The following is a 121,896-nucleotide window of genomic DNA, read 5'->3' on the forward strand; positions in this document are numbered from 1 at the left end:
CTGGGAAGGTCAGCTTCGGTGCATGCTGCCCAGACAGTCAACCTCCATCATCTTATGTAATGACAGCTTTGGTGCCTCTGGCCCTGAGAGTCAATGAACGGCATCTGCAGTTATGCTAGGTTAGGTGCCTCTGGCCCTCAGAATCCCCCGCTGCCATCAGGGGAAGGCCAACCTAGGTGCATCCTGCTGCAAGAGTCCCACAGCACCACGTGGGGAAGTCCAGTGTAGGTGCATCCATCCAACAGTGTCCCCTGCCGCCTTCCCGCAACGCTAGCTTCGGTGCATGCTGCCCACACAGTCCACTGCCATCATCTACTTTAATGCCAGCTTCAGCACATATGGCCTTAAGAGTCCCTTGGCGCCATGGGGCGAATGCCAGTTTCCCGTGTCTGTGGCCCACAGAGTCAACGACCAGCATCTGCCGTTTCACCATCTTAGGTGCATCTGTCCCTCAGAGGCCCCCGCTGCCATCAGGCGAAGGCCAATTTAGGTGAATGCAGTTGCAAGAGTCCTGTTCTGCCACTTGGGAAAATCCAGCATAGGTGCAGCTGACCCTTCAGAGTCCCCTGCGTCCTTCTGAAGTTGACCAGGTTAGGTGCATTGGGCTCTCAGCATTGCCTGCCGCCCTCTGTGAGAGGCCAGGATCAGTGCATTTGGCCCACAGAGTCAACTGCCATTGTCTACTGTAGGCCAGCTAGGTACATCCGGCCCACATTGTCCCCCCACTGTTGCCTGAGGAGGTCAGCTTAGGTGCATCCGGCTGCAGGACACCCCGCCGCCACTTGGGGAAATCCAGCATAGGTGCATCTCGCCCTCAGAGTCAAGACCTGCATCTGCAGTTTCCCCAGGTTAGGTGCCTCTGGCCCACATTGTCCCTTTCCGTTCTCTGGGGAAGGTCAGCTTAGGTGCCTTTGGCGGCAAGATTCCCCGGCCACAACTTGGGAAGGCCAACTTCGGTGCATCCGGCCCCGAGAATCCCCTGCTGCCTTCTGGGGAAAGCCAGGTTATAGGCATTTGGCCCTCAGATTCCCCGACCAACACTTGGGGAAATGCAGCATAGGTGCACCCGGCCCTCAGAGTCCCCTTCCCTAGAAGGCCACTTTAGCTGCTTCTGGCTGCAAGAGTCCCCCGCCGCCACTTGGGGAAGTCAAGCTAGGTGCATCTGGCCCAATTTGTCCCCCGCCGTTGTCTGATGAGGCCATGTTAGGTGCATCTGGCCCTCAGAATCCCTTGCCACCTTTTGGGGAAAGACAGCTTAGGTGCATTCGACCTTGACATTCCCCCACTGCCACTTGGGCAAATCCAGAATAGGTGCATCCAGACCTCAGATTCCCCTGTGCCCTGCTAGGGAAGGCCAGCTTTGGTACATCCGGCCCTCATTGTCCCCCACCCTTGTCTTCGGAGGCCAACTTAGGTCCATCTGGCCATCATAATCACCCTCGGCCTCCTGGGTAAAGCCAGGTTAGGTGCATTCGGGCTTTAGATTCCCCCACCGCCACTTGGGGAAATCCAGCCTAAGTGCATCTGGCCCTCAGAGCGAACAACTGGCATCTGCAGCTTCACCAGTTCAGGTGCCTCTTGGCCACATTGCTCCCCACCGTTCTCTCAGGAGGCCAGTTTAGGTGCATCTGGCCCTGAGAATCACCTACCTCATTCTCGGGAGAGCTAGGTTAGGTGCATTCAGCCTTCAGATTCCCCCACTGCCACTTGGGGAAATCCAGCCTAGGTGCATCTGGTCCTCAGAGCGAACGACCAGCATCTGCAGCTTGGCCAGTTCAGGTGCCTCTTGCCCTCACAGTCCCCCACTGCGGTCTTGGTAAGATCAACTTAGCTGCACTTGGCTGCAAGATTCCCCCACCAGCACTTGGGGAAGTCCGGCATAGGTGCATCCAGCCCACATTCTTCCCCGCCTTTGTCTGAGGAGGCCAGCTTAGGTGCATCTGGCTCTCAGAATCCCCTGCCGCCTTCTGGGCAAGGCCAGGTTTGGGGCATTTTGACCACATAGTCAACTGCCGTCATCTGTTTGAATGCCAGCTTCAGTGCACCGGGCCCTCAGAGTCGCAGGCCGCCATCTGGGGAAGACCACCTTAGGTGCTTCTGGCTGCAAGAGTCCACCGCTGGCACTTGGGGAAGTCCAGCTAGGTGCATCCGGCCCCTTTTGTCCCGAGCCATTGTCTGATGAGGCCATCTTAGGTGCATCCGGCCCTCAGAATCCCCTGCCACCTTCTCGGGAAAGCCAGCCTAGATGCATCCAACATTCACATACACCCACTGCCACTTGTGGAAGTCCAGCTGGGTGCATTCGGCAACTTATGGCCCCCTCCCCATTGACTGAAGAGCCAGCTTAGGTGAATCTGGCCATCAGAATCCAGTGCTGCCTCCTGAGAAAAGCCAGGTTAGGTGCATTCTGCCTTCAGATTTGCCAAACGCCACTTGGGGAAATCCAACTTAGGTGCATCTGACCCTCAGAGTCCCCCGACGCCATCTGGGAAAGGACAACCTAGGTGCATCTGGCTGCTAGAGCCCCCTGCCGTCACATGCGGAAATCCAGCATAGGTGCATCAGGACCTCAGCGTCCCCTGCGGCCTTCTGGGCAAGGTCAGGTTTGGAGCATCTTGAGCACACAGTCAACTGCCATCATTATTTGAATGCCAGGTTCAGTGCACCCGGCCCTCAGAGTCCCACGCTGCCATCTGGGGAAGGCCACCTTAGGTGCTTCTTGCAGCAAGATTGTCCCACCGACATTTGGGGAAGTACAGCTAGGTGTCTCCGGCCCAGTTTGTCCCCAGCCATTGTCCGATGAGGCCACCTTAGATGCATCTGGCCCTCAGAATCCCCTGCCGCCTTCTGAGGAAAGCCAGACTACATGCATTCACTCTTCAGCTTGGCTCACCACCACATTGGAAAGTCCAGCTATGTGCTTCCGGCCCATTTTGTCTCATGCCATCATCTGAAGAGGCCAGGTTAGGTGCATCTGGCCCTCAGAATCCCCTGCTGCCTTCTGGGCAAAGCCAGGTTGGGTGCATTCAGCCTTCAGATTCGCCCACCGCCACTTGGGGAAATGCAGCTTAGGTGCATCTGTCACTAACCGGCCCCTGCCTCCATCTGGGGAAGGCCAACATAGCTGTATCTGGCTGCTAGAGTCTCCTGCCGCCACTTGGGGAAATCCAGCATAGGTGCATCCGGCCCTCAGAGTGCCCTGCGGCCTTCTGGGTAAGGCCAGGTTTGGGGCATCATGACCACAATGTAAACTGCCATCATCCTTTGATTGCCAGCTTCAGTTGACCTGGCCATAAGAATCCCACGCTGCCATCTGGGGAAGGTCACCTTAGTTGCTTCTGGCTGCAAGAGTCCCTCGTCGCCACGTGGGGATGTCCGGGTAGGTGCATCCGGCCCATTTTGTCCTCAGCCGTTGTCCCATGAAGCCATCTTAGGTGCATCCGGCCCTCAGAATCCCCTGCCGCCTTCTGGGGAAAGCCAGGCTAGGTGCATTCAGCCTTCAGTTTCCCCCACCGCCATTTGGGGAAGTCCAGCTACATGCTTCTGGCCCCTTTCGTCCCCCTCTGTTGTCTGGGGAGGGCAGCTTAGGTGCATCTGGCACTCAGAATCCCATACCGCCTTCTTGGGAAAGAGAGGTTAGGTGCATTCTGCCTTCAGATTGGCCACTGCCACTTGGGGAAATCCAGCTTAGGTGCATCTCGCCCTCAGAGTCCCCCGGCGTCATCTGGGGAAGGCCAATTCACATGCACCTGGCTGCTAGAGTCCCCTGCCGCCAATTGGGGAAATCTGGCATAGGTGCATCCGGCCCTCAGAGTCCCCTGTGGCCTTCTGGGCAAGGCCAGGTTTGCTGCATCTTGACCACACAGTCAACTACCATCATGTTTTGAATTCCAGCTCCAGTGTACCCTGCCCTCAGTGTGCCACGCTGCCATCTGGGGAAGGTCACCTTAGGTGCTTCTGACTGAAAGAGTCCCTCGCCGCCACTTGGGGACATGAAGCATAGGTGTATCCGGCCCATTTTGTCCCGAGTCCCTGGCTGTTGAGGCCACCTTAGGTGCATCCTGCCCTCAGAATCCCCTGCCGCCTTCTGGGGAAAGCAAGGCTAGGTGCATTGATTTTTCAGATTGGCTCACCGCCAAATTGCAAACTCCAGCTACGTGCTTCTGGCCCCTCTTGTCCCCCGCCGTCGTCTAGAGGCCAGCTTAGGTGCATCTGGCCCTTAGAATCCCCTGCCGCCTTCTGGGCAAAGCCAGGTTGGGTGCATTCAGCCTTCAGATTCGCCCAGCGCCACTTGGGGAAATCCAGCTTAGGTGCATCTGTCACTCACAGTCCCCCGCCTCCATCTGGGGAAGGCCAACTTAGCTGTATCTGGCTGCTAGAGTCCCCTGCCACCACTTGGGGAAATCCAGCATAGGTGCACCCGGCCCTCAGAGTCCCAATCTGCCATCTGGGGAAGGCCACTTTAGGTGCTTCTGTTCCTGAGAATCCCCTGCTGCTTTGCGGAAAAAACCAGGCTAGGTGCATTCAGCCTTCAGATTCGCCCACCGCAATTTCGGGAAATCCAGCTTTAGTGCATCCAGGCCTCAGAATCCCATGGTGCCATTTGGGGAAGGCCAGCTTAGGTGCTTCTGGCAGCAAGTTTCCCCCGCTGCCACTTGAGGAAGTCCAGCTAGTTGCATCAAGCCCCTTTTCTCCGAAGCCGTTGTCTGATGAGGCCACCTGAGGTGCATCTGGCCCTCAGAATCCCCTGCCACCTTCTGGGGAAAGCCAGCCTAGGTGCATTTAGCCCTCAGATTCGCCCAACGCCACTTGAGGAAGTCCTGTTAGGTGCATCTGACCCCTTTGGTCCCTCGCCATTGTCTGAGGAGGCCTGCTTATGTACATCTGGCCCTCAGAGTCCCCGGCCGACATCTGAGGAAGGCCAACTTAGGTGCATCTGGCTGCTAGAGTCCCCTGCCGCCACTTGGGGAAATCCAGCATAGGTGCATCTGGCCCTCAGAATCCCCTGCTGCCTTCTGGGGAAAGCCACGTTAGGTGCCTGCAGCCTTCACTTTCGCCCACCGCCACTTGGGGAAATCCAGCTAGGTGCATCTGCCCCTTTTGTCCCCCGTTGTTATCTGAGGAGGCGAGCTTAGGTTCATCGGACCCTCAGAATCTCCCGCCACCTTCTGAGGAAAGCCAGCCTAGGTGCATTCAGACTTCCGATTCACCCAAGGCCACTTGGGGAAATCCTGTTAGGTGCATCTGACCCCTTTGGTCTCCCACCATTGTCTGAGGAGGCCAACTTATGTACATCTGTCCCTGAGAGTCCCCGGCCAACATCTGAGGAATGCCAACTTAGGTGTATCTGGCTGCTAGAGTCCCCTGCTGCCAGTTGGGAAATCCAGCATAGGTGCATCTGGCCCTCAGAATCCCCTGTGGCCTTCTGGGCAAGGCCAGGTTTGCTGCATCTTGACCACACAGTCAACTGCCATCATCCTTTGATTGCAGCTTCAGTGCACCCGGCCATCAGAATCCCACGCCGCCAATAAGGAAGGTCACCTTAGTTGCTTCTGGCTGCAAGAGTCCCTCGCCGCCAATTGGGGAAGTCCGGGTAGGTACATCCGGCCCATTTTGTCCTCAGCCGTTGTCCCATGAAGCCATCTTAGGTGCATCCAGCCCTCAGAATCCCCTGCCGCCTTCTGGGGAAAGCCAGGCTAGGTGCATTCATTTTTCAGATTGGCTCACCGCCAAATTGGAAAATCCAGCATCGTGCTTCTGGCCCCTTTTGTCCCCCGCCGTCGTCTGAAGAGTCCAGCTTAGGTGCATCTGGCCCTCAGAATCCTCTGCCAACATCTGAGGAAGGCCAACTTAGGTGTATCTGGCTGCTAGACTCCCCTGCTGCCACTTGGGAAATCCAGCATAGGTGCATCCGGCCCTCAGAGCCCACTGCGGCCTTCTGGGTAAGGCCAGGTTTGGGGCATCTTGACCACACAGTCAACTGACATCATAATTTGAATGCCAGGTTCAGTGCACCCAGCCCTCAGAGTCCCACGCTGCCATCTGGGGAAGGCCACCTTAGGTTCTTCTTGCAGCAAGATTGCCCCACCGACATTTGGGGAAGTCCAGCTAGGTGTCTCCGGCCCATTTTGTCCCCATCCATTGTCTGATGAGGCTACCTTAGATGCATCTGGCCCTTAGAATCCCCTGCCGCCTTCTGGGGAAAGCCAGCCTAGCTGCAGTCAGCTTTCAGATACGCCCACCGCCACTTGCAGAAGTCCATCTCAGTGCATCCGGCCCCTTTAGTCCCGAGTCCTTGTCTGATGAGGCCACCTTAGGTACATCCACCCTTAGAATCGCATGCCGCCTTCTGGGGAAAGACAGGCTACGTGCATTCACTCTTTAGCTTGGCTCACCACCACATTGGAAAGTACAGCTATGTGCTTCCAGCCCATTTAGTCTCATGCAATCGTCTGAAGAGGCCAGCTTAGGTGCATCTGGCCCTCAGAATCCCCTGCTGCCTCCAGGGCAAAGCCAGGTTGGGTGCATTCAGCCTTCAGATTCGCTCACCGCCACTTGGGGAAATGCAGCTTAGGTGCATCTGTCACTAACCGGCCCCTGCCTCCATCAGGGGAAGGCCAACATAGCTGTATCTGGCTGCTACAGTCCCCTGCCGCCACTTGGGGAAATCCAGCATACGTGCATCCGGCCCTCAGAGTGCCCTGCGGCCTTCTGGGTAAGGCCAGGTTTGGGGCATCATGACCACACTGTAAACTGCCATCATCCTTTGATTGCCAGCTTCAGTGCACCCGGCCATCAGAATCCCACGCTGCCATCTGGGGAAGGTCACCTTAGTTGCTTCTGGCTGCAAGAGTCCATTGCCACCACTTGGGGAAGTCCGGGTAGGTGCATCCGGCCCATTTTGTCCTCAGCCGTTGTCCCATGAAGCCATCTTAGGTGCATCCTGTCCTCAGAATCAACTGCCGCCTTCTGGCGAAAGCCAGCCTAGGTGCACTCATTTTTCAGATTGGCTCACCGCCACATTGGAAACTCCAGCTACGTCCTTCTGGCCCCTTTTGTCCTCCACTGTCGTTTGAAGAGGCCAGCTTAGGTGTATCTGGCCCTCAGAATCCCCTCCCGCCTTCTGGGGAAAGCCAGGTTAGGTGCATTCAGCCTTCAGTTTCGCCCACCGCCATTTGGGGAAGTCCAGCTACGTGCTTGTGGCCCCTTTTGTCCCCCTCCATTGTCTGAGGAGGCCAGCTTAGGTGCATCTGACACTCAGTATCCAATACCGCCTTCTTGGGAAAGAGAGGTTAGGTGCATTCTGCCTTCACATTGGCCACTGCCTCTTGGGGAAATCCAGCTTAGGTGCATCTCGCCCTCAGAGTCCCCCGGCATCATCTGGGGAAGGCCAATTCACATGCATCTGGCTGCTAGAGTCCCCTGCCGCCACTTGGGGAAACCTAGCATACGTGCATCCGGCCCTGAGACTCCCCTGTGGCCTTCTGGGCAAGGCCAGGTTTGCTGCATCTTGACCACACAGTCAACTGCCATCATGTTTTGAATTCCAGCTTCAGTGTACCCTGCCCTCAGTGTGCCACGCTGCCATCTGGGGAAGGTCACCTTAGGTGCTTCTGACTGAAAGAGTCCCTCGCTGCCATTTGGGGACATGAAGCATAGGTGCATCCGGCCCATTTTGTCCCGAGTCCCTGTCTGATGAGGCCACCTTAGGTGCATCCTGCCCTCAGAATTCCCTGCCGCCTTCTCGGGAAAGCCAGGCTAGGTGCATTCACTCTTCAGATTGGCTCACTGCCACATTGCAAACTCCAGCTACGTGCTTCTGCCCCCTTTTGTCCCCCACCGTCGTCTGAAGAGGCCAGCTTAGGTGCATCTGGCCCTCAGAATCCCCTGTCACCTTCTGGGCAAAGCCAGGTTGGGTGCATTCAGCCTTCAGATTCGCCCAGCACCACTTGGGGAAATCCAGCTTAGGTGCATCTGTCACTCACAGTCCCCCGCCTCCATCTGGGGAAGGCCAACTTAGCTGTATCTGGCAGCTAGAGTCCTCTGCCGCCACTTGGGGAAATCCAGCATAGGTGCATCCGGCCCTCAGAGTGCCCTGCGGCCTTCTGGACAAAGCCAGGTTTGGGGCACCTTGACCACACTGTAAACTGCCATCATCTTTTGAATGTGTGCATCAGAGCTCCTGGCCAACAGAGTCCCAAGCCGCCATCTGGGGAAGGCCACTTCAGGTGCTTCTGGCCCTCAGTATCCCCTGCTGCCTTGCGGCAAAAACCAGGCTAGGTGCATTCAGCCTTCAGATTCGCCCACTGCCATTTCGGAAAATCCAGCTTTAGTGCATCCGGCCCTCAGAGTCGGATGCTGCCATCTGGAGAGGGCAGATTAAGTGCTTATGGCAGCAAGTTTCCCCCGCTGCCACTTGAGGAAATCCATCTAGGTGCATCCAGCCCCTTTTGTCCCGAGCAATTGCCTGATGAGGCCACCTTAGGTGCATCCTGCCCTCAGAATGCCGTGCCGCCTTCTGGGGAAAGCCAGCCTACGGGCAATCAGCCTTCAGATTCGCCCACCGCCATTTGGGAAAGTCCAGCTACATGCTTCTGGCCCCTTTTGTCCCCCGCTGTCGTCTGAAGAAACCAGCTTAGGTGCCTCTGGCCCTCAAAATCATCTACTGCCTTCTGGGGGAAGCCCCGTTAAGTGCATCCAGCCTTCAGATTCGCCCACTGCCCCTTGGGAAAATCCAGCTTAGGTGCATCTGTCACTCATAGTTCCCCGCCTCCATCTGGGGAAGGCCAACTTAGGTGTATCTGGCTGCTATAGTCCCCTGCCACGACTTGGGGACATGCATGCAGCATTGGTGTATCCGGCCGTCAGCGTACCCTGTGGCCTTCTGGGCAAGGCCACGTTTGGTACATCTTGACCACACAGTCAACTGCCATCATGTTTTGAATTCCAGCTTCAGTGTACCCGGCCCTCAGTGTGCCACACTGCCATCTGGGGAAGGCCACCTTAGGTGCTTCTGGCTGAAAGAGTCCCTCGCCTCCACTTGGGGACATGAAGCATAGGTGCATCCGACCCATTTTGTCCTCAGCCGTTGTCTGATGAAGCCATCTTAGGTGCACCCAGCCCTCAGTATCCCCTGCCGCCTTATGGGAAAAGCCAGGTTAGGTGCATGCAGCCTTCGGATTCGCCCACTGCCACTTGGGGAAGTCCAGCTAGGTGCATCCGGCCTTTTTTGTTCCCTGTCCTTGTCTGAGGAGGCCAGCTTAGGTTCATGTAGCCCTCAGAGTCCCCCGCTGCTATCTGGGGAAGGGCAACTTAGGTGCATCTGGCTGCCAGAGTCCCCTGCCGCCACTTGGGGAAATCCAGCATAGGTGCATGTGCCCCTGAGAGTGCCACGCCGCCATCTGGGGAAGGCCACCTTAGGTGCTTCTGGCTGCACAAGTGCCCCGTCGCCACTATGGGAAGTCCAGCTAAGTGCATCTGGCCCCTGTTGTCCCGAGTCCTTGTCTGATTAGGCGACCTTAGGTGCATGCTGTTCTCAGAATCCCCTGCCGCCTTCTGGGGAAACGCAGGCTAGCTGCATTCATTCTTCAGATTGGCTCACCGCCACATGGGAAAGTCTGGCTACGTGCTTCCGGCCCCTTTTTTCCCCCACCGTCGTCTGAAGAGGCCAGCTTAGGTGCCTCTGGCCCTCAGAATCCCCTGCTGCCTTCTGGGCAAAGCCAGGTTGGGTGCATTCAGCCTTCAGATTCGCCCACCGCCACTTGGGGAAATCCAGCTTCAGTGCATTTGTCACTCACAGTCCCCCGCCGCCATCTGGGGAAGGCCAACTTAGCCCTATCTGGCTGCTGGAGTTCCCTGCCGCCACTTGGGGAAATCCAGCATACTTGCATCCGGCCCTCAGAGTCCAAAGCTGCCATCTGGGGAAGGCCACTTTAGGTGCTTCTAGCCTTCAGAATACCCGGCTGCCTTGCAGAAAAAAACCAGGCTAGGTGCATTCAGCCTTCAGATTCGCCCACGGCCATTTCGGGAGATCCGGCTTTAGTGCATCCAGGCCTCAGAATCCCATGGTGCCATTCGGGGAAGATCAGCTTAGGTGCTTCTGGCAGCAAGTTTCCCCCGCCACCACTTGAGGAAGTCCAGCTGGGTGCATCCAGCCCCTTTTGTCCGAAGCCATTGCCTGATGAGGCCACCTTAGGTGCATCGGGCCCTCAGAATCCCCTGCCACCTTCTGGAGAAAGCCAGCCTAGGTGCATTTAGCCTTCAGATTCGCCCAACGCCACTTGAGGAAGTCCTGTTAGGTGCATCTGACCCCTTTGGTCCCTCGCCATTGTCTGAGGAGGCCTGCTTATGTACATCTGGCCCTCAGAGTCCCCGGCCGACATCTGAGGAAGGCCAACTTAGGTGCATCTGGCTGCTAGAGTCCCCTGCCGCCACTTGGGGAAATCCAGCATAGGTGCATCTGGCCCTCAGAATCCCCTGCTGCCTTCTGGGGAAAGCCACGTTAGGTGCCTGCAGCCTTCACTTTCGCCCACCGCCACTTGGGAAAATCCAGCTGGGTGCATCTGCCCCTTTTGTCCCGCGTTGTACTCTGAGGAGGCGGGCTTAGGTGCATCGGACCCTCAGAATCTCCCGCCAACTTCTGAGGAAAGCCAGCCTAGGTGCATTCAGCCTTCCGATTCGCCCACCGCCACTTGTGGAAGTCCTGTTATGTGCATCTGACCCGTTTGGTGTCCTGCCATTTTCTGAGGAGGCCAACTTATGTACATCTGGCCCTCAGAGTCCCAGGCCAACATCTGAGGAAGGCCAACTTAGGTGTATCTGGCTGCTAGAGTCCCCTGCTGCCAGTTGGGAAATCCAGCATAGGTGCATCCGACCCTCAGAGTCCCCTGCGGCCTTCTCGGTACGGCCAGATTTGGGGCATCTTGACCACACGGTCAAATTCCATCATCCTTTGATTGCCAGCTTCAGTGCACCTGGCTGTCAGAGTCCCAAGCTGCCATCAGGGGAAGGCCAATTTAGGTGCTTCTGGCCCTCAGAATCCCCTGCCACCTTCTGGGAAAAAACAGGCTAGGTACATTCAGCCTTCAGGTTCGACCACCGCCATTTCGGGAAATCCATCTTTAGTGCATCCGGCCCTCAGAGTCCGATGCTGCCATCTGGAGAAGGCCAGCTTAGGTGCTTCTGACAGGAAGTTTCCCCCGCTGCCACTTGAAGAAATCCACTTAGGTGCATCCAGCCCCATTTGTCCCAAGTCATTGCCTGATGAGGCCACCTTAGGTGCATCCGGCCCTCAGAATGCCCTGCCGCCTTCTAGGGAAAGCCAGCCTACGTCCATTAAGCCTTCAGATTTGCCACCGCCACTTGGGGAAATCCACCTTAGGTGCATCTCACCCTCAGAGTCCCCCGGCGTCATCTGGGGAAGGCCAATTCACATGCATCTGGCTGCTAGAGTCCCCTGCCGCCACTTGGGGAAATCTAGCATAGCTGCATCCGGCCCTCAGAGTCCCCTGTGGCCTTCTGGGCAAGGCCAGGTTTGGTGCATCTTGACCACAGTCAACTGCCATCATGTTTTGAATTCCAGCTTCAGTGTACCCGGCCCTCAGTGTGCCACGCTGCCATCTGGGGAAGGTCACCTTAGTTGCTTCTGGCTGCAACAGTCCCTCGCCGCCACTTGGGGAAGTCCAGGTAGGTGCATCCGGCCCATTTTGTCCTTAGCTGTTGTCCCATGAAGCCATCTTAGGTGCATCCGGCCCACAGAATCCCCTGCCGCCTTCTGGGGAAAGCCAGGTTAGGTGCATGTAGCCTTCGGATTTGCCGACCGCCACTTGCGGAAGTCCAGCTACGTGCTTCTGGCTCCTTTTGTCCCCCTTCATTGGTTTAGGGGGCCAGCTTAGGTGCATCTGGCACTCAGAATCCCATACCGTCTTCTTTGGAAAGAGAGGTTAGGTGCATTCTGCCTTCTGATTGGCCACTGCCACTTGGGGAAATGCAGCTTAGGTGCATCTCGCCCTCAGAGTCCCCAGGCGTCATCTGGGGAAGGCCAATTCACATGCATGTGGCTGCTAGAGTCCCCTGCCGCCACTTGGGAAATCTAGCATAGGTGCATCCGGCCCTCAGAGTCCCCTGTGGCCTTCTGGGCAAGGCCACATTTGCTGCATCTTGACGACACTGTCAACTGCCATCATGTTTTGAATTCCAGCTTCTGTGTACCCGGCCTTCAGTCTGCCATGCTGCCATCTGGGGAAGGTCACCTTAGGTGCTTCTGGCTGAAAGAGTCCCTCGCCGCCACTTGGGGACACGAAGCATAGGTGCATCCGTCCCATTTGGTCCCGAGTCCCTGTCTGATGAGGCCACCTTAGGTGCATCCTGCCCTCAGAATCCCCTGCCGCCTTCTGGGGAAAACCAGGCTAGGTGCATTCATTTTTAAGAATGGCTCACCGCCACTTTGGAAACTCCAGCTACGTGCTTCTGGACCCTTTTGTCCCCCGCCGTCATCTGAAGAGGCCAGCTTAGGTGCATCTGGCCCTCAGAATCCCCTGCTGCCTTCTCGGCAAAGCCAGATTGGGTGCTTTCAGCCTTGAGATTCGCCCACCACCACTTGGGGAAATCCGGCTTAGGTGCATCTGTCACTCACAGTCCCCCGCCTCTATCTGGGGAAGGCCAACTTATCTGTATCTGGCTGCTAGAGTCCCCTGCCGCCACTTGGGGAAATCCAGCTTAGGTGCATATGCCCCTCACAGTGCCACGCCGCCATCTAGGGAAGGCCACTTTAGGTGCTTCTGGCTGCAAAAGTGCCCCGTCGCCACTGTGGCAAGTCCAGCTAAGTGCATCCGGCCCCTTTTGTCCCGAGTCCTTGTCTGAAGAGGCCAGCTTAGGTGCCTCTGGCCCTCAGAATCCCCTGCTGATTTCCGGGCAAAGCCAGGCAGCGTGCATTCAGCTTTGAGATTCGCCCACCGCTACTTGGCGAAATCCAGCCTAGGTGGATCTGTCACTCACAGTCCCCCGCCTCCATCTAGGGAAAGCCAACTTAGCTGTATCTGACTGCTAGAGTCCCCTGCCGCCACTTGGGGAAATCCAGCATAGGTGCATCCGGCCCTCAGAATTCCCTGCGGCCTTCTTGACAAGGCCAGGTTTGGGGCATCTTGACCACACCGGAAACAGGCATCATCTTTTGAATGTCAGTGCCAGTGCACCCGGCCCTTAGAGTCCCAAGCCGCCATCTGGGAAAGGCCACTTTAGGTGCTTGTGGCCCTCAGAATCCCCTGGCGCCTTCCATAAAAAACCTGGTAGGTGCATTCAGCCTTCATATTAGCCCGCCGCCATTTTGGGAAATCCATCCTTAGTGTATCCGGCCCTCAGAGTCCCATGGTACCATCTGGGGAAGGCCAGATTAGGTGCTTCAGGCAGCGAGTTTTCCCCACCGCCACTTGAGGCAGTCCAGCTAGTTGCATCTAGCCCCTTTTGTCCCAAGCCATTGCCTGATGAGGCCATCTTAGGTTCATCCTGCAATGACAATCCCCTGCCACCATCTGGGGAAAGCCAGCCTAGGTGCATTTAGCCTTTAGATTCGCCCAATGCCACTTGAGACCGTCCAACTAGGTGCATCCGACCCCTTTGCTCCCCCGCCATTGTCTGAGGAGGCCAGCTTAAGTGCATCTGGCCCTCAGAGTCCCCGGGGGACATCTGAGGAAGGCCAACGTAGGTGCATCTGTCTGCTAAAGTCCCCTGCCGCCATTTGGGGAAATCCAGCTAGGTGCATCTGCCCCTTTTGTTCCCCGCCGTTGTCTCAGGAGGTGAGCTTAGGTGCATTGGACCCTCAGAATCCCCTGCCACCTTCTGGGGAATGCCAGCCTAGGTGCATTGAGCCTTTAGATTCGCCCAACGCCACTTGAGGAAGTCCAGCTAGGTGCATCCGGCCACTTTTCTCCCTTGCCATTGTCTGAGGAGGCCAGCTTAGGTGCATCTGGCCCTCAGAGTCGACCGCCGCCATCTGCGGAAGGCCAACATTGGTGCATCTGGCTGCTAGAATCCCCTGCGGCCACTTGGGGAAATCCAGCATAGGTGCACCCGGCCCTCAGAGTCCCCTGAGGCCTAATGGGCAAGGCCAGATTTGGGGCATCTTGACCACAGTGTCAACTGCCATCATCTTTTGATTGCCAGCTTCAGCGCAACCGGCTGTCAGAATCCGAGGCCGCCATCTGGGGAAGGCCACGTTATGTGATTCTGTCCTCAAGAGTCCCCCGCCTCCACTTGGGGAAGTCCAGCTAGGTGCACCCTGCTTCTTTTGTCCCCAGTCGTTGTCTCATGAGGCCACCTTAGGTGCATCCAGCCCCCAGGATTTGCTGCTGTCTTCTGGGCAAAGCCAGCCTAGGTGCATTCAGCCTTCCGATTCGCCCACCGCCACTTGGGGAAGTCCATCTATGTGCTTCTGGGCCTTTTGAACCTTGCCGTTGTCTGAAGGGCCAGCTTAGGTGCAACTGGCCCTCAAAATATCCTGCCGCCTTCTGGGGAAAGCCAGGTCAGGTCCATTCAGCATTGAGATTCGCCCACCGCCACTTCAGGAAATGCAGCTTAGGTGCTTCTGGCTGAAAGAGTCCCTCGCCGCCACTTGGGGACACGAAGCATAGGTGCATCCGGCCCATTTTGTCCGGAGTCCCTGTCTGATGAAGCCAACTTAGGTGCATCCTGCCCTCAGAATCCCCTGCCGCCTTCTGGGGAAAACCAGGCTAGGTGCATTCATTTTTAAGAATGGCTCACCGCCACTTTGGAAACTCCAGCTACGTGTTTCCGGCCCCTTTTGTCCCCCGCTGTCATCTGAAGAGGCCAGCTAAGGTGCATCTGGCCCTCAGAATCCCCTGCTGCCTTCTGGGCAAACCCAGGTTGGGTGCATTCAGCCTTCACATTCGCCCACCGCCACTTGGGGAAATCCGGCTTAGGTGCATCTGTCACTCAAAGTCCCCTGCCTCCATCTGAGGAAGGCCAGCTTGCTGTATCTGGCTGCTAAAGTCCCAAGCCGCCACTTGGGGAAATGCAGCATAGGTGCATCCGGCCCGCAGAGCGCCCTGCGGCCTTCTGGACAAGTCCAGGTTTGGGGCATCTTGACCACACTGTAAACTGCCATCATCTTTTGAATGTCAGCATCAGAACACCCGGCCGTCAGAGTCCCAAGCTGCCATCTGGGGAAGGCCAATTTAGGTGTTTGTGGCCCTCAGAATCCCCTGCCGCCTTCTGGGAAAAACCAGGCTAGGTGCATTCAGCCTTCAGATTTGCCCACTGCCACTTGAGGAAATCCAACTTAGGTGCATCTGTCACCCATAGTCCTCCGCCACCATCTGGGGAAGGCCAACTTAGCTGTATCTGGCTGCTAGAGTTCCCTGTCGCCACTTGGGGAAATCCAGCATATGTGCACCCGGCCCTCAGAGTCCGAAGCCGCCATCTGGGGAAGGCCACTTCAGGTGCTTCTGGCCCTCAGAATCCCCTGCTGCCTTGCGGAAAAAACCAGGCTAGGTACATTCAGCCTTCAGATTCGCCCACTGCCATTTCGGGAAATCCAGCTTTAGTGCATCCGGCCCTCAGAGTCCGATACTGCCATCTGGAGAAGGCCAGCTTAGGTGCTTCTGGCAGCAAGTTTCCCCCACTGCCACTTGAGGAAATCAACCTAGGTGCAACCAGCCCCTTTGTCCCGAGCCATTGCCTGATCAGCCACCTTAGCTGCATCCGGCCCTCAGAATGCCGTGACGACTTCTGGGGAAAGCCACCCTACGTGCATTGAGCCTTCAGATTCGCCCACCGCCACTTGGGGAAGTCCAGCTAGGTGCATCCGGCCTTTTTGGTCCCCTGTCCTGGTGTGAGGAGGCCAGCGTAGGCTCATCTAGCCCACAGAGTCCCCCGCTGCTATCTGGGGAAGGGCAACTTAGGTGCATCTGGCTGCTGGAGTCCCCTGCCGCCACCTGGGGAAATCCAGCATAGGTGCATCTGCCCCTCAGAGTGCCACGCCGCCATCTAGGGAAGGCCACCTGAGGTGCTTCTGGCTGCAAAAGGGCCCCGTCGCCACTGTGGGAAGTCCAGCTAAGTGCATCCGGCCACTTTTGTCTCGAGTCCTTGTCTGATGCGGCCACCTGAGGTGCATCCTGCCCTCAGAATCCCCTGCCGCCTTCTGGGGAAACGCAGGCTAGCTGCATTCATTCTTCAGATTGGCTCACCGCCAATGGGAAAGTCTGGCCACGTGCTTCCGGCCCCTTTGGTCCCCCGCAGTCATTGAAGAGGCCAGCTTAGGTGCCTCTGGCCCCTCAGAATCCCCTGCTGCCTTCTGGGCAAAGCCAGGTTGGGTGCATTCAGCCTTCGGACTCGCCCACCACCACTTGGGGAAATCCCGGTTAGGTGCATCTGTCACTCACAGTCCCCCGCCTCCATCTGGGGAAGGTCACCTTTGTTGCTTCTGGCTGCAAGAGTCCCTTGCCGCCACTTGGGGACATGAAGCATAGGTGCATCCAGCCCATTTTGTCCTGAGCCATTGTCCCATGAAGCCATCTTAGGTGCATCCGGCCCTCAGAATCCCCTGCCGCCTTCTGGGAAAGCCAGACTAGGCACATTCAGCCTTCAGTTTCGCCCACTGCCAGTTGGGGAAGTCCAGCTACGTGCTTCTGGCCCCTTTTGTCCCCCTCTGTCATCTTGGGAGATCAGCTAAAGTGCGTCTGGCACTCAGAATCCCATACCGCCTTTTTGGGAAAGAGAGGTTAGGTGCATTGTGCCTTCAGATTTGCCACCGCTACTTGGGGAAATCCAGCTTAGGTGCATCTCGCCCTCAGAGTCCCCCGGCGTCATCTGGGGGAGGCCAATTCACATGCATCTGGCTGCTAGAGTCCCCTGCCGCCACTTGGGGAAATCTAGCATAGGTGCATCCGGCCCTCAGAGTCCCCTGTGGCCTTCTGGGCAAGGCCAGGTTTGCTGCATCTTGACCACACAGTCAACTGTCATCATGTTTTGAATTCCAGCTTCAGTGTACCTGGCCCTCAGTGAGCCACGCTGCCATCTGTGGAAGGTCACCTTAGCTGCTTCTGGCTGAAAGAGTCCCTTGCCGCCACTTGGGGACATGAAGCATAGGTGCATCCAGCCCATTTTTTCCTGAGCTGTTGTCTGATGAAGCCATCTTAGGTGCATCCAGCCCTCAGGATCCCCTGATGCATTGTAGGAAAACCCAGGTTAGATGCATGCAGCCTTCGGATTCGCCCACCGCCACATGGGGAAGTCCAGCTAGGTGCATCTGTCACAGTCCCCCACCTCCATCTGGAGAAGGCCAACTTAGCTGTATGTGACGGCTACAGTCCCCTGCCGCCACTTGGGGAAATCCGGCATTGGTGCATCCGGCCCTCAGAGTGCCCTGTGGCCTTCTGGACAAGGCCAGGTTTGGACGTCTTGACCACAAAGGAAACTGCCATCATCTTTTGAAGGTCAATGCCAGTGCACTCGGCCCTCAAAGTCCCAAGCCGCCATCTGGGAAAGGCCACTTTAGGTGCTTGTGGCCCTCAGAATCCCCTGCCGCCTTCCATAAAAAACCAGGCTAGGTGCATTCAGCCTTCAGATTCGCCCACCGCCATTTTTGGAAATCCAGCCTTAGTGTATCCTGCCCTCAGAGTCCCATGGTGCCATCCGGGGAAGGCCAGATTAGGTGCTTCTGGCAGGAAGTTTCCCTCGCCGCCACTTGAGGAAGTCCAGCTAGTTGCATCTAGTCCCTTTTGTCCCAAGCCATTGCCTGATGAGGCCACCTTTAGGTGCATCCGGCCCTGAGAATCCCCTGCCACCTTCTGGGGAAAGCCAGCCTCGGTGCATTTAGCCTTTAGATTCGCCCAACGCCACTTCAGGATGTCCAGCTAGGTGCATCCATCCCCTTTGTTCCCCGGCCATTGTCTCAGGAGGAAAGGTTAAGTGCATCTGGCCCTCAGAGTCCCGGGCCGACATCTGAGGAAGGCGAACTTAGGTGCATCTTGCTGCTAAGGAGGCCTCCCGCCACTTGGGGAAATGCAGCATAGGTGCATCTGGCCCTCAGAATCCCCTGCTGCCTTCTGGGGAAAGCCAGGTGAGGTGCATTCAGCCTTCACTTTCGCCCACCGCCACTTGGGGAAATCCAGCTAGGTGCATCTGCCCCTTTTGTCCCCCGTCGTTGTCTGAGGAGGCGAGCTTAGGTGCACTGGACCCTCAGAATCCCCTGCCACCTTCTGGGGAAAGCCAGCCTAGGTGCATTGAGCCTTTAGATTCGCCCAACGCCACTTGAGGAAGTCCAGCTAGGTGCATCCGGCCACTTTTCTCCCTTGCCATTGTCTGAGGAGGCCAGCTTAGGTGCATCTGGCCCTCAGAGTCCCCTGCCAACATCTGTGGAAGGCCAACGTAGGTGTATCTGGCTGCTAGAGTCCCCTGCCGCCACTTGGGGAAATCCAGCATAGGTGCACCCGGCCCTCACAGTCCCCTGAGGCCTTCTGGACAAGGCCAGATTTGGGGCATCTTGACCACACAGTCAACTGCCATCATCTTTTGATTGCCAGCTTCAGCGCACCCGGCCGTCAGAATCCGACGCCGCCATCTGGGGAAGGCCACGTTATGTGATTCTGTCCTCAAGAGTCCCCCGCCTCCACTTGGGGAAGTCCAGCTAGGTGCACCCTGCTTCTTTTGTCCCCAGTCATTGTCTCATGAGGCCACCTTAGGTGCATCCAGCCCCCAGGGTTTGCTGCTGTCTTCTGGGCAAAGCCAGCCTAGGTGCATTCAGCCTTCCGATTCGCCCACCGCCACTTGGGGAAGTCCATCTATGTGCTTCTGGGCCCTTTGAACCTTGCCGTTGTCTGAAGGGCCAGCTTAGGTACAACTGGCCCTCAAAATATCCTGCCGCCTTCTGGGGAAAGCCAGGTCAGGTGCATTCAGCATTGAGATTCGCCCACCGCCACTTCAGGAAATGCAGCTTAGGTGCATCTGGCCCTCAGAGTCCCCCGCCGCCATGCGGGGAAGGCAGACATAATGCATCCGGGTACTAGAGTCCCCTGCCGCAAATTGGGGAAATCTAGCATAGGTGCATCCGGCCCTCAGAGTCCCCTGTGTACTTCTGGGGAAGGCCAGGTTTGCTGCATCTTGACCACACAGTCAACTGCCATCATCCTTTGATTGCCAGCTTCAGTGCACCTGGCCATCAGTGTGCCATGCTGCCATCTGGGGAAGGTCACCTTAGTTGCTTCTGGCTGCAAGAGTCCCTCGCCGCCACTTGGGGAAGTCCAGGTAGGTGCATCCGGCCCATTTTGTCCTCAGCCGTTGTCCCATGAAGCCATCTTAGGTGCATCCGGCCCTCAGAATACCCTGCCGCCTTCTGGGTAAAGCCAGGCTAGGTGCATTCAGCCTTCAGTTTCGCCCACCGCCATTTGGGGAAGTCCAGCTACGTGCTTCTGGCCCCTTTTGTCCCCCTATGTTGTCTGAGGAGGCCAGCTTAGGTGCATCTGGCACTCAGAATCCCATACCACCTTCTTGGGAAAGAGCGGTTAGGTGCATTCTGCCTTCAGCTTTGCCACTGCCACTTTGGGGAAATCCAGCTTAGGTGCATCTCTCCCTCACAGTCCCCCGCCTCCACTGGGGAAGGCCAACTTAGCTGTATCTGGCTGCTAGAGTCCCCTGTTGCCACTTGGGGGAACCCAGCTAGGTGCATCTGCCCCTTCTGTCCCCCATTGTTGTCTGAGGCGGCCAGCGTAGGTGCATCAGAACCTCAGAATCTCCCGCCACCTTCTACGAAAGCCAGCCTACGTGCATTTAGCCTTTAGATTCACCCAACGCCACTTGAGGAACTCCTGTTAGGTGCATCTGACCCCTTTGGTCTCCCGCCATTGTCTGAGGAGGCCAACTTATGTACATCTGGCCCTCAGAGTCCCCGGCCAACATCTGAGGAAGGCCAACGTAGGTGTATCTGGCTGATAGAGTCCCCTGCTGCCACTTGGGAAATCCAGCATAGGTCCATCCGGCCTTCAGAGTCCCCTGCGGCCTTCTGGGTAAGGCCAGATTTGGGTCATCTTGACCACACAGTCAACTGCCATCATCTTTTGATTGTCAGCTTCAGTGCACAAGTCCATCAGAATCCCATGCCGCCATCTGGGGAAGGTCACCTTAGTTGCTTCTGTCTGCAAGAGTCCCTCGCCGCCACTTGGGGAAGTCCAGGTAGGTGCATCCGGCCCATTTTGGCCTGAGCCATAGTCCCATGATGCCATCTTAGGTGCATCCGGCCCTCAGAATCCCCTGCCGCCTTCTGGGGAAAGCCAGACAAGGTGCATTCAGCCTTCAGCTTCGCCCACTGCCAGTTGGGGAATCCAGCTACGTGCTTCTGGCCCCTTTTGTCCCCCTCTGTGTTCTAGTGAGGGCAGCTTAAGTGCGTCTGGCACTCAGAATCCCATACTGCCTTCTTGGGAAACAGAGGTTAGGTGCATTCTGCCTTCAGCTTTGCCACTGCCAATTGGGGAAATCCAGCTTAGGTGTATTCCGCCCTCAGAGTCCCCCGGCGTCATCTGGGGGAGGCCAATTCACATGCATCTGGCTGCTAGAGTCCCCTGCCGCCACTTGGGGAAATCTAGCATAGGTGCATCCGGCCCTCAGAGTCTCCTGTGGCCTTCTGGGCAAGGCCAGGTTTGCTGCATCTTGACCACACAGTCAACTGCCATCATGTTTTGAATTCCAGCTTCAGTGTACCCGGCCCTCAGTGTGCCACGCTGCCATCTGCGGAAGGCCACCTTAGGTGCTTCTGGCTGAAAGAGTCCCTTGCCGCCACTTGGGGACATGAAGCATAGGTGCATGCTGCCCTCAGAATCCCCTGCCGCCTTATGGCAAAACCCAGGATGCGTGCATGCAGACTTCGGATTCGCCCACAGCCACAAGGGGAAGTCCAGCTAGGTGCATTGGCCCTTTTTGTGCCCCGTCCTTGTCTGAGCAGGCCAGCTTAGGTTCATCTAGCCCTCAGAGTCCCCCACTGCTATCTGGGGAAGGGCAAATTACGTGCATCTGGCTGCCAGAGTCCCCTGCTGCCACCTGCGGAAATCTAGCATACGTGCATCTGCCCCTCAGAGTGCCACATCGTCATCTTGGAAAGGCCACCTTAGGTGCTTCTGGCTGCAAGCGTGCCCCGTCGCCACTACGGAAAGTCCAGCTAAGTGCATACGGCCCCTTTTGTCCCGAGTCCTTGTCTGAGGAGGCCACCTTAGGTGCATCCTGCCCTCAAAATCCCCTGCCGCCTTCTGCGGAAAGCCAGGCTAGGTGCATTCATTCTTCAGATTGGCTCACCAGCACATGGGAATGTCCAGCTACGTGCTTCCGGCCCCTTTTGTCCCCTGCAGTCATCTGAAGGGGCCAGCTTAGGGGCATCAGGCCCGCAGAATCCCCTGCTGCCTTCCGGGCAAAGCCAGGTTGGGTGCATTCAGCCTTCAGATTTGCCCACCGCCACTTGGGGAAATCCAGCTTAGGTGCATCTGTCACTCACAGTCCCCCGGCTCCATCTGGGGAAGGCCAACTTAGCTGTATCTGGCTGCTAGAGTCCCCTGCCGCCACTTGGGGAAATCCAGCATAGGTGCATCTGGCCCTCAGAGTGCCCTGTGGCCTTCTGGACAAGGCCAGGTTTGGGGCATCTTGACCACACCAGAAACTGCCATCATCTTTTGAACGTCAGTGCCAGTGCACCCGGCCCTCAGAGTCGCAAGCCGCCATCTGGGAAAGGCCACTTTAGGTGCTTGTTGCCCTCAGAATCCCCTGCCACCTTCCGTAAAAAAACCAGGCTAGGTGCATTCAGCCTTCAGATTCGCCCGCCGCCATTTTGGGAAATCCATCCTTAGTGTATCCGGCCCTCAGAGTCCCATGGTGCCATCTGGGGAAGGCCAGATTAGGTGCTTCTGGCAGCAAGTTTCCCCCGCTGCCACTTGAGGAAGTCCAGCTGGGTGCATTCGGCCCTTTTTGTTCTCCATCCTTTTCTGAGGAGGCCAGCTTAGGTTCATCTAGCCCTCAGAGTCCGCCGCTGGTATCTGGGGAAGGGCAACTTAGGTGCATCTGGCTGATAGAGTCCCCTGCTGCCACCTAGGGAAATCCAGCATAGGTGCATCTGCCCCTCAGAGTGCCACGTCGCCATATGGGGAAGGCCACCTTAGGTGCTTCTGGCTGCAAGAGTGCCCTGTCGCCACTACAGGAAGTCCAGCTATGTGCATCCGGCCCCTTTTGTCCCGAGTCCTTGTCTGATGAGGCCACCTTAGGTGCATCCTGCCCTCAAAATCCCCTGCCGCCTTCTGCGGAAAGCCAGGCTAGGTGCATTCGTTCTTCAGATTGGCTCACCAGCACATGGGAATGTCCAGCTACGTGCTTCCGGCTCCTTTTTTCCCCTGCAGTCATCTGAAGAGGCCAGCTTAGGTGCATCTGGCCCTCAAAATCCCATGCTGCCTTCTGGGCAAAGCCAGATTGGGTGCATTCAGCCTTCAGATTTCCCCACCGCCACTTGGGGAAATCCAGCTTAGGTGCATCTGTCACTCATAGTCCCCCACCTCCATCTGGGGAAGGCCAACTTAGCTGTATCTGGCTGCTAGACTCCCCTGCTGCCACTTGGGGATATCCAGCATAGGTGGATCCGGCCCTCAGAGAGCCCTGTGGCCTTCTGGAGAAGGCCAGGTTTGGGGCATCTTGACCACACAGTCAACTGCCATCATGTTTTGAATTCCAGCTTCAGTGTACCCGACCCTCAGTGTGCCACACTGTCATCTGGGGAACGTCATGTTATTTGCTTCTCGCTGCAAGAGTCTCTCGCCGCCACTTGGGGACACGCAGCATAGGTGCATCGGGCCCATTTTGTCCTGAGCCATTGTCTGATGAAGCCATCTTAGGTACATCTGGCACTCAGAATCCCCTGCCACCCTATGGGAAAAGCCAGGTTAGGTTCATGCAGCCTTTGGATTTGCCCGCTGCCACTTGGGGAAGTCCAGCTAGGTGTATCCGGCCCTTTTTGTCCTCCGTCTTTGTCTGAGGAGGCCAGCTTAGGTTCACCTATCCCTCAGAGTCCCCCGCTGCTATCTGAGGAAGGGCATCTTAGGTGCATCTGGCTGCTAGAGTCCCCCTGCCTCCACTTGGGGAAATCCAGCATTGGTGCATCCGGCCCTCAGAGTGCCCTGTGGCCTTCTGGACAAGGCCAGGTTTGTGGCATCTTCACCACAGTGTAAACTGCCATCATCTTTTGAATGTCAGCATCAGAGCACCCGGCCGTCAGAGTCCCAAGCTGCGATTTGGGGAAGGCCACTTTAGGTGCTTCTGGCCCTCAGAATCCCCTGCCGCCTTCTGGGACAAAACAGGCAAGGTGCATTGAGACTTCAGATTCCCCCACTGCCATTTCGGGAACTCCAGCTTTAGTGCATCTGGCCCTCAGAGTCCGATGCTGCCACTGGAGAAGGCCAGCTTAGGTGCTTCTGGCAGCAGGTTTCCCCCGCTGCCACTTGAGAAAGTCCACCTAGGTGCATCAAGCCCCTTTTTTCCCCGAGCCATTGCCTGATGAGGCCACCTTAGGTGCATCTGGCCCTCAGAATCCCGTGCTGCATTCTGGGGAAAGCCAGCCTAGGTGCAATCAGCCTTCAGATTCGCCCACCACCATTCGCAGAAGTCCAGCTAGGTGCTTCTGGCCCCTTTTGTCCCCCACCGTCCTCTGAAGAGGCCAGCTTCGGTGCCTCTGACCCTCAGAATGCCCTCCTGTCTTCTAGGCAACGCCAGGTTCGGTGCATTCAGCCTTCAGATTCGCCCAGCGCCACTTGGGGAAATCCAGCCTAGGTGCACCCGGCCCTCAGAGTCCGAAGCCACCACCTCGGGAGGGCCACTTCAGGTGCTTCTGGCCCTCAGAATCCCCTGCTGCCTTGCAGAAAAAACCAGGCTAGGTGCATTCAGCCTTCAGATTCGCCCAATGCCATTTCGGGAAATACAGCTTTAGTGCATCCGGGCCTCAGAGTCTGATGCTGCCATCTGGAGAAGGCCAGCTTAGGTGCTTCTGGCAGCAAGTTTCCCCCGCTGCCACTTGAGGAAATCCACCTACGTGCATCCAGCCTCTTTTGTCCCGAGCCATTGCCTGATGAGGCCAACTTAGGTGCATCCGGACCTCAGAATGCTGTGCCGCCTTCTGGGGAAACACAGCCTATGTGCAATCAGCCTTCAGATTCGTCCACCACCATTTTAGGAAGTCCAGGTATGTGCTTCTGGCCCCTTTTGTCCCGCACCATCGTCTGAAGAGGCCAGCTTAGGTGCATCTGGCCCTCAGAATCCCCTGCCACCTTCTGGGGAAAGCCAGCCTAGGTGCATTTAGCCTTTAGATTCACCCAACGCCACTTGAGGAAGTCCTGTTAGGTGCATCTGACCCCTTTGGTCTCCCGCCATTGTCTGAGGGGGCCAACTTATGTACATCTGGCCCTGAGAGTCCCCGGCCAACATCTGAGGAAGGCCAACTTAGGTGTATCTGGGTGCTAGAGTCCCCTGCTGCCACTTGGGAATCCAGCATAGGTTCATCCGTCCCTCAGAGTCCCCTGCGGCCTTCTGGGTAAGGCCAGGTTTGGGGCATCTTGACCACACAGTCAACTGCCATCATCTTTTGATTGCCAGCTTCAGTGCACCCGGCCATCAGAATCCCACGCTGCCATCTGGGGAAGGTCACGTTAGTTGCTTCTGGCTGCAAGAGTCCCTTGGCGCCACTTGGGGAGGTCCAGGTAGGTGCATCCGGCCCATTTTGTCCTCAGCCATTGTCCCATGAAGCCATCTTAGGTGCATCCGGCCCTCAGAATCCCCTGCTGCCTTCTGGGGAAAGCCAGACTAGGTGCATTCAGCCTTCAGCTTCGCCCACCGCCATTTGGGGAAGTCCAGCTACGTGCTTCTGGCCGCTTTTGTCCCCCTCTGTTGTCTGGGGACGGCAGCTTAAGTGCATCTGGCACTCAGAATCCCATACCGCCTTCTTGGGAAAGAGAGGTTAGGTGCATTGTGCCTTCAGATTTGCCATGGCCACTTGGGGAAATCCAGCTTAGGTGCATCTCGCCCTCAGAGTCCCCCGCCGTCATCTGGGGAAGGCCAACTTAGCTGTATCTGGCTGCTAGAGTCCCTGCCGCCAGTTGGAGAAATCTAGCATAGGTGCATGAGGCCCTCAGAGTCCCCTGTGGCCTTCTTGGCAAGGCCAGATTTGCTGCATCTTGACCACACAGTCAACTGCCATCATGTTTAGAATTCCAGCTTCAGTGTACCTGGCCCTCAGTGTGCCACGTTGCCATCTGGGGAAGGTCACCTTAGGTGCTTCTGCCTGAAAGAGTCCCTCACCGCCACTTGGGGACATGAAGCATAGGTGCATCCGGCCCATTTTGTCCTGAGCCGTTGTCTGATGAAGCCATCTTTGGTGCAAACAGCCCTCAGGATCCCCTGCCGCCTGATGGGCAAACCCAGGTTAGGTGCATGCAGCCTTCGGATTCGCCCACCGCCACTTCGGGAAGTCCAGCTACGTGCATTCCGCACTTTTTGTTCTCCATCCTTGTCTGAGGAGCCAGCTTAGGTTCATCTAGCCCTCAGAGTCCCCTGATGCTATCTGGGGAAGGGCAACTTAGGTGCATCTGGCTGATAGAGTCCCCTGCCGCCACCTGGGGAAATCCAGCATAGGTGCATCTGCCCCTCAGAGTGCCATGTCGCCATCTGGGGAAGGCCACCTTAGGTGCTTCTGGCTGCCAGAGTGCACTGTTCCACTACGGGAAGTCTAGCTAAGTGCATCCGGCCCCTTTTGTCCCGAGTCCTTGTCTGATGAGGCCACCTTAGGTGCATCCTGTCCTCAAAATCCCCTGCCGCCTTCTGCGGAAAGCCAGGCTAGGTGCATTCATTCTTCAGATTGGCTCACCAGCACATGGGAATGTCCAGCTATGTGCTTCCGGCCCCTTTTGTCCCCTAAAGTCGTCTGAAGAGGCCAGCTTAGGTGCATCTGGCCCGCAGAATCCCCTGCTGCCTTCCGGGCAAAGCCAGGTTGGGTGCATTCAGCCTTCAGATTTCCCCACTGCCACTTGGGGGAATCCAGCTTAGGTGCATCTGTCACTCATAGTCCCTCGCCTCTATCTGGGGAAGGCCAACTTAGCTGTATCTGGCTGCTCGCGTCCCCTGCCTCCACTTGGGGAAATCCAGCATAGGTGCATCCGGCCCTCAGAGTACCCTGTCGCCTTCTGGACAAGGCCAGGTTTGGGGCATCTTGACCACACCGGAAACTGCCGTCATCTTTTGAATGTCAGTGTCATTGCACCCGGCCCTCAGAGTCCCAAGCTGCCATCTGGGAAAGGCCACTTTAGGTGCTTGTGGCCCTCAGAATCCCCTGCCGCCTTCCATAAAAAACCGGGCTAGGTGCATTCAGCCTTCAGATTCGCCCGCCGCCATTTTGGGAAATCCAGCCTTAGTGCATCCAGCCCTCAGAGTCCCATGGTGCCATCACAGGAAGGCCAGATTAGGTGCTTCTGGCAGCAAGTTTCCCCCGCCGGCACTTGAGGAAGTCCAGCTGGGTGCATCCAGCCCCTCTTGTGTCAGGCCGTTGCCTGATGAGGCCAACTTAGGTGCATCTGGCCCTCAGAATCCCCTCTGCCTTCCGGGCAAAGCCAGGTAGGGTGCATTCAATCTTCAGATTCTCCCAGCGTCACTTGGGGAAATCCAGCTTAGGTGCATCTGTCACTCACAGTCCCCCGCCTCCATCTGGGGTAGGCCTACTTAGCTGTATCTGGCTGTTAGAGTCCCCTGCCACCACTTGGGGAAATCCAGCATAGGTGCATCTGGCCCTCAGAGTCCCAAACTACCATATGGTGAGGCCACTTTAGGTGCTTCTAGCCCTCAGAATCACCTGCTGCCTTGCAGAAAAAACCAGGTTAGGTGCATTCAGCCTTTAGATTCGCCCACCGCCATTTCGGGAAATCCACCTTTAGTGCATCCAGGCCTCAGAATCCCATGGTGCCATATGGGGAAGGCCATATTAGGTGCTTCTGGCAGCAACTTTCCCTGACTGCCACTTGAGGATGTCCAGATGGGTGCATCGAGCCCCTTTTGTCCCAAGCCGTTGCCTGATGAGGCCACCTTAGGTGCATCTGGCCCTCAGAATCCCCTGCCACCTTCTGGGGATTGCCAGCCTAGGTGCATTTAGCCTTTAGATTCACCCAACGCCACTTGGGGAAGTCCTGTTAGGTGCATCTGACCCCTTTGGTCTCCCGCCATTGTCTGAGGGGGCCAACTTATGTACATCTGGCCCTGAGAGTCCCCGGCCAACATCTGAGGAAGGCCACCTTAGGTGTATCTGGCTGCTAGAGTCCCCTGCTGCCACTTGGGAAATCCAGCATAGGTTCATCCGGCCCTCAGAGTCCCCTGCGGCCTTCTAGGTAAGGCCAGATTTGGGGCATCTGGATCACACAGTCAACTGCCATCATCTTTTGATTGCCAGCTTCAGTGCACCCGGCCATCAGAATCCCACCCCGCCTTCTGGGGAAGGTCACCTTATTTGCTTCTGTCTGCAAGAGTCCCTCGGCGCCACTTGGGGAGGTCCAGGTAGGTGCATCCGGACCATTTTGTCCTAAGCCATTGTCCCATGAAGCCATCTTAGGGGCATCCGGCCCTCAGAATCCCCTGCCGCCTTCTGGGGAAAGCCAGACTAGGTGCATTCAGCCTTCAGCTTCGCCCACCGCCATTTGGGGAAGTCCACCTATGTGCTTCTGGCCCCTTTTGTCCCCCTCTGTTGTCTGGGGGGGGCAGCTTAGGTGCGTCTGGCACTCAGAATCCCATACCGCCTTCTTGGGAAAGAGAGGTTAGGTGCATTCTGCCTTCAGATTTGCCACGGCCACTTGGGGAAATCCAGCTTAGGTGCATCTCGCCCTCAGAGTCCCCCGGCGTCATCTGGGGAAGGCCAATTCACATGCATCTGGCTGCTAGAGTCCCCTGCCTCCACTTGGGGAAATCTCGCATAGGTGCATCCGGCCCTCAGAGTCCCCTGTGGCCTTCTGGGCAAGGCCAGGTTTGCTGCATCTTGACCACACAGTCAAGTGCCATCATGTTTAGAATTCCAGCTTCAGTGTACCCGGCCCTCGGTGTGCCACGCTGCCATCGGGGGAAGGTCACCTTAGGTGCTTCTGCCTGAAAGAGTCCCTCGCCACCACTTGGGGACATGAAGCATAGGTCCATCCGGCCCATTTTGTCCTGAGCCGTTGTCTGATGAAGCCATCTTAGGTGCAAACAGCCCTCAGGTTCCCCTGCCGCCTTATGGGAAAACCCAGGTTAGGTGCATGCAGCCTTCGGATTCGCCCACAGCCACTTGGGGAAGTCCAGCTAGGTGCATTCGGCCCTTTTTGTTCTCCATCCTTGTCTCAGGAGGCCAGCTTAGGTTCATCTAGCCCTCAGAGTCCGCCGCTGCTATCTGGGGAAGGGCAACTTAGGTGCATCTGGCTGATAGAGTCCCCTGCCGCCACCTGGGGAAATCCAGCATAGGTGCATCTGCCCCTCAGAGTGCCACGTCGCCATATGGGGAAGGCCACCTTAAGTGCTTCTGGCTGCAAGAGTGCCCTGTCGCCACTACAGGAAGTCCAGCTATGTGCATCCGGCCCCTTTTGTCCCGAGTCCTTGTCTGATGAGGCCACCTTAGGTGCATCCTGCCCTCAAAATCCCCTGCCGCCTTCTGCTGAAAGCCAGGCTAGGTGCATTCGTTCTTCAGATTGGCTCACCAGCACATGGGAATGTCCAGCTACGTGCTTCCGGCTCCTTTTGTCCCCTGCAGTCGTCTGAAGAGGCCAGCTTAGGTGCATCTGGCCCTCAAAATCCCCTGCTGACTTCTTGGCAAAGCCAGATTGGGTGCATTCAGCCTTCAGATTTCCCCACCGCCACTTGGGGAAATCCAGCTTAGGTGCACCTGTCACTCATAGTCCCCCGCCTCCATCTGGGGAAGGCCAACTTAGCTGTATCTGGCTGCTAGACTCCCCTGCTGCCACTTGGGGATATCCAGCATAGGTGGATCCGGCCCTCAGAGAGCCCTGTGGCCTTCTGGACAAGGCCAGGTTTGGGGCATCTTGACCACACAGTCAACTGCCATCATGTTTTGAATTCCAGCTTCAGTGTACCCGACCCTCAGTGTGCCACACTGTCATCTGGGGAAGGTCATGTTATTTCCTTCTCGCTGCAAGAGTCTCTCGCTGCCACTTGGGGACACGCAGCATAGGTGCATCGGGCCCATTTTGTCCTGAGCCATTGTCTGATGAAGCCATCTTAGGTACATCTGGCACTCAGAATCCCCTGCCACCCTATGGGAAAAGCCAGGTTAGGTGCATGCAGCCTTCGGATTCGCCTGCTGCCACTTGGGGAAGTCCAGCTAGGTTTATCCGGCCCTTTTGTCCCCCGTCTTTGTCTGAGAAGGGCAGCTTAGGTTCACCTATCCCTCAGAGTCCCCCACTGCTATCTGGGGAAGGGCAACTTAGGTGCATCTGGCTGCTAGAGTCGTCTGCCTCCACTTGGGGAAATCCAGCATAGGTGCATCTGCCCTCAGAGTCCCCGGCTGACATCTGAGGAAGGCCAACTTAGGTGGTTCTGGCTGCAAGAGTCTCCTGCCGCCACTTGGGGAAGTCTGGCTTAGGTGTCTAGGGAAAGGCCAGCTTAAGTGCCTCTGGTTCCCAGGGCCCTCATATTTTCCTACCACCACCAGGGGAAGGCCAGCTTCGGTGAATCCATCCCACAGTGTCAACTGCCGTGACTTTGAGAATTCTATGATAGGTTAATCCGGCTCACAGAATCCCCTACTGCCACAGGCCAAACTCCACCTTAAGTGAAACACGCCCTCTGACTCCCTAGGCGCCTGATGAGGGCATGCTTATAAGAGCATCCAGTCCTCAGAGTCCCTAGCCTCAGAGTCCTTAGTGGGCTGCAAGAGTCCCTGCCACCACTTGGGGAAGTCCAGTGTAGGTACATCCAGCCAACAGTGTCCCCACCGCTGTCTGGGGAAGGCCAGCTCAGGGCCTCTGGGCCCCAGAGTCCCCCCAGCCCCGGTCATCTTGGGAAGTCCACCTTAGGTGCCTGGGCCCCCAGAGTCACCCCCCACTGTCTAGGGGAAGGCCAGCTTAAGTGCCTCCAGTTCCCAGAGTCTCTCACACAATCCGGGAAGTCCAGGTTAGGTGCCTCTGGACCCCAGAGTCCCCCACCCCGCCATTTGGGGAGTTCAGGTTAGGTGTCTTGGGGCGCCACAGTCCCCCCCACCCGCAGTCTGGGGAAGGCCAGATTAGGCGCCTCCAGGCTTCAGATCACTGGGGTAGCTCCTGACTCACCCACCTGCTTATGTCCAGTTTGGAATTTCATATCCGAGGCAGTAGACATTGCAATCTGCAGGCATCAATGTAGACCCTGGCGTTCCGTATCAGCTCCTTGTCACCCTAAGGCCTGCCATCATGTGGCCTCTGCTGGCTTCTCTGACTTCAGGGTCTACAAAGGCCCCTCTCTAGCGAGACACTCTGATTGCAACTTCCCAAACTGGCCAGGCTGGCATGTCCTTTCCCCATGTCTCCACCTCCGTCCCTCACCCTCCTGCCACCACCACCCCCCATCTGCCCAGCAGGAGGCCCGATGGTTCAAGACTTGGTGCAAAACCATCAGCAACTTTGTGAGGTTTTCCCAGGTGAAGGTAACCACGCCCTTTACCTGTGACCTCACTGTGCCAGGTTTGGGTGGCTGCGGCAGCTCCTGCAGCACCCTGGGAACTTGGTCTGTTCTCGTGTCTTTTCCTTTGAAGACTTTTGGGTTTCGGGCTGTGAGAGAGAGAGAGAAGGAGGGTGTCAAAGAGGGTTGCTAGCCATTTTGTCAAGTAAAAGGGTGTTTTCCAGAACAACCCGACTCCTCTACATCCCTGATATTTCATTAAAGGTCATATTAACACAGAAAACAGTAGGAGAGTCTTGACCTCAGCATTAAGGATGGTCTCAGAGAAAGGTGTCTCCACCCTTCTACGTTCATCTGTGCACATGTTGGCCTTGGAGCTCTCACTGCTCTCTGGCCACAGGTGGGGACTGACTTTTGAGACCCTGTGTCCTAGACGGTGAGCTCCAGTGGGGATTCCGGGTGGGCTGTGGGGTCACAGGTCCAGCAGCCAAGGTTTCCCTGGCAACCAGAACTCGAGGGATGCCCTTCAGATGCTGTAGAGGCCTCTCCCCTTCTTGCCTCAGTTTAGGTTGTGCGTCTGCCGGGAAGCCACGGGGGCTAATGTCCCCAGCAGACTCCTGCTGCAGTGTGTCTGTTTAAGTCAACAGGGGATTTTCTCAGCTGCTAAGTCCCATTTGATGTTGGAGCCTCAGACTTGAGAGGTTCCTGGGCGGGGCCTGTTGGACCCTACCTGGCTTCCCCCACCGGGTCTGCGTGGGAGGAGGCTCCTGACCCCCCTCCCCAACAACCAGGAAGGCAGGGTGGAGTCAGGCTCTGAAATCCAGAACTTGACTATCAGCCCAGGTGCTCAGCGCTCAGCCCCAACACCACTACCCCCATTCAGTCCCCTCCCACAATTTCATGTAACTATCAATGTCCCTCCCTTTTCTTTTTTCAAAAATGTTAGGGGGGAGAGGGAGAAAAAGGAAGCAACTATGTCCCCTTTCTATTTATTATTTTTATTTATTTATTTATTTTGACACAGAGTCTCACTCTGTTCCCTGGGCTAGAGTGAGTGCCATGGCATCAGCCTACCTCACAGCAACCTCGAACTCCTGGGCTCAAGCGATCCTCCTGTCTCACCTTCCAGAGTAGCTAGGACTACAGCATGCGCCACCATGCCCGGCTAATTTTTTCTATATATATTTTTAGCTGTCCATATAATTTCTTTCTATTTTTAGTAGATACAGGGTCTCGCTCTTGCTCAGGCTGGTCTTGAACTCCTGAGCTCAAATGATCCACCCGCCTCGGCCTCCCAGAGTGCTAGGATTACAGGTGTGAGCCACCACACTTGGCCTATGTCCCCTTTTTATAATAAATATTTTGAAAGCTCCCTTTACTGTTCTGAAACAAAATGTATACAGAACTTTGCATCTGCTGGATCATGTGGAAAAAAGAACACATAACATAGCTGACCTATGTGTATCTCATATGTGGAAGAAAAGCAATTTATAATAACACAACTTAAAATAATATGCTCTTATTTATTTTTCAATTTTTGTTTTTTTTTTTTTTTTTTTGGAGGCAGTGTCTAGTTCTGTCACCCTGCCTAGATGGCAGTGGCATGATCTTAGCTCACTGTAGCCTTGAACTCCTGGGCTCAAGCAATCCTCCCACCTCAGTCCCCCCAGTAGCTGGGATTACAGGTGTACACCACTACACCCAGCTAGTGTTTTATATATTTTTTGTAGAGATGAGGTCTTTCTATGTTGCCCAGGCTGGTCTCAAACTACTAGCCTCAAGCAATGCTCCCTCCTTGGGTTACAAAGGTGCTGGGATTACAGACATGAGCCACCACACCCAGCTGCTGCTTTTGTTTTTTTGTAAAGTGATGTTTTGGGGAGTAAAATACAGTAAGCTATGTTGTCACTGGTAGTTTGATTTTCTGAAATCTCTTGGTAAAATACTGAACCAAACAGAACACATCTTTCCTTGATTTACATAGAAGTTGCAATCCTAGAAAATGCAGTACAGGTGAAAACTGAAAAAATAGACGAACGCTTGTACACCATGGGTGGGACTGCAAACTAGTGCAACCTCTGTGGAAAACAGTATGGAGAGTCCTCAGAGAACTGAAAGTAGACCTACCATTCGATCCAGCAATCCCACTCCTGGGTATCTACCCAAAGGAAAAGACGTCTTTCTATCAAAAAGACAGCTGCACTCGAATGTTTATTGCAGCACAATTCACCATTGCAAAGATGTGGAATCAACCTGAGTGCCCACGAGTTCATGAGTGGATTAATAAAATGTGGCATATGTACACCACGGAGTTCTACTCTGCCACAAAAAGGATGAATTAATGCCTTTTGCAACAATTTGAGATAAAAACCCACTCTAGACTTAATTTGGTAAACCTTATTTGGCCAAGTGGAGGGTGGGCCTTTCTTTCTCCTTTCCCAGGTGCAATAGCCACAGTTCTTTTATTTATAATGACAATGACTGACATTGAACTCTACTTCACAGCTCACTAAGCCCTCTCCAACCATTATCTCTTTGAATCCTAACAATCTCTCTGGGAGGTCAGTCTATGTTGTCTAATTATCCTCATTTTATTGAGAAGGAAACTCAAGTTCAAAGAGGTTACCAGACTTGCCAGCTTGGTCCCGTGTCCTCGCCACCAGCCATCACCTGCTCTTTGAGGACTGCCGGCGCAGCCTGCGTGCTCCAAGCAAGCACTTTCCCAGCAAAGGCTGGCTGAGACCTCTGGCCTGTGCGGAGGGCCGAGGATGCGGGCAGAGCCCCAGGGAGCTGCCAGGGGCCAGGCTCTGCACAGCGTCCTGGGTCCCCTCTTGCGGGCTCCTGCAATGCCTGCTTCGTCTCTTAGCAACTGTTGGTGACATCAACAATAAAGGGACTGACCGGGCTCACACCTGTAACCCTAGCACTCTGGGAGGCTGAGGCGGGTGGGTTGCTTGAGGTCAGGAGTTTGAGACCAGCCTGAGCAAGAGTGAGACCCCGTCTCTACTAAAAATCGAAAGAAATTATCTGGCCAAGTAAAAAGATATATAGGAAAAAAAATTAGCCGGGCATGGTGGTGCATGACTATAGTCTCAGTTACTCGGGAGGCTGAGGCAGTAGGATCGCTTAAGCCCAGGAGTTTGAGGTCGCTGTGAGCTAGGCTGACGCCAGGGCACTCACTCTAGCCCGGGCAACAGAGCGAGACTCTGTCTCAAAAAAATACAAAACAAAACAACACAACAACAAAGGTGCTGAAAGAGCAAGGTGGGACCCCATCTGAGAGATTCTGAGGTCTTCAGAAGGGGTTTGCTCTTTCCATTCCCCTTCAGTGCCCTTGAGCCCAAGGTCAGCCTTGCAGGGCATAGGTGGGGCCTGGGCCACTCTGTGCCCTCTCCAGTGGCCTGGCCTTCTCGGACCCTGCCCTTGCCGCAGGGCCTGAGCTCTGGGCACCCGAGGGCAGTCCGCTCCTCCCCAGCCCCTTGCCCAGGTGCCAGGGCGCGGGGCGTCAGATCTGGGGCACTCCTCCCATTCCACTCCACCAAGCATGCCTGCGGGTGCCAAGTCTGTGGTGTCAGGGGAAATGACCTCAGAGCCTTGCACTTGGCTGGCAGGCCACTGTCCAGACTTAAGGCCCCCCCCGGCAGGCACGTGTCACCCCAGCTGGAAGGTCTCCCACCCTTCCCCTGCCTCAGACCTTCCAGAAGGGAGCTGAGGCTTCTGGGAAAGAAGGCAGACTTCTAGGATAGGGTGAGACACAGAATTTCAAAGCCCCTTTTGTGAATGTTTGGCTCCCTCTTGGGCCAGTGGAGGGAAGGACCTGCTATGTCTCGCTTGGGTTCAGGGGCCCTGAAGGAGGCCCTCTCTTGCTGCCAGGCATCCGTCACGGTAGCACGCTGCGGGTGAAGGGTGGGCAGGGCGCTGCTCTCCACACTGTCCACACGGCTCTCCTTCCCTCCAGCCCTGTGAGGAGGGTGGGGCTGTTCCATTATGTCCAAACCTGGGTTTGTGACTCATCCAAGCTGGGACCGAAACTGGTCAGGGCAGAGCTCACTCTCAAATGCAGATTTTCCAGTGTTTCCACCAAAAGCCAGAACATTCAGCCATTCACCAGCCAGTTCCTTGAACAGGAGTCAGACTGTATGTCGGTCTGTTCATTCTGAAAATCTTGGCTGGGCACAGTGGCTCACGCCTGTAACCCTAGCAATCTGGGAGGTCAAGGGGGGAGGATCGTTTGAGCTCAGGGGTTCAAGACCAGCCTGAACAAGAGCAAGACCCTGTCTCTACTAAAAATAGAAAGAAATTATATGGACAACTGAAAACATATAGAAAAAATTAGCCGGGCATGGTGGCGCATGCCTGTAGTCCCAGCTACTCTGGAGGCTGAGGCAGGAGGATCGCTTGAGCCCAGAGTTTGAGTTTGCTGTGAGCTAGGCTGATGCCATGGCACTCTAGCCTGGGCAAGAGTGAGACTCTGTCTCAAAAAAAAAAAAAAAGGAAAGAAATCTTTCATGAGGCTATCTATGTACTCATTCATTCATCACCAATATTTATTAAGCATTTTGTTTTTTTTATTAAGCACTTTCTACGAGCCCAGCTCTTGGCTGGAGACTGTGGGGAACTCAAAGGTGAAAACAGGCTCATTCCTGCTTCAGAAAGAGAAGGACTTGGGACTGAGGAGGAAGAGAAGACAGGTCCTGAACTCAGACCTGAGGAGTGAACGATGGTGGGACACGGGAGGGGACAGCCACCTGTTCCGAGGGCGCTGCCTGTGGGCTGGGGCTTTGGAGGGCTTCCCCGAGGAGGATGCTGGGGAGGAATGGGCACTATTGGAAGCTGCCACCACCTTTCAGAGTCTTGACGGATGCAATCAGACCAGAGCCCTCAGCTCCCCGCTGGCAGAGCGCAGGCTGAGGCTGGCGCTGTGAGCAGAGCCCCCTGGTGCCCAGAGGTGTGCAGAGTGCCTGGAGGGAGCTGCAGTGCACAGGGCCATGCCTGGTGGGGCAGCGAACCTGCTCAGGGAATCTGAGGAGCTGAGGGCCCCGGCTGGGCCCCAGGGAGGGACAGCCCTGAAAGCCATTTCCTTCCCTGCAGGCACGTGTGGTGCTCTGCCCAGGAAGAAAGTCCTTCAAATGAGTGACTTCTAGCACAGCAGGGCGCGGGGCTGAGCAGACCCTTGGTGGAGAGTGCAGCCAAGTCACAGAGTGCAGAGGGGGTCAAGCCACCTCTGGAGCAGGCTGGCCCTGCCACTTGCCATCTTTGGGGATTTGGAGCAAGCCACTTGACTCTCTGAACTTCAATGTCCTCCTCTGCAAAATGGGGATACAGCTGTGTCTGCCTCATCGAGTGGTCGCGAGTGTTTCATGAGATAATATTAAGTGACCAGCACATAGTGCACCCTGGTAAGGCAGCAGTGACCTGGCCGGGGAGATCACACATAACTGGCACTCAGGAAGTGTCTGAAGAATGAATCAACCACTTTTCCTTTCTCTTTTGGTCTGCCAGATATTTGTTCTTTACCTAGAAAGCCAGTTGAGATCAGAAAGCTCCGATGTGGAACTGCAAACTAGTACAACCTCTGTGCAAAGCAATATGGAGATACCTCAAAGATCTACAAGTAGAACTACCATTTGATCCAGCAAGCCCATTACTGGGCACCTACCAAAAGGAAAAAAAGGCATTCTATAAAAAAGGCATCTGCACTCAAATGTTTATAGCAGCACAATTCCCAATTGCAAAGATGTGGAAACAACGCAAGTGCCCATCAATACATGAGAATACATGAGTGGATTAATAAAATGTGGTATATGTATACCAGGGAGTACTACTCAGCCACAAAAAACAACGGTGATCTAGCACCTCTTGTATTATCCTGGATAGAGCTGTAGCCCATTCTACTAAGTGAAGTATCACAAGAATGGGAAAAAAAGCACCACATGTACTCACCATCAAATTGGTATTAACTGATCAACACTTAAGTGCACATAGAGTAGTAACGTTCGTCGGGTGTCGGGCAGATGGGAGGGGGGAGGAGGAGACAGGTATATTCACACCTAATGGGTGCGGTGCTCACTCTCTGGGGGATGGACACGCTTGAAGCTCTGACTCGGGTGGGGCAAGGGCAATATATGGAATCTGAACACTTATACTGTAAGATGCTGAAATAAAAAAAATAATAATAAAAAGTTTTTTTAAAAAAAGAAGAAATGAAATTAAAAAAAAAAAAGAAAGTTCTGATACTTCAAAACAAAGCTGTGGGCTGGAAGCAGGAGCGCGGCTGCTGTGTGCTTTGGGGGCTCCGTCTGACTGCGCTGAGCACGAAGTCTGCACCACAGGAGGCTCCCCTGCAACCCCCAGAACAGCTCTCCAGGGGGACTGGGCTAATGGGCTTTTCAGTTACTTGCCCTTTCTAACGATAGTATATTGTCATTTTTAAGATAATGTTAGTTTTTTTATTATAAAAGTAATATATGTTCATTAAGACAAAGGCTTATATTGAGCTTATGATGTACTGAGCACTAACGTGTCTTAATTCATTGTCCTGCACAGTCATTTGACAGCATAGGTACTATTATTTTCTACCTTATATGGGTAAGTAAACTGAGGCACAGTGAGGTTAAGTAACTTGCCCAGAGTCATCCAGCTGAGAAATAACAGAGCTGGGATGTGAACCCAGGCTGTCTGTTTCCAGAGTTGCTCTGTTTTTTTTTTTTTTGAGACAGAGTCTCACTTCGTTGCCTGGGCTAGAGTGAGTGCTGTGGCGTCACCCTAGCTCATGGCAACCTCAAACTTCTGGGCTCAAGCGATCCTCTTGCCTCAACCTCCCCAGCAGCTGGGACTACAGGCACTTGCCACCAGGCCTGGCTAATTTTTTATTTCTATTTTTAGTTGCTCGGCTAATTTTTTTCTATTTTTAATAGAGATCGGGTCTCACTCTTGCTCAGGCTGGTCTCGAACTCCTGAGCTCAAGTGATCGTCCCGCCTCAGCCTCCCAGAGGGCTAGGATTACAGGAGTGAGACTCTGAGCCCAGCCCAGAGTTCCTCTCTTAATCACTACACTCTCGTGTCTTATTGTCTAGACAAGTCTTAGTGTACATACATGTAAAAATACAAGCAAGTAAAAATACGTTAAAGATAACCTATATTCTTAATATCCAGAGATAACTGCTGTCATTGCAAACAGTATAGTGAGGAGTTACACACATAAGGTATAACGTAAGACAAAGTCATGTTTGAATTCTGGCTTCACTGTTTATGGGCAGTGTGACCTTGGCTTCAAAAACAGATGAAAATACTGGGGGAGGGAAGGTTTTTTCTTGGCATTGGTATCAAAGAAAGAAAACAAAAGTGGACATATGTTACATATGAAAATTAAGAATTTCTGGATGAAGAAGAGCACAAAACAAAATGTAAAGTCACATATCAAACTAAGAAAAAATAGTTGCTTCCTATGTAATAGAAATGTGGTCAATCTCTTTATCATATATGAAGAACTATTGAAAGATCAGTAAGAAGTAGACCACACTAAAAATGGGAGAGTCTACCAAAGAAGAACTATAAATGGCCAATAAATGTATGTTCAGCCTTGTGAATAACCAAAATGACGAAATGGGATTTTCATACATCAGATTTGGTAAGGATTAAAAAGACAGACAATAAACTGGACATGGTGGCACCTCATGTAGTCCCAGCTACTCGGGAGGCTGAGGTGAGAGGATTGCTTGAGCCCAGGAGTTCAAGGCCAGCCTGGGCAACAAAGTGAGACCCTGTCTCAAACAAACAACAAACAAACAAACAAACAAAAAAGACTGACAATAAGCAGCGTTGGCAAGGATGTAGATGCTTTCCTGGACTGAGGGGGTTGGGGGCTGGTGGTAAATGCTTTCTGGAGATAAGTTGGTGGCATATATCTAAATCCTTATCCATAGGCCCACCAGTGGGCCTAATATTTCAACTTCAACTAACATATTCTAATGAAAAGATAGTCAAATGAGAACAATATTTGTGCTAGGATCTTCACTGGACTATCTTTATAAAAGCAAAATGTTGGAAACAAATGTTCTTTAAAGGGAGTTTGTGAAGGAAAATACTGTAAGGTTATAAAACAGATTATTATGTAGCTGTTAAAGAGGAGAAGGTCGATTTATACATGTTGATAAGGGAGAAAGTCCACTGTAAAGTCAAACAGCAAGTTGCAATATGGGATCTTGTTTTTGAGTAACAGGGTATCCTAGCTGAGCCCTGTCTTAAATTTTGATTTTGACTCTATACAACTGGTATTCTGGAATTTGCAGAAGTTGATGTGTTTGACAGACTATTTTGTAAATACATGTGAGGTTTCCCTTGGAGAGTCCAGAAAATGGTAGAGACTTGTGAGGAGTGTTGGAATCCCAGTCTGGGTAAGACAAGGGCAATGGCAGAACTGTTTTGGTGTTTTGTGCATCTATACCTGTATTTACAGGGTCATTGAAGACTGGTATGTATAAGCTATACTCATTAAAAAATAAACTTATTTATGGAACATATAGTGAGTATACAACCTGAGGAATTTTCACAAAGCAAGCACACTCATGTCCCTGTCAGATTATAATATAAATTGCCAGAAGGAGCCCAGAAGCTTCTCCCTTGCTCCTCTCAGCTACTTTGCTTCTCAAGAGGAGCTCTCTTCTGACTCCTAAAATGAGAAATGAGTCTGATCCATGTTTGAACTTTACATCAGTGAAATCATAAAGTACATATTCTTTTATGTTTAGCTTCTTTCACTCAACATCATGAGGTCCATCTGGGTGTACTAGTCATTCTTTTCTGCATGTTATTCCATTGTGTGAATATACTCACGTTGTTTATCCATTTCTCTGTTTATGAATATTTAGATTGTTTGCAGTTTTTGTCTGTTAAAAACAATGCCACTATAAATAGTCTCTCACACATGACTTTGTGTGCATATGTGCCCCTTTCTTTGGGTTGATGCCTACCTGTTTATAGCGTTTACTTATATTTGGCTTTAATAGATAGTTCCAAGCAATTTTCCCAAGTTGTACCAATTTGTATTCCTACCAACGGTGTTTGAGAGTTTCAGTTCCACCAAATATTTGCCAACACGTGTCATGTCCTGTCAATTTTGGGCATACTGGTAGGTGGGTATCTCATTGTGGTTTTAATTTGTGTTTCCCTGATGATTAATGAGGATTAGCACTTTTTAAAATAAGTTTTCTGGCCATCTGAATATCCTTTTTTGTGTTCTAATCTTTTGCTCTTTTCTGTTGAGTTGTTAATCTTTTTCTTACAAATTTGCAGATCTCTATGTTTTGGATATTAGCCCTTTGTCAGTTATATGCAAAAATCTTTTCCCATTCCACAGTTTGCCTTTTTACTGTCTTAATGGTGTAGTTTGAGAAACAGTTTCTTAAACTTAATATAGCCCAATTTATCTATTTTTCTTTTATGATCAGTGTTCCTTTCTGTCCTGTTTAAGAAATATTGCCTACAACGAGGTCACAAATATTTTTTCCTGTAAGATATTATTGTTTTATCTTTCACATTTAGATCTACAGTCTATCTGGATTTGATTTTTGTCTATGGTATGAGGTAGGAATCAAGATTCATTTTTTTCTATATGATTGTTCAGTTGACTCATCACCATTTATTGAAAAAGACTCATTTTTTTCCCCTCTGAACTGGAGTGTCACTTTTTGTCTTAATTGTTTACATATGTGTGGGCTGTTTCTGGACACAATACTCTTTTACATTGGCCTATTAGCGTATATTTGTAGTAATGCTAGACTGTCCTAATTATTACACAGCAGTCCCCCTTATCTGTGGTTTTGCTTTCCATGGTTTCAGGCACCCCTGGTACAGTACAATAAGGTATTTTGAAAGAGGAAGAGAGAGAGAGAGAGACCACATTCACATAACTTGGATTATAGTAGTATATTGTTATAATTGTTTCATTTTATTATTAATTATTCTTGTTAATCTCTTATTGTGCCTAATTTATAAGTTAAACTTTATCATAGGTATGTATACATAAAAAACAAACGTAGTATACATAGGGCTTGGTCCTATCTGTGGCTTCAGGCATTCACTGGGGGACTTGGAACATATCCCCTTTGTCCCCTGCAGATAAGGGGGTACTACTGTAGTCCAACTCCTACAACTTTGCTCTTATTCTTCAAGATTGTCTTAGCTGTTCTCAGCCCTTTGTATTTTCATGTGAATTCTAGAACAGGCTTGTCAATTTCAACCTTCCTCATTTCCCCCCTTGATTGTCGAGGATCACCCCCCAAAAGAAAACTGCTGGGATTTTGATTGCGATTGCATTAAATCTATAGATCAAGTTAGGGTGAACTGGTATCTTAACAATGCTAAGTATTTCAATTCCTGAACATAGTATATATCCTTTCATTTTTCTTTAACACTCTTCAATACAATTTTACCATTTGCTGTGTAGGGGTTCTGCACGGTTTTGTTGTATTTATCCCTATATGTTTATGTCCTTGATGCTACTATATTTAAATTTTTTAATATTTCTAATTAGATAGATAGAAATGCAAAGGATTTTTAAATTTTTTTTTTCAGAATATGTCTATTTTATTAACATCATGCTTTAATAAATAACTGGCCACTTCTAATAAAATTAAGCCTCTGTTTACAACAGCCCCCAATATTCCATTTTGACCATTCTGCGCAGAATTTGGTGTAAAAAGTTGCATGAAATGTAGACCCTGAGCTATCAAGTAATTATGATTCAATATAAAAATAGAGAATTACTCTTACAACTGAAGATTGAACAATAACACAAACAACCTCTTTGTGGGTTTTAGGTTCTGTGGAATTGGTTGGCATTAATGGCTGTCTAAAGCAGGAAGAGACTTGGAGAATTTTAGGCTCTCTGTAGACTTTTGGGAACTCCTTTTAAAGTGATTTGTTACATTCTCATAGTTTTATGAGCCATCATTTGGTAAGGATACAAGGAAAGGGTTCCCAAGGGGCCAAGGCAGTTGTTAGTCTTTGGCCTGGGAAAACACATGTGGCCTTTGCTAGTTCACCCACGTGGGTATGGGTCACTGCCAAGTAGTCTTTTCAGCTTTACCTACTCCCACCCCTCCCCACAAAAAAACAACAAATAAAAAATCTGGACACATAATTCTCCCCCAAGTGGGCTCCTTGGCCGATATGGGAAGCACACAGCTGTGAACCACTCCAAGACCTTCGCTTTATTGATAAGAGGGGACCGGGCAAGAAAAAGACGCCAAGACACCTTATACTCTCTTAAAACAAAAACTGGGATCCAAAAAGAAATGCAAATACACATGCACAAAAATTTGCTCGAGTGTTGACAACTATTCCCTGAGCCCAGGCTGTACCCTGATTTTGGCTAGCTCCCAGACAGCTCCCTGTATATGGTTGGGTTTGAAATCTGGACCACTGTAACAAGGGGGACCAAATGAGATTGTTGGTCACTTACTGCTGCCATTGGGATATTAATTCAAAGAAGGTCAGTGTGGACATGAAATTAGCACACAGTGATTTGCTAACTTAAAAAAAAAATACACCCCCAAACCCAAGTGTGAACATGTGATAACTGGGACATCTTGAATGCCTTATAGCTATCAAGAATCTTCTTCTAAATGGATTACAACTTTAAGTGGGTTCAAGAAATGGACCTATATCTTAGCTTATGTAATTCAACTCCAACCAAAATGGTAGTCTGCAGTCTCTTCCAATCCAGCTATAAATGAAGTATGTATAACCTTCTTGGATTTATGCTTGAATACAATCTGACAAATGGCTCAGAAGGCCACTTGTGCCTTCACATTCTGTCCTAACTTAATAATTAAAAAACCAAAATCACCTCCACTTCTCTCCACATAAGGCAACTAAAATAACAGGGACAGATGGACATTTTACCATTTGTTGGGCTTTTTCTTTCACTAAGATAACATGATAAATAAAACCTGCTTCTGTACAGCTATATAATATTTCAGAAGTACATACATGTTACATGCCAAGAAAAAGGATCCTGGTTTTCTTATAAGAAACAAGGTGAGATCATAATTGAAAAAAAAGTCCACAAACAAAATGAGCAAAAAAACAAACAAACATACAATAGAGTGAGTGATAAAATCACAAATGCACAACTAATTACAGCTCTGTACCTACACTGTTAGCCACATTTAACACGACTCTGGGGGAGCAGGAACCAACTTAACCTACAAGTCCCTCTTCCTCCCCTAAAACTGAGTGAAAAACCAAAGTCCGCATTTTTTAAACCAGTGGCCACATAGTAAAAACTGTACATTGTTGTCCATTCATTGAAAAAGCAAAGTCACTAGAATGATATAAAAGTGATAACCGGTGAGCCTTCTAACTTTTTGATGATGAACACTTTTTCTCAGAGTTTGAGAATTATCTCCACTCTCTCTGCGTAACCAGGAACAAGATGCAGAAGACAGTGAGGAGGCAGGGCTGTGCCCCAGGATGGGCACCAGCACTGTGGGCTTTGTCGTTGGCACTCTTCCCGGTGTGGTCCCTGGCGTTGTACTCAAACTTCGGGAAGCACCGCAGATTCTCACATCGACTTCCACTTCCTTCTCCACTATTTTCATCACTAATGTCAAAGAAGTCCACGTCGTTCCCATTGTAAGCATTCTTAATTTACTGCTCATAACCCGGAGGGCCATGATTTGACGAAGGATCAGTATGTCCTGTTTGCTACTGTCAACCTCGACCTCTGGGTTGTCGATCTGGTTGCTTTCTCCATTTCCTGTCACTGCAAACAGGTACCTGCTTTTGGCTTTTCCGTTCCAGCAGTCATCCTCATTGCCATTTCCTGCAGCCATCCTCTCATCATTGCAAACGTTGCTCGGAAGAGAGGACCAGAACTTCTTGGCCTGTTTTAGTTTCTCCTTGACATCAGTAACAAGTCGGTCCAAACTAGTGCCTGCCGCTGTGGTTGGGCATTCCTCGGGGTGATGTGGTCTGAAGCAAGCGCTGAAGACAATTTCAGAGACGTCACGAGAAATTCGTCCAGCTGAGGCGGGCTTGGGGGGTCCACATCCCTGGAAAACCTTCTGAGATACTTGCGTACTGTTATCCTGCATGTTCATGATAGCATCAGAAATCTTCATATCGATGGGCTGCATGACCCATTCAACATTGAAAGGACCCTGTAGCCTCTCTGCCACCATCAGCATAGCATCTATGAAACTGTTCCACTCCGAATTGACATCCCCTTGGTACGCCAAACAGTCTCTCCTGATGTTCGAGCAGTAGTTGTAACATGGCTTCACAGTCACGAGACCCTGGCAATGGGAGCAGTAGATCATCTTCAACAGGGCGTCGGCACGCCGGGCTGTCGGATTTACCACTGAGACTTTGCTCACTACATCTCTTGCAACCGCTAAGCCTTGAACAAAAGTACGGGCTGGTACAAATGCACGAGTAACCTGCAGCTTCAATTTCCGAGGGACATCTCCCAAGGGCTTCAGCTGCTCAGTATATTTGCTCACACATTCCAGATACTCATCTGTAAAGGAGTACTGGGAGTTCACCAGGCGGAACATCCGCTCCAGCAGGTGAGCCCAGAAGTCATTTAGCATTTCTTCCAGGTTCACGTTTCCCGCCATGTAGTAGCGCTTCAACTCTACGAAGAAGTCTTTAAATAGCTCAGAATTTTCCATGTGTAAATGGCCATATATCTTCACAAACACATCATCCAGGGATTTGTCTGCATTTTCAAGTAGTTCTTTGAAGAATTCATCAAACTTTGTGTACTGGGAAGCAAAGACAGCTTCCAATTGATCGCATTGTTCGCCGACCACACTTTTGAAATCCTCTGTACTTTGCAGGCTGTACTTTTCCTCCATCTCTTGAGAGCAGCAGGTATAACCCTGGGGACAGATCTTTAAATGGTCACCGTTGATCTCGTGGAGGGGAGCATCGTCCTTGTTGAAGCCTTTGGACACGTAGAGACGTCACACTTCTGAGCAACTTTTCGACCTGAGCTCCGCAGCCAGCAGCGCGGCGCTGAGCACGGCCAGGGTGCAGAGAAGCGCGGGCAAGCCGATCCGCGCCGCGCTGCGGGCCCGGGCGGACGCGCTCCCACCTTTGGGACAGTACAGGACGGGATGGGACGCGAAGCAGCGCTGCGGGAGCGGCCCGAGGCGTGCGGAGTCGGGGGCTCGCAAGTGGAGCTAGAGGGCAAAGGAGTTGGAGTTGGTGGAGGAGGAGAGCGGGAGGAGGAGACGCGGGGCGCAAAGTGGAGCTGGGCCTCTCATCAGGCGACAGTCCCCGGTGCCAGGCGCCCGGCCGGGGGAGGAGGAGGAGGAGGGTGTGGAGGCAGCGCGCGGGCCAGAGGAGCAGAGGCGCGGGCTGGTGACCTCGGGACACCGCGGGGCAGCGAAGAGGGCAAGTTGCCTGGTGGATGGCAAGGCAGGGGCGCAAGGGAAGGAGGGGAAGGTGGCGGGGGCCGCGGAGGGTGTGGGTGGCTGCAGGCTGCCTGGGTTGCAAGGAGCTCGCTGCAGGCTGCCTGGCGCTCACCGTGGGCTGCCTGGGCTGAAAGGAGCTCGCCAAGGGCTGCCTGACCTGTAAGGCACTCGATACGGGCTGCCTGGGCTGCCCGGCACTCCCTGCTGGCTGCCTGTGCTGCCCAGCGCTCCCTGCTAACTGCCTGGGCTGCAAGGGGCTCGCTGCAGGCTCCCTGGTTTTCTGGGTGCTTGCTCCGGGCTGCCTCTGCTGCCTGGCGCTCCCTGCGGGCTGCCTGGGCTGCAAGGCGCTCGCCGCGGGCTGCCTGGGCGGCCCGGCACTCGCTGCAGGCTGCCTTGGCTGCCTTTGCTGCCCGGCGCTCACCTAGGGCTGCCCGGGCTCCAAGGCGCTCGCCGCGGGCTGCCCGGGCTGCAGGACGTTCGCCGCGGGCTGCTGGGAATGCAAGGCTCTGGCTGCGGGCTGCCTGTGATGCCTGGCGCTCGCTGCGGGCTGCCAGGCTGCAAGGTGCTCACCGCAAGCTGCAAAGCGCTTCCGCAGGCTGCCTGGGCTGCAAGGCGCTCGCCGCGGGCTGCCCGGCACTCGCCAAGGGCTGCCTGTGCTGCCCAGCGCTCCTTGTGGGCTGCCTGGGCTGCAAGGCCCTCGCCGCGGGCTGCCTGGGCTGCCTGTTATGCCTGGCGCTCACCACAGGCTGCGGGGCTGCAAGGGGCTTACCGCGGGCTGCCTGGGCTGCAAGGACCTCGCTGCGGGCTGTCGGGGCTGCCTGTGATGCCCGGCGCTCCCTGCAGGCTGCCTGTGTTGCAAGGCGCTCACCGCAGGCTGCCTTTGCTGCCCAGCGCTCACCGTGGGCTGCCCGGGCTGCAAGGCACTCACCGTGGGTTGCCTGTGATGCCTGGTGCTCACCGCGTGCTGCCGGGCTGCATGGCGCTGGCCGCGGGCTGCCCCGGATGCAAGGCGCTGGCCGTGGGCTGCCGGGGCTGGAAGGCCCTCGCCGTGGGCTGCCTTTGCTGTCTGGCGCTCACCTCGGGCTGCCTGTGATGCCTGGCGTTCACCGCAGACTGGCTGGGCTTTAAGGCGCTCACCACGGGCTGCCTGTGATGCCTGGCACTCAGGGTGGGCTTCCCGGCGCGGCGCTCGCCGCGGGCTGCCGGGCTGCAAGGCGCTGACCGCGGGCTTCATGGGCTGCCTGGGCTGTCTGTGCTGCCTGGCGCTCCCTATGGCATTCCTGGGCTGCAAGGTGCTCTCCGCAGGCTGCCTGTGCTGCCCGGCACTCCCTGCGGGCTGCCTGGGTTGCAAGGCAGTCACTGCGGGCTCCCTGTGCTGCCAGGAGCTCCCTGCGGGCTGCCCGGGCTTCCCAGTGCACGCTGCAGGGTGCCTGGCTTCCTGGTGCTCCCTGCAGGCTTCCTGGGCTGCCTTTGCTGCCCAGCGCTCACTGCCGCCTGCCCAGGCTTCAAGGCGCTCGCCGCGGGCTGCCCGGGCTGCCACGCACTCACCGCGGTCTGCCCGGGCTGCCCTGCACATGCCTTGGGCTGCCCAGCCTGCTGGGCGCTTGCCGTGGGCTGCCTGTGAAGACTGGCACTCACCGCAGGCTGCTGCGCTGCAAGGCCCTCGCCGGGGGCTGCCTGGGTTGCCTGTGCTGCCCTGGGCTGCAAAGCCTTCAATGCGGGCTGCCTTTGCTGCCCAGCGCTCACCGCAGGCTGCCCGGGCTGTAAGGCGCTAGCCCCGGGCTGCCTTTGATGCCTGGCGCTCCCTGCGGGCTGCCTGGGCTGCAAAGCCCTCACCGTGGGCTGCCTGTGCTGCCTGGCGCTCACCGCGGCCTGCCTGTGCTCCCTGGCGCTCCCTGCGAGCTTCCTGGGCTGCCTGGCGCTCCCTGCGGGCTGCCTGGGCTGCAAGGCGCTCACCGCGGGCTACCTTTGCTGCCCAGCTCTCACCGCGGGCTGCCTGTGCTGCCTGGAGCTCACCGCGGGCTACCTTTGCCGCCCAGCTCTCACCGCGGGCTGCCTGTGCTGCCCGGCGCTCACCTAGGGCTGCCCGGGCTGCCCGGCAGTCGCTGAGGGCTGCCTGGGTAGCAAGGCGCTCACCACGGGCTGCAGGGCTGCAAGGCGCTCACCACAGGTTGCCTTTGCTGCCTGGCGCCGCGGGCTGCCTTTGCTGCCCGGTACTCACTACGGGGTGCATGGGCTGCAAGGCACTCACCACGGGCTTCCTGTGCTGCTTGGCACTCCCTGCGGGCTGCCTGAGCTGCCTGTGCTCCCTGGCACTCCCTGTGGGCTGTCTGTGCTGCCGGGCGCTCGCTGCAGGCTGCGGGGAATGCAAGGTGCTCGCCCCGGGCTGCCCGGGATACAACGCCCTCTCCGTGACCTGCCCAGGCTGCTGGGCGCTCATCGCGGGCTGCCTTTGCTGTCCGGCGCTTACCTAGGGCTGCCCTGGCTGCCGGGCGCTCGCCGCGGGCTGCCTGGGCTGCCCAGCGCTCCCTGCGGCTGCCTGGGTAGCAAGGCGCTCACCATGGGCTGCAGGGCTGCAAGGCGCTCACCGCGAGCTTCCCGGGCTGCAAGGCGCTCGCTGTGGGCTGCCTGGGTGGCCTGTGATGCCTGGCGCTCACCGTGGGCTGCAAGGCGCTGGCCGCGGGCTGCCCCGGATGCAAGGGGCTCCCCAGGGTGGAGCACACTGGGCTCCCTCTGCCCTGGCCACCTGGCTGTGCCCTGAAGCTCTGCCGCTGACTGACTGGCTGGCCTGCAGGGCGACTCTCCGGATGTTTAAAAATTTTGACCTCATATCTAATGATGTAATAGTTTATCTGTAGATCTGTTTAGATTTTCCAGGAATATAATAATGTCATCTATGTACTACAACAGTATTTATTTCTTCATTACTGAATGTCATGCATTTTATTTCTCCTCTCCTTACCCACCCCTCCCCTTTTCTTCCTGCACCACCTCCTTCTTCTTCTTCCTGTTTTTCTCATTTGTAACTATTGCACTGGCCAAGACCCCTCCTGTAGTGTTACAGCAAAATGGTGATAACAGGCATCTCAGTGGAATGCTTTTAATATTTCACCAATAAGCATGATGTTTGCTGTAGAAATTTAAAATCTGCAGTGACACTCACATAACATAAAGTTAACTTCTTTTTAAAAAAAGAAATGGAGTCTCACTATATTGCCCAAGCTGGTCTTGGACTCCTGGCCTCAAGTGATCCTCCTGCCTCAGCCTCCCGATTCTCTGGGATTACAGCTGTGAGCCAACACGCCTGGCTCAAAATGAACTATTCTGAAGTGAACAATTCAGTGCCATTTAGTAATACACAATGTTGTAAAATGACCACCTCTATCCAGTCCAAAACATCTCCTTCACTCCAGAATGAAACCCTGTACCCATTAAGCAATTACTCCCTGTTCTCCTGAACCTCCTGCCTCTGGCAACCGTCCGTTCTGTTTCTATGGATTTACCTGTTCTGAATATTCCCTGTAAGTGAAGTCACCTAGTATGTGACCTTTTTCTGTCTTCCTTCTTTTACTTAGCGTGATGTTTTCAGGATTCCTTTGTGCTGTAGCACAAAGCTGCACTCCGTTCCTTTTAATGGTAGAATAATATTCCCTTGTGTGTACACCCACAATTTGTTTCTCACGCATCTGCTGATGGAGGTTTGGGTTGCTGCCGCCTCCTGGCTGCTGTGGATGTTCACGTGCAGTAGCCCCACATCCACGGTTTCACTTTCCACGGTTTCAGTTCCGCACAGTCAACTGAGGTCCAAAAGTATTAAATGGAAAACTCCAGAAATACACAATTCATAAGTTTTACTGTGCTCTGTTCTGAGTAGTGTGATGAGATCCTGCGCTATCTGGCCTCGCCCTGCCCAGGAGCCGGAGCCTCCGTTTGTCCAGCACATCCACACTGTACGCACTACCTGCCCGTCGGTCAGCAGCGTCATCTGCTTCTGACACCACCACGACCGTCACCACAGCCTGATCATCCAGGGCCACCCAGAGCAGACCATCCTCCTGCCACCACGTCACAGTGCCCACGGCATCCACCTCACTCCGTCTCATCATGTCGGCATTTTAGCATCTGACACCGTCACAAGAAGTGAGTACAATACAATAAGATGTTTTGAGAGAGGGATAGACCACATTTGCATAACTTTTATTAAGATATATTGTAATAATTATTTTGTTTTATTATTATTAATCTCTTACTGTGCTTAATTTATCAATTAAACTTTAAGGGGTAAGTATGCCTTACAGGAAAAGACAGAGTGGGCACTAGCCGAGGTTTCTGGCATCCACTGGTCTTGGGGCATATTCCCTGTGGATAAGAGCAGACTACTTATGAGGATTTTTTTTGAGCCCCTGTTTTCAGTTATTTTTGGTATATACCTAGGACTGGAATTGCTGGGTTATACGGTAATCCTGTGTTTGACTTTTGGAGGAACCAGCAAACTGTTTTCTACAACAGCAGAACCATTTTCCATTCTTACCAGAAATGTATGAGGTTCTGATTTCTCTGTATTCTCTCCAAGACTTGTTACGTTCCACTTTTTGCTTCTTCCTCTTATTTTTTTCTTTTTAAATGATTCAATTTACTTTTTACATTTAAAAACTTTTTTTAATTGTACATTTATTTAAAATTTTACTTTTTTCTTTCCACTTGTGTGATAACCTTCCACTGTTTCAATTGTAGTCCTCCTCTTGGGTAGGAAGTATGCCACAGATTTTTCAAACATACTCTTTTTTTTTTTTTGAGACAGTCTCACTCTGTTGCCTGGTCTAGAGTGCCGTGGTGTCAGCCTAGCTCACAGCAACCTCAAACTCCTGGGCTCAAGCGATCCTCCTGCCTCAGCCTCCTGAGTAGCTGGGACTACAGGCATGCACAATCATGCCTAGCTAATTTTTCTATATATATTTTTAGCTATCCATATAATTTCTTTCTATTTTTAGTAGAGAAGGGGTCTCGCTCTTGCTCAGGCTGGTCATGAACTCCTGAGCTCAAACGATCCTCCCGCCTTGGCTTCCCAGAATGCTAGGATTACAGGTGTGAGCCATCGCGCCTGGCCTGAACATACTCTTTATCAGATTAAAAAAATTCTTCCATTGTCAATTTTGTTTTCCAGGAAAAAAAAAAAGCAAATATCTCTTCTGGCAAAACATCACTTTATAACATTTTTTTTTCTTTTGTGCTAAGGAAGAAAGGAATTTTAATACAACAGACTAACATGACAGATGTCTTGTTGGGAAAATGGGAAAAGCTGCTTCAAATTCATCTACACTTTTTAATATTCTTGACAAAACTTCATAATCTCAATCTAATTATGAGAAAACATCAGACAAATCTACATCCAGGCACATTTCACAAAATGAAGTGCTCATTAAAAAAATGTATTAAGGTCCTAAAGACAAAGAAAGACTGAAGAACTGTCCCAGATGCTCGGTGGGATCCTGGATTAGATGTGGGTCAGAAAAGGACATTAATGGGAAATGTAGCAAAATATTAATAACATCTAGAAGTCAGGTAATCACACAGTGTCAGTGTTAACTTCCTGCTTTCAGTAATCGCACTCTAGTTACATAAGATGACAAGATTAAAGGATGTTGGGTAAAGAATATACAGAAACCTTGCACTACTTTTGCTACTTTCCTGTAAATCTAAAACAATTTTTCAGGCAAAAAAAGGAAGAAAGTTTCCTAGTTTGCTATGTGTTATTGTGCATGGGACGGAATTTTAGCAAATGCTTTTTCCATATCTATTGATGTTATTGTGCAATTTTCTCCTTTATTCTATTAATATACTGAGTTATATGATTGATTTTTAACTGTTAGCCTGACTTTTCCTTCCTAGAATAAACCATATTGGTCTTGCTATGTTATCCTTTTTATATGTTGCTAGATATAATTTGCTATTTTCTTTTTTTGTTTTAAAAAATTTTTATTTTATTTTATTTTAGGCTGGGCAAGTGAAGCAGTGGGAGCAGAGAAGTAACAAAGGCATCTGTAACTGGTTGTGATCGATTAGTTGTAAACACCATGCTCTCAGATCAGCCAACTATTTTTTTTTTCCTTTAGGCTAGTCAGGTACAGTAGTGAGAAGGGGAAAGAGTAGAACAGGAGTTCCATCAGTAACTGTGGATGATCAAGCGAGGCAACTCACTACCCTCAGACCAGCCACTATTTTCTTTCTTTAGGATCCTTTTTTGCCTGGCATGCTTCTGAGAAAGATCCATGGGTAGCTTTCCTTTGTTATAATGTCCTTGTCAGATTTGGGGATTAAGGTTATGTGATCTCACAGTATGCATTGGGAAATGTTTCTTTATCTGTTTCCCAAAAAAGTCCATGTACAATTGGTGTTATTTTTTTATTTTTTTAAGACAGAGTCTTGTTCTGTTGCCCAGACCAGTAACATGGCATCAGCCTAGCTCACAGCAACCTCAAACTCCTGGGCTCAAGTGAGCCTCCTGCCTCAGCCTCCCAAGTAGCTGGGACTACAGGCGCACGCCACTGCAGCTAGCTAATTTTTCTATTTTTAGTAGAAATGGGGTCTCACTCTTGCTCAGGCTGGTCTCGAACTCCTGAGCTCAAGCAATCCTCCTGCCTCGGCTTCCCAGAGTGTTAAGATTACAGACGTGAGCTACCGCGCCTGGCTACAATTGGTGTTATTTCTTCTTTAAATGTTTGGTATATTCATCAGGAAAGCTCTCTGGGTCTGGAATTTTGATTGTAGAAAGATTTTCTAACCTCTGATTCAATTTCTTTGGTAAATATAGGACTTTTTATATCTTGGGTTTCTTTTATTTCGTGTGTTGATTTTGGTAAATTGGCTATTTCTAGGAATTTGTTTATTTCATTTAAATTTTTTTTAAGTTCACTCATACTGTTGTTCATAATGTTCTTCTATTATCTTTCTAAAAAGAGGGATACATAATGATGCTCCCATTTGTTCCTGCTATTGGTAATTTTTGTCTTCTCTGTTTTTATTCTTGATCTGTCTTGCTAGGGGTTATAAATATGATTTTTTGATGCTCTTTATTGTATATTTGTTTTCAATTTTAGTAATCTCTGTTATCTTTATTACTTTTCTCCTACTTTCTTCTTCTCCTTCTTCTTCTTAAGAGACGAGGTCTTGCTGTGCTGTCCAGGCAGGAGTGCATGGGCTGCTCACGGGCGTGATCCCGCTACTGCTCAGCACGGGAGTTTTGACCTGCTCTGCTGGTTGCCTCCTATGCAACCAATCTGGTGTCCTGGCACTTCCTGAAGGTCACCGTATTGATGCTGAACTTGGTGCAGACACCTGATTGTCATAGTACAAGTACACGACAGCCTGGAACTCCTGGGCTCAAGTGATCCTCACCTCCCCGGTAGCTGGGACTGCAGGTGCACACTACTGCGCCTGACATTTCTCGGCATTTAATTTGCTATTTTCTAACTACTCGGTCTGGACGCCTAGATAATTGATTTTCGGTTCTTCTTTTTTCCTAATACATACATTTGAAGCTATAGAATGTTCTCTAAACATGCCTAAGCAGCAGCCCACAAGCACTGATATGTTGTTTTTAATGTTATAATTCTTTCTCATCAAAATACTTTCTAATTTTTATTGTGATTTCTTTCTTTCATTTTTTTTTTTTTTAATGTGAGAGTCTCACTCTATCATCTGGGCTGGAGTGCAAGTGGTGTCATCATAGCTCACTGCAGCCTCAACTCCTGGGTTCAAGTGATCCTCCTGCCTCAGCCTCCTGAGTAGCTGGGACTACAGGTGCGTGCCACAATGCCCGGCTAATTTTTCTATTTTTAGTAAAGACAGCATCTCGCACTTGCTCAGGTTGGTCTCAAACTCCTCACCTCAAGCAATCCGCCCTCCTCAGCCTCCCCAAGTGCTAGGATTACAGGCATGAGCCACTGCGCCTGGCCCCTCTTTCTTTTTCAGATAGTTTATTTTTAGCAGTGTGATATCTGAATCACATGGTAAGAATATGTTTAGTTTTATAAAAAAAAACTGCCAAATTATTTTCCAAAGTGACTCATCATTTGCATTCTCATCAGCCACGAATGGAAGTTCCTGTTGCTCAATATCTTCTGTTTTGGATGGCCATTCTAACAGGTGTGTAGTGGTATCTCATTGCAGTTTTAATTTGCATTTCCCTGATGACATAGGACGTGGAGGGTCTTTTCACCTGTTTGCCCTGTGTGTCTTCTTTGGTAAAGTGTCTGCCAATGAAGGCCTTTGGCCCATTTTTTAATTAGGTTGTTTTCCTACTGTTAGTTTTTTGTTGTTGCTGTTGTTTTCAGTGACAGGGTCTTGCTCTGTTGCCCAGGCTGGAGTGCAGTGGCAAGATCATAGTGCACTGCAGCCTGCAACACCTGGGTTCAAGCAATCTTCCTGCCTCTGCCTCCCAAATATCAGGGACTATAGGTGTGCACCACCTCATCTGGCTAATTTTTAAAAATTTTTTTGTAGAGATGGGGTCTCACTATGTTGTCCGGACTGGTCTCCAATGCCTGGACTCAAGTGATGCTCCCACCTCAGCTTGAGCCTCTGCACCCAGCCTTTGGATGTGTCCTTTGTCAGATGTGTCTTTTGCACATATTTTCTCCCAGTCAGTGGCTTGCCTTTCCATTCTCTTAACAGTGTGATTCACAGAGAAGAAATTTTAAATTTTAATGACATACAACTTATCACATCTTTATTTCATGGATCATGCATTTGATGTTGTTTCTAAAAAATCACTGCCAAACCCAAGGTCATCTCCATTTTATTCTTTTATATAGTTTTGCATTTTATATTTATGTCTACAATCCATTTTGCAGTAATTTCTGAGGGGTGTAAGGTCTGTGTCCAGATTCATTTTTTTCCACGTGGATGTCTATTGTTCTTGCACCGTTTGCTGAAAAGACTATCCTTTCTCCACTGAATTGCCTTTGCTCCTTTGTCAAAGATTAGGTGACTATATCTGAGTCTGTTTCTAGGCTCTCTATTCTATTTCATTGACCAATTTGTCTGTTTCACCAGTACCACACCGTGTAGATCACTATAGTGTAACCTAAATTTAGATGTCAGGTAGTGTCAGTCCTCCCACTTTGTTCTTCTCTTTCAGTATTGTGTCAGCTATTCTGTACCTTTTTCCTCTTCATATAAACTTTAGAATAAGTTTGTTGATAGCCACAAAATAACTTGTTAGGATTCTTTTTTTTTTTTTTTTTTGAGACAGAGTCTCACTCTGTCACCTGGGCTAGAGTGCCGTGGCGTCAGCCTAGCTCACAGCAACCTCAAACTCCTGGGCTCAAGTGATCCTCCTGCCTCAGCCTCCCGAGTAGCTGGGAATACATGCAGTGGGCCACCATGCCTCCCTCATTTTTCTGTTTTTTGTAGGGACGGGGTCTTGCTCTTGCGCTTGCTCAGTTTGGTCCGGAACTCCTGAGCTCAAGCAATGCTCCCACCTCAGCCTCCCAGAGTGCTAGGATTATAGGCATGAGCAACCATGCCTACCCAATAAAGCATGTATTTTTTTTTTTTGCCCCACCACCCTAATAAAGCATGTATTGAGAGAGTATATGTCAACTACTATGAAAAGTGTTGAAAGAAATTACAGCACTGTGTATAATACCTGAGTTGACTTTCAGAGATTTCATCAACATCAGGGGTCACTTAAAAATGCTTGAAACATATGTATGTATATGAAGCTGTTTGGAAATTGGGACTTTGTGAACTTTGAAAACAAAAACATCCTGCACCCAAATGATTCCACTGTAACACAGTCTTAGTAAGCGCGGACTACTCAGAAACCATCCAGATGAACTGCAGGCTTTCTGTCCTGGTATATGAAACATTCTCATCTCATTTTCTGCCTGTAGTTTCCACCGCTGTCCCGCCAAATACCCGCTATGCATGTGTGTACACGTGGAATTATTTCATTCTCTTTATAAATACCTTCCACTTTTCCACCTCTGTGCATTTACTGACATCGACTCTTCTGACAAGAGTCCTTTTCATCTGTCTAAACATGACCATCCTTACATGTTCAAATGCTGGAAATAATTTTTGCCTCATCTGAACCTTCATAGTACTTAAGGTGTCCTTCTCTGGTGGCACTTTCACTGTCTTTGTTAATTACCATTATTGTGTCTCTTCTTCCCTGGTTAGACTTTTTGAAAGAAAGGATTATACTATATTTATCTTTCATTTGATTGCTGCAGTGTTTTTCAAACCAAAGGATGTATTCTTGGAGTCTGTGCTTTAGAAAATTTTTAACTTTGGCCACTTCCATAGTGATTTTTAAAAGTAACATAAGCATGATTTGGACCATTTGGATACAACTTAATCCTGAAACTTGCCAAGCAATTTCAGGACTCACATTTGTTTGCATTTATGATCAACGTTTGGCACTAGTAAAGAATGAGCTATGGTCTATAAATGGTGGATGAGCAAGAGGTAAAGACCAAATGACCTGCTGTATGAAAAACAGTTTTTCAGCAAGTCAAAGAGAAGTGGTGGGAGAATCGAATCTTCCCCATAGCATAGAGTAGTGTGCATGCCACATTCAAAGGAACCTGTGTAGCCATGAGCCAGAACCATGTTTATCTGCTATTTAGTGCAGCAAGTGTGGATTTCCTTGGTTTCCAGTTTTGTTTGTATTTAATTTGTAACTATTCTTCCATTAAATATTTATTGTTTGGTTTTTATGATTGTGTATGAGCTTTAGGATATAGTTTATGCCCAGTTTGGTTTGCATGAATTTAAAAAATAGTAACTGGAATTAATCCTAGGGGTAGCAGATATGTAGGGTGAACGAGTCTACAGATCTAATGTACAACGTGAGGACTACAGGGCGATAAAATTGTGCTGTATATGAGATTCGTGCTAAATGAGATTTTAATCCTCTTGCCACACAAAAAATTTGGTAACTGGGTTAAATAATGGATATGCTCATTTGCTATACTATAGTAACCTTCTTACTATCTATGCATATCCCGTAACATTTTGTATTCCTGAAATATACACAATAAAATTTATTTCTAAAAAATCGTAGAGGTGTGTAAGAATGGTTTTCTTTTTTTTTTTTTAAATAAAAGTACCTTATCCATTTTTAGCAACACTAAAAATTGGTTTAGGTGTTTATTATCCTCTACCTCCTAACGGCTTAAACTTAGCTTCATGGTAGATCTGTATATGCTAAAGGCATGGTCGGTTGTGTGGCACAGATGGTCATGCCCCAGCTATAAATGCTCACTGCTTTGTTGATCTCTGCAATTGCCTTTCAGCGTATAAGAGCTGCACCTGGGTCCACAACACAAAACAAAACCTTTTGTTTGCTTGGTAAATTGTTCCCAGTTCCTAAAAGTATAATACTAATAAGACAAACCCAATAGGATATATATATGTATTTAAAGGGCCAGGCAGCTGCTGAACCCCCACACTTTCTCTTGCTCACGGTTCACAGGGAACATGTTCTTCAGAGGAAGAACCTGGATTTGGTTCTACATCAGGACAAGCATCATTCTAGGAAGTAAACTAGATAGCCCAGAGCTACATGAGAAAAATCTTTGTTATCAGCTTAACAGATTTACATGCAGCTTTAAGGAAGCAGAAAATTATTGTTGTGCCCACGGAGGACACCTTGCTCATACTTGGAAAAAGGAAGTTCAAGATTTCCTCTGGAACTTTCTGGACGGAGGAGAGAAGTGGTGGATTGGGGAAAACTTTAAGCCAAGAAAGCATCATGAAGAAAACCACCCAGGTAAGGCTCTGGGGGTCAGTGTTTAGGAAGGAACCTCCCTTACATTTTATTTTGGAACAGGAGAAAGAGAACAATTTTAATCTTTCTGCTTTTGTATACAGAAAAATCAGTCACTTTACTTTGTTACCGTAATTCTTCTAAAATATTTTCATGTGCTTCAGCCTTCGGTTTGTCTGCAACAAAGGTGGTGAGATTTTTCTCAGAGCCTATCTTAAAGTTAACTTACCTAACATTACACTAAAAATTGTGCTACATTCTAAAGAGGGACACTTCTTATGGTCTTTTTTTTCCCCCTAGCAGACATCTCTTTGTTGTTTTGGGCTCCAAATTTCCTAATGCAAAAACTAGGGGAACGATTATCTACCTATTTTCTTTCTTACGTAGTAGTTTCAAAGTTATGTGCCATAATCTCGAAGTTTTAGGAAAAAACCTCCAAAGCATTATTATGTCCTCATCATCTTCATGAACACGTTACATAGGTAAGTTAATACTAAACCTTGTGGTAAAGAACACATATGATAAAAAACAATCTATAATATGTAGGTGGACATCCTGAATTTTCATTTATTGGAAGCCAGCCAAACTTGGTTTGCATATTTTTTTAAACGTCTGACTTTTAAGTGTGAAGCTCACCCGGATCTGGTCTCCTCTCAGCAGATGTCACAGCCTCAGCCCATCCGCCAAAGCCCTTTGGCTGCACCTACCTGTCCAGAAACTTGACTCGGATCTCATCCAAAGAGGACACGTGCTTACTGGAATATTATTTCATTTGCCAGACCGGTAAGTAATTAAGTTATGTGCTAGCAAGGACCCACACTTTTAAAAGTGATTCTGAATAAGAACCATGTGTTGGGAGTATTAGTTAGTCTGTGAGTGACGCACCAGAGGCCGGATATGGGGATTCTGATTTTCCTGATATTGATCAGAATGAGAAACTATGTTCACCTGGAGTGACCAACGATATGCATCCCACGCTGGTAGTTGGAAAAGAGTCGTGCCTTGAGGTTCCCCTCGTGTTTTGACTTGGGCGGAGTGCGGGAGAAATTGTATTGGTGACCCTTGTGTTGCACGTGTACACCCCTAATCCATTCAGCACTCAGGCTTTAGAGGGATGAAAGGGAAACCTAAGGAGGAAGGGAGAATACGGTGTAGGAAAACAAGAAGACAAAGGTGAGGAGGTTGTTAGCAGATCAAGGTTAGCTTCCTCAGAAGTAGCAGATCAGGAGTAAGCTACATATGTATGTATTTGTGTATGTCTGGTTGGGGTTTTTTTTTTGTTGTTTTTTTGTTTTTTTTTTTGAGGTAGAGTCTCACTCTGTTGCCTGGGCTAGAGTGCCGTGGCGTCAGCCTACCTCACAGCAACCTCAAACTCCTGGGCTCAAGCAATCCTACTGCCTCAGCCTTCCGAGTAGCTGGGACTACCGGCATGCGCCACCATGCCCGGCTAATTTTTTCTATATATTTTTAGTTGTCTGGTTAATTTCTTTCTATTTTTTGGTAGAGACGGGGTCTCACTCTTGCTCAGGCTGGTCTTGAACTCCTGACCTTGAGCAATCCTCCCGCCTCAGCCTCCCAGAGTGCTAGGATTACAGGTGTGAGCAACCATGCCCGGCCGGTTGTTGTTTTTTTAATCAATATTTCTCCTGGTGATGCTTCTGCTTTCATGCTTACATAAAGCATTTATTCTCAGCTCGGTGAATTCTCACAGACCTTATGATGTCTCAGATTGTCTAGGTAGAAATTTTGTTTCACATTTTAAAATATCACAAATACATTCTTCTTAAAATATGAAGCACCTATGGGTAACTAAAACAAGATACACTGCAATCTTTCTCCTACTTGAAGGTAACATGACTGTCGATGCAGGTAATTCCCAGGAATCTACAAATCTGCTGGAACTAATAAAGAGTTCGGCAAGGTCGCAAGATGCAACATAAACATACAAAAACCACTTGTGTCCTTGCAACGAGGATGTAGACACCAAGATTTAAAATACTGCTCACAATTTTCCCCCAAAATGAAATAGATATAAACATTAAAATAAAGTGTATAGGATTTGTATGCTAAAAACTACAAAATGCTGATGAAAGAAATCAAAGAACATTTCAATACAAGAAGGTCTCTGTTCAAGGATTGGAAGGTTCTGTAAAGATGTCAATTCTCCCCAAACTGATATATAAGGTTAACAGAATTTCTACCAAAATCTCTACAAGAATTTTTATAGATGTAGACAAGATTATTGTAAAATATACATGGAAAGTAGAATAACCTAGACTAGCTTAAAAAAATTGGAAAAAGAACACAGTGGGAGCAATTATTTACCTGGTTTTAAGACTTACATAGCTATACCAATTAAGACTCTGGGACCTTAAAGGGAAGGGTGGACGAATGGAACAGAATAGAGAGCCCAGAAGAGACCCATACAAATATATGCCCAACTGACTTTTTTAAAAAAGGGGCAAAGGCAATTTAATGAAGGAAAGATAACCTTTTCTTTTTCTTTTTCTTTCTTTTTTTTTTTTTGAGACAGAGTCTGGCTTTGTTGCCCAGGCTAGAATGAGTGCCGTGGCATCAGCCTGGGCTTGAGCGATCCTCCTGCCTCAGCTTCCCGAGTAGCTGGGACTACAGGCATGCGCCACCATGCCCGGCTAATTTTTTTTTCTATATATTTTTAGTTGTCCAGATAATTTCTTTCTATTTTTAGTAGAGATGGGGTCTCGCTCTTGCTCAGGCTGGGCTCGAACTCCTGACCTCAAGCAATCCACCCACCCCGGCCTCCCAGAGTGTTAGGATTACAGGCGTGAACCACCGCGCCCGGCCAAGATAACCTTTTCAACAACTAGTACTGAAGCAATTGAACATCCACAGAAAGAAAAATAAACCTTGACCTAAGTCTCCCATCTTATACGAAACTAACACAAAATGGATCATGGACTTCAGTGTAAAATTTAAAACTATGAAAGTTTTAGGGAAAAAAAGAGAAAATCTTTGGCATTAAGAATCTGCAAGGAATTCTTGGTCTTGACACCAAAAGCCCAATTCTAAAAGGAAAAATTGATAAAGTAGACTTCAGAAAGTTTTAAACATTTGCTCTGAAGAGGAATCCTATTTAAATGAAAGGTAAACCACAGACTGGAGAAAATATTTGTAAACCACATGTCAGACAAAGAACTCATATCCATCCTCTCCCAGTGGAGTCACAGGGGGAAAAAAAAAAAAGAACTTGTATCCAGAACATACAAATAGCTCTCAGCTGGTGGGGTCCTAGCACTTTGGGAGGCCAAGGTGAGAGGATTGCTTGAGGCCAGGAGTTTAAGACCAGCCTGAGCAACATAGCGAGACCCCCATCTCTGCAAAAAATTTTAAAATTAACCAGGCATAGTGGTGCCCCTGTAGTCCCAGCTACTCGGCAGGCTGAGGCAGGACGATCACTTGAGCCCAGGAGTTTGAGGTTGCAGTGAGCTATGATGGGGCCACTGCACTTTAGCCTGGGCAACAGAGTGAGACCCTGTCTCAAAAAATAAAATAAAAACAAACCAAAAAAACCTGTCAAAGCTCAACAGTGAAAAGAAACAATACAATTAGGAAATGGGCAAAAGACATTAAGAGATATTTCACTAAAGAGGACAGAGGGCAAATAAGTACATGAAAAGATGTTCAACGTCACTAGCCAGTAGGGACATGCACAGTGAGGCATCACTGCACACCTGCCAGAATGGCTGAAACACAAAATAGTAACGGCACCAAATTCTGGTGAGGATGCAGAGAAACGAAGTCACTCATACATTGTTGGCGAAAACATAAAATGGCACAGATGCTCTGGAAAACAGCTTGGCAGTTTCTTCAAAAAAACTAAATATGCAACAATGATACAATCCCGTGATTATACTCCTGAGCATTTAATGCAGAAAAACGAACAGTTATGCACACACAAAAATATGTGTATGATGCTTATAGCAGCTTTATAACAGTGCAAAAACTGGAAACAACCCAGGTGTCCAGCAACAGGCAAATAGTTACGCAGCTACAATATTAATAGACCCATGTCATAGAACACAATTCAGCAATAAAACTGAACAAACTGTTGATATCCACAACAACCCAAATGAATCTCCAGAGAATTATGCTGAGTGAACAAAGCCAATCTCAAAGTGTTACATACTGTACGATTCTATTTATTTACCGTTCTTGAAATGAAATGACAAAATTATCAGAAAGGAGAACAGATGAGCGGCTGCCAGGGTGTAAGGACGGTGGGGGGTGGAGGACAGGAAGAGAGTGGGCGTGGCTATAGCAGGGTGATGGGAAGGGTGGCTACATCAACCTCAGTATCCTGGTTATGCTATAGTCTGACACGATGGTCCCCTTGAGGGAAACTGGATAAAGGCATCTCTCTATTCTTTTTTACATCTGCATGTAGATCTGCAATTACCTCAAAATAAGTGAAATTAAAAAAAAAAGACTCAGAGTGTGAAATAATAGATGTTGGAAACTCTAAAGGGTGAGAGTGGGGTGAGCAATTCCATAATAGGAATGATGTACACTATTCCGGTGATGCTGACACTAAAAGCCCAGATTTCACCACTACATGATGTATCCATGTCACAAAACTGCATTTGTATGCCCCAACTTTATAAAAGTTATAAGGCCAGGCACAGTGGTTCACGCCTGTGATCCTAGCACTCTGGGAGGTCAAGGCAGGAGGATTCCTTGAGCTCAGGAGTTTGAGATCAGCCTGAGCAAGAGTAAGATGCCCCATCTCTACTAAAAATAGAAAAAATTAGCCGGGTGTGGTGATGCGCACCTGTAGTCTCAGCTACTCAGGAGGCTGAGGCAGGAGCATTGCTTGAGTCCAGGAGTTTGTGGCTGCAGTGAGCTATGATGATGCCACTGCACTCTACCCAGTGTGACAGAGCAAGATTCTGTCTAAATAAATAAATAGATAGATAGAAAAATGCCCCTGATGTAAGTATACACATCACTTACCCAGTAGTCTTGCCAAGGAATAGAGAAACGCAAATTAAACATAAACTGAGATACTGTTTTCCACCTAGCAGATTGGCATAAATCCACAAACTGAACACATTCTTTTGGCCAGACTGCAAGGAAATAGGTACTGTCAGAAATTGCTAATGAGATTGCAACAAAATATCTCTGTGGAGGGGAATTGAGCAAGCTCTGGCAAAATTACACACACATGTGCTATCTGACCCAGCAATCTACTCCCAAAACTACACTGACAAAAACACAAAAAGACACACGCACAAGACAACCCACAAGCCCATCAAGAGGAAACTGGTTGCAAAAAAAATAAAAAATAAAAATAAAAAAATAATAAGGACAATCTCTACATACCACAATGGGGCTATCTCTATGGTACATTTTTTTAGTGGTTAAAAAAGGGGCAGAACAATGTAGTATGTAGTATGCTACTTTAAGAAAGGGAGATACTATGAATACATTTGCTTACAGACATGGACTTACATATAATAGAAGAAGAAACAAAAGCTAATGAAAATAGTTATCTATAGGGGAGAGGGGGAATGGGCAGAGAGAATACAGATGTAAATTCGACCTTTCTGAACGTACTTTGTTTTATAGTTTTGATATTGGAACTCTGTAAATGTTTTACATAATGATTTGGGACGGTTTGAATGTGTCCCTTCCAAAATTCAGGTGTTGCCAGTATTAAGTGACAGTATTAAGAGGTGGGGCCCTAAGAGGTGATTAGGCCGTGTGGGCTCCTCCCTCGTGAACAGGACCAGGTGTCCTTATAAAAGGGCTTGACAGGGGGCCTGGGCCTTGTCTTGCCCTCCCCCTTCCGGGGATGAGATGTTGAGTCAGAGGCCAAACGCCAAACGCCAAACGCCAGGGCCTTCGTCTCGGCCTTCCAACCTCCAGAACTGTGAGAAAATAGATTTCTGGTCTTCGTAAATTACTCGCTCTGTGGTATTATAGCAGCGTACAGAACAGACTAAGACAATTATAAAACAAATTTAAATCAAAATTTCTAAAAGCAATTCCTAAAAATAGAAAAGAGAGGAGGAATTGGAGCCTGGCAGGTTTGGACAATGTGTTAAGGTAATTTTGCTCAAGAGCAGGAAAGAACCAGAGCAGTAATTCTTGAGGCCAATATGGATTGTTTTGTTTTTTTTTAAGGCAAGAAGAAGAACGTGCTGGAACGATGTGCTTGATCTGAGCTACTGCAGAGCTAGAAGGGTTTACTCTGGGGAGGCATACAAAGATTTGTAGTATTTTTTTTTTCCTTTATATATATATATTTTTTTGAGACCGAGTCTCACTCTGTTGCCCGGGCTAGAGTGCCCTGGCCTCAGTCTGGCTCACAGCAACCTCAAACTCCTGGGCTCAAGTGATCCTCCTGCCTCAGCCTCCCGAGCAGCTGGGACTACAGGCATGTGCCACCATGCCCGGCTAATTTTTTCTATATATATTTTTAGTTGGCCAGATAATTTCTATTTTTTTAGTAGAGATGGGTCTCGCTCTTGCTCAGGCTGGTCTCAAACTCCTGAGCTCAAATGATCCGCCCGCCTCGGCCTCCCAGAGTGCTAGGATTACAGGCATGAGCCACCGTGCCAGGCCAGATTTGTAATATTAACAACATGAAGAGGCAGTGTCTGCAGGACAGGTGTTGGTGGGTGGCCAGATTTGGTGGTGGGTGTCATGGAAGGACTCTCTAAATTGCTTCAGTTTTCTCCTCGAGTTAAAAAGCAAGGTTATCACCTGGCCCGAGAATGAGGCTAAGGGAGGCTCCTAGTTGTTGGGTGTTGAGTAGAGAGAAGGAAGTGGGGGAGAGCGGAGGAGTGAATAGAGTCGCGACTAATGTGATTTATGGGCCCAGTGAAGGCAGGATCCCGAATTCAAGTTAAGATGTAGTCAACGTGGTTACATGACTGTCTCCAGCCATGTGCACCAGCGTGTAGGAGACAGTCTCGTGCCTGTACACAAAGAGGCGTGTGCAAGAATGTGATTGCCCACTTCTGAACCCTTCTATTTCTACCAATGAGAGTTACAGAATACAAAGAAGAATATTACACTCAGTATGTAATTTATTAAAATGAACTTGTGTCTTCTCAGTGTTGACTCAATTGGTGGACCTAATTTGAGATGTCGAATAGTATAAGGCGATGTGACTCCTCCAGAGCAAAAGAGCTACTTCAGAATGCTTGTATTATTGTTTTAAAAAATTAGATAGTAATGGTTGATTTGTATTTTCCTGATTATCATAGATGTGCATGGAAAGGTTATAGACTTACAGCTAGAGCTATAACCTATACATTAACTTTTGTATTGGCCTCCAAATAGATTCCTTTCCGGATCAAGATGCCAGTCATGAAAGAAATGAAAATAATTTTATGCGAGAGACCCAAGAAGAAAAAAAGAGAAGGTGCGATACCAAGAAACGACACGAACCTAGGTAATGTGCTGGTCCTCTAGTGACCTTAACATCAGTGAAGTCAATTCCTGCTTAAAAAGTGCACAAGACTAAATTAATGCAGAAACATGTTATCATGACATGCACCCAATAAATATTTGTTGCATTCTATTTTGGCTAATCTTACTGTTGCAATCTTTGGTTTCTTTCATTTTCTATGCTTATTGATAACCCTTTGGCCATCTTCTTTTCACAAATGCCCAAATAAATTTTGGGGGTTTTCTTCACCCACAAGATTTTCCATCAAAAAAGAGAAAAGTTGTCTTAAAGTCCTTGCAAAGTCTTTCAAATTATAATGTTCTGCTTTTTAAAAAAATTGAAAAACAAATACTATTTGGGGAAGATGCATTAGCCTGAAATGATCTCAGTGAACATCAGTGCATGGTTGGTTACAGAGATCACCTGAGAGAAAGGGTAAAAAAAGAGATAAACTTAAAGTGGATCTAGTGATTATTCCTCAGGTATGACCTCACAGCTGCAAGTGTTGGATGTGCTTGTCCACAAGCCCTTTAAATATCACTTAAAAGAACAATGTAGAAAGTAGTGTTGTTTAGAGACATGAATACGTATCTAAAGAACAAATGTAAAAACCAAGTTTTCTGAATGGTTTGTAAATGTGTACTTGTGAGTTGAGGGGAAAATGTTTGATAGCCTTAGGTGGAAGTAAAGATATATTTTAGAAAACTGGTAAATTTTTCAAAAAGTTCTGATTATAGTTAAAGCAATGATGTTGAAGATACACATGCAAAGTTTGAGTTAAAATATTTCATGAAATGTGAGTTTCATGAGAGCAATGTTTCTCAATTAATATATGACTTCAGATAACGTGATTTTTAAATATGCCTTTGTAAAATGAAGTTACTGAATCAAATAACTAGACATTTGACTATTTGACCTATATCCTTCAAGTTTATATAGCTAAGCTTGCCCACAGACTTTTTAAAATCTCCTTATTGGGAAAAGAATAGCTTGCCTCATGGGGGGATGCCTAATATTTATGTATGTATGGTCCTTTAAAATTTTTTGTCATTTCAAGTGTCTCTCTTAAATTCCATGTAGATGGATCTAATTTTATCTACTCCAGGAATCTTTATTTTCTTATAGTAGCATTTATCACATTTAGGATATCTTGATAACAAATATCATTTCTTGCCTTCTGACTCTAATGTTTCCTTGCTACTTTGTTCTGTCTTTGCTTGAAACTTTTGTTCTTCAGTATTCTTTCTGTTTGTTTGAGACAGTCTTACTCTGTTGCCCATGCCAGTGTGCAGTGGCATCATCATAGCTCACTGCAGCCTCAAACTCCTGAGCTCAAGTGATCCTGCTGCCTCACCTTCCAAGTAGCTGGGACTACAAGCTCACGCCACCACACCAGGCTGATATTTTTCTATTTTTGCTAGAGACAGGATCTCCTTGCTCAGGCTGATCTCAAACTCCTGAACTCAGTCAGTTCTCCTGCCTCAGCCTCCCAGAGCTCTAGGATTACAGGTGTGAGCCACCACACCTGAACTCGATATTCTTTTAATTGTTTACCTTTAAGAAGTTGTTCTTTTCAAAAACACATTCTTATACCTATGTTTCCTAATTGTCACGCTGGAAGATGAAACATTCTTTTTGGAGACCCCCTCATCTAATTAAGGGAGTGTAGCACGTGTCAGTTTTTCCCTTCCATGTGCTTCTGCCCAAGGTTCTGTTAATATAATATGTGGTTTTTATTTGGGCTATTATTTTAAATTATTCTCTTCATATTATGTAACTTCTCTCGAGAATGCCTTTTTATTGAAACAGATTTCCAACACTAATTTAGAACTCATTTCTACTGTAAGATTTTGTGTTTATCACCCATAATTTTATACCATAACTTTCCTTTTCTTGAATTCTTAAATTTGCCTCATCTCTGTTTCAACTGTCTTTTCAAGAAAGATCTATTGGTGGAAATATTTTGGGGAACTCCTGAATAGTCAAAAGAGGTCTTTCTCCTCCCTTCCCAGGGAACCATATTTTAGCATTTTAGCATTTACTCATTAAAATACTGGATCAGCTGCCAAAGGCCAAAACAGTTCTCTTTAACATACAGTCCAAAGGGGCAGTCCAGGGCTGACAGGTGGGACCCAAGCTCACTCTTGTTCTGCTGTCACCCATGTGTAATTTCTATCCTGTGGTCTAAAAAAGCTGCTTTAGCCTCCTACTCGAAGTTCACATTCCAGCAAATGAGAAGACAGGAGAAAATAGAGGGCCTGACCTTTTTTTTTTCTTAAAGGCACAGCCTGGAAATTATACATACTTTTGCTTGTATCCATTAGCCAGGACCTGATCACATGGCCACACACGGCTGCAAGGAAGCCTGGGAAATGTAGTTCTTCTTGGCATCTTTAGCTGGGATATCATGTTCATATGTTAATAGAAAGAAGAGGACATAGTGGAGAATAATTGGCAGTCTCTGCAGTGAAAATGATACATAATTATATGGTCATGGTCTTCCCTTCAAAACTTTGTAGACATTTTCCCCTTGTCCTTGGGCATTTAACACTACGGTGAAAAAAACCAAGGGTAGTTTTTCGGTTTCCAGGCAAACTTTTCTTTCCCCCCTCAGATTCCTTGTAGAATTTTTTGTAATCCAGACATTTTCTTAGTATATATCCACGTTGCCTTTCACTCATTTTGGGTAGAATGTAATGTTATCTATATCCATCTTTTCTGGCTGAAGAAAGTTATATTCTACCCATTTATCACTTCAGTTTCATTTGCTCTGGTTTTGTCCTTAAGCAGTAGCAGGTGTTTATGTGCTGCCCATCTGGGTTCTGTTCTCTGTATCTTTCCTGTCATCGCTTTAAATGAAAAGGATGGTTTTGTACTTAGCACCCTTCCTGTTGCAGGGTGAGAGGACCCTTCACGTTCATCCACCACGTCAGCAACTTGATTTTTCCACATCAGTTCTGTTCTGTATCAACTCCAGTGTGGATTGTAATATTCAGGTGGCATTTTTAGTTTTCTTGAAATCCTCTCATAGAATTTATTTCTCTCTCAATCTATCTTGCTCTGGTGCATTTTTGCTTTAATTGGTTATCGTTAAGATTTTCTGTTCCGGCCGGTTGTGGGGGCTCACACCTGTAATCCTAGCACTCTGGGAGGCCGAGGTGGGAAAATAACTTGAGCTCAGGAGTTTCAGACCATTCTCAGCAAGAGTGAGACCCCATCTCTACTAAAAATAGAAAAAATTAGCCGGGCAACTAAAAAAAATTATCCAGGCATGGTGGTACACGCCTGTAGTCCCAGCTACTCGGGAGGCTGAGGCAGGATTGCTTGAGCCCAGGAGTTTGAGGGGGGTGTGCTTTCCTCTGAGTCCTCTGGATTCAGTTCCCCTGCTCCCTTTGGGGTTTTTTTTTTTTTTTTCTTTTTAAGGCAAGATCTGTCCAAATGCAATGTTTGTCAGTGGACCAAGAAATTGGATCACTCTAGCACAGCAGGCTGTTGGCTTATTTCATGGTCAGAACCCTTTTTCAAATCTACAGCTAAAGTGCAGGGTCAGTGCCCTGTTCCCAGCACCCTGCCCATTTAATGACCCTCATCTGAGCTGACGTTTTCTCTAACGTCAGTGGCCTGGTTCCCTAGTGCTCTGAGCCCATGCCTGTGAAGAACTACAACTCTCAGCAACGTTGGCATTCCTGACACTCAGGTCTCCCCAGGACTCCACCCTCGGTCCCCTTCCCTGGTGCTCTCCTTGGGGGGCCATACTGGTGGGGCCCCCAGTACGTCACAGAATCCATCACACCCTTGCCTGCTCCCATTCTCTTGCCTGCCTAGTCATTGTCTATCACGACCAGGGGCCTCCTGGGTTTGGAAAACGGCATGAGCTGGAGACGCCACTGAGAACGGCAACTACAGGGCTTGTACTTATCTCCCAGAATGGGACTTGGGGAAGAAGAGCAAACGCTGCCCATGTGCTGCCGGGTGAAGGCCCTGGGTGTCTGGGTCAAGTTCCTTCCCACCCGAACTGACCAGGCCGACTTCCACACGGGGAAAGACGGGGGGCAAGCTCTGTAGGTCTTCACCCTCCATTGCATCCACTTCTTCCTCTGTGTCAGTTCTTCTTGTTAAAGAGAGACATTATTCTGATGCTCTTTAAAACAGGAAGACTTTATTCAGCACAGTTGTGGTGTCAAGACAACTGCAATAGAGCAGAGAGACCGAGCTCAACTCCAGATGCAAGGACAGGTGGGGATTTACAGGCAAGGAGCAGGCTGGGGCTGGGGTGGGAGGCTGGGTGGAAACTACTAAGAGGAGAAATCAAGGCTGGGGCGTTCTTGCCGAGGGCAGGCCAGGGTGATCAGGTATCGAGGTGGGACGGGGGGAGGAAGGATTCTCTCTAAATGGACTTAGCAGGATTCTTGGTAAAACTGGGCCATGCAGGTCTGGCAAGGACAGGACCAAGGTCAAGACCTAGCTGAGAAAGAAGGCTTAGAGAAGCCCGACTAGAATTCGGTTAAAGAGAGAGTCTTAGTTACTCCCAAATGCTAGCATTAGGCTGTTGGTCAGTCATGGTTTATAGTAAAGTAATTTTCATCTTTTTCTCTCTTCGTGAATATTGTAGAAAGAAGCAGGGAGATTTATGTAAGCTGTAGTCGTAAGCTATTTGGAACTAACGTGACTATTAAAAAGCCAACTCTGGGCCAGGTGCAGTGGCTCATTCCTGTAATCCTAGCACTTGGGGAGGCTGAGGTGGGAGGATCAGCTTAGGCTGGGAGTTCTTCACAGTTAAGGGCAAAGGGAAAAGCAGCTCTGGAACTCGGGTCTTTCCGACTCAGCTTCCAGTTTATTTATTCAACCCTCTGTCATCTTTGCCGTGTTAGACATGACGTCTGATCAGAAGAGCGTCCCAGAACTGTGTCCTCCCCTCGCAGAAGTACCTGCCGTGGTTTTGCTGCTAAATATACACGTCAGTCCTACGAAAAACAGAGGGAATGTTACAAGAAAAGATACAGGGCAAAGTAGCCTTGCTACAGCTGGGTACATTTTAATGGGTTTTAAAAGCTCATGCCTTGAAAGAAGTCAACCTAAGCTAATAGCAAACAGAGTTAACGCACAGGTATTGTTGCCACCTGGCCAGGTTCATTTGCCCGCTGCCCAAGCAGCAGCCAGTATGCTGAGTCAGCAGGGTGGATGGCAGAGAAAGTCTTTATTCTGCATAGTGCTAAGCAGGGAAATAGGAGAAATTTCTCAAATCCACCTCCCTGACAACTTGGGAGACAGGGTTTTTAAGGATAGTTGGACAGGCAAGGGATTAGGCAATTAGGTTTGTTAATTGGGGCAAACTCCTAGGGATGTAGAAATCATCTTCTTGCGTTGTTTCGGTCCCTGGGGTCACAATTCCAGTTGAGTTGGTTTCTTGGTATGGGCTGTTGGTCTGGGTGGGCCAGTTAATCCACCGGAATGCAGGGCCTAGAAGATAGCTTCAGAACTACCATTAGGTTTCGAAGAGGTGATGTTACCTAGGAGAAAGGTAAGAATCTTTATGGACACCAGCTATGGAAGAAGTTAAGAAGCTTTACGACTACCAGCTGCGTGGCCCTGGAGTGGCAGTTACAGAGGGATAGTTACTAATTGTTATTTTTTAGCTAGGTCTGTGCATTATTTTTAGCTAGGCCGTTACCATAGTTCTCACCTTGCACCCCGTTATAGAAGGGCAGTGTCAGTAGGGCCTTCAGGTTGTGAGTTGCCTACTGGGAAATGTGGAAAGAGAAAGCAATAACAGTAATCTGGTAAAAATTTTGTAAATGATCATTTTCCAAATGATTTTTTGATTAATAAAGAGCTCCTCTTTGGTTAAAATTATGAGGCAGATAATTCTGCAGTAATATTTATATACTGGTAGCTTTATGATTGATTTAATGTTTTTTTTTTGTACAGAGGTCTTTGAACAGTAAACAAATGGATTGGACGTTAATGATTTGTAATGTTTCAGTTCCAGAAATCTTGTTTGTCTACAGATTTATCAACAGTGGGAAATACTCACTTTGGTTTCCTGCGTAAAACAATTCACATTGTTTCTAGCCACACATAAGACATCCTCAGATAAAACAGAAATAAATGTTTCTGTCCTAGACTTTTATTTGAGCTTAATCTGCTTTCTTTTTTCCATAGGAGTTCATCATTACCCCGCATGTCACCATCCCGATGGTGCTGAATGTGTAAGTACCTACTTACCTTCACAATACACCTCTTGGATTATCAATCTCTTTGTCATATCTGGTAGATCCTGCCAGAACTCTCCTCTGTCTCATAGAGAGCTCTGGATAGAGTTTTCTAATTATGAAAGTACTTAAGTGCAGGAAAGAATTGGGTTTGATGGGTGCTTTTTTAAAGAACATTTTAAAGCCTATCCTTGGCTTTCATGTTGGTATAATTGTCATTTATTTGTAGGTTGGTTATTCCCTGCTTCATTCCAAAAAGGATTTGTGTCATCTTACAAAAATATATACAATGCAATAAAATGTAAAAGCCAAAAAGAAAAGGAAAGAAATCAGAGAGAAAAGAAAATAAAGGCAGGAGCTGTCTGCATAATCTATAAAATTTCACCTTCAGGAAATTTCTCAACCTTCTTGCCTTTGTGTCCTACATAGAAACCCTTTAGTGGATGCCTAAATATGGATTTACAATACACTACAGTAATACACAGCCCTCATCACTTCACAGTTTAGCAGTTTAAATCCCTTTTGGACTAAGAAGAAAGAAAAACCCAAAGGGTTAGCACGCTGTTCAAGACCCATCACTTGTAACATTGTTACCTCACAGAGCTCAACTAAGTGCTGAACCACAGATTCCTTTCTCTGCCGGAAATTTACAGTCTGCAGTTGATTTTCAGACAAAAAAATCCCAGGCTTTTAGGACTGTTGTCATTTCAGTCATGGGGATTTTCAAGATGGTCCTCTTGATAAACTTGGCAACAGTCTCATCCATCTCTTTGGCACTTTAATAAAACAAAAACAGCACAACAAAGTAAGCAAATACAACATTTTTCAGCCTATTTTTAAGCTGGGATTTAGATTTGTAGGTCAAACACCCAAATGTTTACCTTTTTCGGCCCCTTTGCAAACAGTTTCAGCATGAAGATTTAATTATTTTGTCCTTAAGCTGTATATAAATATTTAAATATATTTTGGAGCAGCGGTCCCCAACATTTTTGGCACCAGGGACTGGATTCATGGAAGACAGTTTTTTCACAGGGGAGGGGGAGGCGAAGCTGGCGGGGAGGGAGGCAGAGCTCAGGCGGTTAAGGGGCCAATGAGTGGCTGTAAACACAGATGAAGCTTCCCTTGCTAGCCTGGCGCTCGCCTCCTGCTGTGCAGCCCAGTTCCTAAGTTTCATGGAAGATAATTTTTCCACAGAGGCGGCTTGAGGAGGGGCGGAGCTCAGGCAGTGATGCGCCCCGGTTCCTAACAGGCCACAGACTGGTCCACGGCCCGGGGATTGGGGACCACTGAGAACTTGATAAATGTTTGTGGAATGAGTGACTATATACTCTCTCTAAGCAGTATGCCTGCGGAGAAAACCTGGGCAGGATTAAGTCAGTGAAACATCAAACCAACACTTTTTTTTTTGAGACAGAGTCTGTCACCCCAGGTAGAGTGCCGTGGCATCATCGTAGCTCACAGCAACCTCAAATTCCTGGGCTCAAGCGATCCTCCTGCCTCAGCCTCGCAAGCAGCTGGGACTACAGGCGTGCACCACCACGCCCAACTCACTTTTTCTATATATTTTAGTTGTCTGGCTAATTTCTTTCTATTTTTAGCAGAGACGGGGTCTCACTCTTGCTCAGGCTGGTCTCAAACTCCTGACCTCGAGCGATCCTCCCACCTCGGCCTCCCAGAGTGCTGGGATTACAGGCTTGAGCCACCACGCCCGGCCAAACCAACACTTTTCAGAACAGTTGGGGTTGGGGTAGCCGTTAAAATGAAGATTAAATTGAAGGGAGGGCGCATATAGGGTTTGAGATGTAGCATTCTGGGTAAGGTTTGCAGAACCCCATTCTAAAGAAATCTGGTAGGGTGTGCTAAATATCACCAATAAAGTCGGGAAGCCCTTTAATAAACGTTTCCCCTGTGACTAGTTTTAAACCTTCTTTGCACTTCCCGGCGCTTTGGTACAGAGCCTGGCACAAAGACACACTCGCTGAACGCATGACAAAGAAGCGCCTGTAGACACACACCGCTGCAGAGTGGAACAGGGAGTATAACGAGTAACTCGACAGGTGCAGAGACCAAAAAGGAAGGAAGCCGAGATGAGCTCAAAACCAAAACAAAACCCCAGTTGTGGGCAAGGTGGCAACCTGAGGCTCTGAGAGCCCAGCAGCCAGTGGCCTGACAACCCGGCACGCTCTCGCGCAGAGGCGCGTCCGCGTAAGCTCGGCCCCGCTCCACCACGGGCGGAAGTGACGTCACGGCCGCCCCAGCGTCTCCGCGCGCTCTCGCCTCACCGTCTACCGTAGTTCCCCCCCACCCCGAGAGCTAGCGCCGATCCTCCGCCTTAGGACGCGCGCCGGTCACGAAAACGGGGCCTCAGAGACCTGGGACCTGGCTCCCTCAAGGTTCCCGCCACCCTGCGGGCCCCAATCCTATACGGCCGAGGACTCCCTTACCGGCCCACATCTCCAGCCACCTCACTCCTCAGCGGCAGTTCCCGCCCGCCGCGCCTTCAAAGCCACCAATTGCAGTGCCCGCCGCCTCCAGGCTCCGCCCCCCGGAGGCCAACGCTTGGACCGTGCCTTGCGCACAGGGGTCCCCTGGAGGGAGCGACGGAAGTGAAACTCGCCGAGACCCAGCGTCACTCTCCTCAGCAGGGAAGCTTGTTTAAGTCAAGTTTACTGTCAGTCACGAAACTTGGCTTGTTGGTTCTGTTCGTTGTTTAGGCCCGCGGTGCCTCAGCGCGCTCGCTCTTTCTCCTCCGTAGTGCACGGAAGTGGGCCCGTCCGGGCCGGGTGGCGCATGCGCCTCGGCGGCGGGAGGCGGGCGGCGGGCGTGCTGCGTCGGCTGTGGAGGGCGCCGGGGAGGCCGCCGCCTGCGCAGCTAGTGGGCTCTGGCCTCGCAGGCAAGCGGCTCTCGGCGCAGGAGTGTCCGTCGCTGGACCGCTTCAGCCCTCCCGGGGTGGCCGCGAGTCGGGTGAGTCTCGGGAGTCTGGGCTGTTCTGAGGAGCGATCCCGTGCCCCTCGTCTGGTCCCCTGAGGGCGCGCGTCCCGCGGCACCACGTCCTGCCCGGGCTGCCCGCCGGCCCTCGGAGGTCGGGACCGGGAAAAGCCGGCCCCGCGTCCTCGCTCCCGCTGGTCCCATCGGGCCGCTGCGCCAGGGAGTTCGCCGGGGCGGCTGGAGGTGCATCCCCAGGTCGTCCCTCTGGCGTTTGGTGGGGACACTGTGGTGGTGAAGAGCAGGCTTCGGATGTCACTCGCTGTTGGAATCCCCCCGCCACTCTCTAGCCTGGTGACCTTGGGCGGCTCTTCGCTCTCTGAGCCTTGGCTTCGTTGCTTGTAAAATGGGCATAACCTTTAACCCAGTGTTTGAGTTGCTGAGCGCTCGGTGAAGTGTACTGTCGTTACTGTTTACCCGGGAGTTGCGAACCTGCGCGCAGAGAGTGGGGCTCTGTTACCGCGCGTCTCAGCGGCGGTGAAAGTTGTCTCATCCGTCCGGGGATGTGAGAGCCCTCTAAGATCTCCGTTAGAGCACTTTTCAAGGAAAGTGGACATTCACATCTCTTTTCTTGGGTTTAAACACTATCGTGCTTGTGTTTTCACAACAGGTGTTTTATGTAGAGTCGTAAATAAGTCAAAGTTTTGGAACTCTTCATTTAAAACTTTAAATGCACAGAAGTTTGCAATAGCAAAGGAATTCTGCGTGATCCTTTTGTGTCTCTTACACGTACAAACGTTTGCACTTGTTTAGTTGATTTAAAATGAGCCTCTTTCCATCCTTTTTTTACTGTGTTGAGATCTGAACTAATTCTCAGTCTCTGATAATCATGAATTCAGCATTCAGCAAGCGTTTATTGGGCATTTACTCTGTGCATTTACAAGAATACTCATTCACTAGCCTGTGCATTCTTTGAGGTGTATGGACTGATTTTTGTTTTTCTTTGAAATTCACATGACTTGGCAGAGTGCTAAGTACCTTGTAAGTACTCATAAATGTTTGTTCAAGGAAACCAACAACGTGCGAGGGTTCCTTGAGAACACTTAATCAGTAGCAGCTGTTCAGATTTGGTCACTTTGTGGTGCGATAAGTAGAAGTGGGTCGGGTAGGCAGTCTCCTGCTGTGTCTGCTACCTCTGCTGTGACATAGTTCATAGTTTGAAAAGTTGGAAAATACTAATTTAAATAATACCAGGGCTTTCTGAAATGTAGCCTTTTAGAAATGTGTGTTAGAAAGCATAAAGTATTAATTTACAGGGTTTTTTTCCCCTGTAGAGCGGGTTCTTCAGACTGAACAACTGACTCTTCCAGCCTTGTTTTTTGCGTATTTTAAAACAACATTAGAAATTATAACTGTAGTGTAAATTTCTTCCTGTGCAGGCACACAATAGCAAAATCTTTCTAAAGAAAAACCAAGTGGCATTAAAATATAAGGTTCTCTCCCGTAATTATAGATCTGCTGGAGTGTGTTATTAGAATGCTTACCCCTTTTCTTTTGGCTAGAGTTAATATATTGCTTGCTCTTGATTTATTTATTTTCTAAAATTGTGCCACCTGGTGGCTGAAATCTGCTATCATAGAATACTCAGGGAAATTTTACCTCTGAGTATGTAGACTAAGGTGAAGGAATGAATGAAATAAGACTATAATTTTTATATCTTCAGTGATAGTACCCTACCCCTTCTGCTCTCCCAGCCAAGCCCCAAGGAAAAGTTAAAATTGCTTTGTTAGGGGCCTGTTAACCAGAAATCAAAACATCACGTTTTCACAGTTGAAAATTTTAAAGAGTTTCAATGGATTGTTTTGGTATCATGGTGTGCATACTTGAGGAAGTGAGTGCGGCTGGTACGGGGAGGGAGGTGGTGTACTTGTGACAAGTGTACCCTTTCCATGTTTTCTAAATGCCTGTGTAAAGGTGGGACTGAAGTTTTGTATTTAACTAAATAATAGCAGTTTGATGGAATTTATCCCTCTTCGTCCCACTCCTAATGGAAGAACCCATGCAGGGGGCCTTATATTCCTTTCACTTTGTTTCTGTGGTGCTACTGATGTTCATAATTACCTTGGGACTGCCCTTTTGAAATTATTTTCTGTATTCTTAGTACCACCAAGTGTTTATCCTTTGCATGTGCATTTTATTTCAGGGAATAGCTTAAAATAATTAGTGAAGTAGATTTGAGAAGTTAAGAATGCAATATAAGAATATACTCTATGACATCTTTAATTGATGTAGCCAATCTCTTTTGGACAAGTTACAACTGCAGATAACTCAGAGCTTCACCCAACAACCTGTTTCATTGTTGGACATCCAAGACGATAACATCTGCCTTTGCAATTTCCACCCTTTGATTTCCAGTCCTGTCCTCAGACACATCACAGAGTAAATTCAGTTCAGCCTTTCCTAGCATATGACTGAGAATTTCAGATCTACAAATAATACTTTACATATGTCACACTCACTATTTACTCTTTCAGATACTCCCACATATGTCATTTTAAACCTATGCCAACACCAAGATGTAGGTCAAGAGTTAATTCGACTTTAAAGAAGAAGAGACTTAGGTCTCAGATTAGTAACTGAAGTGACATAACTTGTGAATAGCTGACCAGTGACATGTACAATGCTGTTCTTTTAATCTAGACAGACCCTCTATTTCCAATAATACAGGATAATAGTATATTGACTTCTTTGGAACTTAGGCCTAGAATTAGTGCCTGTTGGCCTTGTAGCCAGAGTCTTTTTGGGAAATAATTTTTTCCATCTGAATTTATTTCATTCACAAACTGCTGCCAAGGCATGTCTTTCCCATTGTGAACATGGGAAAAATCTGTCATGGTTAGAGATTACGTTGGGTAGTAACTCTGCCACTTACTACTGTGTAACCTGGGGCTTAGTTTGTCTGTGAAGATGTGAGTGATACCTATTTTGACCTACAAAAAGACAATTTCTTATGGTTCAGCTGAATTTAAAAGGGTACCCACTTCATAAGGTTGTTGGATTATAACACCAATGCCTAGCTCTTGGTAAGAGTTCAAAAATTATTTTCTAAACCAGTAATGTTGAAGTCTTCTCAGGGTTTTGAAGAAATTTTAAAAGTAAGGATATGGAATGTATTATATATTTAGCTTTTCTTTGGTTCATAAAAAATACTTTGACTTATATTAGTGTTATTAGAATAGGCTTTTAAAGGTGACTACTGGATATTATCAGCACTTACTTAAATGTGGTCTGACAGAAAAATGCCATTGTTTTATAGTTGTGATTTTATATTACACTCAAGAGTATAGCAGTACATCTGTGTATGCGCCAACTTTTAGGCAAAGCCAGGTGACACAGTGTGGATGGAAGGGAGTGTAGGTGAAGGGTGGACAGGAAAAGGGGAGGAAGAGGCTATCTAGCTCAAAAGATATGGTGGAGGAGAGAGGGGAATGATTGGGGACGCAAGGAATATGTTAGGTAAGGGATAAAGTAAGCATTTAGAGCTTTAGGCTAAGGAGTAGCTTCTTACCAAGAAGAATAGGAAAAGGAAACTAAACCATTTTATTGTTCGACATACTCATCTTGGATAAGAGTAGAAGAGCCTCATAAATATATACAATTATTATTTGTCAATTAAAAATAAAATTAAATAAGAAGTAGAAGGGAAGATGTCTTACTGGTATCCTAGCTGGGTCTATGCTAGCATACATATTTGAAGTAAACTTTTGTTATGGAGAGAGGAAAATGTATATCATTGTATGTTCTTGTGCTTATTTACAATGTGCATGTATATATTATCTCAGCAGCCAAGTGTCTTCTCAGGTATATACTTTGCCAATTAAAGAAGTTATTTCAGTATAGCTTGTTTCTGAACTATAAAGGCATGAATTTGACTGCTGATTGACAGAAATGTGCAAAAATATTTTGTCAAATACATTTACAAAATAAAACGTTAACATTTTCTAGGTGTCTAAACCAGGTACATTTTCTTTCCGAAAAAGTAATCAAGGGCACGGTGGCTCACGCCTGTAATCATAGCACTCTGGGAGGCAGAGGTGGAAGGATTTCTTGAGGCCAGGAGTTTCAGACCAGCTTGAGCAAGAGTGAAATCCTGTCTATATAAATAGAAAAAATATCCAGGCTTGGTGGTGCGCACCTATAGTCCCAGCTACTGGGTTGGCGGGGGGCGGGGGCTGAGGCAGGAGGATGACTTGAGCCCAGGAGTTGGAGTGTTCAGTGAGCTGTAATGACACCATGGCACTCTAGTCTGGGCAACAGAGCAAGACCTTGTCTGAAAAAAAGAAAAAAATGTAGTTGCATAATATTGGTATAATATCAGATGACTTAAATTGCCGAACTGTATGAAATTTCATTTTTCTCAGACAAAAAATTTGTGTCATTGAAAGGACCTTGTCAGTGGCAGTCAAAGAAAACTTGAACTTGGCTGCATTTTCATTTTCCATTTCAAATAACTACTTAGCTGGGTGCAACAGCCTGATTTGTGATCTGGAGCTGTGGTATGTTTTTGTGTGTGTGTTTCTAGTAGTTAATGAATGGAACAGTGATCTACTGGCATTTTTACAAGTTGCAATCTGATATAGAAGCTATACTCTAATCCTCTGGTATTATAATATTTGTTCAGACTTCTAAAATTTTATTTGTTGGTAGTGGAAGGTGGATGGGCAGTTAGAATTTCTCAGAACATTTTTTAATAGCTTTATTGAGGTATAATTTACATACCATAAAATTCACTCATTCTAAGTGAATTCAATAATTTTAGTAAATTTTTAGAGTTGTGCAACCATCACCACAATTCAGTTTTAGAACATTTTCATCACCCCAAAAGGTTTCTTTTTGTCCATTTGCATTAATCACCATCCTCGCCTTTCAGTCCTAGGCAACCAATGATCGATCGGCTTTTTGGTTGTATAAATTTGCCTTTTCTAGACATTGTATATAATACATAGTCTTTTGCACCAGGCTTTTTTCATTTAGTGTAGGGTTTTTAGGTTTATCCATGTGGGAGAGTGCATCAGTAGTTCATTCCTTTTGATTGCTAAATGGTATTCCATTATGTAGATGCGCCCATTTTGTTTATCCATTTACCCCTCATCTGACGTTTGGATGATTTCCAGTATTGGCTATTATGAATAATGCTCATATGAACATTCATATACATGTCTTTGTTTAGATATGTATTTTCATTTCTCTTGGGTAGATTCCTAGGAGTGCAACTGCTAGGTGATGTTAAGTTTGTTTTCAACTTATTAAGAAACTGCTAAGTTGTTTTCTAAGGTGTCAGTAGACACCTTACATTCCCAGTAGCAATGCATGAGGTCCGGTTTCTCCACATCCCAACCAATGTCTTCCTATCGTCTGACTTTTTGATTATAGCTGTTCTGGTAGATGTGGTGGTATCTCAAGGTTTTAATTTGCATTTCCCTAAAGACTAATGGTGATGAGCATCTTTTCATGTGCATAATTAACCCATTCCTGTATTTTCTTTGGTAAAATAGCAATTCAAACTTTTCCCCACATTTTTTGGGCGTCTGTTTTAAAATTGTTTGAAAGAAAAAAGAAAAAAAATCCAAAAAAAACAAATAAAACTGATTGTTTGTTTCTTCTTCCCCTCCACCCCGCAGGGTCTCACTCTGTCATCCAGGCTACAGTGCAGTGGCCTGATCATAGCTCACTGTAACCTTGAACACCTTTGCTCAAGAGAGCCTCCCACCTCAGCCTCCTCAGGAGCTGGGACTACAGGCACATGGCACCTCATGTGGTTAATTTAAAAAAATTTCTTTTAGAGACAGAATCTCACTATGTTGTCCAGGCTGGTCTTGAACTCCTGGCCTCAAGTCATCCTCCCACCTTGGCCTCCCAAACTGCTGGGATTATAGACGTGAGCCACAGCACCATGAATGAATGAATCAATGAGTGAGTGAGTGAATGAATATTATGTTGTGCAACCATCACCACCATCCATCTCCGTAACACTTTTCATCTTGTAAAACCCATTAAACAGTAACTCCCCATTCTACCTTTCCCCCTGGCAAATATTATACCATTCCATTAATACTTTCTGTCTGTATAATTTTCACTATTCTAAGTACCTCATGTAAGTGGAATTGTACAGTATCAGTCTTTTTGTGACTGACTTATTTCACTTAGCATGCCCTCAAAGTTCATGCATGTTGCAGCATATGTTAGAATTTCCTTCCTTTTTAAGGCTGAGTAATATTTCATTGTATGTGTATACCACATTGTGCCTAACCATTCATCTCTTGTTGGACATGTGGTTTGCTTCCATGTTTTAGCTATTGTAAATAATATGTAAATATAACTGCAAAAATAAGTGTTTCTAGCAGTGTAATAGAGAACAAGGACAAAGTAAAACTTCCTCAAATCAGTCTTCTCCAAGCTGTGTTGTACAGAATAACCAGCAGTAGGCCTTGGAACTGAAGGAGTTAAAAATACCTCTCTGGCATATGTAAATTACAGACACTTGAAAAACAGTAGGTGCAAAAAGATCTCTCTGACCTTTGTGCTGTTTCTTAAAAGCAAGAGATAAAATCTCCAAGTGAAATATGCAACATCCTTATCCTCAAGGACAAGAAATCAAGACAGAATTCTGTCTCCTTAAAATAACTCCTTTAAGCCTCCTCGCATAATTTACTTTTTCACAACTTAACACTCTTTGTCCTACTCAGTATATGAGTTACTGACTCTGCTTCTTTGGGGTCCTCATTTCTTTATGGTGGCTTTTATGCCCCATAAAACTTGTATTAAATAAATTTGTGTCCTTTTCTCCTGTTAACTTATCTTCTGTCCGTTTCATTCTCGGGCCCAGATGGGACCCCAAGAGGGTGGCGATGGAGTTTTGTCACCCCTACAGAATGTCACCAGAAGGGAAGAAAACAAAGATTTTTGACTACAGGACTTCTCAGAGCCTTTCCTATGTCCCAAATCTAACTAACCCCTCCTCACCAGTGTCAACACTGTCACACCTTGGTCCAAGCCACCACCATCATCTCCCATCCAAACTTTTGCTTTTGCCTCCTGCTGATGTCTGGGGTTCCGCTGTTGCCTCCTTTTCTATCCTCTGGACAGAATGGTTGAGCCTTTAACACAGAAATCAGTTCATGCCACTGGTCTACAAGGCCCCCAATATCTTCCCATCTCATTCAAAGTCAAGTTCATACTCCCTTCAGTTGCCTGACACTTGACATCCCCCCACCCCCAGGATCTTTTCTGTCCCAGTCCTACCACCTTTGCTCATCTAGCCTCCTTGGTCTTCCTCAAACAAACCCAGCAGGCTGTGGCCTCAGGGCCTTTGCACTCCTCACATGCTCTTCTCTAATACATTGGCAGAGCTCTCTGTCTCCCTTTATTCTACTCACAGCAAAAATGTCTCCTCCGCATACCCTATCCAAAACACACGCTTTCTCTCCGTCTGCTAACCCTTATTTTTTTCTTTGCACTTATTCAATACATGATGTAATTTATCTGCCTCCATCACCAGCACGGAAGCTCCACAAGGGGAGAAACTTGGCTCATTTAGTTCACTGCTGTTTTTGACCCCAAATAAGTAACAGAGGCAAAGATCTCAATCAGCAGAGGTTTATTAAGCCAAAGTTGAGGATGCGCTTGGGAAAAATACACATCACAGACAAATCTGTGGCTGTTTTTCTGAAGGGGAATTTGAAAGTTTCAGTATTTATAGAGGAGTAGGGCAAACAGAAAGGGAAGGAAAACAGTGGGTGATAGAAGTAGTGAGACAAAATGGTTACATTCTTGTGAGACCCAGGAAAATACACATAACACATAAAATAAGGTGAATGTTAAAAGAGAAAAAGGGAGTGAAGGAAGCATCAGGTATGTAGATGTCCCTGGGTGGGTGGAAGAAACTTTGATCCTGTCTTTTCTCTGTTCTACAGCTGTGAAGATAAACTTGTAATTCATTATTAGGGTAACATTGAAGAGAGTTGAGTTTTAGGAGCTAGATGTAGCCTACAGACCTAAAGTTAAAATTTGCATGTCCTTGGGTATAGGCGGCCATTAAAAATCCCTCAAAAAAATTTCCTGAATGAATGGTGGGGCCAGACCTTCCCCAGTGCCTGAGGTCTTTACCTTCCTTTGTGCATAAGAAATGGGGGGCGGGGGTCCTGAGGTTTTTATTTTCTTTTGCACTGTATTCCAAGTTCTCAGGAACATGGCTTAGCACCCTATAGATGTTTTGGGGTTTTGTTTTTGTTGTTTTAACTTACCAAAGCTTGCAGGAAGCACCTTATATTATAGATATTTAATTTATTGAATGATTGACAGTAAATGCACTAACGAAAATTGTGCTTCTTAAAGCGATAACACAGCATGCAGCTTTCTCAAAGCTATTTGAGCATCACTGGATCTTTTAACAGAATTGCCTATTAATATCTCACGGGATGTGGGCGTTTCAGAGCAATCTGGGAAACGCTGTCTTAATTCACTATTTGTTAAGATCAGATTCAGCCTTTTCCTTTACATATTTTTATCTTTTAATTCAAGCCCCTGTGTTACCCCATCCACCCCTTCCCTTCAATACAACCAGAAGTCACACCACCAGTATTATCAGTTGCGTCTGTGCCGACCAGCCAGCCTCTTCCTGTGACAACAGAGCTCACCAGGCCTGTCTCGTGTGCTGGAAAATCTCGGGTAGAAATGACTTCAAGAGCAAAGGAGGACTCGCATCTGGATGTCTTCACCACTCAGCCGCAAGCGTCATTTCAGAACGTGTCTGCCACACCTCCTGGAAAATCTCTGGCAGAAATGACTTCAAGCCCAAAGGAGGACTCACAGTCAGATGTCTTCACTTACCTACAAGCATCATTTCAGAATGCATCTGACCAGGTAAACATGGAAAACTGAAGTTGCCAGTGAGTAGCCCTGTGACACTGAAAAAGCACTTTTATTCTTTCCTTTTATTATGGTGATATTTCAAAAATAATGGCGATAAGAATGAGCCTGGCTTATACTTTCACCTCCTGGCAGAACTATACCAGGAATGCCTGACAGACCAGCACATGTCCCAATTAAAAGCAAAACCAAAACAAGCTTATGAAAATATTCCACAATGGGTTATATGCCCTTGTCAGTACTTAATGACTTATTATTTAATGCCATTATAGGCTATGTTTTAGGCAGGGAAGAAGCTTTGGTCACCTGCTCTGCTTTGTCAGCAGCTGCAACCCCTTCTGCACAACAACCCCTCCTCTTCCTCTGCATTTTCCTTTCACCTCCTTTCCTTTCTCCCACACACAGAGAAACAAATGGGGAAGCCATTTGGACAGTGTCGACTAAACAAAATCATCCTGCTTTCCCCCACCCCTTTGTTTTTTTTAGTAACACAAACACTGTTTATATGCAATCTAACATGTCCCTGCTAAGAGTCCTTTTTACTCTGGATCTGTTTGCAGCGGTTATGGAAGTTAGATGTTCAACATGGGCTCAGCAGTTTACTGGGGGAAAAACCTGACCTATGGTAGTTTAAACAAAGAGTGTTTTTTCGCTTAAAGAGAAGTCTGAAGTATAGAATATCCAAGAATCTGTGGAACGATTATTAGAAATACGAAGAGAATTTAGCAGTGCTGATGAATACTACATCAGTATACTAAAGCTAATTGTATTTTTATATATCAGCGACAATCAGTTTGAAAATAAAATTTAAAAAAAATATAGCCAGTGCCTAGGTAGGATTCAGCGTAACCAAAAATGTGCAGAATTTCTCTGGAGACAACTATATAACTTTATGAAGATACATTTTTTAAAAGATTAGGAAAATGGTGGGATCTACCATGATTCAGCCCAGGTCACAAGTTCTGTTCTAACAGGTCACATAAGGCCCCCTAGTGACCTTCGTGGCTCCAGCTAGAATGGCATCAAGCCCTGGCCGCTGTTGGCAAATGTGTGATTGGGTGGAAACTATGTATCTCACCCATATCTTCACGCCTACTTATTTACACCTCAGTCCCACAGTATAAAACCACAATTGGGTGCTCCTCACTTCTAAGATCACTTTATAAATGACTTGACTTCTCACAAACCCCTTGAATCAGGAATCATCCTATGGGACTGCGTGGTTCCCAAGGGCAGGGATCATGGCTGACTTTAACTGCTCTAGCACCTGGCAGTACACACTAGGCATTTAATAAAGGTTTCTCGAATGTGTGATTGGATTAAGCTATAAATGGGCTGTTCTCTAGAAATGGACCGAGTAGTTGGCGTCCACAGAGCCTCTTGGGGTTGATGTCCAGTTCAAAACCAGCAGACTCTTAAGTGCTGGGATCATGTCCGGTTTGCTCAGCTTGTTTTTTCAGGGAGGTTTTCTGCCTCCCACCTGCTGTGTGGTCATTCACTTTTAGTTCCCTCTTGAACACAAACTCTGAATGGAGGGAACCAAACAGTAGGAAACCTGGGGGGGAGGGGAGATACTTCTGAATAGAAAAGTTTGTTTCTGTTTTGATTTCCAGGTTTCCCTCACCTTTTATCATGCTCTTAGACTTACAGGTACTCCTATCATCTTATTCCCATACTCATTTGCTCTTGGACTATAATCATTGTATAACCTTGTTACTCGTTTTGTGTACTGTATGGAAGAAGTGAAAATAAATTCTGTGCATTTGCAGAAGAGCTTCTGAAAGTAACTGTTTCGGAGAGCCTGTGCTTCCTAGAGCTTAATGTTACCAAAAGTCAGCTGTGGTTAAGACAATATCTCAAACTGTTGAAGTCTGATGATTATATGCAAGTAATTTTGACCAAGTTCTTTGTTTCCAATAGGTCATAGATGACGTAGCTGGGAAATTCAGCAGAGCGGTTTATGGTTTGCAAGCTCGTGACAAGCTGCAGCAAGCTTGCGAGGTCCTCCAGACACTGACAGCCTTTGCCCCACGGATTTCTAAGTGAGCTCACGTAAGCAGAGGATGATCAGGAGGGAACCAGACAGAAAAAGGGGAAAAGCAAAAAACAAAAAGAGAATCTGGATATTGTGCCCTTTGCAGGATTTGTGGAGCCTGAATTTAAACATTAGCAAGTATATTTGTTTCTTTAAAGATTATGAATAAGTTGATCAGTAGTGACATCCTTGGATATGCTGCATTTATGTTCATTTGTTTATTTATCAGGTTTATTGCCTTTGAGATGCGTTTGTTAAAGAAATAATGGGAGACGAAATAGATCCACTCCTGGCAGTGGATAGAGTAGTACAGCCTGGAAACAGGCGTCAAAATCAGCATGGTCGTGATCCTTGCATTTGTTGCAGCCGCAGCCACGTTTACCAAGGTCACTTCCCCATGATTGGTTGTGCCTAGGGAGTAGAAGGGCTTCCTACACATAGGCAAAGGAAGGTGGTCAGATTAGTGGGAATTCTAATTTTCTCTTTCCCATTTTCTGTATTTTTGAATATTCTGCAATAAGCACGTAAATGTAATCTGTTTGGGTTTCCTTGGGGTTTATAATGACAGAAATAATACATGCTTATTTAAAAATTCAGAACAAAAGTGTACACAGTAAAAGGCTAGAGCCCTCACCATCTCTGTCCTTCTTGCCAGTTCCACTCTCTAGATACAATTGCTGTTTTCAGTTTGTCGTTAACTTGCTGCATGTAACTTTCTAGGCTTTTTTCTGTGCGTACATAAGGTCTTTTTGGTTTTGGGGGTTTTTTCTTAATAAAAATAGGGCTAAGGTATACAAAATTTTTGGAGCCTTGAATTTTTTTCTTAAACTTAGTACCTTGTCATGGACATTTTTTCATGTCAGTACACATAAATGGACTCAATGTTCATTTAGATTTTTTTCATTTGTTTACTTTGACAAACAGCATGTCCATGAACATGCTTGTACCTGTATCTTTGAGCACATATACGCAAATACTTCTGTGGGATACAATGCTAAAAGTAGAACTGATGGGCTTTTAAATTTTCAATAGATAGAACAAAAATCCCTCTTAAAAGGCACCATTTGGCCAGGTGCAGTGGCTCACGCCTATAATCCAAGTACTCTGGGAGGCTGAGGTGGGAGGGTCGCTTAAGCTCAGGAGTTCGAGACCAGCCTGAGCAGAAGTGAGACCACGTCTCCATTAAAAATAGAAAAAATTATCCGGGCGTGGTCACGTGCACCTGTAGTCCCAGCTACTCAAGAGACTGAGGCAGGAGGAGGATCACTTGAGCCCAGGAGTTTGAGGTTGCTGTGAGCTAGGCTAACACCATGACACTCTAGACTGGGAAACAGACTGAGACTCTGTCTCAAAAAAAAAAAACCCAAAAAGCACCATTTTACATTCCCACCAACCATTTCTCCACACTCTCACTTTTCCCAATTTCAAAAGCAAGAAAAGAAAACATAGAAAAGGTGGAGGGGCGTTTGGTTGATTACTAACGAGGCTGAGCATCATTTTATATACTTACTGACCTTTTTACTTCTGCCCTGAATTGTTTCTTCGTGTCCTTCATCCATTCTCCTCCCCACATTGGGTTGTCTTTTCCTTACTTGTTTGTAAGAGAGCTTTATTTATCATGAATGTTAACATTTTCTATCTATGTTGCACATACTTTGTCTTAATTTTAACATTGTTTACTATGTCGTTTATTTTTTTATTTTACACAAGTTTTTAATAAATGTAACTGTGAGAATAAAATTTCAAAACAAAAATAGAAGTACCTATAGTGAATATTTCAGTAAATACCTGTCAATTTGCCTAACCTTTCTTATTTGATTTTTTTCATGAGAATGACCTACGTTAAAAGACAATTGGTAGCCGGGTGTGGTGGCTCACGCCTGTAATCCTAGCACTCTGGGAGGCCAAGGCGGGCAGATGGTTTGAGCTCAGGAGTTCAAGACCAGTCTGAGCAAGAGCTAGACTTCATCTCTACTGAAAATAGAAATTATATGGACATCTAAAAATATATATAGAAAAAATTAGCCTGGCATGGTGGTGCATGCCTGTAATCCCAGCTACTCAGGAGGCTGAGGCAGGAGGATTACTTGAGCCCAGGAGTTTGAGGTTGCTGTGAGCTAGGCTAAAGCCACGGCACTCTAGCCCGGACAACAGAGTAAGACTCTGTCTCAAAAAAAAAAGATATATCAAGATAGACTAGATATAAGTGGACAGTCTACTCAGCATTTGGGTCACATTGCCCTTTTCCTCAGCACTCCTTTTTTTACCTTAGTTTTATTAGCTAGACATTTGGTATACTTACCACTCCAAAGAATTATCAGCTTTTTTGAATGGCATGAAATATGAATCCTCCCCTATAGGCAATATGAAATAATATATTTTCCTTCCTTGCCAAGTTGTAATGTTGCTTTTTGTAACAATGTATTTAAAATGTGTAAAGAATATTGAACTGCTAATAAGAACACAAATTCAAAACCATCATAACCAGTTCAGAGATGTGCGTTTGCTTCTTAATATTCCCAGGTCAGTGTCACCAATTCTCTTATTTACGTGAGTTAGCAGTTACTGAAGATCCCTTTTCAGAACAACAGCAGTCTGGGCTTCAGGTTCCCTGTGACCATCCGTCTCTTTCACTCCCTCAACAGCATCAGGGAAGCTGGTGAGGAAAGTTCGCAGAACTCCGAGCAGGATGCTGAGCAGGTAGGTGCACTAGAAGCAAATGGCCAATTCTGTTTAGAAACGTTTTCATCTTGAAAGGTCCAGCCTCTCCCTAGACCTTCAAAGAGCATCCAGCTGAGCTGTGCCCTGCTGAAGAAACCACTCTGCCAAGCCTTCTCGGGGGCTCCCTCTCCACCATACCAGGGAGCCGAGACTACCTAGTGCTGTGGTACCAAGTGAAAAGGACTTAGCAAAGTGTTGGTACATAGTAAGCACACAGTAAATCATATCTGCTAGTCATATGAAAATATGTTCAACATCATTAGTGAACTGTAAGTCGAAACCAAAATGGGATACCACTGTACACCCAAGAAAGGCAGACAATAACAAGTATTGGCAAGGATGCAGAGAAATTGCAATCCTTATACATTTTTGCATTGTAAAATGATATAGCCACTTTAGAAAACAGTTGGGCAGTTCTTCAAAATGTTAAAAATAGAATTGCCATGTAACATAGCGATTCTGCTCCTTGGTATACACCCAAGAGAATTGAAAACATGTCCATTCAAAAATTTGTATGCTCATGTTCATAGCAGCGTTGTCCAAATAGCTAAATAGCCAAAGAGCAGAAACAACCCAAATGTCCATGATCTGTCTGATCAGTGGATAAATAAAATGTGTTGTATCCATGCGATGGAATATTATTCAGCAACAAAGAAATGAAGTACATGGTCCAACATGAATGAGCTTTGAAAACATGCCAAATGAAAGAAGCCAGTTACAAAAGACCATATGTTGTGATGCATCTATATGTAACATCCAGAAGAGGCAAATTTATAGGTATAGAAAATAGATTAGTGGTTATCTAGGAACAGGAAGAGTAGGGATGGGGGAATGGATAGTGACTGCTAGTGGAGGTCGGGTTTATTTTAGGGAGGATGGATCCTAAAATTAGATTGTGGTGATGGCTGCACAACCCTGTGCATATACTAAAAAGCATTGACCTACATACTCTCGGTGGGTGAGTTGTATATGTGAAATTTATCTTAAAGCTGTCTTTTAAAAAGAAAAAAAACATATCATGAGCAAGTCTAGGACAATTACATAATGGGGCAGAGGAACATTTCCTTGGCTGGCTCTCTTAGTTAACAAAAAGGATGATAAGTCTTTAGCCAGACTGCAGGTACTTTGTGTGGGGTTCCAAGGTCTTCTCCATTGAATGTCACTTTTCATTACATCACTGACAAATCTTCCACCCTTCTAAAACCATTATTTCACTAACACAATACATGGAGGTTATGCAAGTCACATGGCGTTTCCCTCTAAATGCAGGTAGAAGACATGCTAGAAATGTCTTTGGTGGTGCTTGGGAACATCCAGGAAGCATTTCTACAGGAGAGCCAGTTTCCTGCATCTCCAGTGACCTTGATCTCTTGATGCTGAGCAGGTTAACAGGAGGAAAGAAGGGGGGAGAGTTTCATTTTAAGTTTTTGACCTTTAGAGAACATACAAAAACCGATTTCCATTTTGACATCTTTTTCAGTAGCCAAAACATATCAGCTTTGCCTCTGAGCTCTTATACTCTGAGTCACCCGGCTCCTGTGAGGTTATGCTTTCCATCGGCTTCGGCTTTGGAGGAGCTCTTGAACAAACACCTAGCAGTGAATGTCCAAGTGAGTGTGAAATTGATTCCGATCAGAATGAAAATGAGATTGGATGGCCAGGGAGGCATTTGGGTGAAAGGAGTGTACCATGAAATGTATGTAAGCTGACCGGACCACATGAGAGAGGTTTTGTGGCAGCAGTTTTTATTTTACACTGGCAGGGAGAAAAGTTGAGAGCATTAAACAGGTTTTTGGATTTAACTAAGTTGCTGTGCTGTGAATTGAAATGATCTCAGCTCTTCATTATTTACACAAAGCTTGGGAATATCTCAATAATTACTGACTTGGTATACCAACCTGATCATGTCCATGCATTGTATTTCTTTCAGCATTACCTGACAAACACAAATAGCATTGCTGCCTTACTCCCTAGTAAAACAGAATCCTCCATGTACAAAGATGTAAAAGAAAAAAAATTCTAAAGGTCCCAAATATAATATGATTTGTCTTTAATTATTCCTCATAGATGTTACAGCACAAAATCTTATTTCATTTGAGATATTAGCAGGGGCAAAATCCCAACATTTACTTTATGATATCTGATATCTTGTAACCTATCACGGGGTCACTTATACATATTTCAGTAATTGATGAAACTGGACTTTTCTTTGTCTCCAGGTGGCAGGACTAGCTTTAAATCCCTGCAAGGATTTTGGTGACAGAAACATTGTCGGAAGCATCGGAAGTGTGAAACTAAGCCTCTGATCATGCATTGCTCCAAGTCCGTGATTTAATGGAAGACATTGAGGTAGGAATTGATTCTCAGGGAATAAAATAGAAGGGCACAGGCCATCCTGGAGAGTAGGATGGAAGGATGCAACGACTTGGAGGAAATCGTTTCAGATTGATGGTAGTGCCATTATTTAGTTATGACCATCTTTGGGAATTTTTACAAAAAGATTCCTTACCCTTACAAAAAGGTGTTCTAGGTCTTAGACTGTATACTCTCCCTTAACCCTTGGGAGTATGTTAGCTGCTAATATTCAAAGAGGAAGACTAGAAAGTTTCACAACCTTATCAATATAAAGGAAATTGAAAGGCGTTAATGGATGGACCATCTTAAACTTGAAGAGTGACTGTCTCTTATTCTAGATCATTCTCTGGAGAAATATGAGCATGGAAACCCATCCCATCAGCCTCAACACAAGCACGGACCGTTTTGTGATCACAATGAACATCACCTCTTTGGAGAAAACTGATAGTGAGCATAGAGCCTGAAAGCCCCCTGTTAATGATACTCTACCTGGGCTTCCAGTATCAGCCTAACCACATTCACTTCCACCTGAACGTCACCCTTCCAAAGGATCAGGTGTGGCAGAAAGGTAAAACCCCAATTAGACGTTGGAAACATACCTTGAAATGCATTTCTTTCTTTCTTTTTTAAACTTTTCATTTTGAGAGAATTGTAGGTTCACGTGCAATTGTAAGAAATAGCTCATATACCTTTAATCCAGTTTCCCCTGATGGTAATGTCTTTCATGATTATAATACAATACCACAACCAGGAAATACAATGATATATATAATACATCAACTTTATTCAGATTTCATCAGGTTTACAAGCATTCATTTCTCTGTGTGTGTACTTGGTTCTGTGTAATTTTAACACATGTAGATACATGTGACCATGAAATGCATTTGAAAAAAGTACGGGGGCCAGGCACAGTGGCACATGCTGCTAATCCCAGCACTCTGGGAAGCTTAGGTTGGGAGAATCACTTAAGGCTAGGAGTTCGAGACCAGCCTGGGCAACACAGTGAGACCCCATCTCTGCAAAAAAATTTTAAAAACAGCCAGGCATGGTGGGGCACACCTGTAGTCCTAGCTAGTCAGAAGGCAAAGGTGGGAGGATAGCTTCAGAGCACAGGTGTTCTTGGCTGCAGTGAGCTGTGACTGTGCCATTGTACTCCAGCCTGGGTGACAGAGTGAAACCCTGTCCCCAAAAACAATAAACAAAGAAAAATGGATTATGGGATGGAGAAGAGAATATATAGGTAAGAAAGCAAATTTAGTAAAACATGAATTGTAGAATCTAGTGATTGTATGGGTGTTCACTATAAAAATTCTCTCAACTTTCCATATGGTTAAATTTTCATAATTAAATGTTGAGACCTATAGCAAAAGTTAAAGTTCCAGCAACATGAATCATATATACTTTAAATCTTACATATTGTAGATCAATAGATATATGAAATATGTCATATATTTCTACTTCATTTCTAATCTTAGGTTTGGATAAGGCTATCTCAGGAAGTCTTGGTATAAGACCAGAAAGACCACACTGTAGTTTAGAAAAGCTAAGAATTGGAGACATTAATGGTTAAAAATTTCTAAGATACACAAATAGTGCCTACATATACTTGATCAAAACCAACAGGCATTTTTCCAATTCAGAAGGTACCCTTGGGCTGGGCGCGGTGGCTCATGCCTGTAATCCTAGCACTCTGGGAGGCTGGGGTGGGTGCATTGCTTGAGGTCAGGAGATTGATACCAGCCTGAGCAAGAGCAAGACCCCATCTCTACTAAAAATAGAAAGAAATTATCTAGCCAACTAAAATATATATAGAAAAAATTAGCCAGGCATGGTGGCGCACGCCTGTAGTCCAGCTACTCGGGAGGCTGAGGCAGGAGGATCACTTGAGCCCAGGAGTCTGAGGTTGCTGTGAGCTAGGCTGATGCCACGGCACTCTAGCCCGGGCAACAAAGCGACACTCTGTCTCAAAAAAAAAAAAAAAAAAGAAGGTACCCTTGGTTTTCCATGCTGATCTTGGCAATAATAATGTGTCATTTAAAGTTGGAAGGGTCCTGAGAGATCTTTTGTTTGAAAGACAAGACTCCTTGTTTGAAAGATGAGGAAACTGAGGCCCAGAGAGATTGGGTGACTTGCCTTAGCCCTTAAGCAGCCACCTGGTGACAGAGCTGGGCCTGGCATCGGACCCCGGACATGTGGTGCAGGACTCTCTTCCTGGAACTACATTATTCCTACCCTTGCTTTGCCTTTGGGTTTCTTTTATTATCTGGATCTTCTATTAATTTAGATGTGAGATTATTTCATATTTTTCTAAAACTCATAATACATGCTAAATCATTAGGCCTAAATTTTCATTCATCAAAAGAATATGATCCTTTACCAGAGCACGGGTAATCCACAGCCCGGGATTGTATCACTGAACATTTCCTTTCAAATCATTTGTGATTCTTGGCTTGTCATTTCCTCATTTGTAAAATAAAATAACAATAGACCCATCAGAATAGAAGTTCTACTGGCCCTTTTGTGCCATGTGAAATATAGGGCAGCCGTGTTCTTTGCTCAAAGATGAGGAGTACACGTGGGCGGTGACGCTGGAGAACCTGCAGTACGGGACTGGCACCTACTACATAACAGCCGTGTGGAATGGGAGCCAGGAGGGTGCTCAGCTGACACCCCCGCTGGTCTCTGTCGTCACTGCCGTCACTCAGGGTTATTTCTGGGACAGCCACAACAGGACGTGGAGGAACAACGGATGCCAAGTAAGAAACTGATACTTCTCAGGCCTCTCTGCTACCTTGGCTGCCCCCTTAAACAGGGCGCATTTGTTATCTGGGCCCAGAAAGAAAAATAATCAAAAGGGAAATAAATCAGCCTGGGGAACAGGAGGGGTTGAGCGTGGTGGGCAGGGACAGTGTGTCTCTGGGGCAGGAGCAGATTTGTGCTTTATCTTTGTAATTTCTTTCTCAGACACAGTCCAGGGTGCTTCTGAAGTTAAAATAAGGAAAGCAGTATCTAGAAGCTGGAAAAGTCTTGAAGTATTAAATGTGCTGTGGGTACAATGAAACAAACTTCCTGCTGAACAAAACAGAATTTTTATAGCTAAGAAAAAACTGCAGATTCTTGTATATTCCAGGCCAGATGGGGACAGAGTGTCACTCGTCATTATCACTTTGTTCCTGATGTCTAACCACTTTAAATCAGCACTATCCATTTGCACGTACTCTGAGCTCCTGCCTGATGAAAGTCTCAGTTCAGCAGCACAGAGAATGTGGTTAAAGGTCCTGGAGGGGGTTGTGAAGCTCTTCTTAAAACAGCTGAGAAAGTGTCATCCAGATTGGGAAGAGAAGGAAAAGGGATTCCCAGGGAGGCATCTGGCACCATTCCTGGCCTCAAGCAGTGGTTTCAGGATGGATGGCGGCTTCTCAAGCAACTCCTCAAACTGGGGAGCTTGTTAAAGTGCGGGTTCTGACGCAGCGGCTCTGGGGCCAGGCCTGAGATCCTGCGCTTCTCACGAGCTCCTGGCCGATGCCGGTGCCGCGTCCTGGGGAAGCCACACTGAGTGGCCAGGCTGGAGAGCTCTGCTCCTCTGGCGACACAGACCCATTGATCGCAGGAGGCATCGGGTATCTCCCACCTCCTCGAAGCTCCCTGTAGTGCTTGGACTCTGTGAAAGGACTAGAGCCGCCAAGCACAGCATGAGAGCTCTTCCCAGGTCAGAGCACAGAGGTGGGGCATCCAGAACTTAACCTTGTGCCATGGAAAGGAGTCAGTCCTAATGACGATATCTTAGGCTTTTCATCCACAAAACCAAACACAGAATTGGTGGCTTCCACTTACTCACCTACTGATATTTCTAAAAAATATTTATTATGAAGAAAGGTTATAACATATGGGAATAATACAATAAACATTGAATGTACACTCAGCTTTATCAAAGTTAGTATTTTGCTCCATTTACTGTGGATTTTTTTAATAATACACTCGGAAGTAACTGAAGCTGTGGTTGTATCCCTCTCTAATCTCACTCCCTGCCTTCCACCAAAGGGTGACCACTGTCCTGAGTCTGGTGTATGTGTTCATTCTTTCAGCCACTATCTTCCACATACCATGCCCAAGTCTAGGAACTAGAGACAGAGCAGTGAACAAGAGAGTATCCTCGTGAGCTTATATTCTAGAGAGAAACTGAAACTGAATAGATAACTAAGTGTTGTTTTGCATGCTTTTAGGCTTTGTGTAAACGGTACCATACCGTACGTATCCTTGTTCACTCAGCATTTATCCGTGTTGATAGATCTACTTCTCATTCATTCTTTTTTTTTTTTTTTTTTTTGAGACAGAGTCTCACTTTGTTGCCTGGGGTAGAGTGAGTGCTGTGGCGTCAGCCTAGCTCACAGCAACCTCAAACTCCTGGGCTTAAGCGATCCTACTGCCTCAGCCTCCCGAGTAGCTGGGACTACAGGCATGCGCCACCATGCCCGGCTAATTTTTTCTATATATAGTTGTCCAAATAATTTTTATTTCTATTTTTAGTAGAGACGAGGTCTCGCTTGGGCTGGTCTTGAACTCCTGACCTCCAGTGATCCACTCGCCTCGGCCCCTCAGAGGGCTAGGATTACAGGCGTGAGCCACCGCGCCCGGCCTTTTTTTTTTTTTTTTGAGTCAGAGTCTTGCTCTGTTGCCCGGGCTAGAGTACCATGGCATCAGCCTAGCTCACACCAACCTCAAACCCCTGGGCTCAAGCAATCCTTCTGCCTCAGCTCCCCGGGTAGCTGGGACTATAGGCATGCGCCACCATGCCCGGCTAATTTTTTTCTATATATATTTTTAGCTGTTCAGATAATTTCTTTCTATTTTTAGTAGAGACGGGGTCTCGCTCTTGCTCAGGCTGGTCTTGAACTCCTGACCTCGAGCGATCCTTGCGCCCTGGCCTCCCAGAGTGCTAGGATTACAGGCGTGCATCACCACGCCCAGCCTCATGCATTCATTTTTAACTGCCAAATAGTATTCCATCAGTTTGACTCTACTTATGTATTTATGGGCTTGTTAAGTACTTACATACTTGTTAATTTGTTACATTCTGCTGTTATTGGACATATAGGTTGTTTCCTATTTTTGATAGTTACAAACAGTGCTGACAAAACATTCGTTTTCACATATCTTCGTGCAAAGTTCCCCTAGGATATATATTCAGAACTGGAATTTCAGGATTCAGAGTTAGAGCTGCTCCAGCCTCACCGGCTGTTGCCACATAGTTCCCCACATTGGTTATAATTGTTCACACCACCACCAGCAGTGAGGGAGAGGTCCAGACGTCCTTTTCCATCTCGAAACTACCAGTGTTTTACATCTTAGGTTTGTCCCTTCCTTAGCACTCTGAGTAGAATTGGCGTCTTGACTCTCATTCCAGGTTGGGCTGCAGAGCACCATTTGGAGGACACAGTGTCTCTGTAACCACCTGACCTTCTTCAGCAGTGACTTCTTTATTGTTCCCAGGACAGTGCATGTTGAAGCCACGATCAAACTGTTCCTTTATAGGACCAGCAATCCCGCTGGGGTGTCCTGGCTGGCCAGCCTCTTAGGATTCTATATGATCATAGTCGTGTGGGCTTGGAGGAAGGACCAAGCAGATGTGCAGAAGGTAATGAGACTTTCCAAAAGCTTTGTCATAGTGTCTTGAGGATATTAAATAAAACTGGGGGCTGGGGGAGACTTTGATCAGAAGAAGCAGATAGCATGACACTAGGTAGCACAGAAATCCAAGTGGGACTTTGCTTAAATTTCTCTTCATATCTACTGTCTCAAGACCTAAGAACTTAACTCTTAAATCTCTATTATTTTTTAAGCCAAGGTTGTATCCTCATGGGACTCAGAAAACACCCTGGAAATTTTAGAATGTGCAAAGTATCTATTTGTCTGTTGCCCTGGGTGGAGAGTTGCCAGCTCTAGTAAATTAAAATACAGGATACCCAGTCAAATTTGCATTTTAAATACATAGTGAATGCAGTTTATGGCACAAATTATTCTTCATTTGTCTGAAATTCAAGTTGAGCTGGGTATCCTCTGTGTTAGCTGGCAATCCTAGCTGAGTTGGGAGGGAAGCAGGATTTAGAGGCCCAATACTTGATCAGTTGATTCGGTGAATATTTCATGTTAAAGGCATAAGCTCTGGAATTTCAGGCCTCATCCTCCCTTCAGTCACTTAACTCAGGTCTGCTGGTTTGTCTGTCTTCTGACCACACCCTGCCACTGCTCTCCATCCGGTTGCCAAACCCACAGTGCTGCCTCCTCCTGCTCCTTCGCTGCTTCCTCCTGCTCCTTCGCTCCTCCTCTCCTTCGCTTGAGAGAGGGATAGACCACATTCGCATAACATTTATTAAGATATATTGTAATAATTATTTTGTTTTATTATTATGGTTAATCTCTTACTTGCTTAATTTATCAATTAAACTTTAAGGGGTAGATATGCAATACTGGAAACAGCACAGATGTCCATCAAATGAATGAAAAAACAAATCCTAGTATAGTCATTCAATGGAGTACCACTCAACAAAGAAAGAGACAACTATTGATATACAAAAAGCATGGGTGAATTTAAAAGAGAAAATCATACTGAGCAAAAGAACCAGACACAAAGAAGACATACTGCATGAATTCGCATTATATGAAATTCTTAAAAAGGTGAACTAGTCTATAGAGACAGAAAGCAGACTCATGGTCTCCTGAGGCCAGGAGTGAGGGGGTGGGAGGTTACTGGAAAGAGCCACAAGGGAACTTTTTGGGGTGATATTTTCAGGGGTGGTGGTGGTGCTTACACAGATGTATACATTTGTCACAATGCATTGAACTGTATATTTAAAATTGGGTGCAATTTATCATATGTAAATTATGCCCAGTAACATTGAATATTTTTAAAAAGTATGTGTATAGGGGAGAGTACATAATATTTGATAATTATTATCAATAACTGTCTCCGGGGTAGTAGGGTCACAAGACTGGAAAAATTTTCTTCAGTACACTTTTAGGTATTTTAAAATTGTAACAGTGAAGTCCTATTAGTTTATAATCATAGGAAGATAATTTTAAAATTTAAAGTAGATAACTCTTTCACAGGAAGTACTTAAAGAAATTCACACCTATGTAATAGTTTCTCCTTTTCTCACTAATTCATGTCACTAGTTTACCTCAATCCTAACTTTACATGTAGTCTTTGATTATAAAATTTTAGCTCACAATGGTCTTATGTTCTTCAAGGGTAATGATACTGTCTTATCATGTTTGTCTTAGCAGCAGCCAGTCCAAGTGGCACGATTATATTAGGACTGAATATATATTTGTTACAATTAATGATTATAGTTAATACTGTAACAATAAATATTTATTACATATAAATTCTCAAGGTTATGTGTCAGCTCCAGAGCTTTCCATCAGCTTGGTATTAAAGTGGGTTTTTTTTTTTTTTTTTTTCTTTTTGAGACAAGATCTCGCTCTGTTGCCTGGGCTAGAGTGCAGTGGCCTCCTTATAGCTCACTGCAGCCTCAAACTCCTGGGCTCTAAGCAATCCTTCTGCCTCAGCCTCCCAGGTAGCGGGGACTACAGGCGGGGGTAGTACCCAGGGCAATTGAATGTGAGACTCTAGTGTCTAAACAAAAAACAGACAAGGCAACTGAGCACGCCTACTCAAAACCGCCCGCCCCTTCACATTTAAAATCAATCAATCAATGAAGTACACCCACATACTGAGCTGCTCATAGGTAACAGGAGTTGGCAGTCTGGTGTCTGACACATGAACTCCCTTAGAGGGTAGGAAGGGAGAGACAGGCTCAACTCTCCTTTCTTTCCTTAGTTCTTGCCTTGTGCTGACACCACTCATTTATTAGGACATCCACTGATGGTGAAAGATTACTTGTCACTTGACTCAAGCCCAGCTTCCTAACGTGACTGTCTGCATTTTACTCTAGGTATGGAAGCCAGGTGATTGCCAGTGATGTGGCAGTTAAGAGGAAATGGCACTCCCTGTGCAATTGCTGGCTGGCCGTGGACCTAGGAGACCGGGAGACCTGGCAGGACCGGGTCTTCCTACCAGCCGCAAAGAGAGAGCTCTTTTCCTTTAGGTACTGTCGGGAAATCACTATTAGCAGTAAATACTGATGTGCCGTCCAGGTGAATGTACCTTGACTACCTGCTCCATTTCTTCCCTGCAGTTTTTTGGGTTCAGTGATATCAGAGCTCTTGGCTTTTTCCTCATGAGAACAAGATGACCAACTTCAAGAAGTCCAAGCACCTTACATAAAAATGCCTTAAAGGCGAAAAAGATGGAACTGCTTCTGCCAGAGCCTGATCCCCTCTCCTTTTTAAAAATTGTGCTGAATTCTTCCTCATGAATGTTTCCTTTTTCTCCTCTTGTGTGATTGAGTAGTCACGACTTCCAGATAGCAAGAAATACTTAGTTGTTCATTAAGAATCATTCCAATTACTATTGCTGCTCCCAAAACTTAGTGGATTAAAATGACTGTTTTATTTGCTTGTGATTCTGTGGGTCAGAAATTTGGGAAGGGCCTGACCCAGCAGTTTTCCCTTGGGCTCCTGCATAGTCATCTCTGGGCTCCCTGGTGTTAGAGATCCAAAAGTGGCCCCCTGGCGCGGCCAGCAGGTGGAGCTGCCTGCCAGCTGGGAGCACATCTGTGGCTTCAGAGAGTGTCTGCACTTGGCCTCCATTCAACATGGCAGCCTCAGGACAGCTGGATGTTTTACATGCTGGCTGGCTTCTCTCAGGATGGGCATTTCAAGAGAACTAACTGGAAGCTCTCTGGCTTTTTATGACCTAGCTTTGAAAAATCAGATTCAAGGGGAAGGGACATAGACCCCATTTTTTGATGGGAGAAGTAACAAAGAATTCTGAAACTTTTTTTCTGAACTGCCACAAGAACACAAATCTCATTTTGGATTTTTTGCTTGTTTTCATTTTTTTCCTCTATTTTTTTTATTTGTATATATTCACGGAGTACAAGTGCAGTTTTGCTACATTGATATTAACATATTGCATGCTGGTGAAGTCAGGGCCTTCAGCGCATCCATCATTGGAGCAATGTGCATTGTACCCCCAAGCACCTCCCGTCACCCACCCCCTCCCCACTCCCACCCCTCCGAGTCTCTGTCCATCATTCTACGCTCTGCTTCCATGGGTACACGTTATTTAGCTCCCACTTGTGAGAACATGCTGTATTTGTCTTTGTGTCTGAATTGTTTCATTTAAGATAATGGTCTCCAGGTCCATCCATGTTGCTTGATTTCTGATGAATGTCATTTCCAGATGTGCCCATAAATGTTGATCAATTAGTTCCAATTTAATGGTGAGTACATGTGGTGTGTGTTTTTCCATTCTTGTCATACTTCACTTAGAAGAATGGTCTCCAGTTCCATCCAGGTTCATACAAGAGGTAATAGTTCACCACTGTTCTTTTATGGCTGTGTAGTACTCTATGGTTATACACATACCACATTTTATTCATCCACTCGTGTATTGATGGGCACCTGGGTTTCCACATCTTTGCAATTGTGAATTGTGGTTTTGGTGGTTTTGTTTGCCATAGCAAAGGTTGTTAGGTTTGAATTTGCCTGTGTCCTTTAGCAATATGGAAGCTCACATCTGACTTGTGTGCTAGCTAAAGTTATATCATCTTTTATTGAGAAGTACCCTAGCAGATTTCCCCCTAGGTTTCTTCGGCCAAACTAAAACACATTTCTATCCCTAAACAATGACAATGGGCATGGGGTCACTTTCATTGGCTTAAAATAATCATGATTCACTCTCTGGGGTGAACACACCCATGTTGCTACTTGTTACTGGAAAATCAGGTTTCTACTAGAAAAGAGGAAGAAGGAAATAAATGGCTGTTGGACAGGCAACCAAGAGTGTCTGCCAATCTGCAGGGAATGGTCTGGTATCTGCCCTTCAGATATGTGCTGAAATTCTTTGGGGTATGTACCTATAATTCCAGGGATTGAAGAGGTTGTGCAACAATGGGAAGTATGTACTGGTTGTAAGAGTGTCAAACGGTAGAGTTTGCTTTTGATGTAGATATCTTTCTAAAATTACATATTTTAAATTGTTTGTTGCTTGTGTATAGGAGTAAACTGGTAGAAATTTCCTCCTCTTTATGAAAACTTACGTGGTAAATAAGTATCCCCCCATCCCGATACCTGACTCAGTTCTAGTATGTATTATTTTTGAGATGGGATCTCCCAGTGTTGCCCAGGCTGGTCTCAAACTCCTGGGCTCAAGCACTCCTCCTGCCTTAGCCTCTCAAGTAGCTGGGATTACAGGTGCATGCCGTTGTGCCCAGCTAGTTCTAGTATTTTTTATAATATGTGGGTATATTTAAGAATTCAAGTGTATTCATTTTGTTGAAATGTGATTGTTTAATCTCTGTGTTCTCATAGAAGTATTATGATGGATTTGTTAATTCTTTAATTATGTATGTTTTTACCACATACACATATTTTGAAGATATTTCATTAGGAAATTTAAGTGCATGTTATTCTGGGTGAAGTTTTCCTTTTCCTTTTTTTTGTTATATAGCTTTCCTTTTTATCCTTTTAATACTTTTTATCTTAAATTCTGTTTTGTCTGATATTGATATTAGTATTTCAACTTTCTTTGGTTAATGTTTCTATTAAATATCTTTATCAGTTTATTTTCAGCCCTTTCCTATGATTTTGTTTAGATGCATGTCTTATAAGCTACATATCATTGTATTTTTTAAAATAAGATCTAATCTGTATATCTTAATATGTGAGTTTAATATGTTTACATTAATTATGATTACTGATCCATTTGGACTGTACCATCTTATTTTGCGTTATTTGTTACCACCCTTTCTGTTGGAGTGACAGGGTTTTTTTTTTTAAAATGTTCCCTACCTCTTGTATTGTTATAATCGTTTCTAGTTTAGAAACTATACATTGCATTTCTTTCGTCTTCCTCCTCTTCTGTTTCTACCTCCTGCTGCTGTTTCTCCTCTTTTTCCTTCTTCTAATTCTTTTTGGTGGTTAGCTTTAACTTTTTAACATAGTTTTTCACTATTAATTTGCTAAGAAGGTCTTACTTAGAATATGTTTGTTCCTCCTGAACATGACAAAGAACTAGAAATGCTTTAACCGCTCTTGAATAACCTCTCTCCCGACTCCCATGTTTTAAATCACTGTCTTGGCTGGGCACAGTGGGTGATACCCATAATCCTAGCACTTTGGGAGGCCGAGGTGGGAGGATCGTTTGAGACCAACCTGGGCAACATAGCAAGACCTCACCTCTACAAAAAATTTAAAAAATTAGCCAGATGTGGTGGCATGCACCTGTAGTCCCAGTTACTCAGGAGGCTGGCACTTGAGCCCAGGAGTTGGAGGTTGCAGTGAGCTATGAACGCGCCACTGCACTCCAGCCTAGGCGACAGAGTCATACTCCCACCTCTGTGTCCTGCTTTCTTCCAGGCCTAGAGCTGCTCCATAATCCTGTGGCTTCTATGTCACTCACTACCTTGTTTTCTCATTCCATTTCTCTTCCTCGAATATATTTATTTAGTTTCTAAGCCCAGCCGAGTCTTTTTGGTTCTTTATTTTTATATATTATTTACCGTTCCTCCACATTTGGGATAGACTAGGTGCTCAAAGGATGAATTATCCAAACTATCCAAACTTTTGAGTGGAAGCTTACTGTAAACTTTTAAAGAGTGAAAGAATTATCAAAACTCTTATAAAGCTAAAACAACAGTTTTTTAAATTTTAAACCCTTATACAATATTAAATTATCCATATCCTCAGAAGCCTTTTATCCTAAAATAACAAAAGAATGAAATTATCTGAAAGCCCGTCTGTACAGGCGTAGAACAGAGGCTGAGGAGTTGCTACGTAGCTGATTGCTGGGCAAACCGCATCTTAGTCTGGAGCACTGTCAGACTGAAATCTTACGTTTCTCCTATTCTGATTTCTCTTTTTAGACACATGTTTTCCTCCATGGTTGTGGAGAAGTTCACCCAGGATTACCTGTGGCTCTCAGTGGCAACTCGGCATCCCTGGAACCAGTTCACGAGGGTCTAGCGGCTCTCGCGCTGCATGACGCTGCTCCTCTGCAACACGGTCACCAGCGTCATGTTCTGGAAGAGAGGCAGCACCACTGCCGAGAGAGACGAGCACACATGTACGAGCCCTAGCGTGTGGCGTGGGTCGCGTGCAACCCTTGCACTGTGCTCCGCCCTCCTTAACTTCAGGGTTAGAAGCAGAATCATGATGTACCTTCATTCCCCACTGCCCCGCCCTAACGTTAAAATGCTCTAGCAGATTTTCCCACTGTTCTTGTTCATTAGCAAATGGAGCAGTCTTAGGAACACATCGGGATCTTTACTGCCATGGTAATTGTCTATCCCTAGATAAATGTAGTTAAATTCCTAAATAGTCAAACCTAGGAGAGGAATGACTTTGTGAGGATTTTGGTTGTTGAGAATGAAGGTTGACATTCTGCTTTTCTTTCAGTGAGTCCATTTGCTGTGACCTGGTCTGAACTGCTTATCAGCGTCCAAACTGGTTATCAGCGTGAACTGCTTATCAGCGTCTGAACTGCTGTCATCCTTTTCCCAATCAATCTTGTCATTGGGCGGCTCTTCCCGTTGATTCAACCACAGGAAACTCTGTCTCCCTTATCCCCCGGACAGGCCTCCTGCCTCTCAGATGCTTCTGTCGAGCCCCCTGTCTGACAAAGGTGGTCGAGGTAAGGTAAATGACACGGTCCCCTTCCCTATGTAATGGGAAAGAGCAGTGGAGAGGATCTCCTGGAAGGCTTTGGGGTCCTTTTACCCTTAATATCTTCCCCCTAATTCCTGTCCCCTGAGTTGTGATCAGTCGTACCTGTAGCTTTTACTCTTGACTATAAAGTATTCTGAGGACAGAGTGGGAATGATTATGTGCTACTCGAACTGTTTTAGTTTTTGATGTTTGATCAAACTGTCCCTTCTTTCATTCCATATTCTCTCATAAAACTGGTTTTGAACCTACTGTGAGGTGACTGCTCCCTGCAACACTAAGCCTATCCCCCTGTGACTGTAAGAAACAGCCTGACCGTCTGTAATCGCTACCAGTCCCGGATTAACGTACGGCAGACTGATTTTTCTCATCTTGTTCCTACCTTCAGGAATTACAGGAAACTGTGGGATTCCTGCTCAGGAGAAATCCATATCTGTTCTCAGAGTGTGAACAATCTCCATGGAGTTACGACATTAACAAGCTGGTGACACTCTTATCCAGCCTCATTTATTCTCACTTAGAGGGTCAGGGTTGTCATCAGCAGGCAGAACCCTGCTGGGCAAATGGTAAAGGTGTGTAGACTTCAGTAACTCACCTTTCATCTGCCTCCTGCTCCCTTGCACGTCTCTTACTTTCTTACTCATTCATAACCAACAGTCATGATACAACCACCTGCTTGTTTCAATTTCTTTAAGCTTCCAATATAGAGCTAGCAGCCCTGATCCCTTTGACGGCTTCTAGACAATCTACCTGATGATTCAAAGTACAGAATTAAGAAAAAAAAACCCAAAAATATTCTCTGTATCAGACCCCTGTATTCCATCTGCTTTGTTAAAGGCTGTTGGAACTTGTCATTCTTTCTCTTCCATGGAATGGTGAGATTATGCAGTTTATCAAACTCGAGTACAGTTTGAGTCCCCTGGGCACTTACCAGTATAGGTTGCATGTCCTGCTGTTCTAGAGAAATAGCTACATGAGGTTTTAAAAGCCTTTAGATAAAAGTTTAGAACTTTACAGTTGTTAAAAATTCACCAGCATCCTCAGAGAAGACAGTAATACTGTAGGTGTTGGGTCCAATCTCCATTAGTACAGGGAAAATGTAACCTTATCATCAACTAAATGAATTGCTGATCTCTCCCGCTAATTGTTACTTATTGAAATCTTCCACTTGTTGAAAGTGTCAGCTTGAAATATATTTTCGGTGGTTCCTGAAAACCACCATCACTTCTGCTGTTACCTGCTCAGAGTTCTGCAGAGGCTGAAATCTCATGTAGGCAGACTGGGTCTCACCCAGCTTCACCAGCCCTGTGACTTCCTAGATGCAGCCAGCCAGCTTCAGAAACTCCAGCAACTCTTGGAAACATATTCTTCCCATGGAGGAAGAGCCATCCAGGTATGTACCGCACCAGCTTTCCGGATCACCTGTCATCCTCTCTCTGAGCTGTTGGGTACAAGATGGTTCCTTCTACTTTTGTCCTTCAGGGAGGTGACCAGTTTCCCCATCCTGAGCCCAGCAGAAGGGAAGAATCCCATCTCTGGCGGCCTGCCCACATGGTTGCCTTACATCTGCTGGCTCCTCCTAGGGGTCACTAGCCTGGCTTCTGCCTTTTTTACTCCACTTTATAGCTTGGAATTGAACCAAGACCAAGCCACCAGCTGGGTTGTTTCCGTTATTTTATCAGTGCTTGAGAACATCTTCACCAGCCAGCCAGTAAAGGTACGTGAGGACTGGAATAAACCATTACAGTCACAGGGAGCTTGGGAAACTGAGGTCCCATGGATGTCAAGCCAAGGCGCCTAATGGTGTTTGAAAATTTAACAACAACAGTAACAACAAGAGAAAAAGCAGGCAGAGTGACCTTTGTTAGGGACATGTGTAAGACCATCATAGGTCTTCCAAAGATACTGAGAGACATCATTGAACAACTTACACGTGTCAGCACAAATCATTTAACAGTTTAAGCTTTCCTAGCCAACCACATCAAGGACTATAAACGAAAATGTGAATATTAACATTATGTAGACTCTTGGGGCCCTTCCAGGTCCCCATCATTATGAAAAAAGAGTAGAAAATGAGTTCATTGTCAGTTATCCATAAAACTAAAGGGCCACGTAATTGAAATGTATTAATACCCACCTTTACCTTTGTATGTGTGATGTCATCTTCTTGGATGTGTCCTGTCTGCTCATTAAGTTCTCCTCCTACGATTTTCCTGTCCAGGTGATTGTCCTCACACCCTTACGCTCACTGATGATGAACAGGATGCCGTGGCTTAACAAGGACAAGGAACAACAAACGAGGAGGGTCTTAGCACTCATGGATAATTCAAGTAGTTCTAACTACTATCTCATTTTGCAAAGATCAAATTATATCAGACTGGTAGAATTCTAACCACTTTACTGACACATTTATCTGTCTGCTGAAAGATGTATCCATTCACAGATCTTGTCTCTCTGTAATCAGCTGAAAAGGAAGAAAATAAAGCAATTTCAGCAAACAGTAAAGGATGGGCCCTGCTCTTACAGGAAGCCCACGTTCACCCCTCAATGCACCATCCCACCCAGGCACATGGCATGCCCTCGACACGGTCCCCCAGGGACCGAGAGGTATTACTACGCAGCTGTTCTGAGCAGGAAGGGAATCGATTTTAAGTACAGACAGCTCCCTGACACTGAGCAATGTTAATTAGAGGGAATGGTGCCAGGACTCCCCCCAGGCTCCTCTCCCTCAGAGAAATGGATGACTCTGCCTTGGAAACACCACGGCTGTGGGGTCAATCCCAAGTCCCCTTGGCACTGTTTGTCCTCCGTCAAAGCAGAAGCACAGAGTAATGTTCCCTGCTTTCAGAGTGTACCCCTCGAAGGCTTTCTGAATGAGCAATAGATGAATAGCATCCCGATGACTGGAGCGGTTAGAATTAATGTCTCCTAACGAACTCCTGTTTTAGCCACCCGAGGCCCCACTCACTTCAAAAGGGCCTCCAGCTCCTGCTTGACTCTGCCGACCATGGGCGGCCCCTGGTAGGTGAGCGCTGTATACAGCTGCACCAGGGGGGCCCCCGCCCGGATCTTCTTCAGTGCATCCTGCCTCCTGCTGACTCCGCCGACTCCAATTATGGGAACTCTACCTGCAGAGAAGGACATGGCTACACAGTCAGGTGGGCGCAAGAAACAGAACCTCGGTTTGGCTTCAGCCCAACAGCTCCCCCGCCCAACACAGCAGGTTAGGGAACAATGATTCCCATCACAACCCAGGAACCCAGGCCACATGCAGGTCTGAAGACACCGAATCCTTGCCTTGGGTGAGTGTGTACATCTCCCAAATGGTTTGAATGGATAAATCCCGGAGGGGCTTCCCACTCAGCCCTCCCATTTCAGAGCAGAGGGTACCCTGGAGGCTGGCGGGGTGGCTCACTGTGGTGTTCGTGACAATCAATCCGTGAATGCCCAACTGCAGTGTGAGACAGAGAAAAGCCCTTGAGTTGTGGCACTGATGGACTCAGAGAAGCTTCTTTGGAGGTCTGAGACAGCAGCTGGGCCAGGTGCCCACACCTACAGTCCCCAGAAGCAAGAGCTGCTGCAGACCTCACTATCCTTTCCTTGAACAAGTGTCTGAATGAGCCACAATGTGACAATAGCTATCACATACTGACCACCCATGAAGTTCCATTAGGACAGAGTTTAATCCTTGGAACAACCCACTTTATAGGGTCTTCCCAGTGGCACACGCCTGTAGTCCCAGCTACTTGGGAGGCTGAGGTAGGAGGATCACTTGAGCCCAGGAGTTTGAGGTTGCTGTGAGCTATGATGCCACTGCACTCCAGCCCAGGCAGCAGAGCAAGACCCTGTCTCAATAAATAAATAATACAGTGTCTTGTCTGAGGCCCCAGTTAGGAAGTGGTGGAATGAAGATTTTTACCAATGCCTGCTGGGCTCAGTCTGTTTTCCTGCTACTGTCGTGGCCATAGAGACCTGGTATTCAGAAAGGCTGCAGAGAATGAGACAGAATATGCTGGTCCCAACTGAGATTGGCCAGGGATACCTGCACGAGCTTTAAAGCCCTTGCTGGATGAAGATGAGGAAAGAGAGGAAGGAAGAGACATAAAAAAAAGGCTCATTCAGACATTTATTCAAACATTCAGTTTTTACTACAGGATGAATGACACTGTGACAGATACCAAACCAGCCTTTAGTGTCACAGAGAGGAAATCACAAAGGCTGCCATTCTGGGCTATCCCAGCTGGCCTCATCAGACAATGAGAGGTCCCCCCCCCCCCCCGCCCCTGCCGCCCTCCCGGCCCAGACCCTGACTCTAACCTCTCTCACCACGCTAGCAATGTCCTCCTTGTCCTGGGCTGTGAGGTCAGGGGCAATCTTCACCAGCACTGCCAGCTTCCGTGCTCCCTGCAAGGCCTCCCTTTCCTGGAGCACCTGGGGTGACAAATGGCCAGAGATGGGGACCCCCAGACCACGGCCCGACAGTGTAACTGGGACCTACGGCTGCAGGTCAGTGGGTTTTCACACGTTATCAAACTTAAGCATGAACAATTTTTCCTTTTTAGGAAACCCAGCCCTCAGTTACATGAGGGACCCCATCAAGATGGATTTGATTCAATTCTTTTGAACCAAAGAAAACCCACTGGCATTGGCTAATAATATCTTAAGGGTCTTTTAGACTTTAGTTCCTAAAAGATAACCAAGAAATACTGCGCCAAGTACTAGATGGTGGAAAGTCATTCCATTCATTCCTATGCTAGGTGCTAGGGACAGAGTGACAAATGAGAGAGACATGGTCCCTGCTGTCATGGGCCTTAGGGTTTAACAGCAGGGACAGACAACAATTAATAACTACTGCACATGATCAGTGTTGTGGTAGAAAGTCAGAGGGTGCTTCAGGAGGGTGTGGCACGGTGGCCTGACTGGTCCATGTGTCAGGGACAGCTTCCTGAGGGTGACGCTGAAGCTTGGCCCTGGAGAATGAAAGGGAGCGGGTGGATGGGCGACGAGGGTGTAACTGCCCACCTTGGTCAGCAGGCAGCGCAGCTTGGTCTTTCCCTGAAGGCCCCGCAGCCCAGCCGTGTTGGGGCTGGATACGTTCACCACCAGGTAGTCGGCCAGGGGGCCCAGCACCTGGACGCCCACCGCATAGTCCGCGGCTGCATCCGCCAAAGTCTTATTCTTCCCCAGGTTTATTCCCAGTGGCAGCCCATCTGCAAATGTCGCTGGTCAGGATTTTGACCCCACACACCACTTCCTGGGCAACAGTCGGAGGCCATCTTCGACCAGACAGCCTGCAAACGGCCTTGTAGATCCCCCGCTCCGAGCCCAAGCTTCCCTGCGCCCCTTGCCTGCTCCCCAAAGAACACTGCAGTCTCCGTATAGCAATTCTGGGCAACTCCAAGAATGTTCCATGGCATTTTGGCTTTTTTATTTTTAAAACTGTAATGGAAAATGGAGAAACGAGGAGGGCAAATAGTAGTGATCCAAAGGTAGGCCCCATAAATTTAGTAAAACTCAGAGTGGACAGAAATCAATATATGTGGGGCGACTTTAATCTCAAGGGATGCTCCAACAAGCAATGTGTAATTGTGAAGAAAAAACAAAATTAAAGAATATGTATACAATACTGGAAAAAATTTAATTATCATGCCTAAAATGCAGAGGTATAATTGTTTTATAATTTTGGTTCTGAGAAAAGGAATTTCCCCTTATAATTGAGGTGACCGTACATCTCAGCACTCTCAGGAGAGTGTTGACTACTCCTGTAGCCTGGGCGTAATTATTACTGCCTACCGCCTTTCACTCTCCAAAGTGTCTCCATTTGCACGTAAGTAATGAGGTCACCTTGCTTAAAAGTCCATAGGACTATCACTTGACTTGCATTTTTGTTCTCCAGGAAAATGCATTTTCAGAAATATGCCGTGTGTGAAAGAAAGGGGTTGTCTGTACTTGACTTCTCCTAAGAGACTCTCCTATCTGCAAAAGTCAGTGGTACGTCAATGGTATAGGCTGCTTTTTCCATCTAATGGTTGGGAAAAGACCTAGAACACCAAGTTAGCTCACAAAACATGTGTCAGGCCAGGGAGGATGGAAGAACAATATCTCGTACTGCTAATGACCTTCCCACACTCCAGATCACACTTTCTTATCACCAGCTTGAAAGTAAATGAGATTTGTGTAGCTAACCTCCTGGGAGGGGGCCGAGGGAGAGGATTAGAACTCAAGCAGACAAAAGTTAGAAGACAAGGTCTCCAAGCTTCCCAAGTTTAGCAGCCATCAAGCCAAGATCATTTGTAAGCTTCAATTCTTTTCCACTTAGGTAAATTGGCTTGAAAGAATATCACTTTTGTATAGCTAATGAATCTTTCATTAGTAGTCATCTGCCCAAACTGACAAGATTTTGGAGTTAGAAATTGCTGGGTAGCTCTGTCCCCAGAGGGCACCACAGCTTTGTCAACTCATGTCCCTTGGCATGGTGCTAGCAAGAAGCTGTTTTCAAGGCTCCCAGCTGCTGGCGGGTACATCTGTGCAGAGCACTGCCATAGGCTTTGCACTGCAGTGAGCGTCAGGGCCAGCCTGAGAGTGAGGGGGGGCACGGGGGCAGCGGGAAGGCCGTCGCACAGAGCGCTGTGGACTATTAAAAGAAGAAAAGGAAGGTGAGCAGGAAGGAGAGCATCCCAAACAGTGACACCCTACCGTGACCTTCCCAGTTCCCCGAGTGGGCAGGTCTGCAGTATAACAAAGGCAGCTGTTCCCAAACAAGGCCATTTCTACTCTCCAAATCTGACATTGCTTAATGCCCCAGACCTTTCCGCCTCACTTCCTGAAATGAATCTGACATCCATGGGTTTCCTCATCATGCCACCAGGACATCTAATGAGACTTCAACCTCATGGAAGGAGTTTCAGAGGGACCCAAAGAAGAAAATGATCCCTACTGAGCCACAGCCCTGCATGATCCCAGAGGGCACCTGGGGACCTATGTCAGAACACCACAGGGCTACGAGCACTAAGTGCGTCCTGAGAGACAGCAAAGCAGACAGCCTCGGAGAATAAACATCTGCATTTCCAAAGGCAGCCTTCGAACATGCTTCTTGTTTCCAAAGTAAGTCATGGGGAATATTTTCCCAAATGCTAATATTAGTTATCCCTGAGTGGGGAGGAGTTTGAGTTACTTTTTCTTCTTTATGCTTCTCTGTATTTACTAACTCTTCTATAACTAATACATATTATTTACAATGTGAAAGAAAGGACAACAGAGTGGAACATAGGAAGATGTCCTGTTCACACCCTAACCACCTGTAAGATCATAGTTGAGCCACTTTGCTTTGCTTACTTCCAGCCTTCACTAGTTATGATATAACACAGGTTACATAATGAGACAGAAACACAGTGAGTCTTTGCTAAATCGTGAAACTGAGTTAAAATCTTGGAGGCTGGGGCGGAACCAGGAAAATTCCCCTAGGAGAGGAGCCCTGAGTTCCTTAGTGGCTTTTTCTATTGCTCAACCATGTTCATTTCACTGGGAGTGTTGCCAGTGTTTCTCCCACAGTTCCTCATAATAAATGCAAAGAGCCCCACGGATGCAACTCCATTTTACCTTCCGTGAGCCTGGCCTGCTTCTGCTGTCTGGCCCGTAACCTGTGTTCTACCACTGACAGCCCCTGACTGTTAAATCCGTATCTGCAGCACACAAGCAGATGGGGAGGGCAAGGTTAGAAGGCAAAGGATGTGGGGAGAGAGCTCCGAGGCCATTTCCACTGTATACTTATGACTTTTGAAAACAGAAACAACAAACAGTCAGAATCAGTTCTTAAACTGCCTGGGACTCCTAGAGAACTTGCCAGAACGCCGTCTAATACAAAGGGAAAGATTAAAAGTCACAGACAAGCTGGTCAGCCAACTAGCATTGGCAGCAGCCCCGACTCGTCTGCAGTAGCTGCCCCAGACCTGCTGGATCCTACATCCGCTCCTTACCCAGCCACTGGTCCCCCCAGCCCTCACCACTCTGATAGCCGAACTTTCCACCTCTCGCCTGGGCTCCGCCAGCATCCTCCTGGGGCCCATGCTGCTCCACTTCCCTGTGCTCTCTCCCTACGAAATCGCCCCTCTTCCTGGTCCAGATCTAAGGCTCCCCTCCTCCTGCACAGAGTTCCCAGCTGCAGAGGATCCCTCAGCCCCTTGGCATTCACAGAGGGCTTCATACCCGTCCTCCTGGCCCAGGATATGTATGTATATATGTGTACTTTAAAGTTCTCATCCCGGTTATAATCTTGAGGGCAAGCGACATGTCCTACCTCTCTATCACCCTGTCACTAGGCACCCCCCGCAGGCAGAGGCATCATTTTTCTTCTTAATCCCTGTATCGCCAGCCCCACTGTGGGTGGCTGACCTAGTGGCCATTCCCCTTCTCTGCCTCCAGTGGAACCCACCTCCCCTGATACTGGGGAAGATGCTAATGACTCCTTCCAGCCTTGCTGGCAACTGAAACATGAGTGTGTGACCAGGTGTGTGCCTAGCCCTTTTTACTGTCTTAATGTCACCAAAATATTTTGAATTCACATATGCTTGCAGAGTTGAGTGAGGGCACTGGAGAAACAGGTGGACGAACTACAAACTCTGAAGTCCAATAAGCCTGAGCCACACCCAAGCTCTCCTGCTTTTCACCTCCATGACCGCAGCTAAGTTATTTAGCTCTCTGAGCCTCGACGTATACACCTGTTCAACAGAAATAGTGAAACCTGCTTTCCAGGGCTGGTGTGAGGACAGACGCCTGGCACACTATAGATGCTCAACAGGGTTCCTGAACATTCCAAGTGTCAGAACAATGTCTATGTTCTATGAGAGAAAAAACTGAGAGCCCCACTGGAAAGAGGCCTCCTCTGTTAACTCTGGGTCTTTCGCCTACCTGTTAATGACGGCTTGGTCCTTGGGGAGGCAGAAGAGTCTGGGTCTGGGGTTTCCTTCCTGAGGTTTTGGAGTCACACTTCCAATCTCAGCAAATCCAAAGCCCATCTTATAAAGTCCATCCACAGCTTCCCCGTGTTTGTCACATCCTGCCGCAATTCCTAGTGGATTTTGGAATTTATGACCCAGAACTCTCACTTCCTGGGAAAACGATGACAAAAGTCAGAAGTACATAAGGCTTTCCCAGTGTTTCTCCAAGGGTGGTCCCTGGCTCACCTACATCAGAAACACCTGGGAAGCTGGTTAAACATGGGATTGCTGGGTGCCACCCAAGGCAGGTGACGGAGTGCTGAGAGAACCTATTTTTAACAGAGCTCTCCAGGTGATTGTGATGCCTGCTAGAGTTGGAAAACCATAAGGCTCTATTACCAACAAGACTGGGGAGAAAAAGTGTTTCTACCATGGCATGAACATGAGACAGGCACTGTCGTTTCCAACTATGATTACGATTCGTACCTTCTTGTCTACTGTCCTGGGTGGGAGAGAGTAGCTCACTGGCATCAGGCCCTTGACAGTGCTGCTCTGAAACCAGGAGTGTCAAACAACAAAACCCTTTAATCGGCTTAATAAAGTCAGCTTCAGCTGTGCCCTTGCTCAGCCAGGCTCATAAGAAACCCCAGCAACAGTGCACAGACTCTCATGGGAGCCAGAGGGAGGAGCTGCTCCGCTGGGCAGAACGGATTGCTGGTCTCCAGCAACCTTTAAGAGGACCAGCAAAGGGCGCCCAAGGTGAGCACCATCTGATCGTGTAAGCAGGAGGTGAGAAAGATGCTCCAAGAGTAGTTGTGAAGCTCAAATGAGACCACTGTTTAACATAAGTCCTGTAAGTAATATATAATTCTCCTTGTCATTTAATTTTATAATATGTTACATATAACAAATACTGCTCAGATTGAACTCTAATTCTCACTGCTAACTCGAGGGTCTGGTTTTAAAAAGAATCAGTCCCGGCTGAGAAACATTACTCCCAGCTTCAGCCTTGCATTTAATGCATAAGGTGTTCCAAGAGTACCTACCAGCATGTCAGAGTCTTGAAGTTCGAGGAAGGAGTCCCAGGGAAGTAAACTGAACAGCCAGTCTGTGGGCTGACTCTGGGTCCAGCAGCCTCTGCAGAGCTGGCATCAAGTGTTCAGCGTAGAAATGCTCATCCCCCATGGCTGTCAGGTAGGAAGCAAAGGGAAGTCCTCCACCCCCCAAGATGACCAAAGCATCCTGGGCCCGTTTTGGGGGGTGGAAAAAAAAAAAAGCCTGTTAGGGCCCCTTTTCCCACCGGGCCAAGCTGCAACTTCTCCTGACAATGGCCTCTGCAATCAGAAGCTGTATCTACACTTCTACTTACACACACTCCTCTGGCCTTGAAGACTTTGCTGAGGACGCCAGAGCAGCCTGCCCCCGTAGGGGCATGCATTTTGTTTTCTTTTTTTTTTTTTTTTACTGGTTAGCCTGATGGGGCAATGCTAATAGACATCTGTGGGCAGGAATCAGTAAAGGCAGACTTCGTTCTTTGCTTGAGACTATCCGAAGCATGAATTGTCCCACATTCTGTATGACTCTTGAACATCCTGACATTCGTGTGGGTAAAAAAAGGATCTGTTCATGTTATCTGAGCCTTGAGCCAAACGATATTTCACTACATAAACACAAACTATCCACATGGTTTTCATATACAGTACAATTACCTTGTAATTCGAGGGACAACTGTGCTGTTTTGCACAGGACGTTATCAAGAATTGTACACCATTTCAGAAAATCCCATCAGGAATGGTGTTTTGCTTGGTGTGTCTGACAACACAACACACCCGTGGCACTCATATTTCTAAGTAGAGGTATAAACACCCAACTATCACATACTGAAATGCTATTATAAGTGACTTTAATTTCTCCTTTATATCTCAGGAAATTATGTTGGCTTTCAAAAATAATACACAGATATTACACACTTCTGCATGATGGGGGCTTTTCAAAATATAAAAAACAAGCTCCAAGTCTTACTGTCTGAGAACCACTATCCTACCTCACAAGTGGTTCACAATGCTTTTCTCTAATGCTGCCAGATGCTAAATCACTCACTCATTAGTTCAATCTTTCATCACATACTGATTGTGCACTCAAAGGTGGACAAAACAGATCTAGTCCCTGCAGTGTCTTCAAGAGAGACAGAAATCAATGATCATACAAATACGTTGCTAAGAAAGAAAAGAAGTATAAGGTTATGGAAGGACCCAACCTAATCTGAGGGAAGAAAAAGCTTGATTGATGAAATGACGTAAAGCTTTTATAAAGGATTTTATAAAAGGCAGTAGGGGGAGGAAAAGGTGTAAAGGTTCCCTGGGCGACACAACAGAATGAGAAGGGGAGAACGTTTGTTTGGAACTGAGGACTGAGAAAGCAAGAATTAAGATGAGGCAGGAGAAATAGGCGAAAGTATTGGCCAGAATAGATTTAACGTTTTGTTCCCTAAACCAAGAAGTGACATAATGAGATTTACTTTTAAGGATCCCTCAAAGCTGATGTAAGGTAGATCAAGTATTCATTGTCACCCTGGAGTCTTCCTGGAGACTGTAGGAACGCCCCTCATGTCAGTCAACAATATTTCAGCACTTAACTACATCCCAGATCGTGGAAATTGACCTAAGAACTCCTCGCACTGAGCCCCCGCCCCAACAAAACTTTATCTAGAAGGATTGGGACCATGTCTTAGTCTACTTTCATCCCGCGGTGGCTCCTGCACACCAATGCCAGTCGGTCATGTTCACTAAGTGCCCCTGTGCCAGGCCCGCAGGCACTGACACATCGGCATCTGCCCGACTCCGTGGGCTGTCCGCACACGCCTGGCCGGGTACACGCGTAAGGACACGAGCATCTGCAGGTGCCTCCAGAGACACACAAAACTCCCAAAGGGGCCCACGCTCTGGGAGGCGCCTCCTGTACCCATCTCACTCCAGTCCCCCCCCATGGGCACTGCAAGCCTCACTTGCGGTACTTACTTTCAGATGTCTCCACGCATGCTCCCTGCCGCCACTGGCCCCACCGCTGCCTCGCTTCCATTCGAGGAGATGGAGGAGCCCCGCCTCTATCTCCGTGCCCGGAGTCGCCAACCCACCAATCGCCGGGCAGGAGGGTAGGGCGAGCGCCTCGTTGTGGCGGAAGGCCCCGCTCCGCCCCGAAGTCCTGATTGGACGCTTGCGCGCGTGCGGAGTCGCGACAGTCGTTCCTCCTCCGCCCGCTCGCCTGCCGGCGCGAGTCTTTGATTAACTGTCACTGTAGCATAGTTTGTCACCCGCGGAGCTTCTCTGCAGTCCCGCAACCTCGAATCTGAAAGTCCCTGAGGAGCCCAGGCTCCAGGAGGAAGAAAAACCTTACTAGAAGCCCCTGAAGTGACGAATGCCCTCCTCTGAGGGCACTGGGGAGCTGTTGGGTACAAGACGGTTTCTTCTACTTTTTGTCCTTCAGGGAGGTGACCAGGTTCCCCATCCTGAGCCCAGCAGAAGGGAAGAATCCCATCTCTGGCGGCCTGCCCACATGGTTGCCTTACATCTGCTGGCTCCTCCTAGGGGTCACTAGCCTGGCTTCTTCCTTTTTTACGGCACTGTATAGCTTAGAATTGAACCAAGACCAAGCCACCAGCTGGGTTGTTTCCGTTATTTTATCAGTGCTTGAGAACATCTTCATCAGCCAGCCAGTAAAGGTACGTGAGGACTGGAACAAACCATTACAGTCGCAGGGAGCTTGGGAAACTGAGGTCCCATGGATGTCAAGCCAAGGTGCCTAATGGTTTTTGAAAATTTAACAACAACAACAAGAGAAAAAGTAGGCAGAGTGACCTTTGTTAGGGACATGTGTAAGACCATCATAGGTCTTCCAAAGATACTGAGAGACATCATTGAACAACTTACAGGTGTCATCACAAATCATTTAACAGTTTAAGCTTTCCTAGCCAACCACATCAAGGACTATAAACGAAAATGTGAATATTAACATTATGTAGACTCTTGGGGCCCTTCCAGGTCCCCATCATTATGAAAAAAGAGTAGAAAATCAATTCATTGTCAGTTATCCATAAAACTAAAGGGCCACGTAATTGAAATGTATTAATATCCACCTTTACCTTTGTATGTGTGATGTCATCTTCTTGGATGTGTCCTGTTTGCTCATTAAGTTCTCCTCCTACGATTTTCCTGTCCAGGTGATCGTCCTCACCCTCTTACTCTCACTGATGATGAACAGGATGCTGTGGCTTAACAAGGAGAAGGAGCGACGAACGACGAGGGTCTTGGCACTCTTGGGTAGTTCAGGTAGTTCTAACTACTATCTAATTTTGCAAAGCCCAAATTATATCAGACTGGTAGAATTCTAACCACTTTACTGACACATTTATCTGTCTGCTGAAAGATGTATCCATTCACAGATCTTGTCTTTCTGTAATCAGGTGGTTCCTCTTCCTCTTCTGCCCAAGGCTAATCAGTGTGTTGCCAAAACTCTACACATTCCTCCCTAGATCATCACTCCCTCTCTCCAAGCTTCATCTCTCCCCGGCATTCTAGATGTCCTTCTCAATCTTTTCTTTTTCTCCTGATCCCCAGGTACTATTTTCAGCTGCTCACCATCTGTAGCTGAATGCCTACAGGTGTCTCAAATGAAAACAAATTGTTTTCCTGCCCCACAGATCCGCTTCTCCACTATATTTTCTCATTTCAATCAAGAGCACCACCATTCCCTAAAAGTGTCAGAGTACCAGGTCCTAAGTTCCTGTCTTATTCCCCACATTCAGTCACCAAGCCTGAGAAATGTCTACCCTCTAAATAGGAGCCTCTCAAACCACCTGGATGAAGCGCACAAGCTCGACCTTGGGCAAAAAAGAAAGTTGCAGAAAAATTAGCACAGTCCTTTAATCATGTAAAAACAATGCATGTCTTGACTAGAGTATATTTATGTATCTCCTTTATAAATCTATAGATAAAGTATAAAGGAATGCATGGGAATGATAAACTCTAAAATTCAGGAAAGCCTGACTTCTCTGAGGAAAAGAAGGGATACCATGATGCAAGGATACACGTAATGCATTTTGAACTGTTGTGCTCTCTGCCTAAAGTGACATGTTTTTCTTATCCTCACACTTGTCCATCTGGAAAACTCTGACTCATCCTCCAAAACAAATGTCAAATGTCACTTCCTCTGTGAAGCCTTCTCTGACTTTCTTGGGGAGATTTATTTGTTCACTTTTCAGGGATCCCGTGGTACTTGACACGCACATGCTCACATGTTTTGTGTTGTATTCTAATTCCTTTCCTCTCTCTCCCTCTTGATTCATGTGTCTCTAGATTCTTGTACTCAGTGTTGTCCACAGACCAGCAGCATTACCATCTCCTGGCGTTGTCAGAAATGCGGAATCTTTGGCCTCACCCCAGAATCTGCATTTTAACAAAATTCCCAGGCGATTCCTGTGCACGTTAAAATTGGAGAAACATTGCTGTAGAACAGTGTTCCCCAAGTGTGGTCCACTGACTTCAAGTGTTTTTTTCTAGTCCAAGATAAGTACAGAAATTGAATGTAAGCATTTAGAAATTTATAGCAATTTGATAGGCTAATTTTACACCTGTGGAATCTAATTTTCAAAATAGGGCTTATGTTTGACATGCTTCTGTTTTATTTCATTTTTTCTAGCAATTCATTTTTGTACAAAAGTGTCGATCCCCAATGGATTGGAATTTTTCTGAAAACAGGTCCTTCACCACAAATAGTTTGATAAGCATTGCATAGATAGCTTTATTCCTTATTTTTTCAACATGTAACAGGAGGTGCTTATGGTAGTTGCCCAACAAACGTTGATGAGTGACCACTTAATGAAATATGACATTCCTTTTCTCTACATTTGAATTTTTGACAGCAAACTGCTCTTCACCACTATTACCTGGTTTGAAAGATAAGAACAACCCCATCTACGGAGCCCCACCTATGAACAGTCCACCTAAGCACCCAGAAAGAACCTTGAAAGAGAAGAAACTCTTCAGGCTGACTGGAGATATTTTGGGTACCAAGAGGAAATGGCAACATGTCCATACTGCAGCACACTTTCCAGGAGGGAGACGGGGGTGGGAGGATAAAATGGAAAATATAGAAGGGTGAAAAGGTATCTTTTAAAATCTTCACTTTGTGAAAATTGAGATTCTGGTAAACCAAAGTGGTATGATGAATAGACTCCTCAACTTGGAGTCTTGAGATTTCATTGTGTACTTGAGTAAGTCACTTTCTCCACCTACAAAATGTAATGACAATCTTTGATCATTGAATACATACATATGGGGTGGAAGGAAAATGGAAATGCTTTGGAAAATGGCTGTTCTGTAGGTGCTAGGTGACTGGCTTCAACACATCTAGTGCTCTGTTGGATTCCCTAGACCAAACAGAATAGGTTTTGTTTTATCATGCGGTTGCTTCTTGTGAACATGGATAATTGAGAGGAAGCATGAGAGAGGAAGAGTGCATGTCTGCGCACGTGCTTAGTTCTAAGAACTAAACACAGTATTTTTGTGTGGGATTTTATGTATCTTATTTTAAGTAAAACTTCTGATTAGTAGCAGAATAATTCTAGAAAGGAATTTATATGTGTGTGTATATATACACACACATACAGATATATGTATATATTATCAATTATTAGGTTGAACCAATGTATAATGCCAATTTCTGACCTTTTTTGAGCTGCAAAAGTCTAAAGGCTTAGAAAAAATAAAAATGTATAGAGTATTTCTAAGCTACCCACTCAATTATGATATTTTTCCATCTAAACTAGTACAAATCGTCTTCCTTATCCTGTTGATGACTATGGTCTACTCTGCAAGGAACTCCAATAGATTTTACCTCCATCAAGCTATCTGGAAGAGCTTTTCTCAGCATTTTTCAGAAGTCAAACTTCCTGAGGATTTCTGCCCCTGGGCCAGTTGCACCCTCCTTCCTAATCTGTATGGGGATTACAGAGGTAAGAGTCACAGTCCTGGGGCCCAGTCATGCCCATGTGGTGTGCAATTAGTTTTCCAAACACCCCTTCCAAGAACTATGAGAAACTGCAGAAAGGCCAGTGGGCTCCTTGGACATGGCTGCCACCCTGTGGGCACCCAGAGGGTCTGTTCCCTGGAGCTCATCTACGCAGGTTCAGTTACATCTGTGCACCCAGGTCCATGGGCGCTGGTTGCCACTGCTGTGTCTTGTCAAAGGCTGACAAATGAGAATGAGAATGGATTCGGTTACAGCATGAAAAGTAACTGGAGTGACCCCTGGGACGCAATCACATGTAGCAAAGCAGCTGTTCAATGAGCGCAAAACCAGGAATATGGTCTCACTGGAAGGATCTCCACAGGAGATGATATTTTGGCCTGATGTGCAGTGTGTCCCAGCTCTGTCACTGTGTCTGTATGACTCGTGTGGTTATCCTAGCCAGTGCAACAAAGATGCATTGAACACCTGTAATATGCTGGGAACTGTCCTAGGAGCTAATGATAAAAAAATGGTTATAGTATGGTTTACCCTGGCCAGTGTTGAAGAAATGCTAAACAATATCTTTTCCTTAAGAATACCACTTGTTCAATATTTTTCACCAGTTACCAACACTTTGTTATTACATAACTTTTGTATCCTAGAAATGATTGCATTCATGTATCTCAGGGCTGCTGGCTTCCTGATGAGATGGGCAGCATCTCCTAGGTTCCTGAGAAGAATCCAAAATATATGTTCATGTCAGCAAACACTTATGGTCTTTTCTTAAAGATACACTTGGTGTGTTTAGGAGAATTTTTATAGATGGCAACTCTTACTCATTGCATCTTGATTCTATTGAGTTCAATGCTAGATGGTGGCAGTTCTAGGATCAGGAAACATTCTGTTTGCATTCTGTCACTCTGTGCTGAACAAAATATTGATTAAATCAAAGCAGCTGGAAGCCTGGGTGGCTAAGGTCTGCGCCGTCACAGCAGGCATGGCCTCCTCTTGGACTCCTCGGTCCTGTGGTGTAGTTTTGTGGTCCAAAAGCACAGACTCAGAAGCCAGACTGCCCAGGTTTGCACCTTGGCTGTCCATGTAGCAGCAGTGTGATCTTGGGTTCATTATTCAATCTCATGTGCCTCAGTCTCCCTGTCTATACAGTGGGGATAATTTTAGGATCTCCCTTGTAAGACTGACATGAAGATTAAAAGGTTAATTGGTCTAAGTGCTTAGAACAGCATCTGGCATGTGATAGTCACTGGATGTTAGCTATTACTAATATGTCCTGGGGCGCTTGGAGTTCTGGTTAACCCACTAGAACTGCAAAGTTTGTGTGAGTTACCTGGACGTACTAAGGAACAGCAACGGAAAATTTGTGAATGTAGATGAAGAAGTAGAATTAAGTAGATATTGTGTTAAAAACAGTAAAAATTGGCGATGACATGGTTTATCTCTTCAACGACTAAAAATCTTGACTTTCAAGATTGATGTAGCCCAGTCTGATTAGTTCAATGTTTTCAGGAACTCTGACACCCAAGGCATTCACAGACTTTTATACAGAAATTTTTTAACAGATAAAAATCTATATCCTATAAATACATAACTTTCCTAAGTAGGCTAATATTTAATCACCTTTAGGGGAAGGATCATTTTTGGTAGGACTTAATTAAAATTTCTCTTAGAGCATTTTAAGCTTGCTTTACTCAGGAAGCTGAGGCAGGAGGATCACTTGAGCCAAGGAGTTTGACGTTGCAGTGAGCTATGAGATGATGTCACTGTGCTCTAGCCCAGGTGACAAGAGGGGGACTCTGTCTCCAAAAGCAACAACAACAACAAAAACCCATAAATCTGTGGTCCCGTTCAAAACCTCCCAGTGGATTCCCATCATACTTAAAGTCCTAAATCCTTTCCAAAATTTTCAAGGACCTGGCCCGCTTGGCCTTTTCTACCTTGAGGGCCTGGAACTTGCTGTTCTCCTGCTTGGTGTCTGAATTATGTGCTGTAAACTTTATTAGGGTCTGTGACATGCCACCTCCCCAGAGGAGCTTTCTCTAATCATGTTACCTAACGCAACATCAGTGTTCCCTCCACACAAAATATTCTCTCCCCCCTTATCCTGCTTAATTTTCCTTCTTAGCACTTACTGTTACCTGAATATTGTTGGTTATTACCTGTCTCTCTCCCTGAATGTGAGCTCTGTGTGGGGAGGGACTCTCTGACATCTACCGTATTCCAGGCACCTAGAATGAGACCTGGTACATGTGAATCCTCAATACATACTCATTGAAAGATAATACGTGTCAGCCTATATTCTTAGCCCATTTTCCATTGGGCTGCTTGGTTTTGTTTACCTATTTTGACTTGTAGGAGCTTTTTATATATTAAGAGCTTATATGATTGTAGGTAGAGATTTATATAGATACAGACTAAGAACCTACAAAGATTAACATAGAGAACTGATATCTTTATTATATTCTCTTCCTACCTAGGAGCATGGTATGCTTTTCTGTTTGTTTTCATTTCCATTTGTACCCTTGAGTAATATTCAGAATTGTTCCTCATGGTTTTTGCATATCTCTTGTGAGGCTTGTTTTATCTTTTGTATTGCTATTACAAGTGAGATATTTTATTACTTTATATCTTGTGAGTAAACGCTGTATGGCCATATGAAAGCTATTGATTGACATTTATTTCAACCCAGCCACCTTGCTGAATTATCATTTTTTTGTAACTATACTTGAGCCTTGAATAACATGGGTGGATTTAAGGGCACTGACCCCTCATACAGTAGAAAATCCACATATAACTGTTAACTCCCCCCAAACTTAATCCCTAATAGCCTATTGTTGACCAAAAGCCTTACTAATATCAATGGTCAATTAACACATATTTTGAATATGTATTATATACTATATTCTTACAAAAAAGTAAGCTAGAGAAAAGAAAATGTTATTAAGAAAATCATAAGGAAGAGAAAATAGGCTGGGTGCAGTGTCTCACCCCTGTAATCCTAGCACTATGGGGGGCCAAGTCAGGAGAATCGCTTGAGCCCAGGAGTTCGAGCCCAGCCTGAGAAAGAGTGAGACCCTCTCTCTAAAAAAGTAAATACACTTTAAAAAAGAAAATATTTTTAGTGTTCATTAAGTAGAAGTGGATCATCATAAAGATGTTCATCCTGATCATCTTCACATTGAGTAGGCAGAGGAGCAGGAAGAGGAGAGGAGTTGGTCTTGCTGTCTCAGGGTGGCAGAGGCAGAAGAAAATCTGCTTATAAATGGACCTGTGCAGTTGAAACCTGTGGTGTGTTGCTCAAGGGTCAACTGTAATAGCTTTTCAGTTGATTTTCTTAATTTAACTACACACATGTATATTAATAGCTTACAAATTGTGATAATTTCACTTCCCTTTTTAATTTTCATACCTCTTTTTCTTATCTAATTGCATTAGCTAATACCTCTAAAAATGTTTTCAAACACAGTGTTGAAAATATGCATCTTTGGCTTGTCAGTAAGATAATGAGGCAATTTATAAAATTGTTTCTTTTCCTTTTTCATTAGGATTTATTACTGATGGGAACTCCTTTCTTTTGGGCAATGTACTGCTTCGTCAGATTCGCATTCTCAGTGCCACACTCTGCTACCTAATGTCCCTTTCTGCCACGTGGGGAATCCAGCATAGATGCATCCAGCCCTCAGAGTCAATGAC

At 47.2% G+C, this 121,896-nt stretch overlaps 1 protein-coding gene, 2 long non-coding RNA genes and 1 pseudogene across 3 annotated transcripts; 1 reads left to right on the forward strand and 3 right to left on the reverse strand.

The window, feature by feature from the left end:
* Positions 1-43,050: 43,050 nt before the first annotated feature.
* LOC123624974 (glypican-4-like) lies at positions 43,051-44,645 on the reverse strand. The gene is given in 2 exon segments (XM_045533128.1): positions 43,051-43,298; positions 43,301-44,645. Coding segments are annotated over 2 exon segments (1,458 nt in total). The 5' UTR covers positions 44,511-44,645.
* Positions 44,646-69,605: 24,960 nt separating this feature from the next.
* LOC123625347 lies at positions 69,606-73,253 on the reverse strand. Its single transcript, XR_006730471.1, has 4 exons — positions 72,939-73,253; positions 71,089-71,270; positions 69,966-70,023; positions 69,606-69,792 (listed from the first exon to the last, which is right to left on the reverse strand). It is a non-coding gene; the product is annotated as an uncharacterized LOC123625347 (long non-coding RNA).
* A 31-nt stretch (positions 73,254-73,284) lies between these two features.
* Positions 73,285-119,955, forward strand: LOC123625486 (annotated as a pseudogene).
* Positions 105,550-114,244, reverse strand: LOC123625351. Its single transcript, XR_006730474.1, has 3 exons — positions 114,201-114,244; positions 106,574-106,678; positions 105,550-105,698 (listed from the first exon to the last, which is right to left on the reverse strand). It is a non-coding gene; the product is annotated as an uncharacterized LOC123625351 (long non-coding RNA).
* Positions 119,956-121,896: the final 1,941 nt, after the last annotated feature.

This window comes from Lemur catta, chromosome 20 (genome assembly GCF_020740605.2).
Source record: "Lemur catta isolate mLemCat1 chromosome 20, mLemCat1.pri, whole genome shotgun sequence".
Classification (NCBI taxonomy): domain Eukaryota; kingdom Metazoa; phylum Chordata; class Mammalia; order Primates; family Lemuridae; genus Lemur; species Lemur catta.